The sequence below is a fragment of the Tinamus guttatus genome, unplaced genomic scaffold (genome assembly GCF_059628265.1).
Source record: "Tinamus guttatus ecotype Peru unplaced genomic scaffold, ASM5962826v1 Tinamus_guttatus_pri_ptg000343l, whole genome shotgun sequence".
In the NCBI taxonomy this organism is placed as follows: domain Eukaryota; kingdom Metazoa; phylum Chordata; class Aves; order Tinamiformes; family Tinamidae; genus Tinamus; species Tinamus guttatus.
Genome location: NW_028288877.1, coordinates 910,729 through 1,034,950, shown reverse-complemented (window position 1 = coordinate 1,034,950; position 124,222 = coordinate 910,729). Strand labels below are relative to the sequence as shown.

General features: G+C 40.3%; 2 protein-coding genes across 2 annotated transcripts; both read right to left on the bottom strand.

The window, feature by feature from the left end:
* Positions 1-3,603: 3,603 nt before the first annotated feature.
* LOC148593727 (brefeldin A-inhibited guanine nucleotide-exchange protein 1-like) lies at positions 3,604-57,348 on the bottom strand (the record flags this gene model as incomplete). The annotated part of the gene is made up of 20 exons (XM_088529746.1): positions 57,184-57,348; positions 29,879-29,909; positions 26,785-26,941; positions 25,566-25,712; positions 20,625-20,804; positions 19,731-20,004; positions 18,690-18,800; positions 17,896-18,068; positions 16,973-17,106; positions 14,064-14,298; positions 11,424-11,523; positions 11,161-11,300; positions 10,961-11,066; positions 9,689-9,893; positions 8,341-8,452; positions 7,545-7,750; positions 7,363-7,447; positions 6,439-6,610; positions 5,311-5,462; positions 3,604-3,732 (listed from the first exon to the last, which is right to left on the bottom strand). Coding segments are annotated over exons 1-20 (2,973 nt in total), but the record flags the coding sequence as incomplete, so codon positions are not given.
* Positions 57,349-75,536: 18,188 nt separating this feature from the next.
* On the bottom strand, positions 75,537-120,805 carry CPA6 (carboxypeptidase A6). The gene is made up of 11 exons (XM_088529741.1): positions 120,675-120,805; positions 115,377-115,452; positions 103,061-103,185; positions 100,951-101,065; positions 98,904-99,005; positions 97,955-98,059; positions 87,501-87,611; positions 87,175-87,265; positions 82,552-82,754; positions 77,388-77,472; positions 75,537-75,741 (listed from the first exon to the last, which is right to left on the bottom strand). The coding sequence occupies exons 1-11, from the start codon at positions 120,803-120,805 to the stop codon at positions 75,554-75,556; spliced, it is 1,332 nt and encodes a 443-aa protein (XP_088385867.1). The 3' UTR covers positions 75,537-75,553.
* Positions 120,806-124,222: the final 3,417 nt, after the last annotated feature.

Genomic DNA, 124,222 nt, shown 5'->3' with positions numbered 1-124,222 from the left:
CAAGCTACAAAAGGGAGAAAGAAAATAAGGTTTGTCTTGTGTATAAGTATTTCCTTAACTTCTTTCTTGCATTAGAATCAATCTGATCTTTTTTTTTTTTTTTTTGGTCTTCGACAGAACATTTCAACCTAACACTAACATCCACTCAGGAGCCAACAGATCACATTTTACAGTTCAGTATTACAAGACTACTTAAACAGGATGAATTCAGCTTACAAAAAGCTTTACATAACAGCAGTTTGCAATAGCCGATGACCGAACTTGATGATCCAGTGAGTCCTTTCCACTAGCAAGCTCGTATCTCGATGGCAGATGTTTCAATGACAAACATAGATCAGAGAGACAGTTCTGAGCTCCTAGCAGTTTTATTAAGTATGTGTATCACCAATCTGATGAAATTAAGTCAATGAATGAGTGCTTTGCTTTGCCATCTCTACACCCTCACTGTTCAATATGACAAATTCCTTCCTTAAAAAACTATTTGATACATCCTGTTAACAACGCAGGAAATATTGCAGACATTAAAATATAGAATGCTACAGCATGATTACATAGAAAATCTTTTGTTTAGTGCACAAAGGAAATCACTGCATTAAATTTTAGTGATGATACTATTTATCTTCTCTTCATACAACTGAATTTCCAAAGCTTTCTACATAATGAAGATCTCCTTTTTTTCCCTATAGTAAGACAAGGGATTAAAAAATTAAATAAATAATCAGGCTCCCTCCACTCAGGAACATAAAGTGTCAAGTCTGACTGCCAACAACAGACATGATGCTGGCTTTTCTTTTTCTTTTTTCTTTTTAACAGTATGCTGTTTCTGAGGGAAATGACCAGAATCACAGAATGGTTGAGGTTGGAAGGGACCCCTAGAGATCATCTAGTTCAACCCCGCTGCTCCAGCAGGGACACCTAGAGCACGTGGCACAGGGTGGCATCCAGGAGGGTTTTGAAGATCTCCAGAGAAGGAGACTCCACAACCTCTCTGGGCAGCCTGTTCCAGGGCTCTGTCACCCTCACAAGAAAGAAGTTCTTCCTCACATGGAGATTAAACTTCCTGTGTTTCAACTTACACCCATTACCCCTTGGCCTGTCACTGGCCACCATGGAGGAGAGTTTGGCCCCATCTTCCCTACACTCTCCCCTCAGGCATTTGGTACATACTGAGCAGATTCCCTCTTAATCTTATCTTAACTCAATATTACTTGGGACTTAAAAGTCCCAAATGTTTCTTCTTAGCTAAACTTTCTGTGTTCTTCTACTGCACCTGAACCTACTCTCAAAAAGTTGCCTCCACAGTTTCTACCTTTAAGGAGTTTTTCCTTCTTCAAGTTTCCAGTGTTTTTTTTTTTTTGTTGTTTGTTTGTTTGCTAGTTGGCTTTTTTTTTTGGCAACAGATTCTAAATTATACATCTAAAAGGTGTATTTTACTAGATCCATAAAATTATTCAGCACGCATCTACACAGCTTGGAGCACCTCCAAAGCTTGTGAGCTAACACTGCCATGGGTGAGTAAACAGCAACTACTTTATAATCTAGGCAGATGAAATGTATTAATACGGCACCAAAAAGGAGTGTTCCACGTGTAGGCACTTCATGGGTACAAACAGAGTACCTACATACCAAAGGTAAGCTCTCATACGCCAGAGAGATTACAGAGGGATAAGGGGGATTACAGTTCAGCTCACAAGTTCTTGTGTTTGTTTGTTTGTTGCATGATCTGAAGTTCATACGGTGAAACCATTAAAAGTCAGAGAAACAAATCACACAGTGACAATTATAAATTATTCTAACTTGTTTAGATGACAGGGCTGGACAGCACAGCTGCCATATTCAACTCCAGGTACCACTAGGTATACTGACATGGGCAGAGCAACTGAAGTATAACCACTGAAAAACAGAAATTTCTGTAGTCTTCAAGTCATACATCCTTCAAAAGAAATAATGTCTTCTATCAAAAAGGGCTGCTGCATTCCCCCACTGTCTCCTACGGATGAAGGAAAAGGAGTTCACCCTTTTTCTAAGCCTTCAAAGTGGAAGGGAACAACAACTAAGCAATGTGTCCATCAACCAGAAAGTAGAAACAGATGAGAGACGCAAATTAAATAAATGCTTTTGATGCTGATCTCGTTCCAGATTCTTAAATACAAAAACAGATTGTGCAACAGCCTCAGATTAAAAGCATAAATAAGAAAAACCAGAATTTTTATCTGAGCCGATTGAGTGTTTTTAAGTCAGAAGTGAGCATGCATAATCAAAATGATATTGCATGCTTAGGGAACTTCCATAGAAATGAAAGCCTGCACTTCCCTCTGTTTTCTCTCATCCTATGTACACTCACGTAAACTGTTCTTAAGACGCTGATCTTAGCCCTCTGTAGGTTTGTTCTATCAATCAGCAAAGTTGCCAGCACTAGGTAGGCATAAGAGAAAACTGCCTCCAGAGAAGATGCTGCAGTTCACTCAAACACACGTTCTTGGAGCACAGGGACCTTGCAGCAAGCCCCTCCTTCCTCCCCTGCGCACCAGGGCAGGCCTCTGGCAGCTGCAGAAACCGCTAATCCTACCCATTTCCCTTTTGGGATTCAGAAACAAAAATGACAGGAATATCCATTTCACTGAACCAGGCAAGGCCTTGTCAGGGAAAATTTTAAAGCAGGCCAGAAAAGAAGACAGAATGAAGAGGAAGGACAGAGGAAGGAGACCCTTCATGATGTCATATTTTTTTTTTAGTCAGCTGTATCAGAGCCCTGAACCACATGAGTTATAAAAAGTTAACTAATTTGCTAAATCAAAGTGCGAGGGGGAAGGTGTTCACTGTAGTATCATAGTTCAAGCTATTTTTGTTTGGAGTTATAATGCATTTAACTTCTTTTTTAATATGCATGTGACAATGCAATGGCAAACAAGACCTTCCCTCCATGTATCCATGTGCTTACAAAGGGTTTACGGCAGACCAGTACTCCACTTACTAACTAATGCCCTAAAGTAAGAGAATATTCACCAGCTATGAACTTAAAGCAGAAGGGGAACACGGGGACCTAAGATGCAAACCAAACCAAAAAACACAGCAGTGCCCAGTTTAAACAACATTATCTCCCAGGGCCAGAGTCAGGAATACTCGTCACTGTGCTTAATGCAAGACACATTAATGCACTGATCAGCAACGACATTTCCAGGGACATGAAGGTTAAAATGGTACCCAATTACACAAGTATTAGGAGAATGCTGTTTCTCTGAAGTTGAAGACAATATTTCAAACAATTCACAGAGATATTATTTAAGACTCATTTGGAGAAACCACTTAAAACAACAAAGCTAGAAAGGAAGGTACTTAGACAAAAATATTTTGTTGCTTGTGGGGAAATGAAAAGCCAGTATGAAAATACAGAATGACAGAAGTTACCACAAAAAAAGTCACAACTTAAGATATTTTCAGTCAAAAGAAATGAGACAAAGCAGTAATCCTGGAACTAGGCAACCTATTAGTTCTTCAAGCTATGCACTGCAATACAAGAAAACTGACTCTGGGAACCAAGCAAACACTATGTTTGTGTCACATAAATCACAATTTTGTCACAACTTTAATTTTTTATATTACCTGAATGCTGAAAATGCAAGCAATCCTGATAGCGCATCGTATGCCTTCCAAGCAGAGGGAGGCAACTTCTGTATCATCACAGTCCTGCAGGCCCACGCTGAATGCAGCTAGGAAAGGCGTCCATGCCAACTGCAACACATGCAAAATAAAGGTTATGTTATCAACACTTAGTATTTTAAGTTCCAACATCTTTCTAAAACGTAAATTCAACTCATATCATTAACTTTGATGTTACCTGTTGCAAAAAAATGAAATAGTGAGAAATTGTATGAAACATAAGAGGTGGGATAAAAGTAACATGATGCACTCCCCTCAAAAGCACTCTCCTCCACCTCAAGCAACCAACCAAACCCACCATCTTCAGGGTGCTGAAAACCCCATGTTGTTATAGCAGTTGGGCATCTATTAATTTTAATATTACCTGCATGATAAATATCTGTGCTATGTGAATACAGTGCTAAGTTAGAAGAGAGGTAGAATCTACAGCTGTGACAAGAACCAACATACTCAGTTCCAAAGTGGATACTACTTTTCATGCTAAAGGAGCCTCCATATTCAGAAAGATGCCTATATTTGATTTTTTTTTTAATTTCGGTGTTTAAGAAGGCAATAGAGAGAAATTATGTTCAGTGCACCTCTACTAAATGATACCCTAAAAGTAGATCCTAAATAAGAGCTTGATTTAGCATTTCAAACACAGTGTTTTGATCTACTTTTAATAATAGGGTGACAGACGATTTAAGAAATGTGCCTCGCAGACAGCAGCCTTGCTCCTAGATGCCCAATCTCTCCTCGGTTAGGGCCCGGAGTTCAATCTGACCTCACAGTAAGTCATTTCAGGGAACAGTTTGTTTCTTGTGACAGTAGTTTTCTGAGAACTTCACTCCCTGGAGCAGTTCACAAGAGAGTCAGACGAGCACTGCTGGTAATGAGAAGGCAGTGTAGGAGAGCACATGGGAAAAGCACATTTTCTTTTCAGAGGCAGTTTGCTGAAAGTGGTTAGGTAAGCCAAAGACAACATCCAAAAGCCTTCTTGGATGTAGATCTCTATTGGACACACTCCATATATCTATAAATCTGAACCACTTGTACAGAAGAGACATTTGTGTTGGAGATAGCTTGTACCTATGCAATGGTAAAGACAGCTAACCTATATTAAACTGCTGTTCTAAACACCTGTCTCCCACAAAACTATATGGTCCTCCTAGCCTTTTTTGAAATATTAGTTTGCAATTCTATTTGCAATAGGCACGATAAGCCAAATGTTTACTCTGATAACTGCACTCCTCACCCCTGCCCAGTGCAGTAAGTAATCTCCTTTAGGAGCAGGAAGCCCTTGAGCATCAAAATGAGTCATTTCTCACTTTTATAAAACTGTTGCTTTAACTCTGTCTTTATACCTGAAATAAAAATCTGTTCTTGCAAGTTTTAATCACTCTTTACACTTTTATCCCCCTGATAACTCCTCCCTTTCATGAAGATTTCTTCTATCAGCATAGAATTTTCTTAAATCCAAGGAAAATTAAGTTGGAGCAGAAGGCTCAAGTTTATTTTTTCCTGCCACAAGTTAAATAATTGTAAAATAATCAAATGCAGTGAACATAAACCTTCTATATTTTCAACAAATCCGATCACAATCGGTGCACTTTGCACCATGGAGAACCTACATAAAATCTTAGTTAAATGCCTGAGCACATTTAAACTCACCTTGAACATGGGTCTCACATGCTCCAGGTGTGTTGCACTAGTAAAAGGTGCCTGAACATGGCTCACCGCCTCCATAAGAGCTTTAGCTGTTTTGGCCATTTGTTCCATTTCCAAATTATATAAAAGTCTTCTCTGCTTTTCACTAGCAACACCTGCAAAGATATTTGTTTTTCTTTCTTTACATTTCTTCTCCATCACTCCAGCTGACAGCATCAAAAGCCAACAAGGTATATCCACTGAGTTGAACTCCAAACAGAAGTTTCATAGCAATCCATCTCCAGAGAAAACAATTAAAATAAACCTTTTCTCCAGCAAAAAGGAATATTTAACACCTTTCTGATTCAATAATGGAACCTCCATCACACCAAAATAGAGAAACGCAAGTATAACATAATAACTCTATAAACTTATGTTAAAAACATTACATTAATTGAATGACTACTGAAAAATCAGATAGATTCTTTTTTTTTCCAGCTGCAAATTTCTTGCAAGCTATCTATCCATAAGGCTAACTTAAGACTTACTAAAAGTATACAAATTTGACTATGTTGGGAAGCATCCAAGTCTCTCTCCAACATTCTCTGTAGAAAACTGGAATTAAGAACAACTGAATCTTCACACTGTGCAAAAAACGAGTATCTTTTGTCTGGTATTTGAGAGAAGAAAAGCTAATTTTAAAAGTGTAGTAAAATTAGGGCTCTGTAAACCAAATAAATCAAGATTTTTGAAGAAGTAAGAGTGCTTCCTGGAAGAAAATGCAATAGTTAGTCTAGTAATAGAGGACACATCCCATTTTTTTCCATACTGTGCCTATCAGCCACACTGTTAATTCACAGAGCTCTTGTACACATTTCCTTATGAGGTTGCTCAACATCAAAACCTGTTTTCTCTGTGGGAAATTTACCAAATCCTATGCAGGCACAGGCATAGTGATGTTCAAACAAGCAGTGGCATTTTAACATAGGTTTTAAGTCATGCATTTAAATTAAAAAGGAAAAAGAAATGAAATAAAAAGTTAGGACTCATTTGGAGTTCGGTAAATGATGCTGATTTGATTCACTTATTTCAAATAGATAACAAAACTGAAGATTCAGTATTTTGGAAAAACCTAACACTGCAACTACTTACTTTGCTTACTGGATTTTGTGGGTATCGTTAATTCTTTTGTTTCTTTCATTGAAATCTTCTTTCCTGCTATTTCATTGTAGATAGCAGACAAATATTCTTCAGGGAGATCTTTACTGTCATTGATACCTCTATTCATTTTAATATACTGTTCTTTTGTCATTTTGTTCTTCACCTGAAATCCAGAAAGCAGCTATTAATATAATCTGACACAAGTTTTTAGCAGTTACAGTGTTGTCTACAAAGCTGCAGAACAGATGACAGTTACCACAAAGAATTAACTTGCTGATTCAGAAGAAGCATTTAAGTATTCAATAGGACTACATCTTCAAATCTATGAAATAACACAAGGCCAAATGGAAATTACAACACTCACAAGCATCCATTATGATCTGCAGTTAAATTAGCAGCCCTCGACTGTAACAAATTGAAATTAAAGTGTTGTCATATAGACTAGGCTATTTATTTTAAATAGAAATCTATACACTTTTTCAAGATATTTTTAAATTACTGATGATAGCTACAACTTTGTATGCAATGCACTAGAGGTATTTATCAAAATACAAATGCATTTTTTTTAAGCTGACTGATATCAAGAGCAGATTCGTGTTAAAATCAGTGGGTCAATAGTTACATAAGTTTGACTGATGGGTAGATCACTACTGCTGAGTGCTGTAATGTAAAAGTAAACCCCTACTCAGTGAAATATGGAAAATGGAAATGACACCTTACAGAAATACCTAACTAAAACAACTTAAAAACCTCCACATCCATGAAACACAGTGCTACTTAATGGTGCGCAGGTCTAGCCTACCGAATTTTTTAAAGCCTGCTGTTACACTGAGCACAAGTTTTTTTCAGCTGCAGTGTCACAATATCTAGAAGTTAAACTTCTATGGATTATACATGTTTTTTCTAGCAACATACCTGCGGACTGTGAAGATCTGTTGTCAACATGATAATCGAGTAAGCTAAGACATACGCAGTATCTGCACTAGCAAAAAGAGTTTGCCTGATGGGGGGAGGAGAAAAAAACAACAAAGTAAAATATAGGCAACTTTTACTTATTGTTCAGCTTTCGAAAGTTCTGAAAATAAAGTATTATTTACCCTTGGTTACATTCTAAATATCTAGCAGCAAATTTTTCCATTAGGCGATCAATTTTTTGAGCCTCTCCTGGAAGACGAAATCCCTCTAGAAACATACGCAGAGCTGAAACAAAATCCTTTCCGGAGAAGTCGTGTTGGTCTACATATGCATACATGACTTCTTTGTTAAATTTATCGTTGTCTCCCAGGAACTCCCCAACCTGAGTCTAAAATAAGAACAGAAAAACTAGTACATTCACACTGGAAAACACTGGTAAAGTGAGAACAAAGACATACTGCCCTTATGTACTAGAGAGAGAGAGGCCCACATGTAAATAAACTAGGACATATTCCTGACTCTCAGCTCCTAGCACAGCATGTTTTAGCCCTACGTTCTGTCATAATGTTTGTTTGAGCCCTCCTACTTCCCTCACTTCCCTGACTTTCCTCCTGTACCATTTCATTCTGTTAGGTGGGCTCTCCCCGTGTGCTGAAGCCCAGGGAGTGCTACCAGTGACGCTCCATTCCCCGCTCCAATGCTTTGGGTACTTGGGAACTGACTCAGGTGCATCAACCATTTACTTTATCTCCCCACTGAACTGCAAGGTGTGCATAGTACAGGATGCAGCTCTCTTCCACGTTTTAACTTCTTTTAGTTGAAAGATTTTTGAAAGAGAGAAGTTTCCTTTTCTTCTTTCTTGTACAAGGCTATCATACACCTTAAAACACTCTAATATGATATTCGGCTGGTATAAAAACATCAGCATAAGCAAAAACAAGCATCACAATTAGCAAATTAGTGAAACAGTTTTCTTACTGAATCTAATCTCTCCTCTTGATGCAAGAACTGGGCAATATCTTCAGGGGTCGTGCCGAGCATTCCTTGTTCTTGCAGGTACTGTATCCCTCTCTTTGGCTTCTTATTGAATCTGTACAATAAAGATCAACACGGAATGAGAGGGAACCCTTTCATCTGTAAACAGAGCCGTGCCTGCTTCATCAAAAAGAATTCAGTATCTTGGATGAGATAAAAAAAAATGGCATGTTAGTTACACATTTTTCCTTTATTAAACTATGTATGAGGTAGGAACAAGATACTCCTTTATATTATTATTATTTCTTCCCTTTATCCTTCCTCTCCATGTAAATATTTTCCTCTTCCTCTTGCCTAAGCAACTGCCACCATGGCATCCAAGCAGCTCTCCGTAAACAGGATATCGAGTTCACTACACAGCGAAAAGGAGTCCTCCTTCTGACCCAGACAGCCAAACACTATTGTTTACCGTGGGCTAGGGTGCAGTTTCTGCTCTTCTCTAACTAAAATTAACTGAAATTCCAGGTTCATTCTAAGTTACAGAAATGTATGTGCACGCTATATATACATACATACACACACACATGCACATACATATGTACATGTAGGTAAAAACAACATTCCATGGAAACTGCATAGTCTTGGTTTGGAAAGGAATAATTGTGTTATATTGATTTATATTTCAAGCTCAGTGAAACACTTAAGAAATCCATCAGCTGCTTGCAAGAATGGCAATGAATGAATTTAAGAACGACTGGATGAAAGACCAAGGGACTGAGGGAAAGGAAGACCCTAGAATTCTAAGACATGTTTATCTGGGGATTTAAATATTTACTAAACAAAATTTGTATTTTGCAAAAAAAGACTTCGCTGAGGAAGCTGGGCACAAGGCTGAGGTCACATGAAAGAATCATATCAGACTCCATTTAGAAATTATATTATTCTCTGCTTCAAACTAGGACAAGCTTACAAATTAAAGGGAACATCATTTTAAGCATGTAACGTAGAACAGGCAGCATTCAATTTATTGCAAGAGCTCCACGTACTTTTTACCCAAATATAAAAACCTTGTTTTTAGACAAGCTGGGCTGGAGAAAAAAGAACAAACATTCAGAGTACTCATCTTCTAGCTGTGAGGAAGTAGGTTAACACAAAACACTGTTGACAGACTCCAAAGGGAGAACCATTCAGCACTCTTTCACGAGGGGAAGTGCTGTTACATCCAGAGGTTTTTTTTTTTTTTTTTTCCCTAACACAACATGAGTATCTATGAGGAGAAAGAAGAAAAACCCGGGAATCTTCATAGCGCCAAAAGAATCCACCCTCCCATGGGTGATAAAAGGGCACTCACAAGTCAATTCCTTGTTCTATTATTTCCTTTTGTTGCTTCAAGACCTCAAACTGCTCTGGGTTGTCAGTGCCAGACATCTGTGTGCTGTAACTGCCAATTCCAGACGAAGCCGTCGAATCCAGGGAATTTAAGCTTCCATATCTGTTAATTGTCTCAGGGTGTTTGGTTTCATTGCTGTCCTGTTCTGTGGGTTTTTCTTGGCCTACAAATTTGGGGGAGGAAGAGGGGGAAGTTACATATGTACAAAATACATACATACTGAAACAAAATAAACACAATTTCTTCAATTCTTCAATTATTCTTCCTGTCCTCTCTGAAGAGTTCTAAAAGTTGCAACGGTATCTTCAGCAATCTATTTGTTTTTTATATAAACATTCTGCCTTTGTTATGTTTGGAAAACTAACCTAAAAAATCACATACCATATATCCCTGAAGAGGGATTCTTTCAGCACAACACATACCTGTAATTTAAACTTCAAAATACAAATGTAACTTTGAACCACTTGGGAAGGGAGGGGAGGAAAAAAAAAAAAAAAAAAAAAAAGCAGCAATACCTCAGAAACCCAAACCCAAACCTTTCCCTCATTCTCAGGTCTACTGTCACACTTGGACCTGAATCCAATGGAAAATGGATGCTCCAAAGCACACAGGACTGTGCATGCCAAATAGCTGGTGCTCGCACTCCGCTCACGCTGACAGCAGTGCTTACCATCTTGAAAAATCATCCTACTACTTCAGCTATCAGCTTTAAGCACTTAAAATGGTAATTGTGGCATAACCTTGGCACTTTTTCATCTCACCTCAGATGGAAACAAAACCACAATTAGATTTAGTTATTTCACTGCTTATAATATTGCACATCCTGTAGCTATGTATTAGGAACTAAAAAAATAATAAGAAGAAGAGAAACTCCAAGCAGCTTGCTTTAGTATTAATCTACTGGAAAGTAGATTACATTTGAAATTAGGGAATCTTGCAAGTAAGTTTTACTGTGCCCTTAAAATTAGAAATACATGAAGTCACGGAATTTAGTCACTTTCAGTATAATAGACTCTCAGGAATTTAGAAAATTTTGAAAAAAATGAACTTCTTCCAATAACAACCATCTAAACTTACTAATATTTCTTGAAACACTACCCACAGCTTGTTCTTTTCATAAATGCAACAGCTTTTACAAAACCAGAAATCAACAGTATTAAAATCTTGAAGTGCATGGTGGAGTGGAGCAAGGATCAGTACGTAAATCCCAACTCTCAGACAACGCTCGGTAAGACGTTGTCTGAGAGTTGGGATTTACGTACTGATCCTTGCTCCACTCCACCATGCACTTCAAGATTGACACTAAACATTCCAATCCCTTCTTTCGCAAACTTAGCTCCTAGAATGGATTTCAAAAGAAATACATTAGGGAAACGGAGAGTCTAGTTTTAACCTATCATTTCAAGAAGTTTGAAGTTTGACAGAATTTTTACCTGAACATTGGACATGCCAAGTTCTTGGCTACCCCTTCCTTGAGCGATCTTTGACAGGTCATTAACCAGCCTTTCAAATATGTTTGCTGCATTTAAATCACAATCGTAGTTCACATAAATGTCCACTACACTCTGGGCATCTAGAAAGAAAGCAACATTGTCAAACTTGAAACAAAATGTGTGTTATTCAGTGAAAGACAAGTTCAGTTTTGCTGTTTAGCATTAAAAAAAAATCAAAAAATAGAACCAAAAGGTCCTTATACCTGCACATATCCGTGTCAGTGTTTGTATAACCATCCATTTATGATCAAATGAGCTGGTAGAAGTTTCCAAGATATACAGGAAAATTTCTTTGAAGAAAACCTAGCAAGTATTCCGAGAAGAGGAAAAAAAATTGTTATATTTAGAGCACTGACTCTGAAACAGTGTTAGCAACCCTGAAAACCAATATTCTGACACTTGCAATTCTGAAAGCATCTGGACAATATGTAAGAAGCATTTTAAAGGTACAGGAGAGGGAAGAAAGGAAGGAAGGAAGAACTTGAAGTAGGACTTCAAATTAGGACACGTGTAATTGTGGAGTTCTGCCCATCCAAAATTTTGTTTGTATTCTAATCACTAAAGCAGAAGAACTGCAAATGCTGTGAAGTCCTGAAGAACAATTTAGCCTAAAAGACTAAACTGCTGTTAGAGTTCTGGATCATTGGGGATTATAAAAGAAAAGCTATTACCCTCTTATTTAAAATTGTTTTTAAAATTATATCAAAATTTAAATAATTAAATATTTAATAATAATTATTAAATTAATTAAAATTAAATTAAATTAAAATTAATTAAATTATTAAATTAATAATAATTAAATATTTAATTAATTATTATTAAGTATTTAAATTAATAATTAAAGGGATTATATGACATAATTTTATAGTGATTTCATGCTATCAGCCAGGTAGAAATATATTTTAAGTAACATTTTTTTAAAACGAAATAAACACTGATAGGAAGCTATTTCCTCAATCAAGAAGCACCAGTAAGTTTTCCATTGCACGAACCTCTTCAGGGAAAAAAGAGCACAACCTCACAGTTATTCTTATTTAAGAAAGTCTTCCTAGGAAGCATAAGGAGTTTGGCACATACCAGGTCAGACCAAAATAAGTGGAACACTATTCCAAGAACTTAAATATATGTACAATATTAGACTGACTTTTGCCACAACTTTATGGAATCTAAGTGGAGGAAGCCATAAAACTAAACATCATACTTTCAGCAATTCTTTGCCACATATTTACTATTTTATGAATTTTTACTTGAACACAATAATGCTACTGATCCCCTCTGAGATTAGAAAAAGAGTTATTTTCTGGTGGAGAATTAAGAAAACAGAAAGAGAGAGAGAGAGTGTCAAGTATGAAAATTAAACCCAAGTCTCTAAGCTACAAAAGAAATTTGCCAGAAATCCTACAATTTATGAAGTAACTTATTTAGATCTCTGTACTGAAACAGAGCAGACTTCTTATTTCTAGTATCAACTTTTGAAAAGCACATCTTAGTATGTACAACTTCTCTCAAAGCTTTACAGACCATTTGTATTTTAGATGTTTACGCTGGTATCTATCACTATGTTATTTGCTAAAAATTACATCATAAACTTGAGACTATGCTCAGCATATCAGGAAACTATGCCAGAAAGCACTTCCTCATCGGGTTAACTGAAAAAACAGACAGCTCATCCCGAGTTGTGGAAGGGTGGCAAGAAGTATTATAGCTAAATGACACACTAAAATCCCTTGAAATTGATGACTTCATTTCCTAGAAAAGATAAAGCAAGAAAGAGGGAAAAAGGAAGGAGAGGGGGCCCCTCAAATAGTTGCCTAGTGTCAGAGGTGGCCCTTACATTAGTGCAGATGGATCTGCTGGCTTGTTCAGAAATACAGCTACAGGAAAATGCAAGTAAGGTTCAGACTCTCAGAGGGCTGAGTATTACAGTAAGAGCTGAGAATTGCAGTGCAAAGAAGAACATTCCAAAGAGCTGCAATGAAAGGTGCCCCCCTGGGCAACAGCTTCTGAAATTAACTCTTAATTTCAATATGCCAACCTTTCTCATGCAGATGAAGCATGCCGCCTCCATCCTAAAATAGAGATTTTGCATATTTTAAATCAGAGCATATGGCTTGCCTTGCAGCTCCAGGAACTTACTAAAGCCACCAATAAAATACAGATCTAGACTTGTCTGCCCACATCTTCTGTATGATCTCTAGGATCACCAACCAAAGAATAGGAATTCTTAGCTCATACCATAGCGGGAAAAATACAAAACAAACAAACAAAAAACCCCTCATAATTCCTCTCTCTTATGATTCATAGTGATAGAAATGGTGGCACTGGCAGCATGAAGCTTTTAGCTTTCATATTTGCAAAAAGAAAATACAGCCCTGACATGCTGCGCTAATCCTAATTTTAATACATTCTAAAAGCTGCTACGATAATGTTGGGTACCCTATATCCAAATTTCCTCAGCTACAGCATCATTTTCTGCTTGAAATTTAAAGACAAGATGGCAGAGACGGCCTCTCATCACATTTGTGTCAGGAAAGCCATACACAACATTTATCAGCTGCATGCTGACTTGTAATATCGATGTTACAGAATAGGTTTTATTTAATCCCTAAATATTCCAAAGTCATACTGCTGTCTGTTATAGTTGACTGAGGTTTCAAAGGCAGTCTGTAAGTATAGCCACTGTCCTTGGGCAGAAGAGAACTCCACTGTAGGGAAAAACCAGGCAAGTCTTTACACACAAGCTGAGATTCCAGATGAAAAACACAAATTCACCTGAGCAAGACCAATCTACACACAATTGCAGACAGACACTCACCTAAAATCCTCTTTTAAATTAGACATACCTCAATCTGCATCTTTAGATGAGTCTTGAAGTTTGAGAGGAGGGTAAGAAATATGGAAAGTGAAAGCTCAAAAACTTCTGGTACTGATGAGACTCCATTTTTTGACAGTGCAACACAAAGGTACTGCTTAATAGCGTTAATAAACATCTCGTTTGTCCTGAAGACGGGTCCTGCATTCTGCAGGATGGACAGAAGCAACTGCAATGAAAGAATCTTTGATCGCAGTTCATGAGACCTAGAACAAAACAAGACAGCAAATAAACCTCACACAAGTCATAAACATTAAGGCAATCTTCATAAAGTCAGCACGCCACAATTATTTTATGTGTGGAAGATTCATGAAATAAATACTAAACAACTTTGTTTAGAAAGAGCAAAAAGACAATGCTGAACAAATCTCGTTAAGTAGTCACCTTTCAGGTAAGAATATGGATAAAAGAGCCTTTTTTAGTTACTCCATTACTACTTTCACTGCTGCTGAGTTAGTTACTCTTCTGCAGAGCAACACCACCTCTCAGCAGCAAAAGGCAGGCAACCCTGCCTCCTCTTAGTCTGAGGACGAATGGAGGATTATTTCCTTTTAGTGGACTTTGCAGGATCCCACCTGAAAGACCCCATCCCGCACCAGCTGCAGAATGTGAGCTACCAAAAGGGGAAAGAAAACAACTTCCTCTAGAGATTCCTTGTTTGTCTCTACTTTCACAAGCATGAAGAGAGAGCTCAAGGAACATAACAACAACAGTTGTACTGACTATTTCTTCCTGACACAGAAATCTCGCTTCTCCCTAAATATGGTATTTTACACCCTCAGTCAGTCACTGGCTCTGTCTCACTCCAAGGGCTATTAAGATACATAACATGCCTATCACATAGGCATGATCATAATCATTGAAAACATAATGCCATTTAACTAATTTTCTGGAAGGAAGCATTGTTTCCTCGATTCCGGATGCTCCTTGCCACCTCTGATCATCTCTTGATTTTGTAGCATATTGCATCAAGTTACAGACTTGTTCAGATAAACATGGTTTGCTGTCAAGCATAAGAAACTTACGTTATAGATTCACTTCATATTTAAAATCTAAATATTGCCTTCTTCAAGTAAGCGTCAATTCATAACTAAGTCCTAAACTTTACAGCCTCACCAGCGAAAATTCACTTTAGTCTAAAACAACCTCAAGGACTGAAACATAATAAATGATCTTGCAGGAAATTTCTCTTAAGTATTTCTTCTTAACTACAAAATAAGATGGGAGAAAAGGACTGAAAAACCATTAAGCTTCTAGGAAGCACAAGCTAGATCTTTACTCCTAGTCTTGTGTGTTTAAATCAAAGCTCCATGCCCACTTGCCTGAAATTTAAGAATATTTCCTTAAAAACTTCATAGCTAATTTAATTAAAAACTTCGTAGTTAATTTCGGCAAGCTGATTTAAGAATTTTTTTTTAAATGCTGTACATATCCTACATATACTCTCCCAATTACAGCAAGAAAGCCATCAATGCCTCAGAACAAAGATAAATTTTAGGCATTTCTCCAAAAGCAGAACATCTTTGAATTCCTTGTCCAAAATGTTACTTCCCTAATTTTTCTATAGGAAGAGTTTAATCAGTTTTAAAATACACATCAAGGACTCCATGAATTCAAATGGTTCTAAATGCCTCAGCAGCTAGTGCTGCTCTTCCAGAGAGACTTAACCTCTTAAAGTTTTGAACAAATAACAAAATCTTAATCTCACAGAGGTGACTTAAATCACAGAATTGTTATGGCACTTTCCCGTAGAAAGATTCTCTAGAAGAGGCCCTTAGGCCCCTAATTGTTATTCTTGGATTTGCTAACTTTGCAGAGAGCATGACTAGATGACAATGTAAAAAAAAGATTTTAGATCAACCCTTCAAGACCCCATTAAATTCTTTTTTTCAACTTATTACTGATATCTATGATTAAATTTAATCTATCTTAGAGCTACGTAAGTGGGAACCTGCAACAGAAAAGATATTATTTTAAAGAATATTGGGCTGTTGATATTAATCAGAAGTGATTTTATAGTTTTAATTTCTTATGTCAAAAAATAAAAGCAGTCCTCTTGAAAATTATTACAAGCTGTTCTTAGCATCTAAAAAATATGCATATTCATCCTATCCAAGATCAGAAATGCAAACTTCTGTGCCAACAGATGTGACTAACTCAGATATTGGCATCCTAGATATGAAGTTTTTTTGTTTCACAATAAACAATTCTTTTGGCCAAATTAAACAGTATCTTCTATCAGATGGTAAAATTTCCCAAACAGACAAATAAAGACCTCATCTCCAAAATATTTCTGTTTTAGGTTGAGAAGGCTGTCAAACGTGTCCGACTTGAACACAAGAATGAAAAACTCTGTATCGCAAACCTGTCAGAACTGCTATCAATTCACAGCAAAGACCTTATAAAAAGAGGAGCTAATTGGTATGTACACTGAATACTCACTATGCAAGAGATAAAAGAAACTACAGGCCATAAATGACAACGGTTTTGAACTTAGGTTATGAACTTAGGTATCACCCAAAAGCAGAGTAAAAATAGCTGAGACCAAAAGATACTTGAAAACCTTCTTTACAAGCCCTGCTGGATGCAGACTGTCACACACACAATTATTAGGTACTTAGAGGTAGCAGAAGGCTGTTAAGAACCATAAGATTGTTAAGAAACTTCTAAAGAAGCAGATGGGTAAGGAAAGCTGCTTTCATTAAACATAGCAAACATTACACTACAAAGCACTACAACATAAAGTATCTTTTCAAGGTTTCTAGGCTTTTTTTTTGCCATACTGTTGTTCTCTGAGTAACTGAGGATTCTCAAAAATATTTAAGTAACTTATTTTTAAAATAGAAAAGACTCATTATAGGAACTCTTAATTCTACTTACTTTGGATCTGGTGGTCCATCTGACAGGGGCTTCATAGAGAGTTTACACAGTGACCTGAATACAAGGAAGGCATCCTTTTGTAAAATGTGGGAAAACTTAGCACCAGGGGTAGGTCCTGAAGAATTTCCAGATTCCTAAAGAAGTTAACATATTTCAGTATTCCATTTTGCATTAGCAGCGTGTGTAGGGAAATCCCCACCTCCTAGCAACAAGAAGTTAAGATATTATATGATATAACCAATTAACTATAATTATATGGTCTCAAGATTAAAAAGTAGTATTCCGCAGTGCTGCTAAAATAAATACGTTCACTAATAAAAACGGCCATCTCAGTAAGAAATCAGAATTCCGTAGGAACAACCACCAAATTAGACTGACCAAGTTTAAACAAGGCAAATTGCACTGATTTGCCCTCTGTAGTTTTGAACAGATACCTCTGATTAATAAAAACACCAGACAAAAGAAACAAAAAAGTAGTAAACTGGTAAAACTTACAGGGTACCATACTGATTCCTACTACCAAGTTCTTGCAGTTCTGAACTACTGTTCCCTACATTGCAATACTTAAATATATAAGAAACATACTTAATGATATCTTTGGCTAGTACAGCATAAATGTCTGGTGACTGCTGCTTTTTAACCTTAAAAATCTGTTCTTCCCAAACCAAATTATTTACTACCCTGACAGCAGAGACTCTCTGCCAGTAGGTACTGTATGCGTGTTGACAACAGATAAAACAGAGGGTATGTATTAAAATGCAATAAAGCTTAAAAAATTATTCATCCCTTGAAATTGATCTAAGTCATTTTATGGAATTACATTAAACATTCTCTATAGAATTGTTTGGCAAAAATAAACAAATAAATAAAATGTATCTTAATCCGTCCTTTTTCAGAACCTCCTGATTTATATTTGTCTGTACCTGAGTGTCATTGGAAGAGACAGATAATCTGTCATCAGGTAAGGATGGTGTATAAGCAACAGAAATTGGAGTCCCTGGAATTCCATTTGCCTGAATGTTTTCACTGTCACTGCCATCCTCCAATGTTACAATTGTGCCATCAGCACTTGCACTTTCAGCAGTCCCTTCAATATCTGTTAGAGAAGACATAAAAATTAACCTCAAATGTCAACTGACAACGCGAAGTAAAATGAACTTTTAAATACTGCCTCAACTAGAATTGAAGTTTTGTAAGGTAGGAAGGAGTTTAAGGCAAAATTAACATTAAATATGTAAAAAACTGACACTAGCTCCCATTAATGAAAATTACAATAAAAAGTGACTGAGAATTTCACAGTTTCACTATTTTACCATGTTTTGAACTAGGGTTGGGGAAAAAGGTCATCAATTTCATATGTAATTTCCAGAAAACTGAAAAATATTGAGCTTCATTGCTATTTTAGAGACAAGCCCACTGCAAAGAACTTCTGTGGCACAAAACAGAAAAATTAAATTACCAAAAATTCTGAGAGAACTGATCATAAATTAGTATCACAAGAACTTGAGCTTTTCTTTTCTTGAATATCATGCTCCGATAGAGACTGTAAATTAATGCTTGAAATCTCATCAGAGAACTTTAAACTTTAATATGTAAGTGATAGTTAAGTAAAGGTATATTTTAGCTAAGTAGCTAGCATTATTAAAATAATTCTTAATGTCAGGCTTCAGACTGTAGTTCTTATTGGATAGACAGATAATTAATATGGATATAATACCTCCTACTACTATGTTCACCATTTCCCGCACAATACTTTGTACAATTTCTTGTGCCTTCTCTTCACATTCATTTTCACCATCATAGGTTCCTCCATCAGCCTTAGAAAGAGCTTTAAAAAAAAAATCAAACTGATATTACTAAGAAGCTCAGAAATTAAGAAAGTATTTTGTTTATATTTATGTATTTATATTACCAAATCTATTCATGGAGAAATATACATTAAAAAAAGCAATGGCTGAAAAACAGGAATTGAAGAATGAACTTTCCAACACTTCCAGAATTTAACATATAGATGGTGGATAACTTGCAGACCTATTCAGAAAATACATCAATTTTGTACATTTACATAGGTTACACACTAAAAAGTTATTGCTTTCAAATGCTATTTTCAAAAACTCTCCCAACATTACTTAGATACATCTTTCCTGATGTGTCATCTTTCCTTTCTGAGGGAGCTGGGCCTGTTCAGCCTGGAGAAGAGAAGGCTGAGAGGGGATCTAATCAGTGTCTATAGGTACCTCAAGGGAGGGAGTGAGGAGGATGGTGCTGGTCTCTTTTCAGTGGTGGCCACCGACAGAACTAGAAGTAATGGCCACAAACTGAAGCACCAAAAGTTCCACATGAACTTAAGGAAAAAATTTTTAACAGCGAAGGTGACAGAGCCCTGGAACAGGCTGCCCAGAGAGGTTGTGGAGTCTCCTTCTCTGGAGATCTTCAAAACTCACTTGCATGCAGCCCTGTGCCACGTGCTCTAGGTGACCACCTCCTGTGTGCAGGGGAGTTAGACTAGATGACCTCTAGAGGTCCCTTCCAACCTTAAGCATTCTATGATTCTATGATTCCTACAGTGACTACAACAGAACAAATGTAGCAGTAAACAGTATTTGTGATAAAGCTTAACAGGGGTAACAATGCCAACAGACATTCTGTATCAGTTAACTATGTGAAAAACATGTTGGGAGGGCAGGGGACAGAGCCCTTAGCTTTTTTTTACACAGACCTACCCCCTCCCTCCATGAAACAAATACACACTGATTACTTTCTGCTGCTGTCGCTTGGTCAGCTTCCGTCTGCTCATTTTCAGCACTAGAAATATCAGATCCATTTTCTGCCTCCGTATCTTCTTGAAAGTTCTTGTCCACATCATTTGTGTTGTGGTCAAGCTCCCTCTCATGCTCTTTAGACAGCTGATCAGTCTGAGTAGGAATGTGCCTCAGCGGCGGTGACTCAGGCTCATGATGGCTTACTGGGGACTGTTGTAGATGGTGCTGCTGTCTGTGCCTTTCCTTTTCCATCTGCTTGGCTTCCTGAAGCTAGAAAAAATATTGCAATTGCACAAAAGTTCTATCAGAACAAAACAGGAGCTGTAGGCCCCAGTGTATGTGTTGTTTTATAAATACGTAATCCCTATTGTCTCTGCTTACACAATGCCTTAATATTGCCTTAAGAATTAAAAAAAAAGTAATTTGCATTACTACAACTACAAATCAGACAGAAGGCACAGGGCTTATGCTGGGGTTCCTGATGACTGCTCCTAATGACAGTTTCAGCGACATATAGGTAGGTATGTGTTACTGACTGTGACACACAAATGCTACAAGAATGTAAGCAATGACATGATTGCCAAGTATTATTTTTTGTCATGGATTACTCCTTTGGTGCTGATCACCGCAATATCTGAGCACTTCCCAAAGACTACTGTATTCCCATGCACTCTTATGAAGAGAAGTGGTGCTGCACCTCTGACAGCCTGAGAACAGGAAGTGAAATCAAATATATCCACTAATCACAGAGACCCAATCTGAGAAGTTCAAACCCTATGAGCTTTGCTAGACTATGAGCTTTACTAGTAATGAAAAAAACAAATATCTCGAGGTAGCTTGCTTTCAGACAACTCTTTTTCTATAAATATTACAGACACCAAGATACTCACTGCTTGATTTTCCATACGTGCAAATATGACATTCAGCATTTGTGTGAGAGTGGCCTTGGCTGTGGTTTGATTTATGAGGTTTTTGCTTGCTAGATAGATATTGTAACATGTTCTTACAGCCTGCAGCACTGTCCCTTCGTGGATTTCTATATGTTGAGATGTTACTGCAGTGAGTAAAGCCTACAGAAAAAAATAATATGTATTTGTACACACGCATATATACAAACATTCCAGTCAAACGTTTCTCTTCAAAGAAAGTATGCAATAAATATTAATCCTGGATTACTTTTTATATATAAAGCAATAAGAACACATCTTGAACTCTAGTTTAATTACATTTTGTCATGTAGTATCATAGCCATATCTGAGCACCATGCCAGTTTATCAAGTTGAGAGCATTTTTACTAATGTATTTAGGAAATACCCTAGAACTTTTTTAGGCATAAAACATGAAAAAGGGGATACTGCTTAAAACACAGAAAATAACTCAGAGGATTCAAAAAATATTTAAAAATACATTTAAGAGTGAAGAATGAAGACTAAGTAAGGCAGTTACTCCTGGGACAGCAACCCCCACTAAACACTTTTTGGATATATGCTAGAATATTGTGTTTCCCTCTCTGTAGAGGCTCACTTCTTTCCTTCCAATTCAGCTGGTTTCTGCTTCTCTTATTTTACAGAAAGTATGAATATAGTTACCTCTGTCAGGTAACTGGGTGCAAAAACATTGCCAGAGCAACTCGGGCAGGGGGAAATATTGGGGTGTGGAAGGAATGGAGAAGAACTGGTCCAGGAATGGAAAAGACCTAAATAAGCTCATCATCATACACCAAGAGGTGTCAGAAACCAATTACATGCATTAAAGGACCTGACAGAACTAATGATTTAATAGGATGCTTAAGAAGAAAAAAAATGGAAGCATTAGAAAGCTTGTACTTTGGAAAGTCTCTTCCTCACAAGGAAAAACAAAGATATTTTAAACACTGTATAATTATTCATCAAACTGTGTCCAAATTTTCTCACAGACATTGTCAGCATCTCTGTCAAAACATGGCATCAACATACAGATGAGTGTCTACTTCTCAGTCAAACACTTAGAAAGAATAAACCTCAATACAAAACAACAAAAACCACCACCACCACTATGAAGCTTAATAGGAAAAAAATACACTACCTTGTATACACTACCTTGAATACAAAAAACACTACCTTGTTGACCTGCCTCTCAGAAGCCCTGAATCCTACTCCTGGACACCAGGTGGCCCAAGGTCCTTTCTTATTTTCTATTCATATCACAGCTCTCTCATCAGCAGCTACATATGCAGGAGGTACAATTCCCTGATTAAGGGAATGAAGACCTCCCAGCACTGGAATTGTTCCTCCCACCACATGCAGTTCGCATGTACCAGGGAGCACTGGGCTGAAATTCATACCAGCGTCCGTGGCAATGCCTGCCCCTTGGCAGTAATTCAGTACAGCCACAGAACAGGAAAAGGAGACAAAGCTGGGGGTGGATCAGGTACTCCACTGTTCTAACTGGCCTGGCAGCCTGTATTTCAGGATCTCTTTGCTACGCCTGTCACGAGCAGCGAAGCTGGGTTAGCTCATAGCTCCTGCCCCACCGCCAGCTTGGGGGTGTGTGTGCAAAGACGTGTTTGTGCACATGCACAGAGACAGGCTTCCTCGCAGTCCCGCATATTCATGCAAGGTCATTCAACATCCCCATCTTCCGTGCAAACTCAGAGGCCGGTCTTCCCAACAAGGCATCTCCCTGTAGTTCCCTAACTATTAGAGGTCAGTGTGGCTACAAATGCTCTAGGCGTCTTTCCTATTGGTTTCTTTCCTTCTTGGGCACTGTAGACAACGAACTCTAATTGCTACTGTTCGTGTTTATAAACTGAGCACCATTTTTAACTTTGACCTTTTGTTAATACCCTTCAGATTCCTGCCAAATAAGAGCCAATCTCTGGCTATTACTCATGGCTACTTCCCCTCTCAGTGCAATTGCTCCTCCTCTAGTCTCCACAGTCTAGCAGAAATATTATCAACCACCCCGAGACAGGCAGGGAGGACGTGCCTGGACTCGATGATCTTGAAGGTCTTTTCCAACCACAATGATTCTATGACTCTGCGACACAGAGGAGCAGACCACCGCCTCTTCCAGCAACAGGCTCCAGACAAGCAGAGAGAACATGGGCACAAATACTCATCTGCCATCCTTCTGGGAGAACCTCATCCCCATTCTATCTTTATAGATTTATTTTTAGAGCTTATTTTATCATACATAATAATTCTTCTGGAACAAAAAGGCCAGGCGGAAATGTAAACAGAACCTCAACTACCAGCTCTGCAGGTGTCAAGGGCAGCTTTACAGACACAAGCCACAAATGCCACAGCAGAGAGCCTAAAGGCAGCAAAGCCTCTCTTGATGCAACCACTTCAAACATAATTTAATTAAGCAACTTACAATGGCAGCACTAGCCTAATTACCTGCTTCCCTTCTGCCTCTGGCCATCCCCTCCACAGCACTTCAATAAGTGTTTGCACAGCTTCACATCAAAATTACACCAACTGAAAATAAACTATGAGAGGAAAGGAAGAAAAGGCCAGTTTGCCAGTCTGGAGTCTGGTCATGGAGTTTGCAGAGGAAAAAGAACGCGGCTACAGGGATGAGAAAATGCAACCAGAAGCAGGGAGAGAAAAGAAACTGTTTCTTACACAGCCTCAGCTGTCAAGACTACTGTCAGATACATCTCTAAGCTTAGATATGCAAAATGAGGCAAATTATGTCCCTTGGTCTGGGCAGGATTATTTTCTTGCCAAGTGTAGGAAGAGGCACTTCCAGAAGACTGAAGCTGTTCTGGTTGTTAGGGTCTGCTTCAGATGACTCCACCAAAATCTCCAAAGCAGTTTTGTCAGAAAGCCATCCAGAAGCCAGCAACCACCACCACATACGAACTCTTACTTAGCTCTAGCTCCTAGAGGTCCCTGGCCAAGGGTAGCCTACTGTGTAGTTACCACCTACCAGCAGAAGCTGGGGCAGAGTAGCTGCAGAGCTGTGTGGCAGAAAAGGATCTGGGGGTGTTGGCTCACAGACAGCTGAACACGAGCCAGCAACATGCCCAGGTGGCCAGAAAGGCCAACAGCCTCCTGGTTCATATGAGGAACTGGGTAGCCAGCAGGACCAGGAAAGTGATTGTCCCCTGTCCTCAGCACTGGTGAGGCTGAAACCTTGAATACTGTGTTCAGTTTTGGGTCCCTCAGCACCAGAAGGACATTGAGGTGCTGGAGCGGGTCTAAAGGAGGGCAATGAAGCTGGTGAAAGCGCTGGAGCACAGACCTTGTGAGGAACACCTGAAGGAGCTGGAGATACTTAGTCTGGAGAAGAGGAGGCTCAGGGGAGACCTTATCGTTCTCTGTAACAGCCTGAGAGGAGGTTGCAGTGAGGCGGGGGTCAGTATCTTCACCAGAATAACTACCAATAGCACAAGAGGAAATGGCCTCAAGTTGTGCCAGGGGAGGTTCAGGTTAGACATTAGGGGGAATTTCTACACAGAAAGAGTGGTGAAGTGTTGGAACAGGCTGTCCAGGGAAGTAGTGGAGTCATCATCCCTGGAAGTGTTCAAACAACATGTAGATGAGGTGTTTAGGGACATGGTTTAGCAGGCAGGGCATTGAAGGGTTTGCGGTTGGACTCCATGATCTTGAAAGTCTTTTCCAATCATAATGATTCTCTGATTCCATGAACCTCCAAAGAGGAAGGTGCCCGAGCGATCCGGGTTTGCACATGCTGCTCCAGGGCTGGTGATGCAGCTGCCCTGATGGGAGCGTGGAGCAGCCTCCTCACAGTGCACACCTGCAAGCAGGGGCCTAGGCCGCCTGCCTTCTGCCTGCCTCAAGGAATTCAAATTCCTAGAGAATACACCAACCATGAGAACAGTTAGATCATCAGAATAATTATCAGAAGAGCTTAAAAAGGTATGTGATCCATTCTTGAAATCATACTGGGGAAGCTGGGTCAGTGGCCCAGAACTGACAAGTTATGAAGCCTCAAATCAAAGAACATGACTGACTTTGCAGTTGTATCATCTCCCACTTAATGCATTTTAAAAATGCTGAAGACACATTATGACTATTTGCTGGATCAATAAAAAGAAATTGGGGAACAACATACCTCTTTTGCAGTAAAAATAAATAAACCTAATCTGCAAGAAAAGTCAGCACCTCAGGACTCCTATGCCCAGAACACGAGGTAACAACCTCTCCGTTCTCATACCCAGCCTTTACTACTGTATTCTTCACTACTGCTTATCAGCAGCACAATCACTCAAAGGGTAGATTAAGACATTCCCATTAGGTGTTAGCTTCCCTTAGCTGGCATCCCCAGGATTACTGACTGCCATCAGAAATGCTACGGCCCTGCAGGAACATTTATTTGCATGAAGACTGCATGCAGAGTTTACCAAATGCATGTACAGAAACTCCAGACCACCTTTAAGCACAAGTCCATAGCACAACAGCACAAAGCCACCATGGTAACAACTAACTGCCAGCTCTAATCACATTTCATATAATAACTTCAAAATTGATTTAAAAATTTGCTCCTTAATCACCTCCTTCCCCGCTGGGAGAGCAGGATGATTTGTTTGTAATTCTGCACAATTAAGAGAACTCAACTGAACTGCAGGGAAAGAAATTTCACCCAGTGCTCTGTGCATAAAAGTTCTTATCACAATCATGACTTCACTCAAAATTTAATGGGAGAAAATGGAAAAAGCAGCAGAAGGCAGGGATTACCTATCTTAAAGGAACAGGATCATAGAATATATTTTAAAATCTAATTACATTTTCAAATGAAACATTGCATTTGAATTCTGAGACCATGAATATCTCCCTGTTCTCAGTATTATAGATACTGGAAGTAATATTTAATCAGATTACCTTTATTATTTGTAGTTGAACCCCTTCGTCTGTTTGAGGGCCTTGAAAACAGCCACATATTGTCTCAATAATTCTATCAATTAACTTTTTGCCCGGAGCTGTGCTGTCTGGAGCATTCCCCGTCAAATGCCCATATGCTATAAGTTTCTGGAGAGGGGAGAAAAAAAAAAGAAAGAAAAGCTTAAAAAATAAGAAAATACGTCAGGTTTTTATTACAATATATAAATTCTTTTGATATCACTAACTTGAATAGAATAATTAAAAAAAAATTTACCCCAAACCTCATAAAATGCAATGAACTCTAGATTTATTCAATTTTTACTCAGTAACTCCAAAAAAAGTTTGCCAACAAACTTAATATTAAATCTTTGTTTCAATAATAAACAATAATTTCTAAACAGTTATTTTCTAAAATAACTCATATCACACAAGTCTTCATATGTAGTGAGCACATTAATGTTTTTAATAGCAAGTAAGTCAACTGCAAATGGTTTCTGTTCAAGGCCTTGTGTTTGCAACTGTTCTACCTTCTCTCTAGAGATCTTCAATAGTTTGAAAAAATATCAAAATTAACAAAATCCTGTTGCAAATACTTCAGGCAAGAGAACGTTTGTAAATCTCCGTGGCCCACCTACTTAAATATACAGAGTAGCAAGGCATCACAGTGCAAGAGCATGCCAGGTATGCATGCGCCCGTGAGTGTAAATGTATTTATTGAGCTCACTGCTGTGGGGCTACTCAGGAGAAAAGAATCTGATGCTGCAGACATCGTTCTGAACACACAACAGGAGCAACAAACCTCTGAGTTTTGAAGGACTAGACATTTCAAATTTAAATATTTTACCAGAATTACAAGCAACATTAAATGAATCTGACAATGATATGCCTGCCACACTAGTGGAGTTTCAGTCCTTCACGTTACTGATAGCAATTCACTACACAGAAATGTGCATACATTAAAATGGATCGTTGTACACTGGTGCAACAAAATTGCTCCAAATGTGCAACTATTTGTGGTTATATGTGTATACAGAGAAATACACACTATGTAATAAATAGTAAGACACATGATCACCTTTCTTCCTGAAATAAATTAAATTTGGCTGTGTGCGCATCAGGTAAAATAACAGCAAAACAACAGTCTTAGACAGAACTGTCACCTGCCATTCAAACCAACGACATTTTGTAGTTGACAGTTAAATCCCATTTTCATACAGACCTGTAAACAGTCTAGAGAAGTGCTAACAATCCTGGGGCACTTGGACTGGCACGCCAGTTCAAACGGCAGGAAGTACTTGTCAGCTTCAATAAAGCTCGTCTTGGATTTCACAGGGGGAAGAGTGCTTGAACCAGGCTTGGCTTCTCCATGAGGGGGACTGAACAGAAGAAGTTGGTTAGAGAGTTAGAAGTGTCCACACAAATAATTCCCATCTTCGCAGTATTTATAAACCAGAAGAAATATCAAGAAAATTGACACGAGGAAAGAATGCCTTCTACAAAGTGAATGCAAAGGTAATACAGTCATGAAAACATTCTTAACAAGTTTATTTTTATACTGAATCTGTCTCCTTTCTGGAACAGCCGTATCAGCTCTCCTTTTCAGGCAAATACAGAGCATTACCTATTGCACAATACTCCTTCGATGGAAATGCAGCTCTTTTGGACAAACATCCAAATCAAACAGGTTCCACACGGAGTACAATGCCCCTCTATATCCTTACACCTCTCTGAGGTATCTCTTGCTCATGTCCCGTAACAAAATGTTGTCCACCCCTGAAATTACGCCCATTTGGCATCATTAAAATTAGGTTAAAAGATCACCGCAGAAATAAAATCAAAATTCTCCAGAAATGAAAAACAGACCAAGATAAGCCTCAAGAAAATGGATGTGTTACACAGTAAGTTAATACAGAAGCCTGAAGCTTCCCTTAATTGCAGGCTAGGAAAAAACAAATAATAATAAAGTAATAAAGATAATTCAGTAAGCTCATCACGTTGCTGATGCCAGGTGGAGGAGAAGAAGGGGAGAGAAGGGATTTTCCGAGAAGAAGTTTGATGAAACAAACATCTGAATTAATCCCAAAAGGTCTCTGCTTCTTAATGTCAGCCAAGAAAGAGCTTTAGATGCTTTTTCTAGCTGACTGTGAGAAACTGCACCCCACAAAGCGTCCCACCACCATCAGAGCCATGAAGCAGAAGGATTATGAAATAGCCTGATATTTACATCCCAGCCCCGGAAAGACACCAATGTATGTATCAAATAGTTGATTTCTAAAAGGATTTTGGCAGCATCCACAGTGTAACAGTTATATAAGTCTGCTTCTCCTTTTCTATTCCATATCCCTCCCCTCCTGCTGCCAAATACTGTTCTTAGTAGAAAAAAAAAGTAAAAATAACAATAATATTAAAATTAATAGTAGTAATAAAATAGTACTAGCACTTTTTTCCGTATAAAACTTTTGGCAGGTAGAAATGATGTATTTTTCAGGGAACTCTGGCCTAGCTGTGAAACCAATTTCTTAGAGCGGGGACTGGAATAATTTAAAAAATCGTTAATTTAAAGTCCTTAATATTTTGATAGAACATACTGATTTCACTTAAAAGAAAGCAGCAGCTGAAAATAATTTTTATAAACGAAGAGGGTTTCTCTATTCTAAGGTCTGGAAAAGAGTATTTTCTACTGCATCTACAACAAACAGTTTGGCTCTCCAGTAAGAACAGGCTAAACCCCTTCCACAGTCAACCAGGTGCAGGACTGCCTTCACAGCAGCAAAAGACTCTGCTTCTGCTCTACTATCAGAACAAAGACACAAGTGAGGAAATCAAATCTATCTATTTAGAGCACACACACTGTACACACAGGTACAGTGTGTGTTTGTGTATTCTACACAAACAAAGGGAAAAACCCACTACTTAAAAGAAACATCAGGAGAGAAGTCAAGACAGAAATTCAGTAAAGGCTGAACCATCACTGTGAATGGTATTATAAGTCAGATCCCACATTTGTTCTGGAATGGTACTTACTGCGGGATCAACCAGCACTTTTCCATATTCAGTGTTGAGGAAGAACATCACCTACTGAATATCTAGGATTCAGCATTTTTTTCTTCTCACTCTTCAAAGTGGGAATTTTGCTTTGTTTACACTGCCTTAAGCAAAACTTGCAAAGACAAATTATTACTTTTCACCTGAGACTCTGTGTGGTGCTCACTGCAACATTACCTGAACAGCATACATACACAAAATTTATTTTTGCAGCTTTCCTATGAACTGATAGCACTGTCTTTACTCTGCTGATGGGCAGTGAAGATGCCTCCAATAATTTTCATATGACCAATTCAAAAAGCCTTTAGTCTGAATTTTTCAAGCATATTTGATATTAAATAGTCCTTCACATCTGAAACAAAGCAACTACTGCTACTACACAAGCCAAAGCTTGTAGGTCTCAATCCCAAAGCTTGGAAGAAGCACAAACCTCAGCAGCCCATTTTGACAACTGTGGCTTAAAAGCTTTGCCTGAAACAGGAATCCAGTTACAGGGTGGAACACAGGTCCCCAGGCAGCAGGCTACTCTTTAAGCCATAAAAACACTCTCGTCATCAGCTTTGCTTGCTCCAGTTCTTTCAGCAAATGGTGTAAACAGCCATCACAAGGCAACCCTGACTCATGCACTGGATGAGGAAGGAGATCCTGTAGAACATGCAATTAAATACTAATAATGGACTCCACAGCTTATCAATGCTTAAGAATTTACCTGTTGACAGTGAGGACTGCTGTCAATCTTGACTTCTACTCTCAGATAAAGAGGAATCATCTCCAGAATCAAATACCTACTTCCATACCTATTTTCTAACGAGACCCTTCCCACACACTTCTCTTTTCAGTCTTTCCCACCCATTTTCACTCCCTCCTCGCAGCCTCAGGCCGTCTTCTCTCTGAGTTAGAGGCTTTTATTTGTATCCCAGATCTTCCCCTCCTTGACACAGTCCCCAAATTTCTTTCAAAATCCTTATCTCAGGTTCATCCATACTCCCTTTCCTCTGCTACCCTCTAAATCCCCACCCAACCTTGAGCCTTGCTCCTGCCCACCCTGGCCACACAAGCCTAAGGGGTGCCCCTGAGCTCTTCCCAGCTCCCGTGCCTTGCACCCTACAGAGCACATCTTCCCACACTCCTGGCTGCTTCCAATCTAACAAAACAGACTGAGAACTCTTCTCAGAGCGAGCCCCTAACTTACCTTTCAGAACAAGCTCAGTATAAGCAGTCAAAGCAGAACTGTTCATTTTTGCTCAATGTTATCAACTGTTACGTACCTTTGCTTTTCCGTTTCAGCCTTTATTTCCTCTGTAAAATGAAACAAAGGCATAGTTATACAAGCAGCAGCATAATCACAAATACACAATTAAAATAACAGATGGAAAGGGAAACTAGGCATTTTTTGAAACTCAGATCAGTTTAGAACAGCCAGCACATGGTTACAAGCAGGTTCAGAGGAGTTTCTGCTCTACAGTTCTATTGCTTACAAATTGCATCAAAAACTCATTAGAAATTATATTCAAAGCTTGACACAAATTTGCATCCAGACATGCCAAACAAATAATACATCCCTAAAATATTTTATAGATAAGCAGTGAAGAAATCACCAATATTCTTCCTTACTTATAGTTCTCATGGCTTTAAGATTTTGTTTAAACACTGATAGACAGTAATGATGAAGAGGAAAAAACGTGCAGTGTCTCTATTTCAAAACTTGTTAAAGTAAAACAAAAAGGCCAATAGTTTACTGCTCTTGATGAAACATTCTAAGCCACACTTCAACACATTTACAAGTATTTCTAAGATTACTAAACTAATTTTAAGAGACATCTTCAAATTCATGAGTTCGCGTCTTTGCATCCTTTGGTCAGTTAGCATAGAAATCATAGGAAATACTGGTTTTCATGGACTTCTCTATACTGTAAAATTCCGTTCTTAAATAAAAACATTCACTCTTCAAAAAAAACATACATACATGCTTTTATAAATGTTTTTTGACATGACTTTTATGTCCAGTACCAGTCAAACACACAGAAGTTATTTAAACAAATCTTTCACCACACATGTGCAGGCAGTCTTGTCCTTCCACTAGAAAGAAAAGACACAATTTTGTCTTACAAACACCTTTTAAAAGTACAGACAACTGAACCCAATACACTACCTAGATCTGAACAAGCAGTATGTATTGATCCTGAAAAAAGCATTGATATTTCTACCTAAGCTCCCATGCAGTAAAAGCACATTTGGCATGAGTCCTCTCCCTCCCTCCTTTACCAAATAACAGAGCTATGCTGCTTCACCTGACATCAGATAGTCTCCTAAATTTGGTGTTTTACCCCAAATACTAGTAATATTAAGCAGACCTGTTGATTTCCGGGGTTCACCCAGGCCAACCCAAAGCAGAAAGGTTATTTCTGAGGCAACAGATTCTCCTGCAGCTTCTCCCCAAGACCCAGGGTTAGGTTGTGTTCCCTTCTTCCCTTGCAGCTTTTCTTCTTTTACCTCCCACCCAACTTTCCTCCCTCAGGTGCTCTGAAACCTGCCCCACAAGCAGCACCAATTATTTTGAACACAGAATGAAACGCAATAAAAACAGAGAAATGAAGTGAATCCTAAAGCTCTGCTCAGGTAATAATCTACATAGTAATGATGATGAAATCTAATATATTTTGCCTGTGAAATGTCAGGAAATATTAGTGTCATGGAAAAGGTGTGGGACAGACACCCAGCACAAAAGCAGAGATACCTTCATTAAATCTGTATTAGCCTGGGTGAACAGAAAGACTAATACTACCACTCTGTAAAACTCTGCTTTTATTTCCATATAAAATTTTGTTTAAAATTCTTGTTTAGAAGACACTTAGAATTCTTCTTTAGAAGACACTTAAAAGTTATAAAAATTCATCTGTGAAGTTGGCTGAAATTTTGAATAAAAATAATGAAAACATTATTTTCTATTTGGATTACTATCCAAAATTTTAAAGTCATTTTCTAAAATGGTATTTAGCTCAGGAAAAACAAAACAAAATAAGATTATATTTCAATTCTAGATAAACCAGTCTGAACATAGAGGCATTCCAAGATTTCGGAGGAAAAAAGCACCCTTTTTGTCTTGTCGGAAAAACACCGCATCTGACTTCCAACAAAAACTCTAAATAATAAATTTTTGTTTCTTTCAATAATTAAGGTACCAAAAGCAATACCTCTCCCCATCTCATCTTGTGTTTTTAAACACATCAACTTTCATAAAAGACTGGACCCCTATGCAGTAACATCTAAGCCCAAAGACACTGTACCAGCCTCCACGATTTTGTTCAGAATTGTATCCTGAAACAGGGACAATTAGAAAGCAAAGCTACCAGCAAGGCAGAGCAAGGATTTTTCAAGAGCTGTCAACTCTCACGTCTTCTTCTAAGGAGGAGAGGAAGGGGTGGAAATCCATGTCAATTGCTTGCAATACGGATAAAACATCTGATATAACTGCAGCTGAAATTTAACATTTCAAAGCAAACACAACAGTTTCTTAAGATCACTTAAGTCAGGCACTGATGGCACGAATATTTCTGTATCTGCAAGTTATTCTACACTTTGGCCACCAGGGGAGGGGGAAAAACAATGATAATAATAATAAAAAAAAAGACCCAAGTTTGACATATGGGCAATTTTAGGGGTATAAATGCTGAAGCTTGAAATGGTAATGACATTTAATTAGATTGGCACTTGCCAAAGCAGCTGCTACTGGAGTTTATCACAGCTCTTCCTGTATTACATATCTCTACCGTGCTCTAAAGCCTCTATAATCTTCCCCAGAAATCAAAGCTTGAGTAACCTTTTCCTCTTCCAAGAAGAGGGACAGCTAGAAAGAAAGAAAAAGAGGAGGAAAAAAATAAAAAAAAGAGCAGCAAATGGAAAAAGAGAAAAACTGACTCATTTATAGAGGACAAACTAAACTACTCACTAGCTACAAGTAGGTGAGTGCCCTTCATTCCCTGCTAAAATCTGGAATTCAGAGCTACAGCTCGGGCACAATCCTGTCGTCCTTCCCCATGACCACCAAACCCTCCTGGCCAACAGGTCCCCCTTGGGAAAGGGACAAATTCTAGGGAACTTTTTTCTCTTCTTTTCTGCTTAGAAACAGTCGCGACTACTGAATTAGCAAGAAAATTGCTTAAGTGAGTAAAAGCAAGTTAGTTCTTCAGCTCAGCTTGGTTTTTACAATAAAAGCGTGCACGTCCCGAGTGCAAATATTCCTGGAGCAGCACTCAGAGCAGCAGGTGTGAGAGCAGGCGAGCGCACGGCCGCGCTGGTCGTTCAGCTTCGCAAGCTCCAAAACGGTGGTTAAACTTTGTACTTAAGCACATTTCTCCAGCTGCAAAGCACGAGGAAAACAAAAGACAGCCGCTGGCAAAGGGCCAAAAATAAAGCAACTTTGAGGAAGATAAGGATCAAAAATAGGCCTTCTGCTTTGCCCTGGCTCATTCTATTCCCAAAGAACATAGCAACCAGAACCAGGAAGCTGGTGTTTTGGTGCTGCAGCAGATAATCCCTGAATTTATTGCCACTATGTGAACTAGAATAGAACTTGAAAATTCAGAGAAAAAGTACAAAATCAAAAAAATCCACTCAGGACTACTTCAGGCCTTTGTCATCCTGCTGATATTCTGACAAATTATCACTATTCCTCCTAAAATACTACCAGACATTGCCGCCACGAGGGGCCACAATTCATAACAGAAAATCCAAATTTTTATAATAGAAGCAAGTATTCTACAAATACAAGGAAAGAGGTCTTGCAAGTGTCAATCTAATTAAATGTTGTTGCTGTTGCATACAGTGTAGCATTAAGCTGTTACTGTGAAAGTACAGGTTTCACAACCTTTACTAAATTAAAAGAAAGGTCCTTCAAGTGCCCAACATCAATTCTTTTGAGAAATTTTCTGCCAATGACAGATGACACCATGACTGATAGGTTCCTTTAAATGAGAGGAGCATAGTTCCTGCAAAACTAATTTTTTCTAGAAAATAAAGGCAGGATTGAAAGCACAGGCGGCTGCCCTATTTTGCCTCTCCTCCTCTCTAACACACAGACATCCAGACTGGCTCGTGAGCTCAGTATCACTGATTGCAAGGAGAGGAAGGTGCAGTTTGCTGGAACAGGGACAGAAGGCTACAGAAAAGGACGAGAGCTTCCAGCGCCTGCCTCCACACCATCTCCAATGCACACACTGATCTACTGCAGAAGGCACCTCGGGGTATTTGAAGAAATAAGCCACAAAGGATCTATTTTGGGACAGAAAGGACGAGATGCCTCAAAGTGGAATGAGTTGAGGCATATTTAATATTCTTAAATAAAGTGCAGCAGAAACAAAATAAATTTCTCCTTCTAGATTCTTGCTTTCATGCACAGCTCTAGAAGACAACCATTTTCTGGAGCTCTATCATGAGATCGTGGGCTTTGCCATAGTTTGGCTTTCTCGCACAGAGGATGGGGTCGATTGACAAGAACGGTGTCATTGTAGCAGACTGCAAAAAGAGGCATGAGATGTTTCACAAAGCTGGTAAAATGATACTAACTAGATTCAACCTCATTCTCCATTTCATCTTTATATATCCTTGTACAGACCATCCTTGTTTCAGAAAAAGTTGCAAAAGGTCCAAGAACTTTCTTCTCCAAGCGTCCGTAATTCCAGCCTCACCTCCCCAGCTTTTGCAGCGTTTCTTGGCTTTACCACTGTCCCCTCCTGAAGCACCTTGTTACGAGATAATCTCATTTGCAACTATAAATTTAATAACTGTTCTCGTAACAACTAATAACACCTGAGAACTAAGACCAAAATGGGCCAAGTAGGTCAGGCAGGTGGTTCTCCTGCCGCGGGCAGTATCGTCTTAGCTGCTCTGTATGCTGACCAAACCCTGACTTAGCTCTAATTCGTTGTTTGCCCCCATAATCCTATTCAAGGGATGATTTAAACCTTGACTACCCTGAAAGGTAGACGATCCTCTCTAATTCCCATTTGAAATTTGTTTATGCCCTGATTATTCCCTTGGTTCCTCTGCCAACATTCTCCTACATCTGAAATAATCCCTCTCCTTTAGCAGAATAAAGTAACCTTGAGGATAAGGCAATTTGCATTAAATCCTTTAAAATTAAATCAGGTGAATGGGATCCAAGACATAGGAAGCAAAGAACTCAAAAAAATGTAAATGAAGCAAAATTCATACTGAGAACTACAAATTTGAAAGGGCTTGCGTGGATGAACTTGGCTTCCATCCTGGAATTCTAGTGATTGCCTCCAACATCAAACAAAATGCTATGGTAACCAAGAGAGAAAAAGAAAAGGAAATCTTCCATCACTGGCAATACAGAAACTGTCCTTTTCCATGTCAGGGTACAGGCAAGTCCTCAATGCAGTCCTAGCAGCGTAAAGGTTCTTCTCAGTTGAAAACTCTAAAGCATCAACACACTATAACTGTAAGATCACAGAATGGTTGAGGCTGCAAGGGACCTCGAGATCATCTAGTCCAACCCCCCTGCTCCAGCAGGGACACCTAGGAACAGGTATGATCAAGCTAGATGGACCGTAAATAATAAAACACACACACAAAACCAGTATTTATTTGCAAACACCTTTAATGAACTATATTCTCAACTATATAATGCGGATATTGCCTGTATGGTGATAGTTAAGAGATTATTCCAAGCTTCACAATAGTAAAGCCATGGAAGCATCATGGAAACAAAACTCTGCCTCCTCTCCTTCAAAGAACTAAAATTTTAAGCAGATCACGCTAGACACTTTTCTCCCAAAGCAGTCATTAGAATGTATTTCTAAATAAATATCTAAAACTTTTTTTTTTTCATTTTTGGTTAGCTCTAGCACAATATCACAAGAAAGCTCCTGACTATTCAGCTAAAATAAGAAAGTATTAACACCCGAAATCAATTACAGACCTGGGGTAAAAACTAAAATAACAAAGTTTAAACAGTCCAAACAATAGAACAGGAGAAACATGTGGTCTTTTCAACTCAAGCTCCCTTGTGCCATTGGCCAGTGATGATGCAAAGACCCAGCATCCTCTGATTACAAGCTCCCCTCTGCCATCATCTGTGTGCAACTTCTGCCAAGTCAGTAGGTCTGAGATAAAACAAACAGAGAGTTTATGTATATATGCTACCAACTTGGCCCTCACTGTTCTCTAAACGTTTTTCCTAACATTTAAAATCCTCATGGGGCTTCCACGCAGCTGGGGACTGGCTGAGATGAAGCATCCCAAGTGCAGTCTTCCTGATGCTTCCCGCTGGCCGCTCTCCTCGTGCTCAGTAAAGCCTCTGCTTCACATGCTACATCTCAACTACTCAAGATCCACACAGTTGCTTTTGCTGGAGATATAAGGACAGCAGTAATTAGCAAATCTAGATTACGGTATTTTTCCTCTCTCTTTTTCAAGTGTAGAGGTATAATTAACTTTCAGTAACTTTTAATATATCTTCATTGTTAGAACCTTTCAGCATATGTAAGGAGCAAACAAAGACAAAAAAAAAAGATTTTTATAAAAGAGTCTCAATCTCAAATTACAATAAAAGCAATTAAGTAGTTTAGTACAATAATATTATTATCCTAGACTATCAAATGGTTGACTTGCCTAGAACTGGTAATAATATATGTAAATTTATTAAAAGAAGATACTATTGAAATAACCTGAAATATATTATGCAGCCTGAAGATTAAAAAAAAAAATACACTGAAAGCAGAAATATTCCACTAAATGCCATTCCAAAGACACCCATCACTGAAATACGCCAGTGATACAAAACAGATCCTCCAATCAGCCTTGTACCTTGCAGGATTCACAGACGCCTCCTCCCTCCTACAGATCTTACTGGACTACAGCGACTACAGGGAGATAGGCAAAAAAAATAAAAATAAAAATAAAAATAAAAAAATATTTGCAGCAGGCAGGCAGGCAGGCGGGGCCAAACGGCAGCACCCAATCTTTGGCCATGATTTTTGTGTTTCGTTTCGACAGAAAAGAGCAGAGCTCTGTGCCCTGTGCAGACTGAAGCCTGTCCCTGCTGGGGTCTTCATGCAGCATCCTGAAGGCGCCTCTGACTTACGTATTGGCAAGCCACCCCTACACACACACACACACACACACACACACCCCTATGGTGTATTTGAACACTTCTACCAGCTTTACGTTATGGTGCATTATGTTGTGCCAATTTTATTTTTACAGGTGTTAAATGAATAGCTAAAAGCACAGATTAATAACACAGGAAGGAAAAAAAAAAAAAAAGGCACCCCAACCAAATACCACTTATATTTCAAGCCTGGCTCTGCTTAATGAAATTCTCTGTAGACCCTCCTTGTTTGGCTCAGCAAAATCCTGAAAATCCTAACCCACTGAAGCAAATACAGCAATCAATTGAAGTCATATCTCATCAGTTTAGAAAAACCGGGAATAATACATTTAGAAGCATGAGAGAAATTTCTACTATTTGTACATACATGCACATACTCACAAACTAAATACAAAAGCAGAGAGTATGAAAAACTTGCGCAGATGAAGTGCTCTAACTGGGATGACATTAAGCCTCTAAAGGGAGCTGAATATAAGAAAAGAACATTGTGTGTTGTCATTTCCCATGCCATATCCTCTCCTTTTTTAAAGGTTTGCAGAAAATCCTATTAGGATATTTCTCTACCTTCATATCCACAATTCAAGACACAAGACCTGTGGCTGATACTCCTTAGTGAGCTTTTATCTATAAAGCAATATCCTCACTTTTAATTTCCTTTTTAGGCAGGCATTCATACAGACACAACTACAGCTTCTCCCCTCCCCAGCTCAAGATAAAGTATCATTTGGAAACATGCATCTCTGGTGTATTTTCAGGAATATGAATTTCCAACCTGTCTTGGCTCAACCAACCTCCCTGTCTAGCTATTTTGACTCATGAGCTATGATATGTTCAAAGAAAGAGTCACTGGTAAATCTACTCTAAAGAAAAACTACTCACCTCCTTCTGCTTGAAATTAAATCAGAATCACTCAGTTCAAAAGGTGTTTTATTACTATATTTTCTATAATAATTTTTCTGATAAGCCAAATTGGTTCACAACTTGGGAAGGAAGGGAAGGGGGACACACATGTAGGTCACATATAGCCAAAGATAACAGGATCTCATCTATTATTAGTGGTATTTATGCTCTAAGGTGTGTTGCTGAAAAACTAGTTTTCTGCAGCAGTAAATCCCTTTAATTTCACATAAGGCTTCATCAACTCTTACATCTACAGCAGTTTCCAGCAATATCCAACCTTGTGGCTTCATTCCTCAGAGAGATACTTGCATCAAAATCAAAGAATGGAAATGGACTTAACTGCATCTTCAAGCAGTTAACACGCCAGGCCAGGATGTTTATTCAGTCAGGCAGTGCATACCCATCAGATGTGCATACCTTTCTTCAGACTTTCGCCATGCCTCTTCCCAACCCCACCCAAAATCCAGCTATCATATTCAAACACAGTCGAAAAGAAAGTTGCTGACAAGATGCATTAGTGTACCAGCTACCTGGCTTGCCAACCACAGCCACCTAGCTGGATCATGGAAAGCACCTTGCCTAGAAGCACATTTTCCCCACTCCGCTCTATCCAACCCAACTCACCAGCAAAATATGGCAGCTCCTCCTGAGCCACGTTCCCTCTCGGTGCCAATTTGTGCGCTCCTCCTTACACAATCACTGGCAAGGCACCAAGCGAAATTAATTAACCTGGCATTTGTTTAGTTTTCATTGGACCAGTGGCTGCTTACAAGAAATAGTGGCAGATAGATGAATCAAGCCCTCCCCCGTCGCACAAAGAAACACTGCTCAGCAAGGAAAACTTTGAATGTTTTTCGTACATTCACTGGCATAAGCCTATTCGCTACTTGAAGTCATGCATCCTCCTTAATGTATCATGACAGTACAAATGTCTGTGAGTTTACTGCAAGTATGCACAAGGAAACTTCTCCAGATGAAAAATGATTTAAAAAAAAAAATTTCTTCTTTCTTTTCTTCTTTTTTTTTTGTTTCTTTTTGTTTTAAATATGGATCAGTTCCTTCATCTGGTTTTATTACGTGGATGAGAGGAGGAGGGGGAATTTTAGCCAAGACTACCACTACTGCTGGGGAAAGATGGGGTGCTAATTCTAACAGTCTGGAATCACAGAAAGAACATAAAACTGTAATTCAAAATGGAAACATGAAAGTTTGTGCTGAGGGAGGTAATTTATTTCTTTATTAAAGAATCTGGAGGACAAAACACTGCAGAGAAACAACCAAATTAAGGCAGACGCCTAGAAAAGCCCGATCATGCAATATACTGCAATTACTGAGACCTGCATAACTGTAATTTACAGCAGTACAATTCTGCCTGCTATGTGCTATAGTCTCAGATGACTGTACAAGAACACCGGTACCTCCTCTTTCATGAGGATACCAACATGCTGGACAAAAAAGCATTGCCGAAGTCTTGAGACAAAAAGGGAGCTCTTCTGTCTCAGAATTGTTTTGACTTGTTAAATACTCCTTCCAAGAATCACAGCTGCCATCTAACCTAAAACAAGGTAAAAAACAAACAAAAATACCAATTAAAAATTCTATAAAATGGGAATTTTAATTAGTAAGTCTATAAATATGAGACTTTGGAAGGGCTTTATGCCATGCAATACAATTTTCTAAAGCACTCTGTGTATGAAGTTCATGAAAGTACCTGTACAGTTGTACTAGCAAGCATTAACAACACACTCATTGATGTGGTTCGGAATCTAAGAAGCTCCACTGAAACGTAGTAAGAAAGTAGAAGAAAATACACAGGTCAACGTCGAGGAGGTCAAGAAACTAACACTGAAATACTCTGCAACTCTTCTTGGGCTCTCTGGAAAAGCCTGTGCAAGCTAAAAGGATATGAAAACCTGATTCAACTGATGGGATGCACTAGCCTCTCAACATATTTACCAAGGGAAAAATAGAGAAATTGGGAGAGAGAAATGACTCAGTCTATCCACTCCTCCTCCCTACCAGCGTTCTCAGCACTTTGCCCCAGCCAGCGGGACTCCCGCTCGCAGGGCCCGGAGGGCAGAGGCGCAGGTGGCCTCGAGCCCGGCGGGTTGACGCTTCCTGCAGCCCCCAGGAAACCGCTGCCTCCGCCGCCTGCCTGGTTCTGGAAAAGACGCGTCAGCAGGAACTGCATCCGCCACACGAGCGTCACCCAGCGTGCTCCTAAGCTTGGGGGAGCAAAGGCAGCCTCAGCGCTTCTGAAGCGTCTTTTAAAAAAGGAGCTCGGATCTTTACGTTTTTCCCCTTGAAGATGAATATCCTATAGCTATTTCTTGTTCTTAGTGGGAAGAAAACAGTCAGTTGCAAACTACATCTCTCTCTGAAATAGACTCTCTCTATATTCATATATACACGCAAAGTGTTTCCATGGAGAGTATATTATTTTTGCAGCCCAGATCTAATTTACAACTCAAATATAGGGATTTTTTACTCAGGAGAACACGGGATACACCACAAACCTTTACTTGGTAGTTTGAATCAGATCAGAGGTCACCACTGAAGTGAAGCAGTAATTAGAAGCCAGATGCACTTCTGGCCTCTTCCTCTATGCCCCTTCGGGCATCCTGATAAACTTTATATCCAAGGCATTCCTAGCTAGCCAAACACAATGCAGAGCCTTCCTTTTTATTCTGAAAAGCTAAAATCAAACCTTGCTAAGTACATGCAAATCCGACAACCACCCCTGTAATATTACTGGGGAAAACTCTATCAGATGGGAAAGATGAAGTGCAGTGTAACTTCTTACTGAGAAAGGAAACTGGTCCTAATATTTATTGTGCTTATTCAAGCAAAGTCAAGATTCTTACCTCCCCACCCCACTTTTTTAATAGATGAGGCGTTTTTCCCTCATTTTAACATCGGAAACTCAAGCACATCTCTCATGCTCTACTTGGAAAAGCATGAGTTTCTGCCAAAACACAAAGATAAGAGACTGCGCAGAAGCAAAATTTCATTTGAATTGGGGAAAGTGTTTCCAATCGAATCATTTCCATCTGTCTGAAAAAGCTTATCTGGAATTAAATACACACAGAACAAAATCCTGCAGATTTGTAACTTGTCTGAAAGGACACAACAAGCTTCTCTCTGAAGATCATCTTTCAGGTTGACCTTTAAGCTCAGTGCATGCAAACGCGGGCAGAACAAAGACCTGACAGTAAGAAACTACCTCACCCTCCACAATAGAAATCCTGGGCTCTTCTGCTGCATGCAGCCCCTCAAGAGAGAAACTTCTGCACATTTGGATACACTGCTGCCCATCTGCTTGGTTCTTCTAGCACCTCAGTGTTGAGCAGGCTGCCCAGAGGAGCCGCAGATCCTCCCTTGCTGGGAATGTTCTCAGCTTGGGCTCGACATCCCCGGAGTACGCTAAGGCCTTGCTTTCAACAGCTGATCTCCAGAGGTCCCTTCCACCCAGACTTCTCCATCTTTTACTGTATAGAAATAGATTTTTCCAAAAGGCGCCTGTAATCAAGCACATCTCTTCAATAGTTACTTGCAGTCAAACTGAGCTAAATAAAAGCCTCAGCAGTCAGCTTAGCTACTCGAATACCTCTAAAGAGTTAGTAGATATTAATGTTTTTACTTTTTGCACACACTGACAACTGGAAAAGCATCCAAAGCATCAGTGTAATCTGTGTCTGGAAACATGAAATACTGCATTCAGGACAGGACTCGGTTTCGATTCAGATGCTTCAGCGCGTGGGTGTCCCCGCGTATGCCACGTGCCTCAGCTCCTGTAAGGGAGGGTTGTCAACCCACCGAACAAGGAAGGCCGGGAAGCAGCCGGTTGAACCACCCTGGCAAGCCAACACAGGCGGGTCAGCACAGTTAGAGGTAACATCAGAGATCCAGGGGATAACGGAGGCAACTATTAGGCACCTTATTCTTCAACTTAGTCCTATTTCACGAGCCTATGCTCCCAGAATGAACAGCCCAGTAACAGTGACAGGCAGAACTAACTTAAGGCACAGAGTCAGTTTTTCAAGTAACTCTTCCCCAGCACCTCTGCTCTCATATTTTAACAACAGTATTACAGGCATAAACGTAAGTAGAGTAGTGCTTCAAGACAGAAACTTGTATAGAAAGCAGAAATAATGATCTCTTCAGTGATGTACTTGGCTTGATATTTTAAGGCCCAACGAAATGCAATTTAGAAAATTAAGCTGCAGCATATTTTACACCAATTCAGCTTTCGTTATGTTGCATAAGCATCCTGCTTCCTCTGTTTTATATACGACATAGCTCTTTACACCTACTTTCCAAGTTTAATTCCATAGTTGGTATGTCTTTGGTTCCTGATGCCATTCATAGAAAACCAGCATTTTTACTGCAACTGCATGTGCATGCAGAGAGATTTGTGTGCAGAAGCTTTTTCAGCTAAAAAAAAAAAAAAAAAAAAAAAACAAAACTTGAAATGTGCATTTTAACACATGGAGTAAAAAAGAATTTAAAGATAATTTAATACCAATATTTGAAAGTTTTTGAGAGGGTATCCCAGAAGTTATCTCACCATACACAGACTCAAAACACATTTTCAAACAAGCAACACGAATGTAAACCTTTTAACTGGGAGAGCAAGCCCTGAAAAAAACTGAATACGGAAACACCAAACTGGCTCGGGCACAAAGACAAAACAACAGTAAATTTTTCTTAACGCTTGGGTATCTAGCTTGTAGTTTGCTTCCAAGACTGGCCAACGGCACACACTTAAGAAATACTGCCTTCTTGCCCTGCTTCTATAATGTGCAACAGTCCCCTCCTACCAGCACCTGCGGTTATGCACTTCCTGTGCTGCAGCTACAGGTCTGACAACTTTTGCCCAGTTTTCACTTAATTGCCCTTCAAACTACTTAAACTGTTTAGATAAATGCAAAAAGAGTGTGATTGAACTTTTTTTTTGCTTTAAACTAGCTGGGCTCTTTAGAAACTCTTCAGAAGAGAAATCACAAGCAACATGACATCTTACAGACTTCCATTACATCCATCTTTTTTTTTTTCCTCCCCTCCAGAGAGCAAGAAGCATAATCTGCTTAACCTCTCCAGGAAGACATTACTACCTTCAAGCACCCCTGTTGCCTCTCTGTGCATCATTTCAATTCTGCTGTCTCTTTGGGAGACAGGATAGAGCAGAGCTCCACATGGCAGTTCCGATGCAAATACATCATATCTGTATGCAGTGGTGCTGTTATGACAGCTTGTTTTCTTCTCTGTTGCATTCCTATTTGTGTTTTTCACACAGATTCCTGTTCCTTTTTCACAGAGGAATCAATATTTTCATGGGTTCTCTCATAGCAACTCCTCTTTTTTTTTTTTCTCCTCTTCTCCTGATAGATAAAAATGTCATGCAGAGGCTCTGGTTGTGGACTCACAGTTTGGACTATTCTCCCTTCCCCCACTTCAGCCCACATGCATTAACTGGTGCTTGTCAAACCTGAACTTTGGCCATTTCATTACCTGGTAGGTCAGCACAGCACAACCACAGGCTTTAACGGGTTTTCATTCATCTAACTATGTTCTCCTGCCAAGCTTGACCACCTCACCATTCACCCCTAAACTGCACAAATCTCCCCAGCCTCCATGGCCATTCTGCTGTGCAAACACAACGTTCGCTCTTCAGCAGCTCGGTATCTCTAAGACGCTCTGGCAAGCGCCCCGGAGAAGGTTACTGGCATGCAAAGGGCTCTGTGCCACCCCGCTAGCACAGGCCTACCTGCCCGCTCTCCAGCGCTGCCCTACAGGCTGCTGCCAAGGGGCTTGACCCCGCGACGCCTGCACCGATCCCTCCCCACTGCAGCACCCGCTGCCCTTCTGCTCCCTGGGGACCTTAGGCTTCTCCACAGTTCAGACTCACCCCTCTCTTGGCACTTTTAAAAAAGCTACTTTCAAAGTTGCCTTCTTCCCCTCCTTCGTTACCAATAAAATTTAAGATTACACAATGCACTAAGCAGTTCAAAACCTTCCTATCAGGGATCCTCCTAAACCTAGGGTTAATACTGATTTCCACTAAACTTCAAATTGGGCAAGTTCCACAGACTCATTTTGTGTAAAGAAATGTTTGACTACACCAAAATTCCTCAGTTTCAACATATAGTATACGTTCTGTGCTCCTTCCACAGCTTTACTCAGAGTTCTTTCTGGCCTACCTTATTATGAATTTACAGTTCATTCTCTAAAGCTCTTTTTCCCCTTCCCACTTGGGAAAAGGGTTCACATTTTCAAGGCTCTCTCTACTTCTGTATCCTCTTTTTCTTTGCTATTTATTCAGACTGACTTAATCACAGGCTTTTTATAAACTTTTATTGATAGCTGGTGTAGACTTGCTCTAAACATTACCGAAATGCATGACAAAAATCACCATTTTAGCTTGAAGCGTTTTGTTCCCTTCAAAGCTTCTTCAGCTTTATGTTACTCTCCTTTCAAAATAAAAGCACCTAGTGTTTTCATATATCTTTTTCATGACTACCACAAATCTGAATCTGAGCATGCTTCATTATATGTTTGGGCAAGCAATAATACAAATGCTCACTAACACAAACTAGCTGTTACATCTTCAGCCAATTCCCCGTTAGTGCCTGGTAAGGAATCAAGAACTGCTCAGTACATCCCAAGTCAACGCTACTTGTCAATTAAGTTGGTTCATTTACCTAAAATGATTAAGCTTTAGGTAAAGTCCAATAGATTAGAGACATTCCTAAATAATTAAGAGTGTGAAATCAGGACTCTCCTCATGCCTAGTCTGTTAGGACAGTACTCTCACTTTAAAACCGATCATATTTCCTTTTTTTAAAAAAAGGATTTCTGACACTTGCATGTAAGCACGTATATATCTGTTTTTGACATAGCTGCCTACTTATCGAGACATCTTGGTTGTTTTCTGCTGTGCATTCTACTTGCTCTATTGCTCACAATTGAAGACTAAAGAAAATGTTTTACTAATACTTTTTATGTATTCTGGCAAGGATAGACTTGTCGCTGAAGAACAAGACCATCGTTATGCTTCTCAGTCTTGTTTCATGATCAGTTGGCAACAGGAACTTTTCACATAGGCAACCACGTCTCTGAGACTCTGTCACGCAGTAAGATCTTTCATTCTTACTTTTTTCTCAAAGACTTTTCAGGAGTAAGCACACACGGAAGGCGCTGACATCCACCTTTCCACGCTTTGTAAGGTTCACTGCCAACTACCATTTCAGCCACTGTGGGCACTAAAGTATCACACTTAAAGCAAGAAAAGCAAAGAGATACCTCTGCCATCTTTAGTATGCAATGATATAGAACAATCTCCTACAGCTCATCTGCAATTGCGCATTGATGGCTGCTTCACAGCACCAAAAGGCCCTCTTTGCCAAAGAAAGCAAATAGGTTCTCTTGGCAGTTCAGGCTAGGTTTTAAAGGCAAAAGTAAAAACGATGGCCTATCCGCTGGACAGATTTTACTTTAATTTTAATGAGATTAGGGTTTTTTTCAGTGTCTATTTAGCACTCAAAATGTGCATGCCATTTGGACTAACACGAACACTGAACACATATGCAAGTGCTCAGGCATCGAGACCTTTAAGCATAACCCGGCAGAGCTGCGTGCGAACAATCTCAGTTTGAAAGACTGCCCGCATACAGAACCGGCTCGTGAAATCAAATAAATCCTGACTCATATTGGTGGCTATTCTAAAATCAGGCACATAAGCATATCTCATATCCTGAAGGATGCCACCTTTCTCCTTTTAGATCAGCTTCTAGTGACAGCCACAATCATTTGCTAGGAAAGTTTTCAATGTCCCCGATAACTGTGAAGCAACCAATACTGTGAATCTCTGATACGACCTAGGACAGTAAGTTCTTGTGCACTGTGAAGCTAGAATCAAAGTGAAAGATCTCTGTGAAATACAGGAGCAAGATCTGATCTCATCTTTTACTGACATTCACCGCTTTGCAATAAGAAACAGGAAATCTACATCTTATTTTTGCCTCTAGTTTTGCTGTAGATATCTAAGTACAATTATTTTCTTGTCCATTTGGAAATAGGCAATTTAAAAGGTTTAAAAGATTTATTGAGAAATAGACTAAATATATGCCACTAACTGACCTGCTCACTTCAGTAACTTCCAAAGAAATCTGCAAGTAGTGATGAAAAAAAGGAAAGCAAAACAAACAACCCCGCACGGCACAGCTCTTTAAAACACAAAAACTTTAAAGGTCACGGGTAAACGTAGACCTGCATTATGCTACAGGTAAACTTCTAATTAAGAAGTATTATGCCATTCCCTCTTGCCATAGCTCTGAGTCACAGGAAAAGCCCAACAGACTCTTTTTGAGACACAAGATGGTCATTACATTTAAATCTAGCTATGCATAAGTTTTGTCAAGCCATATTTAATAAAGAAGAAAAAAAAAAAAGGCGAACAAAAAAAGTCCAGGTTTATTTTTACATCTGTGTTATTCTTTGAAGAAGGTTACAACCATGTCAGTTTTATAATTTTCCCCAGAAAAAGAATTCCTATTTGTAAACTTCAACCAGGTGGCTCTGGGCTCTGACAGCATATCTTGCAAATGAGGTTTTCCAAGTGACCACACTACTACTACAGACATTCCCATTTCTTCATTAGATTCCAATACAGCAAGCAGCTTGAACTAAGATTTTCAAATGAAAAAAAGAATTTACATGAGTGTTATAGTACCATGAAAACTCAGACGTAGCCTCTTTCATTATAGTTCATATACTTTAGAAGACTAATACTATGAAACATTAACCTTTCCATCTCATATCTTTTATTTGCATCGGAAGCAAATATTTTTAAAGCACAGATTCCTTAATCAAAACAACCAGCCATATGGGAAGTTTTCCTTCTTTTCTCAGGCTGAAAACAGAAAACAAGGTGTAAACTACTTTTAAAGGTCAACACTTCAGAATTCAGGTATCTCCACCCTTACGGTAGCTCTGCTACAAGGAAGTGCTTCTGTCACCAGGGCAGCAAAGAGCAAGATAATTAAGGATTCAGTTCAATATTAACCAGATCTTCAAGTTTAGAATAAACTACTAGGAAAAAGTATACTTGCACTGACTAGGACAGGTAGATTAAGTACATACAGCTATAATTAGTTGTATTTACTTACATTTTCTACTGCCCTACTGAAATCCTGCCCTACTTGCTTTTTAAGAGCTTTATCTTACAGATCTGATTAAATAAATGCTGATGCAAACTAGAAGAGTCTTTTTTTTTCCTTCTCAAAAGCACCATCTCTTTATACAAGGATACTCAGTGTTTCTAGCTGTTGTTTATATCAATAAAAATTTCTTCACATTTTTGAAAGATGGTGAAAACACTGGATATTTCTAGACAATCTACTTGTGAACAAATGTAAGTTTTCCCCTACTCTATGCGGATTATTATAGAGGCATCTACGAGATTACATGAGAAATTTATGCATCCTCCCCCCCCCCCCTTTTTTTTTTTTTTTTTTAAAGTCATGGACGCTTAAAACTATTGTGATCATTTGTATCTCTGCAGAGGTCAGTCAGAAGTCTTTTATACAAGTCAGAGTTAGGAATGACTATTTCATGCACTGCCACAGGTACCAGCTCTATTTGAGAAAAAAAATTATGAAGTTACACATTCTCCTTAAGTTTTATCCATACCGGTAATAAATTAGAAGAGACCCTAACTTTAACAGCTCTTCAAAGTTATACATTATTGTGCTTTAAAAACAATGGTTCTTCCTTTCATTGCCTGACCCAGCCCTCTGGTCCAGCTTTGGAAACAGCAACGCAAAAGGTAGGTAAAGAACGTCTTAGTACCATGTCACCTGCCTGATGTTCATCACTGAAGGGACACGACAGAAGAGCAACCTCAGCTCTCACATGAAAAGGAGGAGGATCAACTTGAGATGGGCCCAAGCACTGATCTTCCCGCAGTGCTAAAGAAAAGGTCAGAAACCTGGGTGCAGAATGTTGTTTAGGGCTTAAGAACACAACATAAAATGCAGGGATCAGAGTCTAACTGTCAAACTTCTCACCTCTCCTATTCCTCTCAGCATCCATGACACAAATCAAAGCTCCTCCACATCTCATTGATCATCACAGTCTATTTTCCCTATAGCTGAAGCAAGTGTTAGAAATGATTTCAAAGAAAAAAAAATCTATCTGAAGATTTACTAAGCATTCTAGACCTCTTTGTTTGCATTATCATGAACACATAATCCTACAGAACAAAGTGACATGATTTTAAGCCAACTGCTCCATGAGGCAGCACCGTTGACACCTTTAGACTCACCCCGCAGACCCTAAAAGTTGCATATCAGCACACGTGGTTGTGCTGGTTTTACTCTCAACAGAAACACTCCTTTGTGAAGGACATCTTTGTTTAAAAGTGCATTTCAATTAGATTATCACTTGCAATAGAAGTACAGTATTTTGCCCAAGTACAATCATGGTAATTTCTAGCACAGTTTTAATTTTAAAATATGACTAGGGGCTATCAAAAGAAAAAAAAATCAAGCCAGTGGCACACAAATCAAGAAATAATTTCTTTGTATTTATCCAGTTTTCAGAACAAACAAGATTTAAAAGCTTGTAAATATACTTCATTTGATTAAACTATTATTTGGAGGGCTGATTCCTATAGTAATAAATATTACTTAGTATTATTTAATAGCATTCTAGTAAACTCTGCAATTTCAATAATGTGATAATCTCAGTTTGACGAGTCTACATTGCTGTTCTCACCAGACTGTCTGACCACTGCAAAGCTGCCCCTTGCACGATGAAGCCTCCGCTGGTCATTCAACCAACATCTGCAACCCAAGTCGACAAGCAAGATTCACACATTTAAATTAAGTAAGAACATGCAGCACTAAGACACCTCTGTATCTAGCACTGATTAAAATCTCTCTACATGAAATATTTACAAACCTAATCATGCATTTTTTATCTATAAGTGAAAACAAAGAATAACATTGCAAAAATTGTAAGATTATGAGTACAGCAGGTGCGGAAGGCTGAGTGGACAATCTGTATTATTAATGGATCTCAAAATCAATTGTCCTCATATTTAAGACTAGACACAAAAGGAGGATTGGTGATTTTTTTCCCCAATTCTTTCAAATATATTTTAACATATTTTCTAATCCAAGGAACATACATGTTAAAAAAAGAATGAAGAGTAGCAGCAAGCATGAAGCATTTGAGCAAAAACAAGTATTACATAGCATACCACCAATAATCTCCTTTTAGATTAGTATACGTGATAACTAGGCTAACAGAAGAGTCAGAAAAAACCCTGAATTGAAATAAAACAGAACTTCAATAATCATGCTTTAGATACAGTTCTTTGGATATATTAGCCTGATTTGGATATATCAGTCTAAGTCTGATAACAGAATGAACACTGCTTAAATGAAAAATGCAGTAACATTGGAACAGAACAAGAACAGCACACATGCAAAAAGAGATCTTGAGTCAGTGAAACAAATGGCTACATGAGCTTGTATTAAACAGGAGCTACTGTGCATTACTCTGGCAAAGCACAAATATGTTTTGCAGCTTTTCTTTTTTCATCTCTTGAGACAAAAATACTGCTTTGTTCGAGCTCAAGAAAAAAAATATAGCGGGAAAAAAAGAAGAAAAAAGTAAAAAGTTAGCAGAAGACACTTCGCAAATCTAGTGAAATGTGGCAATGAGATACATGGCTGTTTTGGGAAACTTCACTTAAAACATCTGACAACAGCTCAGACACATGCTACAAGCAGCCTGTTTTAGAGCAGTAAACTCTATTAAAATGCAGCAGTGATGAATCAACGCAGGAAACTTGTGGGTTTTTTAATTCCTGAAGCAGCAAAGATCAGTGGAAAGGTGACAAAAATGCAGGAAGTGAAACAGAAAAATTCCATTTGTTATTTTTGTTTCACATAAAACAGCACTTCTAACACATATGTCAGAGAGCACAGCTTCTCTGTACAATATTTCTCATAAATTCCCATAAAAATCAAATGTTACAGAGAAAGTAATTTTCAAAGCACAGTCATCTTTCTGCAGATCCAGTAAGCAGCCAGTGTGACTAGCCATTAAAATCCCCAAAAGCAAAGCCAGACTTCTCTGACATAATTTGTGATTGAATCAAGGCCCATTTTTTGGGGGGGAAAAAGTGATCTTAAGATTTTCAGCAACATACAACTGCCCTGCTGTTTTACTACCTATGTGTAAATAGAAGGAACCGATTTAAGAATCTTATCTTTATTTTTTTCTCATCCTCTAATTCTTATAGCTCCTCAAGTATAGCTCACTGATAATAAAATCCTCGAGTTGCTGAAACCAGAGGAAACATTATTTCAAAGGCACTACCAAGCAGAGTTACTCTAAGCCCCACATTGCATATCCAAGCTTCACAGCAGCTCTCAACTACAGACAGCATCAAACTAAGAGCTCATATTGCTCAAGATTTCAAGTTGGTTTAAGAGCTCCTGCATCCCAGCTAAAATCCCCTCATCTACTCATGCACCTGCATTGAAAGCAAAGAATATGAAATTTCACACTGAGAAAAATCATATATAGAAAATGCAAACCCACAAGTATTTGAAAGAGTACCTGAAGTCACGGATACAGAAAGAAGCAGAAAGAAGCAACATGACAAGCAGAGACAGAGCTAACAAAATCTGCCACTAGTTACCAATTCAAATTGCATCCTATCAAGCCTGTCCTGCCAGTTGGGCAGTTTCTGATCTGGTCAGGTTGTACATTTCTTACTTCTAATTATGTAAAATTAGGAACGGAACAGCATACAACTTACAGAAGTCTAAAATTTGGGGAAATGTCTTTAATCTGTCCCAATAACTTAAGCAGGTAGAGACCTTTTTTTTTATATATATATATTATGCTTATCTTTTCCAGCAATCCTTGTTGACTGTCATTTTTATTCTAAGTCACATTATGCATCAGCTACTGGGATCAAAATTAGACTGATAGGCTTGTAATTGCCTCAATCACCCTATTAATCATTTTAAAAAGATTGGCACAGTAACAGTTTCCTCCCAGTCCTCTGGAATTTTCCCAGTGTCCTTAGATTTACTGGAAATCAATAAGGGAGTTCTGCCAAGTATTTCAAACTCTTGGGGCTTGACAGGCTTATTTTTAGCAGCTCTTTTGTGTTTACACTCAAAATGGGAAGTATCACATGACATGCATCCATCATCTCCCTTATCTCTCAAAAGATAGAGATATTTTATATTAAACCATCCCATACGCTCCATTATAAGAGCTATAGAACATCTAAGAAAGAACATCTGTGTGCAGGCAGGGGGTTGATTTTTCTTAAAAGTTTGGGTTGACTAATAATAACCTACAGATTCTTCTACTATTTACTCATGCAAAGGACATTATAACTGCACTGTATGCATGGAATATTTTTTGATCTGCCTGGCACAGCAGAACCACATATTTCAGACCTTTTCCATGCACCCTTGCTGCCGCCTCTGGCAGATCGGAACGAGCCAGCATCTTAGTTCTGCCCCATTCCTTGGTACTTCTCTCCTTCCTCCTTCAAGTCAAACCACCAGTCTTGCACTTCACACACAGGAAAACTCTGGCCTGATGCACAACACACACAACCCCTTTTCCTCCATGCAGGTCACAGTCACCAATTGCCCACTGGCTATTACGACACCAAGTGAGAGCCCCACAGAAGTTTGCCAGCCCTGCTTCCCTGCCCAAAGGCAACATTTACTTTAGGGCACAAACTAATAGACCTAAAAATGCTAATTGCAATGAAAAATCCCAAGCTGACAGCTTCCCAAAATATAACAAGCCTCCCTCATCTAGCTCTTCATGTGTCTGTGAATTCAGATAGGAGGTTCATGAAGAAAGAGAAAAAGGAGAGAGAGGGGGTAGAGCAACACTGCAGTGTTCCTACAACTCCTTCCTACAAGTGCCACAAGGATAATCTTCACTGAATACCTAACAAATTAGTATATTTAATAACATGCTACCAAAATATTAGCTCAAATGCTGCTTATTCTCTAAAAGACTTGAAAATAATCCTGGAACATATATCAGATGTCAATGGATCAAGATGCCTTTTTTTATTTTTAAATTGTATATGAGGAAGATGCCCGAGAATGACTGTTGGCATCACAGTGCTGAGCAACAAACCACCGTTCCCAAGCCCAAAACAGCAGTGCTAACTGAAGATTGGAAGAAATATGGACCAAAAAAAAAAAAAAAAGAAAAAGACGACAGTATAAATGACACATACAATAAGATGACAAAAAAGGTATTGAATGGGGTATAGAAAAAGATGAAGTAGATAAAAAGGAAGCACAAAACAGCAAAGATGAATCATCTTAAGAAATAGATGCAGTGTGGTCACAAGGCGATAACTATCATTTAAGCTTCAGCATTCCAATTAGTGCTCTAAAATAAGGAGTGAAAAAGATATATTTCTGTTACCCTATGTTACAAAGATGTGTTAGCCTGTAGATTTTAAAAGATACTGCAAAAAGCAGGGTTCAAACTTTCAAAATACTGAAAGTCTTTAACTGATGATGTGTTTCAAGAGAAAGTCAGAGTTCCACCTGATAGAAAAGCAGGCACCTGTTTATTGTCTTAGAATTTAAAAAAATACTTTTTTCCATTAACATTTTTCAAACCCAAATACAATCTATTTTGCTTTCTATCACAACGATTTTATGAGCATCCTCCCAACCAGTTCCTGTTCTCAAGGTAACTTAAAGCTGGTTAGAGCTGCTGTTCTACCCAGTCAAGAACAAAAACAGAAGAGTAGAAATTCCCACTCTGTGCAACCTCTCTTAAATCAGTCCTGTACACTTGGCATGAACAGTATTTTACACTTCAAGTGAAGACAGCAACTTGGGAAGCAGCATACTGGGCCAAGAGAACCTTAATGTCACCAAGCTAAGCTTTGAGGTTTTGTTAATAAGATCAAACCACACAGTGCTCATGCTGGGTAAGGCCCTAACAAGCAAACAGGGAGAAAAGCAGTTGCAGCGTTAAGAGAATTTTTAAACCTTGATTTCTTCTAACAGCAATAATAATAATAAAAAAAACTATTTAGCCACTACATTTACTCTAAAATAAGTGCTTCAGAAAGACAGTTATAAGAAAACAAACCTTGCATGGACAATGGCAACTTGTATATTGTGAAAAAAAAAATCAATGCCTACAGCACATGCAAACAACAGACAATGGGACAGGACCATGCTGATCTCCTTGTACACAGCATTTATAGCATCACAGAATGGTTGAGGTTGGAAGGGACCTCTAGATATCATCTAGTCCAACCCTCTGCTCCAGCAGGGACACCTAGAGCACGTGGCACAGGGTGGCATTCGGGTGGGTTTGAAGATCTCCAGAGAAGGAGACTCCACAACCTCGCTGGGCAGCCTGTTCCAGGGCAGTGTCACCCCACAGAAAAGAAGTTCCTCATATGGAGATTAAAATTCCTGTGTTTTGATTTATACCCACTACAGTATAGGAAAGGCTCAAAACAAGTGGGTTTTGCTTCTAAAAAATTGATAACTGTGATAAAGCATGCAAGGTTGTTGGCCTAAAAAGGTATTAAGCAGAATATGAACAGATATTTAGCTCTGCCAACACTTCCCCAGTAAAATTAAATCCACAGGAGTAACGTGGTAATGGCCTTCAAGAGGCATTTTTAACTGTTTAAGCATTATTCAATGCACACATTTGCCACATGTATCTACATTTCTGTATTGACTACGAATCTAACCAACTCTGATTCTAGTACACAACTATCTCTATATGCAAGAGATTTAAAAAAAAAAAAAAAAAAAGAGAGGGTAAGGAGATAGAAAAACAAGAGGAAAAGATGCAGCCACGACTTTCCCTGGCCAGTTATAAATCCAGAGCTGAAAGCAAAGATGAATCTTCCCACCTCCAAGGAGTCCTACTCCAAACCTTACCAGCAAAATTCTCACTCAGTGCCTAGTAATAAACAGCTTCTTAATCATCCTCTGCAGGCAGGCGGTGGGGGCACAAACTGAACAGAGCCGGGATTTCACCCTGCGCGAGGCCTCCCTCGTCCAGCTCCATCTTTGTATGACAGACTGAACAAACCCAGGGGAATTTAAGAGCCTTTTAAAACAATTTCTACATCAAGTGAGTACTTGGGATTCAAAAGAGTACATTCACCCTCCGCTTTACAGTGTGTACCCCTTATGTATCTATATCCTTCTACATCGTTTTTTTGTGGTTTGGAGATTTAGCAATAACAAAGAGTTGCTACAGTCCTGTTTTGCAGCTGAATAAGTATTCTTTATATAAGCAGGGAATTCTATTTGGCTAAGACGGAACAAACCCACACCCTGGATTCTGACACAAAGCATTAGTTTCTTTTTGTTCATTCCATTAGAAATCTAATATCCAGCTGAGCAGTTCCTCCATAAGACATTTTATTTTATTTCCCCCTCCTCCTTGCCTGAGATTTAATGCAATGTGTTTACTGTAAAGTTTCCCAGATTGTAACATGGCTCAAAAACAACACAGAAATAATAGCCCAGAGAACTGACTGTGAAGGAAACTCCAAGTCTAATCCTGGTATAAGTTTGCTGCCTGATGCAATACAAGTAGTCAATTTTAAAGATGAACTCATTGTTTACATAGGTTAAGAGCAGCTGCTATGCAAGGGAAACAGCATAAAGTTCTTAATTCCCTGTTCTTCACTAGAGATTTTTTTTTTTTACATAGAGAAAATGTTTAGAGAAGTCAAAGTCAGACAAAAAAGTTTAAATCTAGAGTATTTTGTCTTAATCCAGGCTGGATCTGGTAAATCACTAGATATAGGATGTAAACACCAGGCTTAATTTCCTCCCTATTAAAATCTGACAGATACTTGTAATTCAATTTGTAATTCAAACCACTCTTCAATTTTTAATTTCTATTTTGCTTTCTTACCTTCTAATAAACTAGAAAATGATGGCCATATTAGAAGGACCTCAACTTAATGCTTTCTCAGATGTCAGACTGGCACAGCAATGTATGCTGGGATTTTTTTTTCAGAATTCACAAGACAATGTATGAAGTACAATCTTAATGGAAATACAATAACAGAAAATCCTAAGGAAATGCATAGTAATCAAAAGTGACAAGGGGGTATTCTTCAGGATTCTTATATATTGCTTGTCAGTCTAAAAAGCAGCTTTAGTTATTTTACCTACTATACAGTAATATCTTTTTGATCATCACTTCTTTCTTTTTGAAATATTTCAATAATAGCAGCTGATTTTGTATAAATAACTTGCATAAATGACTAAAAAACAATATAAATAACAGGTTTAGAAAAAAATAGGAAACTAACTAAGCTACAGAATCCTAACTGATTGAAATAAATTTACTACTGAAAATAGCGGAAATAGTATGAGGAAAAGCATAGCAAAATGCTTTGCGCATTTCAACCACTTCTAAAGTTATTCTAAGGTCATTTAAATTCTACTCTATATGAAAATCCACTCTATATGAAAAAAAAAACATGGGCCTTCAGATTCTATTGATACATATTGGTTTAACAGCTTCAAGACCAAAAAGACTATTTCCTCTCTCATTTCCAATACAATCATTTTTCTTAGCCAACTTCTCACCCACCTCCAAAAAAAAAATTATCTGAAATGCTGACCAACTCTCCAACAACTTTTACTTCACAGATAAAATCAGATAAATCACTATGTCAAAATACCCCACCAAACAAGGACTAGGCCATACACAAGCCCGGACTAATTAGAACATCTAATCTACTAACAGTAAGCCATGTTTTACTACAGTCATGTTGGAAAAATATTAAAATAATACCCTGGTTTTGTATTGCATCCGATAATTTCAGTGAAGGATTAAATATTTGGCCTAAAAAAATACGATGTTGATTTGAGGATATAGAGTTTATTTTCAGACATTAAGTTTTATTTTACAAAATTTGAAAAAAAGTTAGACTTCGGCAGAGTTAACTCTAAATTCACCTTAGCTGCAAACTACTACTTCGCTTGAGTTTTGTTATTAAATGTATCACTATCTGAAGAGTCTATTCCTTGTTTCAGGGTGAAGAGCTTGGTTGAAAAATATTCTTCAGCATGGAAATAGCCTGATCCAGCAGATGAAGAGGCAGATGGAGAGCACAGAACACGTGCACTCCATTTCTGCTTCTGCTATTAGAAAAACCACGGCTCAGCCTTAACACGCAGCTGCCCCACCTGCGAAACGGAGGTAGCGTTTACTTTCCTCTGAAAAGCTTTTTATAGTCAGACAAGAGCACTACTATTACAGAGCTAAATGTTGCCTTTTTTGAATTAGGAATCTGCAACACACACAAAAAAGAAAAAAACCCACAGACAACAAACCTTGCTGCCTTCATGATCTGTCACCAAACTGTGTTTCACTGCACCATAGCCTAAACACTCATTACCAGTAAGCCTCTATGGCAATTAACATCGCTTCTGATATTTTTAATCTCCTGAAGCCCTTCATCTGTGTATGTTAGTAATACATACAATCTTGTGCTTCCTTCTCATGCTTTGCTGTCTCTTTTACACCCACATACCCTCCCTACACGAGCCCCGACCTCGCAATCAGACCCCCAGAAGGAGGTTTTGATGCTGCGGCACCGAAGGCACTGGGACACGTGCCTGGGGTCTCCTTGCACTGATCGGCTTTCAGGATGAGGTGTGTGGGGGGCACAGCCTGGATGGCAAGTCCCACAACCTGGAGCTTCCTGGGAGTGATGCGGAGGGTATTTAAAGCAGATTTACTGAGCTCTTGATTTACTCGGCTACTGAGGCCGAGCACAGGAAAAACTCAAGATTAATATGTCTAAATCTATGGATGACATACAGGCTGGATGCAAATTTGGTTTAATAAGAAGAAAGCATCTTTGTTTTCTCTTTTATTTCTAACTTAAACGCACAATGTGAAGTCAACAGAAAAATCATAGGGATGTCAGTTTAATCCCCCCTGCTTAAATCACAGGATTATTGTTGTTGCTAACAATTCTAGTGACAAACGAGAGATGCCAAAAATTCTCTGCAATCCCTCTGAATTATGAAGAAATAAACAGTGGAGCTGCTGTCATTTCCCCCTCTCTGTTTGTCAAGGTCTATGGCAGACAAAGACGTAAAAGAAGGGGGTGGTTGCTTTCTGCTTTTAAATTAAAAATATCGTAAAGCGAAAGCAAGCAGAACGACAAAGGAACAGACAGCTTGACATTATGCGTAATTAGAAAAAAAGAACTTTCAGTTTAATATCGCCTGTGCCGATAAATGCATTTAATCGGGTACCAAAAAATTAAATAAATAGAACCGAGAACTCATAAAATAATCATCCCGCGGAGCGCGGCAGCGCCCTAATGCGGCTCCGCGGGCGGGCGGCGCCCCCGCAGCCCCCGCTCCGCTCCGCGGCCTCCCGGCCGCCGCTGCCTCCTCCGCTGCGCCCGGGGCCTCCCGGCCGCCGCGCTCACCCGGGCGGCCCCGCGCTCACCTAGCGCCACCTCGCAGGCCTTGCGCAGCTGGGAGTGATGCGCCTTCTTCACCTCCTTGTCGGCCAGGATCTTCTCGAGGGCCCGCGTCAGGAACATGTTCTTCGTCTTCTTCCCTTCATACATGGGCGCGGCGGGGCCGAGCGGCGCCGAGCGGGGCCGCGGCCGCCGGGCGGGAGCGCTGCGAGCGGCCGCGCGGAGGCTGCGCTGGGCCCGGGCGGCGGCGCCCGCCAACGGCCGCGGCGGGGACAGGGCGACGCCGCCGCCGCCGCCTTCGCTCGGCGCCGCGCGCCGCCGCTTGTCCTCGGGCGCCGCGCGCGATGCGGCTCCCCGCGCCGCGCTCACTGCCCGCGCCGCCCCCGGCCCGCGCCCGCCGCCATCAGCGGCCGCGGCGGCAGCGGCTGCGGCAACAACCTGCCCGCGCCATGTTGGGAGGAAGCGACGTCAGGGCCCGGCGGCGGAGCGCGGAGGAAGCGGCGGGGCGGGGGACGCGGCGCCGCCCGCTGCAGGTGCCGGAGGTGGCGGCTGCCGCCGCGGAGCCGCCGCCGGCCGAGGAGGAGGAGGAGCAGCGCGAGGCGCAGGGCTGCCCTTGCGGGGGGTTTCGCCGCCCCAGGGGCGGCCCCGCGCCACGTCGGCGAGGGGGCGTCCTGGGCGCCATGATGGGCGGGGGGCGCATGGGGGGATGGCCGAGGGGGCTCCGCGCGGCGGCCGCCCCGCTGCTGCCACGAGCGAGCGCTGTGTGCGCGACACGTTACCTAGCGCGTCCTATGTGCTGTGCGCTTTACACCATGGTGACCTCCGGGTCGGGGTGTTACATCGTAATGGGCTTGTGGGGAATTCTCATTTCTTTCCGTGTGCTCTACGGCCTTCCCCCTGCCCTCCCTAACGAGCCAAAGGGGATTAACTTGCTGGCTGATTTTGCTTGGGGCCTAAGCGAAGCAGGAGGTGGCGGGTGGAGCACGTGCAGGAAAGCAGCACCTGGCACTCACCGACGCCACGAGGCCTGGTTTAGAAAGCATCTCCCTTCAGGAAAAACACTGCATAAAAATCAGCGTGGAAATTAAGGTCTGAGTTCTAGAGCTGCCTTTGGCACCAACGAGCACGGTGCCTCCACCTTCCCAGGATGCAGCCGGGAGCCATCTCCAACCGGGGAGGAGCTAGGAGGACCCCCAACGAGGGTGCTGGGGATATCCCAGCGAGGGGAATTCCAGCAAAGCTGTTGGTGAATGCCAGGCCCAACTGCTAAAACATGTTTTTGTCGTCAAAATGATTCCATCTGCACCAAGGGCTTTTGGGGCTTTTCCTAGTGCTACTGTCAGTTGGAAACCACAGGCTATCTCACACCGCACTGACAAGTGATACGAACAGTATTAGGATAAATCGGCTTTTAGCCTTGTAACTGCTTTGTCAGAGAGTTGAAAGTCATGTTGCCAAGCACAAAGATTTCTTGAAAGAAAAAATCCAAGGAACTTCAGTGGTCGTATTCAGATTAGACCCATTGGTTTGCGTCTTACTCAAAAGACCGTGTCTTCAGCAGCACGATTATTAAACATAATTGAATTATTTCTAACCCATTATTTAGGAGAAAGCTTTTTTTCACTTGAGCAAATCTTGATGTTTTTCTGTATACAAATCTACAAGTTCAGGACTTCTGATGTTGAAATGACCTTGGTCTGTCAAAGCTCACAGAGAGTCACTACAGGGCCAGAGGAGGAACCTTCATAGACGTCTTTGCTGGTAGTTTTTCACCTGAATCCGAATTTCCTAAGCCAAGCTGGAGCTTGCACGTGGTGTTTAGCAAATGGAGTTTGCTATTGATTTTTGCAGTCCATTTGGCAGAAACAGACTGGCAATTACAATACCATGAGGACAACGGGCATGGGTATGTAAAGAGCACTGAGCGCTGCAATTATCCACTTTGCTTATATTAATGTCTGTTTTCATATAGTGTACACCAGATGATTTTATATGTATGTTTTAATTTGGGTCAGGATTTTACTTGGGCATATAGAATTGTTGCTGAAACAATGAGTGCCTGGAGGAAAAGACCTGGTAAAATTACACTTGGTTCCATGTCTTTTAGCTTTAACATAAATAGACTCAACTTTTTTTCTTTTTTTCTTTTTTTTTTTTTTTTGGTGTGGTTTGGATTTTCAATTTCTGTTCTCAATTTAGAACAAGTGCTGCTCAGCTCACTCATTTTATAGCTTGGCACAGCTGGTACTTCGCATTGACATGCTGATCACACGGCAGCCCCAGCCTAGACCCCGCTGCAGTGTCGAGCCTGCGCGTTATTGATGGCTGCTGCCGAAACTGTATGGGAATATCTTGTTGTGGATCATCTACCCAGCAGGCTAACATCTAGTTTCCGTCAAAGAGCCAAGCCAATAAGGAAGGAAATCACAGGGAAACTCTCATGAACACTGGAGGTAAAAAGATAGTCCAGGGGCCTCATTTAGGGCCAGGATGTGAATGGATGTCTCAGCTTGTATGCTGAGTCCCGTGGCTTTGGGTAGAACCAGTTTTATTTACTAGGGAGGCCCTGTATTAAGCTAATGTTTAGTCAATTATGAAGAATTTTATGGACTTAGAAGAAGCATTAAAAGAGCAGATTTTGGTACTGCCAGGGACTACAGAACATAAAGAGCATATGATTAGCTCTTTGCTTTAAAAAGTAGGATTTTTTTTCCTCAGTTAAAGAGAGAATAAGGAGGGAGAGGTGAAAATATAGAATACTGCTCTTTTTGATGGTGATAGTAAAAGTCTCATGTTTGGGACAAAGGTGATCTGTGAAGCCAGTTTTCCACGGGAATAGTGAATTCGTCGGACTTACCTGTGCATTCATTAATTTTTACGCAAGAAAGAGAATGGGAAAACATGGTCAGGGATGGTGAGGAGAACAGGACTACAGCGTACTAAGTGCTCTTAAATCGTTCTGATGAGGTGTAAAACATCACACTAATAGACTGTGATATTACAAATCTTTAAAGCTGAATGAGGCAGAACTGCCATCAAAAGAAGCAGTGATAATCTACCTGCTGCCACCTCTCTGCTTGTTTTCTTGGCCTGCACAAGCATTTGCTGAATGCTTCAGCATTTGTTGAAACTAACCTGATAGGGAATAAAGTATTTTTAATCCAGCTATGTTCTATGTTCCTACCTAAATGTGAGCCTAAATGTGTCGCATTCTCAGCAGGCAGCCTTTGCTCAAGATTGGAGATAACATAAGGACAGGAATAAGAAAACAGGCAAGTAGTCAGGCATGCATTTTCTGGCAGTAGTACCAGTTTATGCCATTTTGAAATGTTTAAAGTACTGCTTTCTGCATAATATTTCCTCAGTGTTTCCACTGTGCAACAGACCTCTCCACTCAGCTTAGCCTGATCTCCTTGTGTGAGACCCTGTGTGATAGATAGGTCAGTAGATGGGACCAGTATATTTGGGACCTTTCTTAGCTGCAAGAACTTTGCATTTGCTCCCATTCCAGGTTTTCATGCACCAGATTTAGATAGTGCACGAAGGATCAGGAAGCAGATGGATCTGGTGCCTGGGAAGCTGGAACAGGGAAGAGGCTGTGACACTGCATGATGAGGGCAGACACCTTGGTGGAGAAGTTTCCAAGTCTCCTAATAAGTCTGCCTGTGGTTCTGGGTTGTACAGTAGCCAGGTATGGAGGAAGCATTTCTGTATGTGTCTTTGGGGAGTCCTAGGACTGCCACCCTTTCAAAAGTAAGTAAAGCATGGCTCAAAATACTCATCGAATCCATCATCCAAAAGAATCCCAATCTGCCAAGCAGACTGTAAGAGGTACAGTCACTGTGAATACACTTTAATGTGTCTAGGAGATTTTTTGTAGGTAAGTCCAGGGGCTGAAGTTAACAGCTCATGGCTGTGGAGTGAACACTGCAAGAGGTTAAAGCAGGCTGCAGTGGGTACAAGTATATCCACTGCAGCGCTGAAGTAGCATGGCAAGTGTTTATGAGGACAAGGGCTATTAATCATTAGGTAATTCCTGGGTGGCTCCCAAACAGTTACAGAAAGGAGTATGGCACCCCAGAGTGACATCAGGAATGAAATAAACACCTGCCACTTGGAGGAAGTTTTCGCAAGGTGGCATTTTTTCCCTCAAAATTAAGGCTAAGAAATTCAGACTTTTATTACCTTGAAATATATTCTCAATGCTCCAGTTAAGTGAAGATACATATTCCTAGTAAAGCATGATATTTATCAGTTTGTAACAGGTGCAGGAAAATGGCAGATAACAGTGAAGCAGGAGAAAAAAAACACTCTTGTCTGTCTGGAATAAAAAAGTTTCAGTTGTGGCTGGTAACCGAAGGATACCATGTTCCAGGCTGTAGTTTGCATTTGTGTACTGGGAAGCTTATTGTGCTGCATTTGCTGCAATGTGATCCTTTTTTGCTGGTACTTGCTCTGTGGGAATGCATTTTCCTCTGGCCTATCTAAAAGAGGCTTTAACTTTTTGTTTCTTCAGCATTTTCCCCCTGCTAACAGAGATAGTGATTAAATCACTCAGTTCCCACCTTCAACAAACCATCCTCTCATTGTGACTGAGGAGGGAATATGACTAGCTGCCTTAAAAACATAAATAGAATGATTTTAAATGGTTCTGTAAGTTTTGTTTCTGTAAGGTTTCTGTGTTAGTTTTTCAAAGTTAAGGACTTGTTTATGGATGTAGCAGCCATAACTGTCTGAGGAAGTGATTTTCTGAGATACTCTGCTCAAGGAAAGCTAATATAGACTGTTTCTTTTAGGTAAGGCAGAAATGAATGGCAAATCTTCACCCTGAACCAGGAACCTTCTTCTGTAGGTGTAGTGTATAGTGTATTGTGGTGTGTAAGGACGTGCAAATGCAAGGTAAATTGGAGCCAGTATTGTAACCCCTTCATAATGGCAAATATTTCTGTACGTCCATACAAGGAATACAAAGCTTTAGCAATTTCCTGAGAGCTGTGCACTGCGAAAAATATATATACTGAGGATGTATAGCAAGGGTGGCAGTAAGAACTACCGACTTATTACATCTCCCGAACAACTCCAGCTGATAAAACCACTACAAAAGTGGGAGTGGATTTTAAAGAGAAGCTGCTGAAGGAGGGGGCAGTATGATTGCCCTCCTTCTTAGCAGACAGACGAGGGACACCCTAGATTACTCTGTGGATGTGAATTTTTTAATTTAGTTAATTCCTAGAACACATGTAAGAATCTGTAACTGTGCATGGCATTTTTTTTTTAAATCTCTAATGTCAAGTTAGACTGGGAACATTCTGATTTGTAGCAAATTAGATCAGTTCCAGAATTACTAAAAAGGACTTTCCTACCTTTAAGTGCTAGGTTCAGACTGCTGCAGGTCTTGTGTAACTGATGTAATACGGCCGTAATGCGTGCTGAGCTGCCTACAGGTAAGCATGAAATAGCCTAGATATTGGGACCACGAGGCATTAGTCTTAGCCTAATTTTGAAGTGCTGAACGACTCCTTTCCTCTTGATATGAGGTGAATTTGGCATATCACTTAAAAGCTTGTGCATTTTCAAAAGATTATGCAGATCTCTTTTAGTAAGCTGATAATAACAAAAGGAGGGTTGGAAATATAAAAGAATAGAGGAGAGTTAAATGGGATTCTGCAGGAGAAAAATCTGCCTTTAATCTGTGGATTTGCTAAGTCGAATGAATGACGAGGATGGTTTCCCAGTATTTTCATATCTTGTTGAAAGGCTTAGACAGAGGTCATAAAGTCCCGTGAATTAAGGTGAGGAGCAATGAGACTAGAGCAATAACCGCTTTTAACTGCTGTGAAGTGCTCTTTGAGTCTGCCTGATGGTTTCCTGCAGCAAGTGCGGCGGCTTATTTCCTGTTAAGGATGCAATAACTGCTGTTTCAACATACACATTAGGAACCATGGGTCTGTCTCATCGCAGGAATGAAACGTTCTGTATATGAATAGCCAAAAAGATAAACATAAATGGGGGTCATGGTTATTCTTGCCTAGAAAAAAGATATTAAAGGAGCATTGCAGTGATTCATGCTACTACCCTAATTAACTGGATAAATATTTACTGAGACTGTATTCCCTCAAATTCCTTTCCAAGACATTTAAAAATACCTGTGGGAGTTTTGACTAGATTTCCAAGATGTTTCTGGGTTCAGGTCAAGTTTTGGAGCTGATGGAAACCGGATCATTAAAAATGGATGGACAGGCTCACAGCGTGTTGGATGGACAGTTTCTCATGACATTTATAGCTGCTGCTGCTGTAAATGTGCTGTTCACATCCAGGCATATTTAGTTTTAATATCTCAAATGCTGTTTTGGGCGTTGGTTCTTGCTCCAAATTGTATGATTTCAGGACTCCTACAGGGATAGAGATGGTGGCTATGAAAAAAAAACATTGCTGTGCTACTGGTGGGACTGTTGAGGGATAATTTACAGTTATTTGTGGCTGAGAAGGCTGAATAGAAGAGATATCGCTGGGCTGGTCAAAATCTCATTTGTCGTGGAGATGATATGTGAAGACCCACCAAAGGAGATGTGAGGAAACACATGAGGACACATGATAGAAATGGAGATGCAGAAGGCGACACAGAAGACACACAAAATGAGATGTGTGGAGAATGTTTGGAGGAAGTGGAGGACACGTGGAAGGGGACTTTGCTGGAGACACACTCTTGGAAGGAGGCCTCCCCGCCACAGGAGGAACCATGCTGGAACAGAGGAGCAGGAAGAGGCAAGGAGCAGCGGAGGAAAAGAGCAGCAAGTCGGGGGGAGAAGGGTAGAAGAATGAAATTCTTCAAGTGTAGGACTGCTTTGCCTCTGACAAAGCTTGAGGCCTGGGCTATAAAAGAAAGGCAAAGTATGTATCCGAAACCTTGTTGCCCTTTCCCATGCTAGGAAGGTTGGAGTTTCCGTGAGTTCAGTAGGTTTTTGAGATGAAACGTGCTTATTTTTGAAGCTGAGCCAAAGGGACTGATGGTGTTTGAGGAGACTCGGGCAGTGGGGGGTGAGGAAACGCGTCGGCAGGTCATGTGCTGAGGTGAAGCTGCAGTGGGTTACGTGAAAAGAGCAACTAATGTGCTTGGTAGCCTGAAAACCCTTCACCAGCTGCGGGGAAAGACTGCTGGAAAAGAGCCAAACAGCTTCTCCAGGCCAGGTTAGGACCCCAGTCACCTCCAGCCTGGTAAGCGGGTATCTCATTAACAAATGAGTGCCAATAGCTGGCACCGAGTTACCCTCTGAAACTGGGTCCATGCTCTTGCGACAGCAGGACTGGAGGCCGCTAACAAGGATGATGAATGTTTACAGCTGGAAGAGCAGCATTTCCTTGGTCGGTAGGCTAAAAATACTGCCCTGGAAGGGTTTGGAAGTGACAAATAACTTCACCATATGTTTGTGACCTTGTTTAATTAGGAACGTAAGTTTAGTTAACAAGAATATGTAGATGTTGTAGACTGCTCTGCACTGTCCTCCACATTACGCACGTTTTTGTCTTTGTGGCGAGCAAACATTAAGGGCACATTTGTATTATTTGCATTCTTTTTCCCTCAATTAAAGCACTTCAGTGTATATGAAATCCACTGATGTGGGCTTGGAAGTAATTTATATATAACTTAGACTAACTTTTTGAAAAAACAGTTCAGATCCATAACTCCACTTTCACGCTGTCTGAAATTCATTCTTCCAAAGAGCATGTAGCCTAAATAACTGAAACGACAACAATCCTTCAGTGTTTTTCCTGTGATTCATCCTTTCAAGAATAGTCACCTACTCCCATAGCTGACAAGGAGAGGGTCTCAGAACATCTCCAGCTCGGAAATAGATGGGAGATTCTCGCAGACAAATGGCATGAACACAGGTGCAAGAAGGAAACAATATGGTGTTTTTTTTCAGAATGAAAGTGTGCTGGCTGCAAACTCTCTCAAATGGATGAGGCTAACCCCGATGTGCACACTTGGCTGTGCTCACATACCAGAACACTCAACATGGGCAACTTGGATTTTTTTAGGGCTACAAGGATGATCAGGGGCCTGGAACATCTGCCCTATGAGGAGAGGCTGAGTGAGCTGGGCCCGTTCAGCCTGGAGAAGAGAAGGCTGAGAGGGGATCTAATCAGTGTATATAAATACCTCAAGGGAGGGAGTGCAGAGGACGGTGATGGTCTCTTTTCAGTGGTGGCCACTGACAGAACTAGAGGTAATGGCCACAAACTGAAGCACCAAAAGTTCCCCTGGAACTTATGGAAGAATTTCTTCACAGTGAGGGTGACAGAGCCCTGGAACAGGCTGCCCAGAGAGGTTGTGGAGTCTCCTTCTCTGGAGATCTTCCAAACCCACTTGGACGCAGTCCTGTGCCACATGCTCTAGGTGACCCTGCGTGTGCAGGGGTTTGGACTAGATGACCTCTAGAGGTCCCTTCCAACCTTTAGCATTCTGTGATTCTATGATTTTTGCCTTTTTTGAGCAGCAGTAAGCAACCTGCACGACAGCTTTCTTACTCGTAAGCCTGTGTTGTGGCCATGGAGGAATTATGCATTATCTTAGAATAATTTGGGTCTTCAGAGTAATTAAGAAACTCTAAGGGAGGTTTAAATTCATGATTTCATGTCTCATTTCATCTTAGTGCTATATCAAAGATGAAACATTAAAATCCAAATTGACTCCCAATTCACGGTACACTGTAAGAATGAGGCTATGTCCTTTGAAATAGATGTGAGCCCTCCCGTGAAGCTGACTGTACTCTGTTTTAAAAACCAGAGAGCTAACTGCAGTATCTCATAGCCTGGCTTTGTGTATTTGTGCACAGTTAGTAAATGTGGTTGTTGTTTGAAATGCAGTATTAAGACATTGTGGTGTTTCTTTTATTTGCAAACATAAATATTATTGTAATAATATTGCAAACATTAATTTGTTTCAAAAAATGTCAGAAGACAGGAATGTGAATTCACTGTTTGTATACATTAATCTCGAAATTTGAGATTATTTCTGCTGTGTCATTTACTAGAAAGCCTTAGGTTCACTAATAGAAGGTAAATGAATAATAGGTTTACCATGAAGCTGTGACTGTGTTTTGTTTTTTTTTTCTTTTGCATAAAAGGTCAGAACACATTTTCTTTTTAACAGTTGTCGAAGCCTATAAGAACAAGATTGAATTCTACAGCAACAGATTGGACAGATTACACTTTGACTATATGTTTACTAATCCCGATTATTGATTGCTTGCATAAAACATGAAGTTCTTGCACATTCTTATAAAAATAAGATAAAGGTTTAGTAGCTTTTAAATATGATATAATGGCTGCTAGAAGCACAGATTCAGCAGGCAGCTGCTGGGGTAACATTTGCGTGGCCCAACCAGCCCTGGAATTTACTCTTTTTGGTGACAGATTTAGAACTGCTATGGGATAAATTTTGAATGCTCTGCATTGCATGAATATCCATGTCTTGGTATGTTGTGTGTATTTGGTATTTTCTGTATGTTACAGAGTAGCATTTGTTTAAGGTGTCAAAAATCTGTCTAGGAAAAAGGAAGGAAACGCGCGGCCTAGCCAACACTTAGCAGTTGGTTAATGATTATTAATGCAGAGTACAAAAACCATTAGCTCCTGCGATTTTGGCTCCTTCTCCAGCAAACTGCAAGGATGGGAAGATGTGAATGTAGCAGCAAAAATAACTGACAGGACTGAAAAGAAACGTGAGAGGGAGAGAAAGGGAGAAGCAATCATGGTCCACAGCACCTGAAGGACACTGCGCTCCACTTGCAATGGCTGAAGAAATGGGGTCTGCCTGATTTTCTGTAGAAGTTACATAGCAGAAATATATGTAGATAGTTTCCTGATTATATACTTATTTTATTCTCCAAGAACTAGTTACAGCTGAAATAAGTAACTCCTTTATTTGTAAGAAGGTTGTTATGTGCCCAGTATAATGCACATAGGCAACCCTGAAAACAAGTACTGAAGGTACCTGAGTTTAGTCAGACCTGGAAGGTGAGCGTTGTTGATGTCTGGAAATTAAGGGCCAGATCCCCTCCGAATCTGAATCCTGTGATTTTTCTTATTTCTCGTTTTAATTGTTACAAAAATTAAGCAACTAGTCTAAGCCTATGATGTGGGCTCTTCCTATGCAAGAAGAGAAACGTCTAATGAGTAACTCATGCGTTCCCAAGAGGAACAAGTCTTAAGATAGATGTGCCCCAGCATCCTCTGTACTGTATGTCTTCTGTGCTGACTGAGAGGGAGTCTAGTCAGTTTAGTTTAGGTGAATAACTTTTAAATAGTCAAAGTTAGGTGAGCGAAATCTCACTTCTAGAGATGGAGAATGGTGAAATTTGACTCCGGACATGTGAAAGCTGAGTTCATCCAAGGGGGGGAATTCAGAAAAGGGCCAGGATGTGAACGGTGGCATTGGTACAGCTGTAATGTTGTTCCAGAGCATTGCGGTCCCCAGGATGGGGCACAAGGGCAGTCTATTTTCTTCCAAACCATGGAAGAAAGGGAGGCTTGACTTGGCTAGCTCAGAAATCTCAGGCACACTCTTGGCTGTAGGATTATTTTTGGTTGTTGAGAAGATGCTGAATAATAGTGAATGACTTCTTAAAGGTTTGGGTCTTCTTCATGGCAGTGGCTATTACAATTGTTGGGGAACACCTATGGCAAAGCACAGGGACTTTTGTAGGTGTGTGTCAGGCTTGGTGAGTAATTTTCCTTTGTATGACAAAAGAGATTTTTAGAGTTTTAAGATTATTATTTATTTATTGTTTCCCTTTTTAAAGATTTATATTAGGGAAATGAACTGACTATTCCTGTGGTAAAATAATTTCCCACACTAAATTGCGAGATGATGCATATCCAATAATTTTCCCTTTTGTTCCAGCCTTAACTTCTACACTCTACTGAATTTGGGCATAAAGTGTGGTTTAAATAGATACACATTGTCAAGATTTTGTGAAGCCTAAAAGAGCGTTCCTTGGAAATATTCCATGTTAGTCTCATCTCATGGCTTCCAGTGATACTTTTCACTTTGAATTTATTGCCAGTCTTTAATTTCGTACTTCATAACTGGATATTGGTGCTGCTGCAACTGTATCATTGTCAGAAAGAATATGAGGCTATCCTTGAAAAGCTGTGAAATCTGCCACGCATTGAGGTGCGGGGTCAGTATTTGCAGGGAATTTAATGAGGGAGGCTTGCTGTAGAAGGAGCCAAATTCAGCTCTCTGCGCTCTGTGGTTTCCAGTCTCTTGCAGCAGATACACAGTGTTTTTTACACTTACTCATGTTCCCTTGCAGAAATGTGCTGCAAATATAGCAAAGATTATTCTACTGCTTCTGTGCAGTATCTTCTGCTCTGTTTCTTCACACAGCAGCTATCCATCCAATTTGCAGTGTTAGGCTTTATCTGCATGTACAGCTGGAGGTGCCAGGGTGACATGAAAGTGCCAAGTTGTGTGGGGTGCGAGGCTCTGTTCCTGGCAGGGAGGCGGGAAGAAAAGTGCTCTATCCCTTAGCGTCTCTGATTATATCCACATACATTAAAACTGAATTATATCACAAGATTCCTCAAGATCAATTCATACTGTCCACATGGGATACTCCAAATGCAAGTTAATTTTTGGGTAAGAAAACGTTTATTGTGGGCTTTCATCACATGAACCGAGATGTGATTTCCAAATTGTTAGTGTTCTTTCAGTCTTCTGTGCTCGTAACTCTAGAAATAATCTCAGCAGTTTCTGTTTATTAACATTTGTTCAAGACAAAGGGTTTTTTTTTATACTTCTCGCAGTCAATCTTTTCAATCTAAAAGGATTAGTTCTTGTTTGTTTGCCAAAGCCAATTTTCTAATTTTTATTCTTTCCTCTGACCTTTTAATCACAGGTAGGTGTTTGCTCTCCCACCAAGCCATCTGACCCTGCTTTCTTTATAAGCGCTGATAGTCCATTATTGTTATCTCTTGCTAAAAATAAAAATATCTTATAAAAATAGTCCCAATAATCTCTGTTGTTTTGGAGACCTAGCATCTTATTATTTAATTTGGATTTTCCTCCCATTCCATAGCAGACTTTTTGTCCTTACTTTTAGTCCACTTGATACTCAATGAAAATGGAAAACATTGCAAACATGCTAGCTGTGTTCATCATTAAAGCTGATACGTGCTGTCCTTAGCCAGTTTTTGGATAAAACTCATCCCATATCAATCTTATTTTTATTTTTTTTATTTTTTTTTTCCTCCATGCATATAAGCAGTTAGTTTGCATCAAAGTGAAAAGTCACTGGGCCTTGTGGTGAGGTAGACCTGTAGGCCCTCCCACACTCTTCAGTGTTGCCAGACCTCATTCCCCTTTGGTCACTCGGCGAAATGGTACAGAACATCCTTCCAACCCAAGAGATGACAGTGATTTTCTGGGCCACAGTTGGCAGTGGGAGCCGTACGGGATTTGCCCACAGCAGAGCAGCTGTTCACAACAGCAAAAATCCCTCCCTTGTGCTCTGGTGTGCAACGTACTTAGGCCTCGCTCCACGAGCTGGAGATACGCTAGTAGCAGAAGCAGCTCTTTTTGCACGCAATGCTCCCAAATACGCTGCAGAGAAGGAGGGAGGGCTCTCCTATTTTGCAGAAGGGAGACAGTGCCTGGGGCTTTTGAGGAACAACCCAAGCCGAGCGCACCAGCGCGCTGGCCCCGTGTGGCGGCCACACACAGGAGGCACCGCCGGCCGCTCGCGCGGTTCCGCGGTTTCATCGTTACGTGAAGCAGCGCCCGGCACAGGCCGCTCGCCCGGTGCTGTGGTTTCACCGTTACGTGAAGCAGCGCCCGGCGCAGGCCGCTCGCGCGGTGCCGCGGTTTCACCGTTGCGTGAAGCAGCGCCCGTCGCAGGCCGCTCGCAGGCGTTGTGTTTGTGTGCGAACGGCCTGCGGGGAGTACGGGGGGGGGAAGCGCGCAGGTTCACAATTTACATTTAGCACCCGAAGTTCGGACATGTAAGAGCTGTTGCTGACAGACAGCGCACACTTCTTGTCTGAAATGGAGGAAACGGAACGGGGAGGCACGCAGCATGATGCGGCAAATTTTTGCTGCTAACTGAGGTTCAAGCACGCTTGGCCATTTTGCCAGCTCCTGGGCTAAGGAGACCAAGCAGCAGCTCTGGCTGTGCTGCCACAAGAGCAGCCGAGCCGGGGATCTGACCCTGAGCAAGCCGGCTGGCTCCCGGGCAAATACCAGTACCTCATCCCAAACCATATTTAGCTCTGTGACTGCAATAACTTAACTCAAACTTAGTAAAGCAATTAATCTGCATGCAAAGCTTAAAATGCATGAGGTCATATATATATTTTTAAAAACCTTTCCTGTTTTTAGATAGCTAAGCCCAAAAGAGGATGCTCTCCTCATCTTGTAGATGGGAACTCCTTTAGCTCAGCCCAATCAACCCAGATTATCTCAACCTGGAGAAAGAGTGAGATGAAACCCAGAACAATAAGTGAATCTGTCATTTCAGTTGAGCAAACCATGCAGCTCTTCAGGCTGCTCTACCACTTTTTCAGTTATGATATGGAAAACAAAAAGCCACCTAAAAACACTGGTTCTGATTCTAACTGGATTCAAAATCCCATTAGAAAGTGAAACCTTAGCAAACTCCCTTTGCTTATGTCTATCTGCAAACCTAACTTTATATTCTCTATAGGACTGGGAAAAGAATCAATTCATTATTTGAGTAAAGAAATAAATACCCTCGCTTAGAGTCAACCTGTTAAGCCCCACATGTACTGGTGCGCATGGGTACATACTGATGCACAGCACTCAGCATAAAACTCTAAATTCCATGCTCACAGACCTAGCACAGTATTTATTTCAGAACTTGTATATTATTTGAGATTAAATATACAGTCCTAATGACCTGGGCATAGATTAAAATATTTAATGGTTCTGGCTGTTAAAACAGGTTTAAAGTGGTCAGCCCTTCGAGTGGGTCTGGCAGAGGAAACGCATAGGTACAGCTTGTTGCAATGGCCAGATTTCCTTTGTGACAGGCACTTGCTGCATGGCTGGGGAGAGGGGCAGAATCTTTTAATTAACATTTGAATCTATTATTTATGAAGGCATTCCCTGCTGTCTGAATACAGGAGGAGAATGCAAGTTTGCAAGGGATCTGTGAGCAGAGGAGTTGAGTGTTTCTGCTTCATCACTGCTCCTCTGGTGAGGAGAAACATTAAGGGGTTTCTGGATTAAAGATTCACCTATTTTAAATGTTCTCGCCCAAAGATGGTTTAACTGTCCACTTGCCCACTGCCCTGGGGTGACTTTATCACTGGGGTGATTTGTGGGTATCAGTGAAACGCCTTGTGGTCGAGGCTCTTCTGACACCACGTGCAGAAGCGCAGCCTATGGCTGCGGTTTTCGACAAGCCGCTCAACCAGCGCGTGAGGCTTAGGGCAGCGGAGCCAGGGCTGCGGAAGGCAGCCGGGGGCTCTCCTGCAGCTCCGTGGCACCAAGGCAGAGCAGCCGCTCGAGCGTTCCTGGCGTCGGGGAGCTGCTGTGTCTCAGAAGGCGCCTGCCACAATGAGCTAGAGGGCTAATTGTTCCTCGCGCAGATTTCCTCCTTCACAGCATTTCTTTGGAGCTTACAATTTTATCCTGAATGAGAATTAAAACAGAACATGCATTAAGCATGGCAAACAGTCTGTATTTTTAGTGGAAGGAAGGTTTTTAAATTTACAACTCAAAATAGGCATTTTGTGTGGTGCATGCCTCAAAAACTGGCTTTAAGAAATAGAATTAATTAGGTCCTGGGGTTCATATTTAAGAGTTCTTGACATATTTTTCTCCAGTTCTCTTCCCTTGCTCTGTATTTAACAGCAGGGCTGTAGTTGCATCTCTACACAACCTGAGATTTTTTCTGATGTTTACTGGCACTTAAGTACTGAATGGAAATGACAACATCTGGCTTTTAGTCACAAAAGCAAAAAGCATTAAATTGTTATGTGCAAGGTTAACGTTTTTTATTAATAAATGTGATTGCTATGTAACAACAAGCTTTGGAAGTGATACAGCAGTCTTGCTGCCAGGTGAAAAAGAGGCTTGCAAAAACATTTATTGCTCTACCCATGCTCTGAATACCTTCGATTTTTTGGGGTGGGAGGTGCCATTAAATTTAATGTAAACATAAAAAAAGAAGATATTGCTTAACATGAATACATCAGAAGAGGCAAACTGTCATCTTTTTGGGGAGTCAATATATTGCGTTATCTCCAACCGGAGTGGCTTTAATGAAGAGCTGCTTTCTGTGTATTCTCAAGCGGGGAGCGCAAGCTGCATCGTGCGGTTTGTGTTACGGGGAGACCAGCCTGTGGGGCTGTCTGTGAGGGCAGGCCTGGTCGCGGTGCGCGGCCTGGTCGCGGCCCGCTGGACACTGCCGGGCCTTGGTTCGAGGTGGTGCTTTTTGTGTTGGGAAGGGTGGCCCGCAAAGGCACAGGCCTCTTCCCCGCAAAGGCACAGGCCTCTTCATGTCGCAGGAATTAATCTCAAAGCTTTTGAAAATAAAGCTATCAAAGAAAAGCCCAGATGTTTACAAAACCTTGTTTGAGGCTTTTTTCCAGGTTACAGAGCAGTCAATAATCATGGAAAATGCCACTCCTGGGTTTCACATAACCATTACATTTGCCGTTTTGACTGCTAGATTAATAATCATAGTGTTTTGCTGTTCATATATTTGTTACTGAGTTGAGCTGTAAACTATTCCTGGCATTGTAAAATAATATCAGCCTGCTCAAAAATGGCTATCGATCATGTTATGTTGTAGGCAATAAAGACTGCTGAAGACAAGTACAAATGGGAGAGATGCAGAGGAGGTAAAATGGAGGTAAAATAGCTGTTCAGGGAATGAACATTTGTAAGTTAAAAAGACTATTGATGGTATCCAAGTACCTGAGACAGTTTAATCATGAGAGTAAATTATTCTCTTTAGAATTGGTCTTGCTTATCAATTCTGAAGTATTCTCTTACAAAATCTTAACTCTGGAAACGGTTTGTCCTTTCCCACTGACTCTCTCATTGGTCAACTTCAGTGATCCTGGCATTAAGGGAGGCAGAGACCGGTTACACTCTCCATTCACCCTGTGGGGATGCAGAGCTGCCCTGCGTAGGTCTCCACAGCTCAGCTCAGAGCTTTTTGGATAAATGGTAAAATACTTTCAATTATTACTGTCCAAACAGCTCAACTCCATCTACAATGTTAGGAGCTTTTATTAAATAAAAGTTTTTTTTTTCTTTTTTTTCCTTGAACTCCTCCACGAGTTCAATCACTTTTCTGTACTAGTGCAGGTGTGATGGTGTAAAGACAAAACCAAAGGGTTTCAGGAGACCCACTGTTGGCCTATAAGTGGGAATCAGATGATACTGCCTGAAACTGTTTTTCCTGGCCCATTGTTGGGACAGGTTATACTGTAGCAAGCCAGTGTTATATTTGTCTCATGCTGATTAGGCACCTTTCATTCCTGTCCCTCATTTCACAATGAAATGTCTTCCTAACAGTTCAATCTTGTCGCCTAAACCCAAAATAACTCTTGGCAATTGATGCTAAGATTTAATTTACACCACTGTCAAAACCAGCTGTCAAGAATCCATGCTTGGCAAAAGGCGGTTATTGCTGCCTTCAAAATATTTAATAATTATGGTCAGGAGCAAATGGAGATGAGCCGTGAATTTTGAAACCTTCTGTCCTCGAGATTTTAATTAACCAGCACAGAAACTTGCATGATTCAAACAAGTATGAAACAATCTATAAGCTTTCAGATATCTTGTTTAAAAAAATTATTAATAAAATTATAAGCCTGTGTGGAATAAGAATTACTTCTTTGCTCACTGATTACCTTCTGTATCTGAAAAAAGTGGCTTTCTCAATTAAGTATAGTGCCCCCCCATCTTATAAAGATTTCCCAGTTGCTACATTATAGTACTTACTTTGCAAGCATATAGTTTTTTTTAATAGTATATCCTGGTTGCCAGTAATATTTTACAGGTAAGTAAAACTGATAAATCCTTAAACTAAGGCATTTAACAATGGAATGAAATGTGAGGAATACTTCAGAAGCCTTTGAAGATTTTATTAACAAATACGGTTTATTTAGCATGTTATGGCATAGGATTAAACTCAAAATTAATAAAGTATGCTTTATATGCTTTTCTGGCTATAATGATGTCAAAAATATTATTTTAAAAGTATCAAAAAAAAAAAGGCAGCAAGCTTTTTGCTGCATTCTATGTACTTTCCTTATTATTCCTTAAAACATGATGCTTGTTCACTGTGTTTCAGCTGTAAAGTTTACACTTGGGAACTTGACAACAGCCTCCAGGTAAAGTTCTTGATTTCACTTCCATCTCAATTAAGAATCTATTTTTAAGTCCTTTCAAGCATGCAAAAAACAGCCACATAGCCATAGACCTATAAAACTCCCTGTAGCGATAAAACTCCAGTTAACTGCAGTTAAGGCCTGAGCCTGGGCTGGTGGCGTGGCCATGGCTGACCCCAGAGGCACCAGCTGGCTCCTGGCTCCATGTTCCCAGTCATGGCAAGGGGCTTTGTCGGACAGGGTGTCTCTGGGCAGCAGAGTTTCATATATCTTAGCAATATTCTATTATAATTTGTACAAGTCTTTAAGAAAGCTATATTTTCAAATGTCGTATCTTGATTTGAGTCCACTTGAATATATATATTTGAAAATAGATATCTCTGAATAACTGAAGGAAATTTTGGGTCAAATTCTTGCATTATAGGAAAAAAAATCACCAAAGTGCACGCACACATATGTATGTGTATATATATGTATGTGTGTATGTAGGCAGAAGCCCCATTGCTACTTGCAGCGTGGCTAGTGCAGCTATATGCCACGCTGCCACTTACTGCTGTAGGCCTGTGTTGGCTCACAGGGTGTATGTATGTTTATAAATGTAAACTTTATTCCACAGGCTCAGGGATGGGAAGTCTTCCCATTTGGCAAAGGAGTAAGAACAGGCACAATCTGGAACTAGTTCTTTTTTTCCAGGCATCTCTGTGTGGACCTGGATCTACCCTGTTGAAGTCACTGGCACAAATTCAAATCTTTATCATAAAAATAAGAGTAGTTTGCACTGAACTGAAAGCTAAACACGTATATCAACTTTGCAAATTTCTGTAAAGCAAAAAATGAAGGATTTTCTTTTTTTTCCCACCAGGTACATCAGGTAGGATCAACACTGTCACACCACCATCATCAGTACCATGATCAACATCAATCACAGAGCTTGGAAGTGCTTTGACTTTGAATGACAATTGAACACACCATAAGGCATTAACATTGGAAGTGAACATTGAATTCCAGATCCTAGACACAGCTTCAGTGACATTTCTTCAGCAGATGCAGGGTTATATTTTTAACTGCAAGCATGGTCTCTGTGCACGTTGGTTTGATGAGCGTCTCGGGAAGTAAAAATCCAAAGTGTCCAGTATCGCGCAGCTCGAACGCAAATGCATAGGGAATGCCATTTTTGTAGGCCCAGTCCATAGAGCTACCAGAGCTCACATCTGAGGAAAGGAATTTGGAGAGTGTTAAAAAACAAGGTTAAACGCTTCTTCTGTTGAAAGCACCAGTTATGGTGGTGTTTTATCTACAGCACTCAGTGAATATTTGGAACTAAGCTGTGGCTCTTCCTGATCCCAAAAGCCCTGCAGGGAAGGGCACTCAGCACTTGCACAAGGTTCTCAGCATCATATGAGATTACACTCATATTTTCATACAAAGAAAATAACAACTGTCTTTTTTTTTGTTTAAAGACAAACTTCATTAAAGGAAAACGGCTGAGAACCAAGCCCTCAGATCTTGTTCTCCTAGTGAATTTAGTCTAAAGCTTTGCTTCCACCAAGCTCTTCAACCAGACCTGGGCTCTGCATGGTCACAGACTTTGTGTGACTTTCTTATGAGCAAAGTTCTTCATAGAAAATTCATTTGCAGGCAAGAGGGAGAATAACGATAAAGAAAACCTATATTTGCCTTTTAAAGTGTCTTTGAAATTCTTTTCATTTCTCATTTGCTCCCGAATCCTTATAGCATGCTATCTTTTGCATAGGTGGTGTCTAATATTAACAAACCTTCCAGAAGAGCGTTTCTTATGCTTTTCCTTATTGCCCATATGTCGGTTATCCAAGACACTTATATTTAGATAAAGATCCTTCTCTCACGTGGCCTGTGTTCTTCTGTACAAGTCCTTCTGTGCATTAATTCACACTGCTGTTCCTTTGAGATAGCAACTACCTATGCTGTAATAGGCACAAGATGAGGGCTGTGGGATGGAGGCCCACAGGAGTGTGGCTCGTGGAGCTCTGCATCCAAAACACAGCTGGCTTCAGCAGCAGCAAAAGGGAAGCAGGAGGTTATGTGCGAGAGATCTGGCGATTTATTAAACCTCTCACTTCAAATTCCATTCTCCTTATCATGAGAATTGAGGTCTCGTATAGCCTCACATCCACCCAAATAGCCTCAGTAAAAAAATGGGTCTTGCTGAAACCTATTGAACTTTACTCCTGACCTGTCAACATGGAAAGCTCAGCTGACAAATGCTGTTAAATATTTAAAAGCCATATTTTAAAGATATTTTGCTATAGGGGAAAATGCACTTGAAATCACCCTTCAAAAATGGAAGATGTCTGAATAAAGATACAGTTGCTGTCATTTATCATCATCTAGGCGCTGAGACATTTGAAATCTAGGTTTTAAAGTGACCCTCTTCAATTTTCGAATGAGCAATATGAATAGCTGTAGGTATCACAAATGCACAGGAGACACAAAGTAATGGTGAAAGATGAAACCTTCTTTGAACTACTTTCTCCCATATATTTTATAATAAAGTAATGCATTTACAGCAGCTGTGAAAAATATGCTTTTTAAGGTCTTCTGTTCTATCTCTTTTTGTATGTTCTGGATATATTATTTGCTAGATTTCCCCCTTCAGATGCATTGCATTTTAATCTCTTTTATTGCATCAGTTGACTGAGTCTTCCTGCAATCAACTGACTGAAGCAGTTACAAAACTTCCTTTTCTGCCTTCCTCATGAGCCACAGCTGGACAAAGTTCACTTTAAACTGTATTTGCTTCCTTTGTCATAATAAAGGCAACCCCCTTCTTAACTGTAGGTAGGTCAAAGTCACACACTTGAGTCAGAGAGAAACTCACACAGCGTGCTGGATGCAGGACCGTATCTGTATCGTATCCCATAAGCTGACTGGAGAGCATTAACAGCATTATAGGCTGCAGATTCCTGTGAGGGGGAGAAAAACAAATCCATAAATTAGATTTTGCATTAAATGCTGTAATAGAATTTGAACCTGAGCTACAGATCATTTACTTCTGATGCACCGCTGTGTTCCTCAAGTCTGTGGAAGCTAATTTAAAATGACTGTAAGGGATAAATACATTATTTATTTTTACTGACAGCAAATCCCTAGAACTATAAATTTGACTCAGTATTTTCATGGTGTAAGAAATGTACTGCACTGTGGATGGTCATCCATTAAATAGCTAAAATTGCTGGTATATATTGCATCTGTTGCAACACCAAATATAGGTCACAATGAGACAGTGAGATGAAATTATCTTTTTATGCAGTTTAAAAGCCCAGTGTTTTCCTCGACTGCCTGTGGATATATGTCCCAGTCCATTCCATCTACACTGGGCTTGTTGCGAAACAGAAATTATCTAGTGGGGACATCTCACAGTGATCAGTGGCACAGTGGGAAGAAGGAAGGAGCTGATGCCCCTCCTGAGCGTCTGACGGGCAGGTCAGTGTGTGTTGCTGCTCTCACTTTCCCTGGGACCAGACCATGCAGCCTTGGAGAGCCCTTTGCTCTGCTGCAGAGCTGCAGCTCTGGCATGGCATTCCCTGCATCAGGATCCAGAGCCATGCAGGCTGTTCAGGAGGTTTGTGACACTCCATGAAACCGCGTGTGGAGAGCTGGGCCCACCACTCATTTGGAGAGCCACATATAGTTACCTCTTGCAAACAAAGAGAAAAGATGCACATAGAAGAAAAATGAAGGTTATGATCCCAAAGAAAAGATTCAGGGAGAACGTACAGGGAAAGCAGAGAATATATTGAATTATGCAGAGAAATCTCCTTATAGAGACCAAGTAAATGAACACAATCGGAAATTGAAAGAAATGGACTTTGATCTTCCCTCTGAAGCTGTAATGTTTATTTTGTTTTTGTCAACTGCAGAGCTGTAAGATTCAGGTCCTGCAAGTTTTTGTGACTTGGTCCTCGTACTGTTCAGCAGATACTGTCTGAGGGCCTTAGGGCAGGATCACGCTGTACTGGCCTTTCTGTTTAGCCTCTTTCACTAAGCTCTCACGCTGCTGCTCCTGTCAAGAATCAGGATTCTGGCTAACCTTTGTCTTGGCTACTGCAGGAGTTTTCATTGCGGACCCATTTCAGGTCTAGTAAAGCAGCTAAAGAAAAATGTCATTCCAGGGGGGAAAAAGGAGTCTTTTTCATTTACTGGCCATACAGTATGACTTTGGTCAGTTTTCTTTACACGGAGAAATCACTTCCCAATGGAAGAACCCCACTACAAGAATTCATTAGACACCATTAGATTTTTTGTTTGTTTGTCTCATTGGCCTTTTTTTTTTCTCAGTGCCCAAAAGATATTTCAAGAGACTCCAGCTTGACATTTTCAGCTCGTCTCTCCTCCTCTTATCATCTCCACAGAAGACTGTATGATGATAGAAACTGGTAGATATGGTTATTGCTGCTGGGAACTTCTGCAGGGTTTGGATGTAGGAGTAAGTTTAGGTAGAAAAGTAACTTCTCACTCACCCCAGCACCAAGTATGAGGAGGCAGGGGGAGGTCTAAGGACAGGGAAATGCTGTCACTTGGGTCTGTTCCCCCTCTTACACATGCAGATGTCTTAATTTGTGCGAGTCATGACACACAAGACCCATGATGGGGTGAGATGTGTCAGAGCCTACAGGGTTGGCAGTGTGAGCCATGGTGATGGGAAAACCACCTCACAGAGCCCTGAGGAGTGAGGAGCTCCAGCCACGGCCCAGGGCTGTTGTCCATCACTGGCAGTGAAGCCCCAAGTGCCAGGTTTGGTGAAGAGCAATTTGGCAGCAGCTGGGCACGTAGGAACCCGGAGGCATCGTGTGCAGCTGGGAAGGCCTGACCACAGCTAGAGCACTGGGGGAGCTGCTGAACACAAGCAGGCCTCAGCTGAGGGAGCTGAGAGCCACTGGGCAGCAGTGGCCCAGGAGATGTATCGGGGAAAGGAGAACATAATGAGGAAGGAAAAATTCCACATGTGTGTTACACATCACGCAGCAACGAGACAAAAAAACCTCTCCAAAACCTGATGAGAACATCTTGAAAAAATATTTTGGCAGTGCCTACTTGGACACAGCACATTGGTACTGCGCTCTGTGCAAGGGCACGAGCCACGCGGAGGTCAGCGAGGAGGCACCGGCGGACGTGCCTGGCAGGCAGGAAGGCACCTCCGGGCACGGCGACCGTGCGGGTCTCCGTCCTGAGGGATACTGCTCGCTTCAGCTGTTGAAGTTGTGTACCCAAAATGGGGGCCGGTTCTGACCTGCATCACACACAGCGCAGATCTGATCTGAATAAAGCCAGGCAACCGGTCTTCGAACACCCTCAAGGAGAAAGCTTGATATGATATTATCAGATTTTTATGAAGAGATATACAAAATTGGTTGTGCCATATGAGGTCACTGTAAGCACTCAGGCAAACGGCTGTACAGGAAGAAGAGGAATGAACAGTAAGTGAAATTTAAAAATCCTCTGGGTGGGTGAATATTTCTGCTGCTTATTTCAATCTAAAAGTATAATTTCACTGAAGTATCTTAAAAGAACAGATTTCAGGACATTGCTAATAAGAGACCTGTGCCTAAATTAGAACAGAATATGCATGTTGTGTTCAGCACACGGCTCTCCAGTTTCAAAGCAACTCTGAATAATTGAACACTTTAATTGAAATGGTAACTGACAGCTCACTAGCACGTTGTGACCCGGACACACACATCCGTCCTTTTGCTTAGGATTAATTGTGACCCCTTATTAACAGGAAACATTAATCATCTGCTGTGCATGTGGAGTCCTACAGTTGTCCACTCAGCACAATCCATGTGCACCAGCAAAGCTTGTGCCATTATCAGCAAGAAACAGAGACTGTTTCTTTTCAACTCACTATAATTCTCCATGAGAACTGGAACCTCAGTTTAAGTGACCATGAGAGACACATAAAATATTGAAGATTATGCATTCAGGAACCACCAGGTGATTGATTAGCATACAAAAATGCACAAATAAATAAGCAACATATTCCACTCATTCTCCCTCTAATCCCCAAACTGAACTTTTCTAACAATAGGAAATTATTTCATTTTCTTACTCTGGCCTCCCTGTTCTTTTTGCCCCACGGCAATAAAAAGGTGTATAAGATAAAAAATACCAGCAGAACACTTAGAATGGGAGTTTGTCTTTCATCTGCCCAAGGCCATTGCCTTTCTTTGTTGCTTTAGGTCTCTGCTCCACTCTCCCTGATGCTGACTGAGGGATTCAAGGTCTTACAAAAGCAGGGAACACCTACCACTAATCAAAAAAATGAGTTCCTTTTGTCTAAAAGCTTTGGATGGAAAGGTAGAGTGTGTTCCCCTCCATCTCAAAATGGAAATAACTCTCAAGCTACAAGAACAGCATGTGCTGAAAATTTACTGGTATATGTGAAAATCCTCAAATTGAGATTCTTTTTCCTTAGAATGAATTTCCTGACGCTGTGTTGTGTTATATTATTCTAAGTATTTTCATAGAGATATCCAACAATCATCTTCCTGCAGAGGAACTGATGATTCCTCCAAACATCATGATTTTTTCTTCTGCCGTATTGCCATTTTTTTTCAAAATATGCTTGCACCTGCTGATTTTCAAAGAAATGAGATCCTGTGCTTTCAAATTCCCAATCCCATTTTTTTTATTAATTTTTCTTTCATGAGTAGCAGTCAGTAGCTCATGTGGGGAGCTTTTATCCTTTTGCCTTATCTCTTAAGGTAGGGAGGATAAGTAGTGGCTTCATGGCATTACTTGCCATGAGGATGTGCTGAATGGCACGTGTGATGTACAGTGCAGGACTGCATTGCCAGCCTCCACAAGTCTCCCATTTTTACCTGCTCTGGTTGCTTTGTTGACTTCTGGTTTGCTCTATTTCCCAAGAATGACATCAGGCAGGACATTTTTAGAATGATGAAATTAAGTGTCTTAACAGAAATAAGCAAAAAATGAGAGCACAGTCTGTGCAGTGCTGGCTGTTTGTCCTCCTAGGATGACAGCTGAGCGAAATTGCAACGAAGCTCCAGGGACTAAAACATCATCTATTCTGCCTGGGATAAACCTAAGATGCAGTTAAATTCCATTTGGAGTAAACTAGATGACACTAGGAAGTTAAGAGTCACTCCAATATTCAAGGCCAAAATAGGACATGGAAATTTTGGGCAAGAACTGAGGGCCAAAAAAAGTACCTTGCTACAGCTTGATGCATTGGGTTTCTGTAAGCAGCAGCAGGGAGAAAGTGAAGCTCGAGAAAATTTCCCTAAGAGAATAGGCTAAAGGGAGGTTTTTCTGATGTTGACTGAAAACAGAGCTCAATCTGTGAGCAGTGGGAATAGTTCTTCTGCTTTTGGATGAGCATGGAACACAAGAAGTGTGCATATCCTCTGTAACTACTCAAAAAACGGACTATTAACAATTTAGTCTTCTAATAGACAGAATCTTCAAAACACCCGATGTAAATTGCTTGCCTGAAAGGAGTAAAGAAAAAAAAAAACACCTATGGCTGAGCAGGATGACACATAAAGCAACAGAGATTTCACCTTTTAGAAAATCTACTACTCTCTTCTAATTGATAAATAAACAAATCTACTTCAGTTTTGTTCTTAAAACTGAAGAACATCTTTGTGCATCCAGTACTTAGGTTGAAGTTCTGAGCATAAAGGGGGAGAATTTTGGCTAAATGCCCAATGACTTAACTACATAATTCCCATTATTATTTATGTTAACTACATAAAATACTATAATTGAAACCTAAGGATTTATCCTATGAAATAATTTACAAGAACAGATGGACAAAAGGCTAATTTAATCAAATTACTGCTGAATCACTTGGAGTGACAGTTACGTAATCAGAAATGAAATTGTGGGTGGGTCCAGAATAAATACTGCTCTCTATTAACTATATGCAAAGCATCAGAGAAACAAGTCTTCTCTCACAACAAAGTGTATCAAAGCCAAAGAGCAGAGATGCACGTTCTCACAAGTGCTAATACACTTACCACACAGCTGAAGTTTGGAATCGTTGCATACTTGTAAGAGTAGGGGTAGAGCAGCATCTGAGCATAGGCATGGAAGGACAGATAGGCTTTGATTTGTTTGCGATGTCTGCGGAGAAAATGAGCAACAGCCTTAACTTCAGGCTCGGACTCAGGGAAGGGACCACAGTAGGTGTCATCACACGGGTGAAGTGAAGCACCTTCATCTACAGATTGAAAGAGAAAGCTGATGTAAGTTATCGCAGGGAGTTTGTAAGGGTCACGTTCTAGCTTTGCCCGTTTGGGTGCAGAAGCACAAAAAGCAATCATCAAATTGTTTTTTTTTTTCTGATTGAAGAGTAAGAACCAGTGGGACCCCAGTACAGCAATCTGCTCACTCATCTGATAGACACACCGAGTTGCCAGGTGGCCAGCGCTCCTCGGGGAATGTATTTTTGACCCAATAAATAAAGAAAGAAGAGCCTGACTTCTTTGTATTTTCTTCTCCAGCTTTCCATATGAGGGATGTGTTTTTTGATGGAATTCCTGCATGGCGGTTTTATTAAAACTGCTGAGGGGTCTCAGTGGTCTGTTTGAAATCAGAGAGCTATACTTCTTTCACCAGTCACTGCCAAGACAAGTCTAGCTCTTAAGTGCATGTTAATGTTGTAGCTACTGCAATGATGGTTACAAGGGCAGGCAGATAACCTCATCATGCATTACCTTAGAGACTGCTTTAAAACATGAAAATAGTCCATAACTACTGCCTATTTTTACTCTTGCAAACCTTATGGGAAAAAAATGACAAGCCACATGGGATGATTGCTCAGGTAGTTAAAATAGAAATCATCTAGGGTTGCACATGGCTTAATCTTTCGCTGGGTCAGGAGTTTAATGGTGAGGATTTCTTTCAACACGTCCACCTGCTCAGGTGGCAGGAAGCTGCAGCAGTGAGACCTACATGCAATATCTCATGAGGAAGTGAAAGCTGAAACCCAGACAAGGAGATGGGGCAGTGGCTCCTTTGTCATTTAGCAACCCTGGATCGAAGCCACCATCTCATTTACGGCTTAGGGACTGGGCTTAAAGGAACAATATTTATGCAAATCAATTGTGATCTTTTATCCATTGATTTCAAAATGCCACCTGCTTTACACTGACCTACAGAGTAATAATAGTTTGTTTGTGATATTCTCTGGTGCCGTCAGGGACCTAGGGAAGCAGTCTTTTATTAGCTTTCCTCTGTAGAGTAAGTAGTCCCATCTCCAAATAATGAGAAATGAGGTATTGTGGTAGTACCTAATAATATGAACTATAACAAGGTTAGGCAATCAGCCTGATGCCAGGAAAAAAAAACAGTAGAAAAATGTCATACTGCAGCTTCATTTATAATATGAAAACAAGAGGCTATCATTCAATGGCCACCAGTGGGGATTTCAAAAGGTACCAGTGCTTAGATAGCAGTGGATATGGAATGATTATACTGGGGGCAGATGGCCTGCTCCCTGCAGAACAGATGGCTATCAAGTCATGCAAATCCCGAGAGTACCCTGCTTCAATTTCTTGGCAGATAATAAAGCTAAAGGAAAGCCATTTAACAGAACCTCCATGAGTTCTTGCTTTTTGGGTGGATACTTCATCTCCTGTTACAATGTTGTATCATCATGAATCTCAAACATCAACACCACTGTTGATGAACAAGCTGCAAGCTAAATGTAAAATGACCCAAGCTAAATGTAAAGTGGTAAAAAACAACTCAGTTTAGTGATTTTTGGTGAGGAAAAGATGTTCTAAACTGGTAAGCCTATGGCAATCCCAGCTGCAGTTAATGCTGTTCCTTAAGTGAAGCTGGCTGGGAAAGAAGAGTGAGAATTTCCATGGCGATTTCCATTCTCCTACAGAGAATGTAAAAAGATTCTCAGTTTTCATACTGGGAGGTCTTTAAAGCAGCACAAAAAGGAAGAAAAATAAAAGATACAGTAAATATAAACTCCTGTGAAATGTCAAAGTTACAGTCATGAGAAGAAAATTAAATTACAGAAGAAGTCAACATGCTGCCTTATTTTTGTCCTTGGGAGCACATTGCAGGGGCACAAGTATCTTCCAGTATCCCCCATGAGATCAAATGTACAAAGAAATTGTGTGCAGAGACCGATAAAACCAAGTTGCTTGGCAAGACTGTGGGAGTACAGACGAGCAGGAGCTCCAGCCTCAAAGCTCCTTGCGAGCTTCGCTCTGGCCAGTGCATGATACTGTCCTCGGTGCATGATGGGGATACGCCAGAAATTTTACTTCCTCCCCTGCTTCCTTGGCAACTGCCTCTTATCTGGATTTGCCCCATAGAATGATTTAGTTCTAAGAGTCTCATTATTGGCTTAAAATTGCTATTTACTTATTGAACTTTAAACCACTGCTCTTCTAACTGCACATACACTGCACATAAGGGGCATCTCTATCCTGCAGATCTTGCAGTCAGTACTCACCCCAGCTTGTCTGCACTTACTGTACACTGTTTTGAGCACAGAAAGCTGCAGAGTGAAGGCTACCATAATCAGTGATCTATCCCTTTGCCAAGTCCCTAGAGAATACAGAAGCCGCACCATAAAACCTAGGCCAAAAGAAGGGGCGCAGCGTTGTCTCTGCCAAGCAGGCCGCAGCCGCGTGCCCGGCGCTGCCGTGCTGGGGCTGCTCTGCCGCGGCTCACCTGCCTGCGAGCCCCGCCGTGACGCTCAGGACTCGTCCTGCTAACTGTGGCTGAACCGAATTGAAGGGTTTTTACAGGCATGCGCAGTTGAAAATTTTACATGCATCACGATTATACAAGCCTCAAAGTGTGATATGATCCAGATTCTCCTCTGCCTCATTTAGTGTCACATTAATGAGAACATCGGGCCCAGGGCGAGGAGCTTCTGAGCACCAGACGCCCATGAAAGAGCTCTTTATTCTCTGCCAAAGTATTAAATTTCTGTCAAACTCTGTTTTAACAGAAAATGAAATGGAGTCTGGGGTCCACTTTGAGAGGCAGAGCATGTGCTTGGAGAGATGATGAGCAACCTTGAATAAATTTCAATTTTTTATACTTGGGTTGAGGCCCTGTCTTTCCTATTTAGTTCAGCAACGAATAGTGGATCACAAAACAGGATGTGTGTGTGTACATGTGGGCATTGCTGTAGTTTCACTCTGCCTAGAAAATACTTTTTTGCTCATAAATACACAAACAGCTTCCAGGACTAAGTCAGAAGTATTTGTGTTTTAATACAGTGGCTGGGTAGCAAGTCGACATCTTCTGCATTACAAACCTATATGCTAAAACTAGACTGAGTTCTCATTTATAACCTCAAGTAAAAGATGGTAACAGTGATGAAGGACTTTGGTCCAGCTTTACATTATTTTTCCAGCATAAAATTTCCTCAAAGGCCGTGATGGCAGCCCTGGGAGTTGGATCTTATGTAGTGGAGAAATCCTTGTCTATTGTAGGCTTTCTCTGACTGCTTCCGTATTTGTTTACTGTGAGTTGCTAAAATCTGAAAGCATATTTTATGGGTACTTATTGTATTGCTTTTTTTTTTGGTGTGTGTTTCTCTTTTCTCCCATCTCATTTGTAATCACTTCAGGCAGACTATTCACACTTCCTCTTATCCTTAACATTCTCAGAAAACTACTCAAAGAGAAAATCAGACTTTGAATGGGAGAGGGATGGGCTGTTGTGCTAGCCCTTTGTGAACACCATTTCTGCCTGTGTAAGTTTATAAGGTAAACAGACAAGGCAGAGAGACACGGAAGGAGGAAATAGCTGCAAAGGAGGAACTGGAAGGAACTTGTTCAAGATGTCTTGCATGTCTGCAGAAGAACTGAGAATATAAGGCAGAAAGAACCAGGAATATAAGGAATAATTATACATGGAAGCGCTACTACTTGCTGTAATACCAGATACTTCTCCTGTGTAAGAGTTGTACTATCTTGCTGTAAGAGTTAATAAAATACCATTTTTTATTTAATAGATCCACCTCTATCTTCCGTTAGTATTTCACTCCTGCTGCAGTCTAAACCCCAAATTGAGGTCAACTTCCATAATAAGGATTTACGGAAGGTCTGGGAGTTTAAGAGCTCATCTCCACACACTTACAAGCATTTTTTTTTCTGTATTAAATCTCTAATAATAAATAATAAAAAATAGAAAAAATCTCTAATAATAAAATATTGACTAACATTTTTCTACCATGTTGAAAAACAAATCTGAAGCTTCCAAGCTATTGTCATTTTAGAGAAGTAATGAATTTTAAAAAAAAGTTTAAAATGTTTCAAAAGGTCATACTCAGATAAATTCTGAAATGTCCTTCAAACGACATGCATGATTCCAGAAATACAAAATAGCTCATGTGCCATTTCTACTTGCTTAGTCTTCACTTTTGCCACACTGCCCAGAAAAGCTTTAACATGTGATGAGAGGTGGTAGTCCTAAATTCAGGGCATTTGGTTTCTTTCTTAGAAGTTAGGAGGATAATTCAAAACCTTGTAACATTATGGGGAAAGAAGCTTCAATTTTACCTATGGAAAAGGGAACACTTCATGCTAACCTACTTAATGTGTTGGATAATTAAGGACGGGGTAATCTGACCTGATGGACCAAGGTGTTTCCAGACTTACCGCACCACTTCACTTTCCAGTTGCGATTGGCGTCAACACCATGGCACCGAAACCTTGAGTTCTTTGATCTTGTTTTTCTCCAAAATCGATCCTAATCATAATTGTAATAGTTTTGTAATAGTAACAAAAGTAAATGTAAATAGTACAATAGTAACTACTCCAGTTAACGTATTTGGTACAATAGTTTAACTGTATTCATTTACTTCTATTTTGCATGACACAACGTGATGAACCATAACATATGGAAAGTTACTTTTGAATTATATAATAACATTCAGCCTTTTCTTTCTGAACAATTTTTAAGGAATACTACTGATACTACTTACATATGTCCAGCTAAAATGATATCCATCCACATTAAATACAGGCATGATATAGAAATACAGCTGAGTTAGCATCTTTCTCATGGCAGGATCAGTCTGGTATGTCTGAAGAGCCTAGAGTGGAAAGGGTAATTAAAATAGTTTCCATAATAAAAATAATTTCCAAAATAAGCATCATGACCAGCTGAGACAGCCTTTGGCAGCACCGAGGCCTGATCTTACTGCATCACTGTCATTCACAGAGCTGTAATAGAAGGACTAATACTGTCTTGTGAATGTCATTAAAGGTAGCAAAAGAGCATGTGAAAGCTGTTTCAGAAGACCTTATGTTCTCCAGATCCCAGTTACTTTCACCATCCCCAAAATTACAATTTTATATAAAAACAAGTGTATATACAGTGTAGGTGACATAGGAGCTGAAAGTCAGTGTAACAGTTTTTTGGCTGAAGACATACGTTTATCTCCCATGGTCAAGGCAGCACTCCTTTCCCTCAGTGATGGTCTATAGGGATTAAAGGCTCACATGAAGCAAGCTCTTGTGTTATCTGAAGTAATTTGTTTTATTCAAATTCATCAATATAGGTGGCTTATTCCTTTATAATTTAGAAAATCCAGCAATTTGCACCGGCTCAAGTATAAAGGCTAACAAAGGAAGTCTAGGCAGAGAAAGCTACCCTTCACCTTGTAGAAATGCAGAAAAGCAAGACATTCCTCACCATTTCTGGCTGCTAGTACTACAGAAGCTCTTTTACCATGTGCAGAAAGTTTAGACTCTCTGTGCAAAAACTGTTTCTTATCAAAGCCGGGCATTAATCTTGCATCCTTCAAAGTTAAGTCTTGATTCTGTGAAGCGGGGAGTGAAGTGCTTCACCTGGCACCTGGGCAGGGTAACACCCGGACACTGGGCACGAAGGCACTGCTGGGGCCAGCTCCTCTCGTGCAGATGCTGCAATTACAGCTCTTCTGTTCTGCGGTGTTTCCAGCCCCTGACTTCCCTCACAACGCGTGACTCTGCATGTGCAACCATCTCATAGGCTTCTGGGCACCGCGGGGGAGAGGAGAGAGAGACCAGGCTTTGGAGGGAAAACCGTCCCCAGCCAATACACACATCACAAGCCTCCTGGCTCATGTGCTAGAAAGTCCCAAAGCTTTCTAGCTGGAATGCTATTGTACGGCTATTCTATTTACTTTTATTGGGAAACTGTATCATAAAAACATCTGGATACAAGTTATTGGTATTCAGAGAACTGCTGCTATAGTAAAAAGTATTTTTTTGTTCAAAATTGAAAGCAATGGTTACTCAAAAATAATGGCCATGGAAACAAGAGCTCTATTTCATTACTGTTCCACATGCAGAATTGAAGTAACTGGGGCTACTCTATGCATTAAATTAGCCAGGCATTTAAATCTTCACAGGATTCAGGGTCTATATGGTAAGTGTGGATGTTAAATCTGTAAGACTTTGTTACTGCAGTGAAAACAGACATCGTCCAAAATACGAGCCAAGGGAAATGAGAATTTTTATCATGCATATTTCAGAGAGAAATAATATGGCTGGGGAGCAAGTCAGTCCCCACACGCCGCTTCCTTGACTTTTAATGCTTTTCTCTTTTTATACAGTATGAAAAAATACAGCTCAGGTTGTACCTCTGTAGTAAGTATTTATGTATCCTAGATAATGAGATAGACATACTTACTTGTAGCTGTTTTTATGTAGGTCATTCTTTGTCTGCAAGTTACATCTCTACTTGTGCATTTTATTACACTGAAAGTTATATTCTGTGCTACAAACTGGAATGCTATAATAATAACCTAACACTCCCTTTGTTAGGCAAATTTTTAGAAGTATCACCACTTAAATAACAAAATAAAATACGCATTGCAAAATGTCAACTGTCCTTTCATTTTTTAAAGATAATCTGTGTTGTTTTAATGCCTGCTATCTTTGAAGAAATGGTATGAGAGACTTCGGAAAGCAATACCATCCTACAGCCACACTCTTGGAAATGTAAAGTCTTAACATTGATTTAAACCCAAGCACATCAATGATTCCTTTCTGTTCTTTCAAGCATATTTATCTTTATAATTTTGTTACCCTTTTAGAGGAAAAATTCATTTAAATTCTAATGGATCTGGTGCAACACTTTCATTCATGGAAAGTGAGAGTGTTAATGATGTCAGCTGGTGTGAGTGAGACCACACAGCTCCTTTCTGCTGGAAATACTTCATCCTTTACACTGTGCTTTTATCTGACAAATCTATTTGATATATGCAGTAAGACAACAGCAAGTGTGTACGCTTATCACCCTTAAGAGTGCAGTCTTTGGCATGAGCCTTACCGTTATTAAGGTGTGTCACTGCCAGAGCATAGCACACGGCTGCCCATCCTGACGTGGTTCTTAAATCCTCCCAACAATAAAAACAACCCCACAGCATTGATACCTTTTCTCTTCTCCATGACACAAGCGATCCGCGTATAAACCATTAGTGAATTAACTGTGTTGCCGTTTGCATGGAGCCCTCCGAATACAAAATAATGCTGCTTTTATACAGCTGGATTCTGCTTCCCCATCAGGCAATCAATAGCTGCTTTGCTGCTGAATGCACAGAGCCAGCCTGGCCCAATAAATGCTGAATAGTTTTATTAGTGAATGAGCAGATGACACAGGAACCCTGCCAACAACGTGCAAGCAATCTGCCTGGGGGATGGGGAAATAACCTGTGATCAATAAAAGGGGACTGGATCATCTGGATGAGCAAAGGACCGTGGTCATTGGTAGAGCTAGGCTGGCTGAGGATCTCCTCCATCGGAAATTTAATTTTGGAGGGAACAAAGTAAGCAAAGAGCTATGCCGTAAAGTGCCAAAGCAATAAGGCACAAGAGTTTAAAAGGGCTTTAGGATGCAGTGGTGCTTTTTTATAAAGGAAGGGCATTCCCTGGGAAAGACGAAGCAAAGAGATGGGGTTGAGGGAAACTCTAAAATTGTAGCTGAGATTAATAATGATTTGTTGTCCCACAATTCATTATTATTAAATTTACGGTAACAATCTGCTGCTTCTGCTCCTGGTTTTGGGTTAAACATTCACCCTGAATAAGTGATGTGCTAGAGAAACAACCACCAGGTCCAAGAGGCTTGTGCGTGGCGGGGACCACCCAGACCAGTGCAGTGTCCTGGCGGGAAGAAGCTGGCTGCAGTCGCCTCCTGCTTCTCACCTCCCTACCTCCCACAGATGTCAGTCCAGGTATTATTTAGTGAAGGCAAACAAAGAGAAAGTACTTGATGCATCATTTAATTAAATTACTGAGACTCAGTTAAATAGATGCAAAAAAATGCCTCTAATACAGTTTCTGAAATAGCTAAATTATCCAGCATGCAGAATTTATTCACATTCCTTTTTCACGCTAAGCAGAGCTTCTGCGTGTCAGTAGTTTCTACTGAAGTCCTACTCATTCAGCATCATCAGACTGGACTGTCAAAACACGAAGCAGAATTTCAATGGGGCCAGTAATGTCTTTGAGCAATGATGTGAATTCTCTTCATACATTGAAGAGAAACATACCCAGCAGCTTAAAAGTCATCACAGGGCTGTACTTGAATTACCTAGTGATTAATACTTTCACAGGAGTTTGCACTAGCAAGTGTCATTGAAGAACCTACAAGCAAAACATAGCTGTAGGGATATCTTTATTTTATGGAAATGCATTCACATTGTGAAAAACACAAATGGAAGCAATATTTACCTTCTTAAGATTGTAAGTTTTCAGGAGAATGCAGCTGAGTAATTGGAAGTACACAGCAGAAATAATGTAACATTTATTTCCTGTAATTTTTTCTGCAGTAATGGAGCTATCGTGTCAAAGGTAAAAACCTTCTCTTCTGAACATCTTTACTTTTGAACAGAACCTGGAAAAATCCATCACGGACCAAAAGAGAAAGAAATGCTGCATAGCAGGAGGGTTTGCCTCAGCTCTTGGTAAAACAATGCATCACATGCCTCGTTGTGGTGGTACCATGGAACTGCATTCCACTTTTTTGGCCTTGGTTTAGGATTTATCCATTGAAAAAAGAAAAAAAGAGAAAGAGAATGACATCTGAGAGCCCACTCCTAGAAGAGCTTACTGGTAGCGTTCACTGTTACTTTGTCTTCCTTGCTCTGCCTTCGGTAGCAAGGATGTGCTGGGGAGACTCAGAAATGCAGAGCAGGGCTGCAAGATCCTGCTGAAATAGCAGAACTCGGTCAGGATTGAAGCAGCTGTGGGGTGGAGAGAGGACGCTGAGCAGCAACCAGACACAGACCAGTGTGATTATGCCACGAACGCTTGCAATGCTTGGCATGCCAGGAACGGTGTGTGGAAGAAGAGAGAAATCATGAGGCTGGAACAGATTCTTAATTTGGAGCAGCACCTCTCGCTGTTGAAAGGCTGATGAATGAAGTAGTGAGTGAAGGGACTGAAAGATGGGAGCTCTCTGACGGAGAAATACCAATCAGTGCTCCAGGCAGAAGGTCCTGATAGAAAAGAATGAGTTAGCTAACAGTAAGTAAGGCTGCGTGTTTCAGATACAGATGCTAGCAGATGAGACAGATGGATTTTCCCTACAGATAATGGATATATAGAGCACTCAGATAAATCACTTTTTTTTTTTTTTTTCTGAGGTTAGGCAGCTAAAGCCAGCTACAGGGACTAGGGGTTGACAAGCAATAAGAATTATGCTCTAATAATTGCACTATGTTTACTGAAAGAGATGCAGAGCATTTTTAGATCTGTTACCAGCTGACTGGTCCTCTGAGGTGGAAGAGTCCAGTCTTCACAGTGCCATAATCACTGGCAGCTGTGAGGGAGATTGCGGGGATTCAAGATGCCTTCCTAAAAAACTACAAACATGGATGAACAGAAGGAACGTCCAGAAATGAAAACTTTATACAGCAAGAAGACATTAGTTTAAAGAACAACAGAACATTTCAAATCAAAGGGAGATGAAGAGTATCACCTAAACGGAACAGACCTTGGAAAGGAGGAATGTATCTCTAATGGGCGATGGGAAAAAGCTATGGGTGCAGTCTTGTTTTTACATCCCTCTGACACAAGAGATTCAGTTTTGAATGTTTCATGTAATTTTTAGAGCTCTTTAAGTGTCTGAGAGACAGCAATCAAAGATATTAAGACTAGTGGGATATCCTTCCCCAGGAATAGGAAGGGCATTCTGTATAGGAAGGAACAGTCAAATTCTTGCTTCCTTTCCTTTTTTTTAGTTCAAAATCTGTGTTTTGGAGAACTCCAGAAAATGGAGATGGAAAGCATATAATGGGGAATGAACTAATTATGTTGTCTTGGAGCACCTCTAAATGTAGGGGTAATGAGCAGGCTTTAAATTAATAGTAGTGTGAAATATTGGACTATAGGAATGTGGTGTTTCATCAGTTTCTGTCCAAAGGACTTGAGTCTATTAAGAAGTGACAGGTCTAACATACAACATTTAACAAATGCTAGTGTGTTGCTCCACATAACTATCTTACAAAATCCTGATATTAGAGTATTTTTGAAGTGGATCAAAAACTGATGTCTAAATCCTGCAATCAAAAGGGGAGAGCAGCCAGATTTTTGAGGTTCAGTCACTATAGACAGAAAAGGGAAATATTTTTTTCTGAATGCTGAAAACTTAACAGTTTTGAGATGATTCAGCAATGCTCTGAAGTCACCCAGACCTTGAAGTTTTTTTTTTTTTTCCTAAAGTGTGGACTTCAGCATTGGAAGGAATGACTGAGTGAACGATTCTCTGATCGATGAGGCAGCATATCACAGATGTTTTGTCCATCAGGACACACACTGTGGAATTTTGCAGAATGAGTAGAAATGCTACACTGGCTTTCAACAGTTCTTAAATTCAGGATGCTTATAGCTTTATGGCCTTGTAGGCATGTAGCCTGCACAGCAGAGGACCAGAGCCAACCCTTTTAACATTCACACTGCCTTGGTCTCCTGCTTGGCCCTTGGCTCTGATCACACAATCATCCTTATACACTTCTGTATATGTGTCTGCTCTGTTATTTTAGGTATCCTGTCTTTACAGTCAAACACTTCATAAACATTCCTGAAGAAGAATGTGAGGTCTCGAACTCTGCAAAATTCCTGGTAAAAAATTGGTCTCTGGGGCATGTTTGCAAGTCTGATGGCTAGCTAATTGGCAGTATGCATCCCACAAGGTGATTCATAAATCAGTCTCAAGTGCAGAATGGCGGAGGCAAGTGTTGCCATTTTGCTCCTGGGACAGTCTCTCTTAGCTCGTTATTATGGAGTGAAAAGACAGGATTCAGTCCTGGTTTTGGCAGCAATCAATATTAATGACAGCTTTAAAAAACAAATCCGCCCTCAGCCCCTTAGCCTCTCTGTCTGGGGTTGTCTGTCTGCTCTGTGGGGGCAAGATGAAGTGTAAACACATACCCTAGGGTAATTTGGGAACTCACATAATTGGGATCACAGGACATACATTTCAGAATTTGGTCTTTCAGACGTGCTTCTCACAGATTTCAAGTATGAGGAGTGTACTGAGAATCCTATACAGATTTGGGATTCTCCTGAGACGAGACATCCATTACAGCCCCTCTTTAAGGGACGCTGGAGCGTGCGGGATAAGCAGAGCTTTAGAGTTGCAGTTTCAGATTTCTCTGCTATACATTTGCTTTCCAGTGGGCATGTGCTTAGGGGTGATGGAAGTGTATTGGGTCGTCTAATCAAGCCAATGCTTGGACCAAACTTATCGAGTCACCTTGATCAAGCCCAGAAAGCTCAGAAATAGTTCTGAACACTTTTCCAGCAAAGACCCTAGATCCTGGATAGGCTATCTCAGAGGAGGCAGACAGTATGGTAGTAGCATTGCTAGTACAGGAGAAAATCCCACAACAATCTCACATTAAAGTAATGTGATTATGTGGAATGCAATGTAAGCTGGCCCATGTTCAAAGTAGAACAGAACTACTTTGAAGAAACTATGGAAATTTAAATGTTTCTAAAATATAATGGCCTTCAGAGTCTGAAGAGAACACCATATTTCACATTTGAGATGGAAGTTTGCTGAATCAGGTCAACAAATGCCATTTTTCTTTTTTCTTTTTTTTTTTTTTTTTTTTGCTAAGAAGTGCCACTACGCTTTTGAGGATGCAAGGATGAATATGGTGGTGGGGTTACTGTACTTTCAAAGGCATGACTTGTTTGCACCTTGATATGAAGCTCCCATCTTAGATTGGATTAATTGCAGCATATCTGGCTAAAATATACTGCTTTCTACAAAGCAACTACACATAACCCCTTCTTTCCAGTTTTTAATTTAGTGACACATTTTAATTTATAATTACATCATATGTAGTCTTTTTAAAATCTAGGCTAACATATTCTTTTGTTTAAGCTTTTGTTGCAGACACAAATTCTGGGTTGCATTAGATTCACTCACCTTTACAGGCTGCATTCAAAGTAGTTCCCCCTAATCAGCTCCCTCTATTTTCACAGCTCCAGTTCCTTCCCTACTCCTCCACATTTCTGTAATATTTCCATGGCCATTTTTTTGGTCGTTTTTGCTATTTTTTTTCTGGCCCTTTTCAGCTGAGTATGGCTTGAAGTTAGTGGGACTTCACTGGAACCTGCCATCCATGGCAAATATCTGACTTTCCTGTCATAGTGCACACCAGATATTTCTCCGTGACTCATTATTTGGGAGCTTGAGCTCTGATCCTACAAGCTTTTAGCCTTGAAATTTAGTGACAATGTGGCAGGGTTTGCCAGAGGTCACCGGTGTTGTCCATCTCTGCAGTCAGTCTGATTACCTTCAGCTAAGAGCCTCAAGGTTTTCAGGGCTGCCTTCTACTGAAACAGAGCGTGAAGCTCTTATTAACGCTGGACCTACAGCACACAGAGCCAAGGCTACAGCTCTTTCTGGAGTAGATTATAATTAAAAAAAAATCCAAACCCCAATGAATGCTCCTTGCTTTAATTTGTTTCAGAACTCAGGGAGTTCAGATTTGTACTTTGCAATGTTATTAACAAATAACAAAAATGCTTTCCTGCCATTTTCTGTCTCTCTTTGATTTTACAACTCTATTTCTATAGCTTTCTTCCCTACTCCTCAGTTCATCTTGTCTTTTGTCTATTGTATTTGCCTGAATACAGAGCAGGCTGGTGCAGCAAGGCAACCTCTTGCCTTTGCACATTTTAGCCTCACATCCTCAACTCCCTAGGCTGTTCTGCCTTTGTCTGCTTTGCATTTTAAAATAGATGGGAGCTGGGTCCTGCTCAGCTCAGCAGGTCTAGTTTCTGTCAAGCAGGGTTGCTGCTGCCCGCACTAGTGCAAGCCGCAGCGGTCACCCAGACCAGGCAGGAGCACCGGCTGGTGCCAACGTCCCTCACGCTGCCAGAAGCACCAGCATCTGGAGGCTGCCACTTCTGGAGATGAAAGGAAGATATCGAGAGCTCCCAAACTGCCGGGGAACATCTACTTACATCTCATTGCGCATACAGGTCAACAGTTTTCCTATACACTGAATGGCTCTGGAATTCAATCATCTCCGATGTTTGGATATAAGCAAAACACAGTTTATTTTGGATACAAGTATCAGGGGCCTGGGGGCACTCCCAGACATGTCTCTCCCTGCCCACTGCCCAACCTTGGCCCCATCTCAGCCCCATGACGCTGCCAGCTCCGGTCCTGCCACAGCCCTGTCCAGCTATGGCCTCCCCACTCTCACCCCAGACCTAAGGTCTGAAGTGAGAGTTGCATAAAATATTTTTGACTCACTCCACTCTAAAGACACATGCAGACATGGTTGCTGCTAGAAAAGCTAACATCCCTCTCCCTAAAATCCCTAAATCCCTCTTCTCCTTTTGCGTGTCTTTTCGTGTCTTGGGGGGCTTGTGGTGCTATACCTTAGAGTCCACAAGTGTGCCTGGAAAAATCTATTTCCAATTGGACTGCCCTTTCTCAAAATTCTCCATAAGCATCCAAGAGGCTGGAAAGCATGCTGCTGGGCTGCAGAGGTGCTTAGGGAAGGAATTTGCCAGCAAAAGAGAACTGCAGAGAGTTAGAAGCACACACAGACTTATAATTTCCACAGAGTTCCACAGAGTATATGAAATGTCTATTTCATATAACGAGAAAAAGTAATATCCCAATGTAATCTAATCATCATGTCTCTGCTCCCTTCTCAACCATTTTTTAATATAACGATGGAGATTGTGAGCATAATGTATTCGGATCCTGTTGCATTTTGCTTAGAAGCTGGATTGAAATATTGCTAAAGAAAGATGAGAAAACACCATCTCTGGGCTAATGCAATGCACGGCTGAGACAGACAGACCAAGGAGTGCTTTATTTTTGTCTCAATGAACTCTGAGCTGCAGAGACTTTCTTTAAGTTAGGAAAATGCTTTTACACATTTAGCCGAACAATCCTATGAGCAAGTTACTCTCAGAGGATCTCAGATAACAATCAGAAGGTTTTTATATACACATGCAGCCTGTAGCCTGCCCTAAGTTCTGCAGAGAAACCTTGTGACTTTTACCTTTTACCTTCACAGTTAGCTACATGATAATCTCAGCTAACAATAGGATAGACATACTCTAATATCATTGGGGTGTTGCACAATGCAGATGTTTACCCATATGAAGTGGCTTATGGGTTCCTAGAAAATCTAAAGGAGATATCCTAAACTGGAGGAGTTATTAATATATTGTGGAATCACACAGTGACTTGGCAAAAAGAAGAGAGAAAGCTGTTAATAGGAAGAACCTTGCACATAAAGATTTTGCATCTTTTATTTTGTGAAAAAAAAATGCAAAAGCACTCAAAGCACATCTGTTGGTGTTTTGAAGCCTTCCTTGACTTCTGTCAATTGCATTGCAAAATGGGCTCCACTCTGCAGCTCCCCAGATATCATGGATTAGACCCCAGATATCATGCATTAAAGAAGAATAAATTCAATAAGATAGGATCGAATAAATATTAGGGAACTACTTGATATTCAGAGAATACAAAATTGATCTTTTGGTTCAAATTTGCCTATGATTTCAGCTTTCTGTTCCTATGGAATTACACAAAAGAGAAATGTCTTTTTTGATCTAAGTCCTTAAGATAAAGATCTTACCAAACTGATCTAAAACAGCACACACTGGCATGGATCTACCTGGACTGTTACCAGAATTACAATTTCCACAGTTCTATATCTTGGAATAAATTCCTGCTTCAGGTTTCTGCCAGCATGTGTCTGGCATATTTTTGTCCTGTGTTTAACTGTGTCTGCCTGTCACTATCAGCTTCACTTATCAAGCACTTAGTGTTCTACAAATAATAATAAAAAATACATAACAGCTAGTTATTGTACTTACCAATAACAATTATATTGGTTATAATAAGTATGCAATTTTTTTTGAACCGAAGGAGCTGTCTGACTGTAAATCATTAAATACTTACTTCTTTGACGAACCACTGGCAAAAGGCAGGTCCAATCCACTCTCTTGCATGAATCCCACAGTCTATCCAGACAGCTTTCTTGTAAGGCTGTGATCTTTTACCTAACTTAAAGTGTAAAGATTCATAAAAATATCAATAGATATCTTGACAATAGTGAGAACCAAAAATTGGAAAAAAAAAGAGAGAATATAAGAAGTACTAGAACATTTTGAATTTCCTTGTAGGAAAGAATGCAACTTTTTTTTTTCTTTTCAAAGAGAAATGACAGGCAGGTATAGCCAAGCTAATGAAGTAGATCTATGGGAAAAGAAAATGGCAGGAAAAATCAGATCTGTCAATTCCTCTTTTTCCTATACAAAATGTAGTTCTTAGCTATCACATGAAGCAGGGTGAGTAAAACCAACGCTACAGGGATAGCACAATGCAGAATACAATTTAAGAGTTCGGCAGCAGTGGGTGAAGAGAAAGTACCTTGAGTGTAAGCTTTTTTTTTCTCTTTTATGATGCCCTTTAATTTGTCATCCTAAAAACGTGAGTTGAGAGTGCTCTGCCCAGGGATTTTGTCAACAGCTAAACGGGAAACATATGTAGCACATGCTGAGAAGGGATCCAGAGTCTTCTGGAGTCCCCCTCTAAGGTAATTGTTTTACAAGTTGACTATAAACACAAATATTTCCAATTCCCTTAAATCCAGACACTGCTAATTTTACTTGTTCTATAATTGCCACATATATCCAATCCAAATGACCAGGATTTGGCTCTTTGTTTTCCGAACTCTTATTTGTTTGTTCTTTGGAGACCACATGCAGAGATGCTTAGATCAACTTCTCCACAACTTCTCCTTCAGAAAGTTTCATCACCTGCATTTGCAGTGTTCATCCTATAACACACACAGCTAAGCATCTGCCATTGATCCCAGACTTTGGTCTGATTAATGACTAATCTTTACCTTGAGTACAAACAGCGGTCTGCCTTCATAGGATTTTCCAACTGAGAACATATGAATAAGATCTGAATAAGTTTCATTCAGATGATACATCCAATTCTGGATCTGCAAAAAAACAGAAACAAATTTGCTGCTTCAATTTTTGCATTTCTTGGGAAATGGCTGTAATACTTTTATTATTAAGCTTAGTTCTTACTTGGTGTTATTTTTTCATTTTTTCTATAGATTTAATATTTGTCTTATTTGATTGTTTTCCTTTACAAACTTAACTATCAATGAGTTCTCATGGTTCTGTTGCCAGAAGCTGGATGCAGCCTTCAGTTGCATGTTTCTTTCTTTCCATTTTATTATGGATAGCACTGGAATGCATTTGCTGTTCACTGAAAACTTGGAAATGGGGCTAACCACAGAATCACAGAATGCTTAAGGTTGGAAGGGACCTCTAGAGATCATCTAGTCCAACCCCCCTGCACACGCAGGGTCACCTAGAGCATGTGGCACAGGACTGCGTCCAAGCGGGTTTTGAAGATCTCCAGAGAAGGAGACTCCACAACCTCTCTGGGCAGCCTGTTCCAGTGCTCTGTCACCCTCACTGTTAAAAATTTTTCCATAAGTTCCAGGGGAACTTTTGGTGCTTCAGTTTGTGGCCATTATCTCTAGTTCTGTCAGTGGCCACCAGTGAAAAGAGGCCAGCACCATCCTCCTCACTGCCTCCCTAGAGGTGCCTATAGACACTGATTAGATCCCCTCTCAGCCTTCTCTTCTCCAGGCTGAACAGGCCCAGCTCCCTCAGCCTCTCCTCATAGGGCAGATGTTCCAGGCCCCTGATCATCCTTGTGGCCCTGCACTGCACTCTCTCCAGCAGCTCCACAGCCCTCTTGTACTGTGGGGCCCAGAACTGGACACAATACTCCAGATGCGGCCTCACCAGGGCTGAGTAGAGGGGCAGGATCACCTCCCTCGACCTGCTGGAGACGCTCTTCTTAATGCACCCCAGGATCCCATTGGCCTTCTTGGCCACAAGAGCACACTGCTGCCTCATGGTCAACTTGTCGTCCACCATGACACCCAGGTCTTTCTCTGCAGAGCTGCAGACACTTTCATTACACCTTAGGACTGTAATAAAGAAAGCAGGCCCCGGAGCCTTCCTGCCAGAACACAGTACGGTGAACAGATTCAGTGGGAGAGGCGCACCTGCAGAAGTCAATCCTACTTTTTTTTTTGTTTATTTTACAGATCTTGAAGAGGTGCCGCATGTCATAAGCTCACTCTAGTGACTTTGTTTTGGAGCAAATTCAAACACCTGGATTTTCAAGAGCTCCAGTTCCTGACACTAAAATTCATATGCAGTGTTCAGTCCTTTTGAAAGGGACTGATCTGCTGCCCTATGAAAGGAACTCTTGACCAGGTACTTGCTCAAATCAAGGAAGGCAACAGCATCAGGGATAAATATAAAGTTAGTAAAAGAAAGGCCGTGCTCGAGAAAAATAAAACAGAAATCCAAAATTCCTGATGAAAATCCCAGTGGTGTTTGGCTAGGATCCCTGGGGCCTCACCTTCATGAGAACAGAATGTGACAAAGTCAAGGTGTCAGTGAGGCCTGTTATCTGGATATGCTGGTACACTGAAATCAACAGAAATTATTTACTCAGCTAGCTTTGAGAATAGCATGCCTCATAAAAGGACCTTTATCTAAATGCTTTTTACTTTCGCTCATTTTACTTTCTTAAATGGCTCAGTGAGACTTTTCAGTTTCTGAAATCTCTTAATCCACCAGAATTTAAATCTAGAAGACTTATTTTAAAAACAAAACGCAGAAGCTTTCAAAAGGAGTTCCATGAACAAGATAAACCTTGGAAATAAGTATTAAAATAATGTTTTTTTCTCAGATTTCATTAAAGGAGCCTACATTTACAAAAGAAACATTTAGAACACTTCTGAAGATCAACAAGCAATCGTTAACTTGAACACATAACGAAATCTGGGCCTTAGTAAAGAGAGTGGGGTAATAGAAAAGGGGTGAAATATGAATTTTAACATTTTAACATACTTCGTCCAGCGAGTGATATACTTCATAGTTGTACTCAAGAAGAGACCTTCGATTTCTTTGTGGCCTCCGTCCAGATTGCTTTTCTATTGCTTTCTGTAAATCTGATATGAGAATCCTAGATATAAAAAGATAGCTTCTTCAGCACATATTTTAAGAGATAATAGGTCTATCTACACACATATCAAAGTAAAGGTTATCATATCCTTCAAATATATTATGGAAGTAATTGTATAATTAGGAATTATATTATTCAACATCAGTAACTTTTATTAAGCAAATTAAGGATTTATTTATAGTCCTCACCTGCTTTGCTGAATTCTAAGTAGTATGTTAAGTACCTACCAGGATCAAGCTCTGTTTGTTCAACTTTACACACATAATTTAATTTCACAACTTCTCTTTATGCGTCTGTGCTTCAAATGATATTTGATAGTCTTTATTTACTTTCAAATGATTGTGTACTACAAATGCTTATAACATCCCAAGGCTCTTAAGTTCTCAGATCTGAATGCAACCTAAACAACTTTGGTGCAGTAAAAGCTGATCTGATGTCTGACCTGTTTTCACGACCATCTTCCTGTCATAGGGTTAAATGCTGGGCAGAAGAGCCTGTCTTGCTCTTCTGAAAGGGGGTCCTCACTTTATGCTTACTTAATGCTTCCTGTCTTCAGAAAATTCTTGCAACTTATCCAGTCTTCACCCAGTCCAGCTAAGATTTTACACTGTTTCCCTCAGTTTTTCAAGTTCCAAAACAGATTAAAAAAAAAAAGCTTCTCTGGCAATAGTGTGCCACAAATATAAGTAAAAGAAATCTGGCATTCATTTCTTTGGACAAGCTCTATATTTTAATCCATCTGGCAGTTGGAGACCTGATTACCAGGGTCTGACCATCGACAACCTGCAGATACCACCAGGCTGGGAGGTGCAGAGGGAGAGAGAAGAAACACTTTGGAATTAACAAACACTGCCCATCTTCCTCCTAACTCACACTATTCACACTGGGCAACAAGTAACACAGAAGCCCGTGGAAAATCCATGTACTGTAATCTAATAACACATTTTCAGGTTATTGCAGAGAACATTTGCTTTAGCACCTCTTACTGCTTTGCACCCAAGTTCTTTAACTGCCATATTTATAATACATATAAAATGGCCTTCTGTCCTGCCATTAAAGGTGATTACTATGAGCAGAAACAGCTGCTGACACATGAATAAAACTGATGGGGCCTAGTAATTAGGGGACATTTTTATACCAGCAGAGGAAAACAATTACAGAAATCATCAGTTCATTTTGAAAAGTAAACAAAGCTAAAACAGTGTTCAACCCACATGGCTAAGGCTACGTGGCCTCCAAAATTAATTTCCTTATAATTCTTATCATATTTTTAGAAAGACAGATTTAGAAAGAGTTCATTGTCAGCACAAAAATGAAATACTTATAATGGTGCATATAATATACAGTTCTTTTCTCCTGAGATATAAATAGCCTCACATAGGGCTTTATCCAGGAAATGTTTAAGAAAACAAATACCTTATCCATACACTTAACTCACTGATATGCCTTTAATGAGAAGATCACCCCTCTTGTCTATTATAAAGATAGCATACTGATAAATAGCATAGGATTAACTATATCCTTCACAACTGTCTTGAATGCTTTTAAAGAGCGCTGTAAGCAAGGTGTGATCCTTCACGTGGAGTTGTTAAGTTGTTCCACTGGAAACGGAAAGTTATAAAACAAGCCCAACACTTTCCTTTATAACTCATGACTAACACTTGTGTCCTCATTTACAGCCTGCTTGTAAACAAATCCATTTCCTGTTAAATACAGAGAGAGGCAAGGCACACTGTAGAATCAGTGACAGTCATCACCATCCTGCTCTTAACAGAAGTGATTTTGTGTACACATAAAACACTAAATGATTCCAAAGGAGGACATTTAATTAAAACTGCCTGCCTGGGGGAGATTTTCTGTTTTTCCATTAAAATGGTCATTTTCTTGAGGAAGTCTAGCTCTCAGACACTCTAATTGCTATGGGGAACATACTTTCTGCCACTCAGTGTGGCAAACACAGACCTGTGACGCCCAGAAAATGCAACATGAGCTTACGTGTAGGGGATGTTGGCCTGCTGGAGGGAGGACAGCAGAAGCTGGGACGTGTTGTGTGGTACTCGCAGGTCGGTGACCGTTCCTTCGGCAATGTACGAGGTGCTGCTGGGCTGCCACAGGTCCACCTGTAGTGCAGGAACCAACCTGTAATTCATATGTATTCAGTGTAGGTGGGGAAATGCAGGAGATGGCATGCTTGAAGTTATGTAGGCATACACCGTAGGCATGGTATAGACAATAAAAGCTAGGCTGGTCCGACTGATCCTCTCCGGGAATGGAGCCAGCTTTGAGGAACAACTGCTACCAGGTTATTAGAATTCACATGGGCGCTCTGCCAATGGGAAAAAGTAATGGTCCCAGGAGCACCTCTCCTCAGAGAGCCCAGAAAGAGACTTCATGCCAGCTCCATGCCAGCTTCATGCCTCTCGTCAGGAATCTACGCATTCCTTATATTTTGACTTCTGTGGAGCCCACAAATCTTTTTGTTTTTTTATTTGACAAGGTGTCTTTTGTTTGTAGTATGGCAATAAAACAACAAAAAATTGAAGAGAGGTAGAAAGTGTAGCATAAAGCTGTGTTGCTTGCAAAGCGTCCCCAAAGTCCTGCACTTTAGAAATGCATCAGAGCTCAGTAACAGATGGTGACTAATACTTTAAAGAAAGCAGTGATCTAACCTATAATTTTATATGAAATGACAGAACAACAGGGTTAGCATATGGAAATAATTACAATCTTGTAACTACATGTTATTTACTGAATAATAGTGCAACTATTAAGTGTTATCTATAGCTTAGCATACTTAAGGGATGCTTTTTTACTTTCTTTGGTTGCCAAATTGGAAATACACTTGGAAATTTTAGACCAGAGCCTGAATTTCTAAAAAGGTGAGACAGTCTGCAACAGGGATTTGAAACTCAGGGTATTCTGCACCTGTAGCAAAATGGTCTGTTACTGTTTTGATGTGCCAAAAATAGATGCACAGACTCTTAAATAGAAGTGTGAATAGCTCCTACTCAGCCACTGTTAATCCTGCAGAGGGAACACATGCTAAGAAACCTCTTCCCAGACCTGCTGGGTAGGCATGGGAGTCTATGAAAACAATGTCAGCAAAAACTTCTGTGTTAGTATGAAAAATGTGTGCATCAAGATCCATGAAGCCTTAGAAATGATAATGCCTGAGGGCAGAATATAAAGGGAGAAGTTTAGTAAGGACTTAGTATGTCCTAGCATTTCCTTGATAAATATCCCTCAAAGGTTGCTATAATCAGCTGTACTGGACTACACTGACAGAAGTCATAGGTACAGCTAAGTGTCCCATGTTCTACTTCCTTTCCAGGTTTCAATGAAGGTTTCTATCATCTTGATTTTAGAAGCTCCTTTAAAAGTCTCTTTTGGTGTGCCACATAAACTATTTTGAAATATCTAAAGCATTTCATCTGATCTTACTATGAACCATTCTGCATGGGGGGTTTTGTTCCAACTATTACTCAAATGGATTTGAGTAACAACATTCTGATCACTAGGAAGGCCTCTGATGCTGAACACGCTGCTGCTTCTTCAAGCAGTAGTGACTTCGGGCCAGTTAATGTCTGCTACCTTGAAACGAGAGAAGTGAAACACAGGGGTAGCCTCTTCCCTTCCTGCCAAAAGCACTCTCTGCTTCCTGTGGCTGCAATATGGTCCAGGGATCGGGGTGACTGCGGTGGGCGGGCGCGGTGTCTTTTGAAGTCTAACACAGGACTGGCAAAGTTCAGGAGTCTTGTGAAGCTGACAGCAGCTGTGGCAGATGGTCAGTAGACACTGATCTCATGAATGAAATGGTGCTAAATGCAGCTTATAAATAAAGATTATCTCACTATGCTAACACCTTATGTTTGTTAGTGTATCTTCCTAATTTTTAAATTAAAGTGTACCAGAGAAACGCCACCCTTATTCAACACGGTTGATCTCACATATGGTTAATTGGAAATGTGCATTTGATTTATAAGATTTATATTGAAAACTATACTCCTACACAGACTAGATTCATTGCACTTGCAGTAACAACATGCCAACCAACTCAGCTTGAACCATCTTTGTAGCAATAAATTATTATACACAAGCTAAGAGCAAGTAGAGAATAGCCTGGCCAATTGCAATACTTAGTTAGACAAGACCAGAAATAATAACTACAAAAAAGGAAAAAAAATCTATCATTGTGATATACTTAAAACTTGTCTTTTTAAGTCTTCAACTTTTTCTTGACAGACACGCCTTAATTCCTCTGAGGGAATTTTCCATCGTTGGGGAGACTATAAGCTAACCAATATGCACACTCTTCGTTACCGCATCACAGAACTTATTTTCCTTTTTAAGCTATTCTAATTATCCTTCACATTACTGGCTGCAAGGGAATTCCAAACCAGTCTTCCTTTATTTTTGAATTCAGTGGTCTATTGCATACTGGTATCCTGTGAAAACACAATATATCATGACTGGTATTGTCCTGGTAGTGAGACAAAAAAAATTCCATTTTAGAATCACTCCAATTCAGTTTCCTGTTTGGGAAGTTTGGTCTCAGCTGACTCCTGCTTCTTTTCTTTATAATGTAAACCAAGGATTCAATGCTCATCCAACAGACGTTACCTGTGTTGTTCAAAGTACCTCTTGAACGGCTGACTCGATTCTGCTTTCTAAAACATATAATAAGAAACACATTTCTCCAACAGATGTTCTATTTACATCACAGCTTTCAGCTTGTTCTTGGTACGAAACAGAGACGGTGCATGAAATCAGCCAAGGAAAAGATGGATTTCAGGGTAGGCATGTTTGGACTGGGCAAAATGAACCACCCTTTACTCACTGTCAGCTTTAGGAGAGCGCAGCATTGCATCTCCCACAGATAGCAAGGGCTCCACTGTAGTCAGCACTTTTCTTTCGACATTTGTCTGGCAAGCATCCCTAGGATTTCCATGCTGTGCTCCACTGGCTAGCAAGGGGGAGTGATATTAATTGCTCCCCTATTCTCAAGAGTATAAATATATCAGCTCACACTGGGATAGCTTCCAAATAGTAGCAAATCTGTGCTAAATAGTCTTGTCTCTAGCTTTTGACTCAGCATGGTGAAGAGTCAAAATCAGGTAAAGGGATAAACATTAAAAAGGGTATGAGTGCTGAGCTAGAAGAATTCAAAATTTCTTCTGAAATTTAAGGTAGTGCAGATAATTTTACAGTGAGACAAACATTTCATTGCTATAATCCAACATATCACATATATTATGTACCCAAAGTTCTGCTGTCCTGCCAAAACAGAAATGAAAGCATGCGTTTTTTTTCTTCATTAGTTCCATGTTTTGCTACAGCTAGTCCTGTGTTTGTGGAAATAGAGCCCAAGAAGGAAGGAGTCTCCTTATGCTTCCTCAGGACACACTAACCACCACACACATTCTACATTCCTTTTTCACCCAGAGAAATCTTTGGCTTCTTCAAACCCCAGGGCTTAGAACAGCTCACGCTTTGTAATTAAAGCCATTTGCTTTGGCAGTAGCCTTCAGTTGTTCCTCACTACCCTTTCATGATGAGGTGTTTAATTGCTCCTTCCAGTTAGACCAAAAGGAAGATGCTGAGCTCTCATCAGGTGTGAGATCAGTACAGATCAAAGAGCCGATTGACGCTTCTCATTGAAAGTATGATAACTCTACCATATGATAACTCTGCCATAGCATATCCTGTATCCATCCAAAGTTGTTTATAGATTTATCCATGTTATACTTCATACAGATAGCTATTTTTAATGCTTATATAACCTTGTAATTTCGGTTTTTATATTTATTGAGATTTACCCAGCAATACATGCATGGAAGTTGGTCTTGTCTCAACATCACAGTGAACATGGGAACTAATTTCATATTCCTTCGACAAATGTTGTCCACTGTGAAGTTCAGAACATAGTTACTGTTATGACGCCATCAGTTGAAACGCATGGGCATTTAGTCAGTAAGGCAAGCAGTAATGTTCTTTTTTGTAAGCTCTATCAGGATGTGTGGGTTTTGCACTTAGGCATGTTCACATATAGACACATCACCACCCTCTGTGTTGAAACTCATTAGGAATGTTTTCAGTCAGAAATCTGATAGAAGACTGAGGATAGAAGAAGCAGAAACTATTCTATTCTCACCGATATTGCCGAAGGTCTGACTATCAGAGGCTTCCTCATATACAAAATTAATACAGACATATACATGTATATACACAAAGACCCCTCACATGCACAACCATAGTGCTGAATGGGATGACATTTTAGGCTTCTCTTGGCACATTCACAAAGAATGAATAGTGGGGCAATACATATGTTTAGTTCTGAGATAAGAACTTCAGCAGATAATTACTTTTCTGTTTATTTATGCAGGAAAAAAAAGATAAGTCTTTTATCACATTTTATCTTGAATACAAACAGCAGCACCTATCAAAGTGAATGGAGAAAGACTTATTGTTACCCCTCAAAGAAACAGAATGTACTGATTTCTCTGAAAATGTTATATATACGTTTGGTAGCTGGTAACAGCAATATCTTTAGTCCATCTGAGCACTCATCTCAAGCACATTTAGAACATCATGCTCCTTTAAGTTTATAGATGCAACTACTTTCTGTTCTTAGCAATGTTTTGGGTGGGGAAGATAATCTTTTTAGGTTATTTAGGTTTTTTAGGTTTTTAGCCTGAATGTGAAAGACATGGAGAATAGGTCAGAAAACAGGGCAACATTTGTACTGTTGACTCTGACACTAGTGGATAATTAATTATCACTCTGCTGTTGCTCACCTCAAAGCCACAGCTGTGCTTCTTTGGAACGGGTTCACTGCTGCAAATGTTCTCAAGATCAGGATTTTATATCGATTTCCTCAGCACCTGCCCCTGCCAATTAGGGAACTTAATGGACACTCCTAACTGCAAATCTTACTCTTACATGCAGAAGAAAGGTCCAGTCACTAGTAGGAATGGGTTTTCCTGCCCTTTCCGGAAGGACTTGCAAGGTAGACCTAGCTGCTAGTGCAAAGTAATTTAATTTTCCGATTTAGCATTCTAGACATTTAATTGTCTCTACCCTTTTAGTATTAATCTGCTTTTCAGTGAGACTGGTAAGAGTAATTGTGTCAATGAAGGGGGGCCGATGTGCTGCACTGCAGCAGCCGCAATACGGGCTGCAAGGGAATGTGACCAAAGCGTGGCCTGAGGTTCCGCGTCCTGCTGCTCTTTGCGAGACTGTAACTGAGTAATGATCTTGCCCCTCTCCTACAGGGAGTAATTCTGCACTGGGCTCTTCATTGCAGGAAAGGGCTCTTAGACTATTCCTCAGGAGAGCCACCGACTAAAAACTCAAGACACAATTATATGGTAATTGCACATCCATTCCTGCAAGTACAGATGCCACTGAGATAAGTGTATTTGAAAGATGTGAAACAGTCTTAACAGACTCATAATTTTTTTTATTTGTTTCTTATTTTTTATGACTTGGTTCATTTTGTACTTGTTTCCGCACTGGAATGGCAACACAGGGGCCTGATCCTGCTTCCATGAAAAAGAATGCGAGATGTGCTGAGCACTTCATTAAGCTCAGGCTTGGGCTCCCTTCCCATTTGAAGAGGGAGCAGATTGCTTCTGTTGCCAAAGTCCAGTCTTCCTGCACCTTAAGAGAACAACACACCCACCCTGCAGGGGCTCTCTTGTTTCACCTGGCATTTTCCTACTAAAGTTTTCCAGGAACAACTCTCTCCCTCTGAGCCCAAGTGGATTTCTAGACACGTACTTTGCTATATAGATGTGTAACCTCTGATGTGTAACACCCTATGTTCCTTCTGCACCTGAAACTTTCTGCACACATCTAACTTGACCTATTGTATAAGTCAGAGTAAAATCTGGAGTAATGCACAAAGCATCTGACCATATAATATGAGATGTTTACTGCATGTGCTAAGCAAAACACACACAGCCTGGTTACTGGGCTAACCCCTGTCTGCAGGTAGGAATAGCTCCACTTTGGCTCACAGGTTTTCCTACTGCATTTTCAGATAGTCTTTAATCTCTGAAGCTTTTCTTGACAGTTGTCTTTGGAGCCAGTGGAGCCCTTTTCGCTAAAAGCTACTTTCTGACTCTCTGAACTGCAATGACAGGATCCACTTGTGGATGGCAGTGGATAAGCAGTTGCTGCAGAGGTGCGAAAACAAAGCAAAGGGAACGGAGCGGTGCCTTCAAGGCCTGCTAGGCTGGGCTCTCTCAAGTGTCTGGCTCTGCCCAGGAATTTCTTTAGTAAAAGTTACTGCAGGCTGAGTGGCCTAACTCTATTATGCCAGGCATGTTCACAGAGCAACAGCTTCCCTGCTACCTACACAAACAGCCCTGACTTAACTCTGACATATGTGATAAAAATGCTTTCAGACCACTGATGGAATAGAAATGATGATTAAAGGCTAAAATGAAGTAGCACTTCACAAATGATGCTCAGAAAAATAAATTCCAAAGCAGATAAAAAGATGATGAAAGTGGGTCTGAGGAATCCAAACAAATCTGTTCCTCGCAAAGTATTTTGGAATGTGACATTTGTTTCTGCCAGTCAAGTCAAAAGATTTAAAATCATGAAAGGGTTCATAAATCAGTAACAGACTCACTCAAAGGGTCTCCTAGGCAGGAAAGAGCAAGACAATTATTTCAGTGCGATACGAGACAGAGAGAAAATGGATGGACAAGAGGAGCCCTTGGGGGACAGGCAGTATGTAGTTGGGGAGTATTCAGATCACTCTGGCACCCTCATAAATATTCTTTCTTTTCTTTTATTGATCATTGTCACAATTTGCAAATGACCAGTGTGAAAACAGTGAAGCTGAAGGTGCTATCTGTGGTTTTACCCACTCTGTTGGAAATAAATATTTGTATCATTTCCATAAAAAGACTTGATATTTGGTGCCTATGATTACATCAGAGCAGCAGTCACTATAAAAATCATGACAGTGATCACTAATGGGAAATAAAAGGTATGTAATTCCATGAGTTTGCACCTGAGTTGTAAAAGATTTTGCTGCATTTTAGTCTAGCACAGCCTATTGCAAACAAGCCTTGACACTGCAATGCAACATTCCTGTTGCCTTACTGGAAAGCTGGAGGAGGAGCTCCACCACACCTATCCCGTCATACCCCCCTCGTCCGTACCCATGAGACAGGAGATGCTGCTGGCTGCTGGCACGCTGCCGTGCGCAAGGCAGCGCTCCTGACTGCTGCTGCTGTTGTCACGTGGCGAGAAGCAGGGTCTGGCATCGGCTGCCTCGGAAGACAGGATGCCTTTGGGTTCCCTTCTTACAGCCTCAGGCCGGGCTGTTGACTCCTTCGTCGGCAACCTTTGCGCATGTGGCAGCGCATGGAGACCAGGAGCTCTCAAAGAGTTTGCTCTGGAGTGAGGGCCGCGCTGTGGCACTGAGCCCAAGCAGAGGAGTTGCCCCATGAGGCACGAGACAGCAGCGCCGGCTGAGCCATCCGCCGCGGCCTTGCAGGCTAAGATGGTGGCAGGCAGGAACCAGTGAATCCTTCCTGCTCGGTTATCGTGAATGAACTTACTGGTTGGGTACATGCACGTTCAAGCAACTTTACAGAACTTCCAGAAGGAAAACAAACAAACAAACAAACAAACAAAAAAAACCAAAAAAAAAAACATTTCCAGCTATTTTCCAAGGCTGGTTATTCTTCCTGGCAATCCATTTCTATGAGTTATGTTCATCCCATCAGGGAAAAAAGCAACACAGTGTCGCCTGCAAGTTAATCGAACTGCCCAATGAAAGCATCGATTTATAATAATGATTAATAACAAAGAGCTGTTGGCAATGGAGCTATAGGGCAAAACCAATTTGTGGAAATTACTCAGCAAGTGATTATGACTAATGGGAATTGCCTTTGAGCGATTCATGAAGCAAAAGCTAAATGTGTGGAATGAAAGATTCATTACACATTATTCATTCAGTAACGACAGTGGCATTTGTACTGTAGCACTCTCTATGCTTCGGGCAGGTTTCAGGGTTTAGTTTTGGCCCTCAAATGGAGTGCCAAACTCAGATTTTAAAAAAGCAGGTATCTGTCCTAGGGAGCTTCAGCTACTAAGTTTAAAATGGCTGAAGTGATTCCATCTTCTGTAAATATGTGTGAGTTAGCCTTACAGCTCAGGTATGGATAGCAGAGTCGTTCTGACTGAGATGACCAGGTTTCCATGTGGACTAAAGCGCTGCGGTGTTAACACATCCAGCCTCCTGAGTGAGCTTTGCAGACACGCTGCGTCTAGACTGTCATTCCTGTCCAGGCTAATTAGCAAGGGCATTTCCTGAGTTACCTGAAATGCATTAGGGCATGTAACAAATTCCAGGATCATCTTTCCAGTCATTCTTAGTGTAGGCTTGTGTAAATCCACATTCATGATGGCAATTCAGGCACATTTTTCTGTGACATGTCTGGCAATGGTTCCAGAATGGGAATAGGCAAATTCTCCTTGTCTTTCCTGCTTCCCTGGGGTTTACTTGGTTTCCCCAAATCAAGGGAGGCAAACAACAGCTAGTTTAATTCTTCAGGTATGCAGTATATTGGTACTTTCTCTTACTTTCCTATGTAGATAATCCTTTAAACTTTATGTGGCATGTGTTTTCCTTAAGCTAATCTGTCAGCAATGAGCTCACAAAATTATTACCTATTATAAAAGCTCCCCTAGAAGTAGAAGAGATCTCTATAAGGCCACACACACACACACAAAAGGAAGATAGAGCAGACTTTAAATTATGATAAAATCAGTGGAAAGAACTGTTATTAAGAAACAGGCATATAAAACAAAATAAATAAAAAGACATATTGCGATTCTTTTTAGCAAATGTTAATTTTCCTCCTGTTTGTTCTCCCTTTGTCGAACATAGTAGTCTGTAAGAAGGGGTAGTCTTGCATTTGTTTTTTTAATTTTGCCTGACACTGGAAGACAACGCTCTGCAATGGGATAATCAGATTTTCTTTTACTCCTTCATGCTAAAACCCTTTGGTAGAATCCATTTGGCTGGGCAGAGATAAATTTTCCTTTAAATTCTCTGGATTATGAAAGCTAGGCTAGAGGCAAATGCTAAGTGACATTGCCTTACAAGTGAAGAATTTAAAGGCAGAAAGAAATGGCTGGAATAAACACAGAACAACTCTCTTTAGTGAGAAGCTGAAGGACAGTAAAGCTCCACCAACACAGTAAGGAGGGAGTCTGAGATAAAAGGGGTTTATTTGTTCTCTTCCCCTTGCCAGCCCAGAAAGCAGAGGAAGAGCAATCCACAGGTAGTTTAAGCAGTCTGGTTGCCAGACCAGACCAGACTTGCAGAGCGCTCTGCATTCAGAGGTTGCTTTTTTTCTGCTTTTTAATGTTTCTCTGTGAAGATCTGAAGAAAGAAGAGTACAGATTTGGGGGGAATGATCTGATGGTTGCACTGTTATTCCAGCATTGGGAGGGATGGGCCCCCCGCGTCCCGGCTCCACCGCACATTACTGCTGCGGTTCCGCATGACCTGCCGTTGCCTTTCTGCATGCCACATCACAGTGACAAGCAGCAGACAGATGATCTGTTCTACACAAGGGAATCGTGGAACAAACACACAACCCGATTGTGCAGAATCTAGCCGCAGCTACCCTGTGACCTGCCTCCTGTGTTCACTGACATTTCTCCTTCTGTTCCTGACAGTGGGGGGCAATAGCACCAGACCGTATCATAATCCAGGTTCAGCTGCCATCTTTAAATGGTTTTAAAGAAAGCATTAAGATTCTTGCAGTTAATCCCAAAATACTTTCCCTAAAAAAAAGTAATTTTGTTGTTATTTGATGGTTATTTAGATGGAGATCAGCTATATCTTGAAAGGTTTCTGGTTCCAGCTTCATTTTTCTCTTGAGGAACAGAATATGTAATAAGATAGGTTGCTATTAATTTACCATCTAAACCAAAATGCATTTTAAGGAGATACCTCTTCTGGTTCTCTGCCTCTAAAATGCAAAAACCCTGAAGCCAATACTCGTAGCTATTTGTGTATTACTGCTATAACTTCTGCTCATATCGCTGTTGTTTGTCAGACAACCTGTGTTAAGACAGTGACAGGATTATATCAATACCTTGTTCATACCTGCTTCGCATTATAATTTTTCTTTGCAAACTGTCTTATATTTCCTCCTGAGCAATTATCAGCACAGAGCGTCAAGACTCCTGTTTAAAAAATGGAACCTAAGTCCAGAGACTTGGGTGAATTCAGCCCTGGGGAAAGCTGCATGTGTTGGGGAGGCAGGGGCCAAGGGAGAGCAACACAGAGACATAAAAAGTTGCACTACTCTAAATGGATGGTTCTTTTGAAGTCCTGATGACTTGTGGCCACTGCTGCCTTCTGCTGATATTGTGAGCACAACCTGGCACTTGTGAAAAGTGATCCCTCACGAGCGAAAAATTTTGGGCCTTTTTTTTCTGGAAAAGACAATGGGGAATTTAATTTAAATATATCAATGACTTGGATGTGTTTCTCTCTGTCTGACCCAAGGTGGATGTGTAGATGGGAAGTGACGCAGCTGTGGAGTCCTAAGACCTGAAAAGCAGCAAAACCCACCCTGTTTTCATGAAACTGAGTGTGAACGAAGTGTCAATACTTTTCCTTTTTTTCCTTTTGGTCTTCCCTTCAACATCCCCAGCTTATTACCTCACCAAAACCAACTTTCCAATTAACTAGCCAGATTCCAATGCACTTTGCCAAATTTTTATTATCCTGTCCTCTGAGTTGAAGCATGCAGTTATTAATTCAAATTGCTACTGGTCCCACTTCGATGGAAGTGGGTGAAGAAATCTCCTTTTGGGAGCCTAAGGGAGCTCTGTAATGAGAACCAGTTTCAGGAAGGTGAGCAACCCTTTTGCTTAACAGGGTTTGCAATAAGAAGAGAAGGAAAAACCACATGTGCTCACTCTTTATGTTCCAACATCCAAGGGGAAGAAATTAATGTGAAAAACAGCTTCCATGTGCATTTCTTGGATTTAAGGTTAGATTTTTTTTCCTAATTGTGAGTAAAATGATTATTCTTTTTGGGGCGTTACTTTAATTTCACAATTGAATCAGGTCCAAAGACTCACTGAGACAGTAATAATCACTGCAGAAAAAGATGCATAACAGTATTCTTTAAGAGACTTGGGCATGGCAGTCAAAAGCACTATAATAAATAGTGTTCAGACCCAGCATCTGTTGAACACTGGGATTCCTTATGCAATATAGGCAGAGGCTGGATCTCTGAAGAAAGGGATTCACAAAAGCTAGCACGCTGAGCGGGGAGCTATCTAAACACATCAGTAAGAAATGGAGAGAGCCTCAGCCTTGCTACTTAAAGCTAGTTAGGTATCTATATCTTGACTGCTGGCATATTCTCAGCAGTAAGCAGTCCTGAGATGAGGCATCTAAGGTAGTGCTGTAGTAGTACTTTAATTAAAAAAAAAAAAAGAATATCAGGAAAAATTTATCATAACCAAAAGATAGAATGCTTTTTGTAAAAGTGAAAAGGCTCTTATAAGATCTTTACTATGTTTGATTGGGTGGGTGGACTCAGATCCAATCCGCTTACACCCCAGCTGTTAACAATTGAACTTCTTCATTTTTCCTCTCTGCCTCCTTGAAAACACAATCATTTACATGAGGTTTAAACAAGAGAGACTGAAAGATTCATCCCAGACTACACAATATCTAGGCAGAAGTTGGAGGCAGTGAGCAGCACTGAAGTTTTGTGCATGCTCCCAACATTTTGGTACACTGGCATTCTGCTGTGACATAAAATTGTGTATTCCAGGACTGCCAAAGCTACCAAAATGTCCCTCTCTCTATGCCCAGACAGCAGTCCAGTCAGTTGGACACGAGCGTTCACTGGCCATATGACTTTTAGTTGTTTTGCCTGTGCTGCTTTACCCTCTTTACTGTCATTGGTAAATTTTTGCTAGAAGGAGAAATCAATTCTTCCTTTTCCTGCTTATGTTCGCATCTTGAATAAATTCAGGACTTTAAATAAGCCCATCAGGTAGATAGATAACGCAGAACAGAACTAGGTATGCTAGCAAGAAATATAAGAGTGAAAAAAAGCAAATCTGCAAATGTGGCACCTATATTACCTTCAGGCATTAATTGTTATTGGGAAATTAGGAATTTAATGGGCAAAGGCTGTTTTCCAGAGCATAAAATAGCTTGAAGTAAAATGAAAAAACGAAAGGCATGTCAGTTAACCACTTTGGTCTTCAGCAAAGGACAAAAGAAAGTCAAAAAAATCAGACTCACCTTAATTCTGTTAAATACAGCCTTCAGGATCTGCGTTTCCCTTTCACTGTCAGGAACAATCCGGATGACTTTATCACTGCCAATAACATAGGACATTGAATTGACACTTTAAGTATCCTTGCAGCAACACAGTGCAACAGTAAGTAGGTTCAGATACCTACTCTAACCGTGCACTTTCTCAACATCAGCAAAATGTCAGGTGAACTGGAGATATGCTTCCAAACTTGCTCTCCTGGTTTGCACGCCTCCATAGAAGTGATTTGATTTCACTCTTTAAAGGCAACAGCTTCAGCTTTTCCCCCCACCCTGATTTCTATGTTTCATTAATTACTTCCAATTTAAATCATTCAGACAGATTCATCCATAACAAAATTCTACCTCACACATCTTCCCACAATTTTTTTTTTCAAAAGGGATCATCTGTTTCTGAGAATAAATTAGCTAAAATAAATTGTTTCTATCTTAAAAAAAACATAATAGATTGAAGAGTCTAGTGCTCTAGTGCCTTAAAGAGAGGACTTCAACAGGAAACAAGATGCTGAATAGCTGCATATTCAGTGACCATCATCCATCTCATATGTTATGTGAGGATGTGGATCACAGAAAATACATAGTGTGATCTTGTAACTAAAGTGTCATCATAAACCATACACGGAAGGTATGGAAGTACCTTTTCCCATTCGTCTCCTTTCTATCTTTTCTTTCAGTTTCCCAGCTGTCCCCTTCGGTTTCCTTCTGACTCTGCCCGAGCTCTTCAGTTTCAGTTCCTGCCCAGCTGAGCATGTCCTGCACAGTAGTCCCATACCCCGATACTCTTAAGCCTTTAAGGCTTTAGAGACTTTATGAATTTTTGTATAGCTAAACTAAAAATGTGCCTGCAATAACATGTATCTCAGTCAATTTTGCTTGGCTTCTATCAATGTTAATCGACAGTTTATGCTTAAAAACAAAGATTTCTAAAAGCACGTCTGTTATAATCTGGCTGCTATAAAAATGTATGGGAAATTACTATGTTTCTCAGGCAAATTTAACCTCTTATACAGGAACTTTGACATATGCCTGTTGGAGTACTACAACTATTTCATCTTTTCAAGGAAAATAGATGCTTTTAATTTAGCAGACATACAACAAGAAAATTACTTCACATTACTCATTTCTTTCAGAATATTAAATTGCTATTAAGAAGAAAATTGGAAAATAGAGATAATGATTGCCCAGGACATGTTAAGATGAAAGTTTTGGAAGTATTGGGACAGTGAACACATAAAGAGCAGCTCTTGATGAAGTTAAGCAGGTGTTCAACAGTTGTAACAAGAATTTAGAAGGATCTGATATAACATAGGTGTAGTCTTGAATTTAAACATGTCACTCTAAAATGTCCTAGATTAGCTCAGCAGCTCTGTCCTCTCCAAAGTGATGAAAGATCTGCCTTAAAGCGGAAAACTGTGCTGTGATGGATTGGTCATTTAACACATTGTTGAAAAATACCTTGAGCTGCGGCTGGGCCTGCTCCTTGAGAGTGCAAAAAAAGTTGTCTAGCATAGCTGGTACTGTTGCTATTTTATTAAATGATGGTTAAGTCAGTATGACAAAGGAGTTCATTTCTTTGTGGGTGTAAGAGGCAGAGACACACTGAATTACTGAAAGCTATATGCTAATACCCACCTTTGTTGGCTAGCCAGAGGGGCGATAATCCCTGCAGATTCTGCTTTATGCCTGATATCTGCCAACCAACGAACACAGTCCTCAGCTTCACAGCTTTTTGTAGATAACACCACTAAAAGGCCAAATACTTTAAATGCTATGCAATATCCCATGAATTGAGGAGAGAGAGTCAATAGTCTAGCCAATAGTTAATAGCCACCAAAAAAAACCAAACAGGTCTGGAGTGATGTGATGAGCACATGACAGCTGTCCCCCTAACACACAGAACCAGGCCCTACTCACCCCTAGCTGCAGAGCGAGTGACCAGGTCCACATTTGGGGAAGGCTGGTTCAACTGGGCAAACTGGGTGCCTGAAAACCTCATAACCTCCTCTTGGAGGCAAAGGCTAAATGAATAGGGAGAAAATATCCAATTCCATTTAGTGTGGCTGTCCTCCCTTTTCTCCCTGTGAATGTATCCTAAGTTTTTCCAGCAAGCACAGGCTGAAATGGATGAGTCTTTTCTGTTTCCTTGCTGCCCGTGACAAAGCTTCAGATCAGCACAGCACCATGGGGCCCACAGATCTGTCCATGTTGTTATAATTTGGGAATTCCGTAAACAGCAGAGGTGCTGGAATTGCCTCCAGACCTATGGCAGTGCTCTGCTGATTTATGCATGCAAGGCTATTTTTTTTTAGATATAATGTCATTAATATTTTTCTGATGTCTTTTTTTTACTCTACACAAACAACAAGACTGGATATGTTTTGCAGAAATTAATCTGGGACTTCACATCAACCAAGACATTTATCACCAGCAACTAGACAAATCAAATTTAAGGCTATGATTTAGTGGAATGGTTTGAATTTTGTATAAACACAACTGGAAGTATTTGCAAGCAGCAAGGCACGACCTTTATTAATTTAATTGACCAGACGGGACTAGTGAGCACAGAGGAGAAGCCAGACCCCACAGGGACAGCCCTGGGTCTGAGCAAAATGAACCATCAGCTGCTAACTAATGCAGTGACTTTCTTTTCTTTTACTGACCTCTTATATTTTTAAAAGCATCAAGAATGACACAGTTGCTTTTTAAACACACAGAATGTGATACATGGATCTGGGGAGGATAATGTTATTTACTGCCAATGGGGACTAAAAACTATTGGTTTACTTCTTTGGCTCTTTCCATTTATTTTTTATTTTTTTTAACTTACTTCACAGTTTTACTCATCTATGAACAAACCAGATGGATTCAATGAAACCATTCTGCAGTATATATACAACTTCTCGTGGAAATAGTTCTCTCTCATGAAACTTTTCCACTGAAGTCACATGGCATGAATTTCGTTTATTTAAATTCCTCACTTCTTTGAGGAAAATCCTTCTTATGGTTTTATTTTCCTGCCTCCTGTGAACCTTCATCGGCTCTCTCCTCACTCATGGAATTCAATAAAAGTATGTTTACAAGAGCTTTACAAGCATTTTAAACACAATTTGAGGAATAAGATGTTATTAGTTGGAGGAATAAGATGTTATCAATCAAATATCTCATGAAAAAATCTACAAGAAAAGAAATCTCTACTTACAAGTATCTGTCCCTAATGGCAGAGGAGACATTATTGTTCTTAAGAATAAGTAGCCAAAGCTGCCACACACAACTGTTTAATTAAGGCTTGGGAAGTAGTTACACATGGAAAGAAACATCTGAAAAAATCCACAACATGAAAGCCTCCTTGTCACCAACCAGCACACCATCAGACATCACGTGTGAGGAAAGATTGTCCCATTCCCTTTTCTCTGCTCAACTCCTCTATTAGTCAAAATGGTAAGAAATGTCCCAACTTTAATTCTCCATTTCTCTCTGTTATTCAGAGTTCCAACCATGGATTCATTACTGTTGAAATAAGTACTTACCTAAACAACATCCGGTTCCTTCATCAGACCTGACAGGGGCCTCTAGAAAGGGAGCTTCCTGAACCCTTCTGGACACTTTTTGGAATTGGACGTAGGTATTTTTAAATAGAATTATATACTTTTTTTCTTATTATTGGGTTTTCTTTATTAAAGCAAGAAGCTTATGTTACTATTGGAATAAGGAAGAGCTCGCTCATCTATAACTTTGAATGAAAATGATTTGCTTGAGTAATATAGAGAGAAATGTTGAGGAAGCAAAATGTACTGCACGATACTATTAATATCGCAGAGTTTCTCTGCAAACTGAATGTATATGCAACTTGCCTGCTCATTCCCAGCCATGGCCCATCTGAGTTTCATAAACGCTTTTTAGGGCAGGAAGCATTTCCTGCTTTATGTGTGTAGGAAGTTCTAGGGACTAAACCAAAGCTGTATTATTGAGAATTTGTCCTTGAAACTGCTTAGGTCAGAAACAGGTGGTCTGGAAAGGTGAATGTTTCCAAAAATTCAGATTTTGTTACACTGTTTTAACTAAAGAAGGATTTTTTTTCAAGCAAAGTAGGCCTCTAGTGACTACTGAATATTGCATAAACAGCCTTCTACCTCAAACCCTGAAAGTGGGAGCAAGTTGCTTCAGTGCATAGCTCCATCGCAAGAAAAAAAATAAATAAAAAGCAAAAATATACGGCAATAGGTATCAGCTTGCATCTCCAAGCACTATCTAGTCTTATGCAAACAGAAGAGAGAGAGATGGCCTTTACTTAGGGCAGAGAATAAAATAAAAAGCAACAAGACAAATACAAATCTAAGAAGTAAGGAGAACCAATCAAAGTAGGACAGCAGACTTCAGGGAGATATGGTACTAACTGCATGGGATCAAGATACAAGAAAATTTGAGATGCCTAGTTTGATCCAAGGAGGAGGCTGTAGTAGTCTCCTTGAATTAAAACGTGCAATTACTTATTTCTGTTCGCTTCTTAAGATACATAAGAACACATCTGCATGAAATATCTGATGCCTGTCTAACTTGTCTGTAACTCTTTCAACGACGCACAGTTGCTTTTAAGAAGGCACCATGATCTGTGAGGTATCAGAGGTTACTGAAAGTGTCTGCCATAACTCCTGCCCATTCTTTCTTCCTATGGCTCTGATATTTCTCTGGTTGTGTGGAGAAATGCTCTGCCTCTGCCCTTCGTTAGGACACGATGGGCAGCAGAAGCACCTTTGACTTCTGTGGCATGGTCACGGCAAGCAGAGTGTGAGAGCCAACAAGGGGTCAGAGGCTACCAAGAGCTAGGCTGTGGTGCTCAAGCACATCCAGCATGTCCATTTCGATCATGTCCATTTGTCTCCACCTGCCTCCTCTCAAATAAACAACCCTGTCCTAATTACATTTTTCTCACTGGTTCCTGGTTTGCTACATCCATACCCAAATCTGGTATTTCTAGGTAATTTTGGCCTTATATGGTATTGCTGATACGGTTACTTAGGTACTGTTGGCCCCAATACTCCTCTCCAACTACCTATATAGCTCAACCATTTCCGACATAATTCCCCTTTAAGCATCTGCAAGACCCAGCAGATCTTCACAGTGCTATCTATACTTTTGTAAGCTTCTCATATTACTATGTTACATCCAGCAACTTCTCATATCATGACCTATAGTTTACCCACCTCCTCAACTTAACCTCAGACCAGGGCTTAGCCAGCAGCCTAGTCATTTGCTTGAAGTCCTTACGCTTCTCCATGCTGAAAGTCCACACCGATACCCACAGGGCTGTCTGCGCTCTGTCCCCGGATGTGTTCTTGAAGATACTGCGGGTATCTGCGAAACCACAGAAGGTCAACCTCACCTCGCACCTGAGCCATGCTTGCTTGCAGAGCATGTGGATAATGGGAAAGTTTAGGCATAGAGCAGCACTTTCTGATACTATAAATACAACTTAGCTCCACGTCCCTAAATATGTGGTTGATAGTAGTTTTTAAGATTGTTTGGGTGCTAAAACAATAAATAAATCATGACTTCAAGACTTGCAGATGGCTGTGATAGTGGGAGTAATAAATAGACCACAGATGGGAGGCAGTAAATCCACATTTTACAGAAGTTAAGGAGGAAAATTGTACAACTCTTGTGAAAGTCTTGAAACATTGTGCCTTTGCCCAACAGACTTGGTGCCACAAGCCCTGTAAGAGCTCATTAGTAAGCCTAGAAAGATATCAAACATCCTGTGGTCCATAGGTCTTACCTGCCAAGCCTCTGTGTGCCTCTGAACTTAATGAAAAATAAGATACATGCACAGTGCCAGGCTATGGGCTCATTTTCCACCAATTCTACTTTTTATTATACCTCTGCAAAGGGACAGAAGAGCACTTCATTTGTTTTAATGGTTATATTCTCCTCTAGAGTTATCAAAAACTATATATGAAACTGGGCAGGTGTATCAGTTTCTTAACAAAGTCTTTCAGTGCCTCAAAAAGAAGGCAAATGTCATTGCTCCTGTGCCTCTCTCGGTGGCAAAATAAAGGTCTGCAGTTCTGGCTGTCTACCTGAAAGCTTCATCCTTTCTTGGAAATTCAAACCTCAGTATTCCCTGACAACTTTGTTGCTATTCCAACCAAAGTGCCCTCACTCGGTGTGGACATAGCTTTGGCCTTTCTACTAAATCGGTTAGAGACTCAAAGCATCGAGACAAGTCTGCTGAAAGAATAAAAAGTAATATTAAGCTATAATTTATTTCTATTAACAAATTTAATAATGAAGCTTAACCTATTTGGTGCTACTTTTTGCATGTAAGGACTTCATACTTTTTTCTAGTACCTTATAAAAGCTTATTATTCAAACGATGTAATTTTTATCACATCTTGAGCTTTCTCCACACACATGAATCTCTTGATAACACAGCACCGCCACAGTCTTGTCTGACTTACATTGTTAAACAATCACATATGTGATCTGTGTCCCTATGTATACAAAGAGATGACAGAGGATCTTTTTTCAAAGTGTAGTGGAAAACTCTAAGTACTTTTCTCCTATTTTGCTTTTCTGTCTGCAGACATTTGCAGAATAAGGAACAGCAGAGACTCCAAACAAGAGATGTCCAGGCTTTCTTTATTTGGAGACAACTATGAGACTTCAAACTATGTTCAAAGGCACGTAACAATCACCATCTTTGGTGATGTCCAGGCCAACTGCAGACCTTGAAAACAGGAAGTAATGTCCATGAAAATAGGTTTAGTCAGTGCTTGAAGGACATTTCTAATAGTGTTTGGTTTCTGATAAAATGGCAAGTTTTCCCCACTGCATACTAAAACCCAGTATTTTGCCATGCAAAACTTGCTAAAAATCATTTACCATATGTGTTTACCAAAAGTGTTTAAATTAAAATTCTCTTAAACTATAAGTAAGTAGAAGCGCTATTTTGTTCTGATACTAATAAATAGTTTACCACCGCCCCCCTCTGCAAGGTCTCAAACCTTCCTTTAGAATGTTTGCAGTTCATATAAAAATCATTATTTACAGAGAATAGACGATGTGGACTTCACCTCTTATGAAGCAAGACTTTGCATGACCTTACAGTAAAATAAGGGAACCTTTCAGCTGAGGATTACACATTTCAAACTATGTGACAGCTACTGAATGAGACATATAATTTATCTGTCCTGCTCAATTTCCAAAGAACCAGACAATCTTTCAAAAACAGAGTGAAAGAAACTGTTATTTTTAATTCTGTGAGTCATGCCCTTAACTTAGAACTGTAATTACCTTCTTTCATTTTTTTATAACAGAATTTCTATAGGAGGCCAATAAAATTCTTATCTTTGATACATCAATCTGCAGTGTCTCTGCAACTTTTACACTGCAGTCCCAAGCTATTATTAAAATATTTTATCCTAAGCAGGTTCAAATACATAGAAAAATGAGAAGCGGAAAAAAGATAGAACTAATTTGAAATGCCTAATCTTATTGGTGCAAATTATGCTGGTATCTCTTCTCAGTAAAATACCTGCTCAAAGAAAAAGTATTGCTGAGAAACTCAAGCGCCTGCAAGCACACTGTGTTGTCCCATGCAGAATATTTGTCTAGCAACAGAAGTTTTGATGTTGGCCATATGTTAGATTTAAGTTACTGCCATTTGCATTCAGATTTTTCCAGAGCAAATGTCTCCCATGCTTGTTTTCCTCCAAAATTACAAGTAACTGAAACTCTCTTCCTTTTCTTACAATAATATATTTTAGTTAGCATAAGAGATCTGAATGCTGGATATACACTGGAAAGGGAGAGTTGTCCAGGTGGAGTTTTTGTTTGCTCCACTGTTCTCTTCTCAAAAAAATGTTGCCCTCGGGATAGACAAAAAAAAATCCAGTATGGAGTGGTCTGAGTAAAACACTGAAATGGTTTCACCCATTCACCCAGAATTCCCCCTGGCAGAGTGACTATTACCACACCTCTGAAATTATTGCTTTCTTGACCAATGAAGAATATCCCTGTGTAGGAAATATTCCCTGGTAGACTGCCGAATGGCAAACTAGGAGCCTTCAAGGGTACAGATCAACATGAAATTGCTGGATTAACTACTTGATTTTTTTTTGTAAACTATGTAACAATTAAATGATACCTTTGGAGCTCATAAAACTGCTCCGTGCCACTATGGCAGAGCCACCTAAGGATTTAGACAGCTAATTAGCATTAAAGCTAATGGAACGGTAGTGTGTAACTTGTTCTGGTAGCTTTGAAGGTTTCTGCATACATTCTCTGCAAAGGATAATACCAGGCTCAGAACATGACCACATGGAAGAAACAACGGCACAGTTCTGCCCACTGCACCGAAGGCTTTCACCTGATGCTTTCAATCCCACCGGGCTGGGAGCAGTTTTAGCAGTGGTGTGTTCCCCTCTAGGCTTGCAGCAGCAACCGCCATGGCGCTGAGCACCTGCCCAGCTCAGGAAGGGTAACACTAGGGGAAGCACACCGGTGACTCAAACAGCAGGAACAGGCAGTAAAACTCCCAATAAAGTTTTCTTCATTTAGAATTTGCAACTTCATAAAAATATTCATTAAAAATCATAAATTACTTGTAAATGATTTTCAAAATTTGGGGAGAATTTGTTCTGGGTCAAAATAACACAAACTTTGGATCTCCTAGGCAGAGCAGCACCTGGGGACTAATGCAACATTTTGCCCTCTTCTCCTTTTGTTAATAGGTGCTGCAGTTGACAGACTCTTGTGCTCATTAAACAGCATGATAAGACTGCTCTCCCGGGCCCTTAGCTCCCGCAGGCAACCGT

Bases quoted from the DNA above. Each gene is read 5' to 3' on its own strand.
- CPA6 (XM_088529741.1), bottom strand. From the start codon at position 120,805: ATGGCTCAGGTGCGAGGTGAGGTTGACCTTCTGTGGTTTCGCAGATAC. The intron at 101,066-103,060 runs GTAAGCTCATGT...TTTTATATCTAG, and splicing joins CAGGCCAACATCCCCTACAC to GATTCTCATATCAGATTTAC. The intron at 82,755-87,174 runs GTAAGTCTGGAA...TTCAATCTGTAG, and splicing joins CTGGAAAGTGAAGTGGTGCG to ATGAAGGTGCTTCACTTCAC.